Here is a 144,179-nt window from a genome sequence, read left to right as displayed (position 1 = left end):
ATGGACCTACCCTGCTCTCCTTGATGTTGAAGCCCTATGGGCTGCACTGGCAACCTCTCCCACCATCCTAATGGTGCTCCAGTGCATGGCCTGGTTTTGAGTCCAGTTGTTCTCACCAGGTCTTGCCAGCAATGCTTCCTCCTCCATTTCTCACTCCATAAAATTACTAAATGCAACTGGGGCACTTTCCCCTGTCAGTGCTCTGAGTCTACACAGAAAGAAAGCAAACGAATTAAAGGCAGGACATCGGCTACTGTGTTGGATTTCCTGCCTTTTGTCCAGACGTGAGACCAACACAAGTTTGTATTTATTGATGATTTTGGTATATGTGAAGGACCAGTTACTTTTGTGCATGGTTCTGTCTTTCTTCCCGCGTTCTGTTTTCCCTGCTGCCGCAAACACTTGTGCCTGCAGAAAAAAAGAATTAAACCCAGGGAGAAAAATAGATCAGCCTCTATCAATTGGCCTGTTCAGAAGAAGGAATAGATTTTACTCTAATCTGTGCCATTAGCATAACAAGAGAAATGCTGGAGCAGTTGTTAATAACAGCAAAGAGGTTGTTTAAGTCAAGCATGTGTTTCAGCTCCACGGGCTGATTAATCTTGTCACCAATTTTTTTTTTTTTTTTTTGGTCCAGAAAACTTTTCACTGGAGGCAGAGGGGAAAGAAGGAAAAAAAAAAAAAAAAAAAAAAAAAGGCAGTAAAATAGCCACGTCCCCGCCTTCAAACCTGTCTCTGTGTCTCTCTGTGTCTACCCTTACTTCTGCCTGGATTAGTCGACATAAAGCTGTTTTCGACAGCCAGGGCCCTCAATGGCGAGTTAAATTTAGACAGATTGTGAGGAGTGGAGAACACGGGCCTGAGAAAAGGGACCCGGCTCCCGCCCTGACCCCGCTTTGTTCCCCCGCCGTGGTCACCTGCCACCCCGCACAAAGGGCCGCGCTGCCGCCGCGCCGCCCTGACCCGGCCCGGCCCCATTGGCTGCCGCCCCCGCTGTTGCCAGGGCAGGCCCGGGGAGGCCGGCAGGCTTAGGAGGGGAGCCGGGGAAGATGGGGAAGGCTGGAGAAGTGCATCCCGGCCACCCCACTCGCCCAGCTGTGGGCCGCTGGTGTGGGGCTGGCCAGGCAATGGGTGTGCGGGGCCACGAAACTGGGAGCAAGCGCCTGGATTGGCATGCTGTTGCCGCATCAGGTGCTCCATCTCCCCCTCCGGTAACCCCTGCTCTAAGTGAATACCTCTCCTGCCCCTGCTTCATTTTATTTTAATCTCTGTTTTGCATGGCTGGAGCTGCTTTGCTAAATGAAAAACAAACAAGCAGTGGGTGAATGAGAGCAGCCTCTGGCTCAACTTGTTATCAAAACCTACCTGCGCATGGCACTTGTATTTTTCTAGTTTGCTGAAGGATCTGCAGACAAAAACACTGGAGGGAGGAGAAGCAGCAGCAGATCTTATTCTAAATACTGTGTTTACCCAAATACCCATAATAAAGGGATTTTGTCCATACATGCTTCGCCCACTGAAACAAACAGGGAAGAGGTTTTGTTGCCTCTGTGCAGTGCTTTCTGATTCAGGAAGACATTTTATACACATGCTTTTCAGTAAACATGCCAGTGCCCCTTTCCATTTAGCATAAGTGCTGACATGCCTGAAGTTAATTCTGTTTTATAACACAAGGCCTGGGCCAATGTCGTCTGCCTCTTGCAATGTCTGCAGCCAGACTGTGAGCAGAAAGACCAGCTGGTCAGAGCAGAGTAACAGCATCCCTGTGATCGGCCTGAAATAGGAAAAAAATAGCTTGCAGAAACAATTTTATGCTATGAATGTGTAAATATATTTCTACTGAAAGCAGCGCATTTGTACTTATTTACATCACACATGAAGCTTGACTTCTACTGTATTTTACCGAAGATCTCAGCAAGGGCTTTGAACAGCAGGTTTTACCTTGCTTCACCTTGTCATGGAACAAAATAAACACGCACCTCCTCCTGGAAAGTAGGCTGCTAATAAAGGAACCCGCAGAAATAGCAAAGGATGTGGTGGAGCCTCAGGGAGACTGAGGCATGGTAGGAAAGCAATTAAGCTCACACAGCCAACTTGTGAGGAAGATTGGAACGTGCAGTTTAGAATGCTTGTGTATTCCCACTTTGATTCTGTCACAGCTCATGATATCTGGTTGCTAGGATAATCTTATTACTTTCAATCCATAAATATTAAGTATTTCATAAGAGCAAGTGTCACACATTGTACCCATGGATTCCTTCATATGCATATATTCTCTTCTTTCTTCTTTCCTTTTTTTTTTTTTTTTTTTAAATAACCATGACTTTCTCCATGCAAATATTCCTATTCAGATTTTACTACTGACCTGGAGACAGGATGTTTCATGGTGGTCTAGATCTAGGCACTGTCTTTACAGTTTCTGTAAAGATTCATCCTCCCTTAGCGGTAGAAAAATTACAACTGAGTCAGAAAGTTTTCCTTTTGCTGTCTTCTGCTTCTCTTAATATAATTTCACGGTGCAGAATGCAGCAAAACCTTTGGTTCAGAAATGTATTTTTACTGGTCTTACCCAATAGCAGCTCAGCAGATCATAGAATCATAGAATGGCCTGGGTTGAAAACGACCACAGTGATCATCTAGTTTCAATCCCCTGCTATGTGCAGTGTCATCAACCATGAGACTAGGCTGCCCAGAGCCACATCCAGCCTGGCCTTGGATGCCTTCAGGGATGGGGCAGATCTCTTATCTAAAATCACACCTGTCTTATCTTGTTATTACCTTATTCTCTCTAGCCTTTTAGATGTGGAGAATGATTGTAAAACAGCTCTAAATCAGTCTTCCTCATTTAAATTGATGGTAACGCTGAAATTGACTTTAAATAGTTTGTAAAGATGTGAAGGAAGGATGAAGTGGTGCCAAAGAAAGTAATATGTCTGGTACAATGCTTGTTCTTGCAGCCACTGTGCATGATGGGGGTCCTGTCCCTTTCCTCAGTGACTTACAGTCTGTCCTCTGTCCTGCCTTGCTCTGCTGCAGTTTGGATGTTCTGATTACTGCTTTCTGTTTATTTAATGGGAATATTGTGTCATACTACAAAGTTGTCCCTGTTTCCCTTCATGAGGAAGGAGAAAGGGTAAAGACATTCTAAGTGATACAAGTCCTTGCTTAAAATAGGAATCACAGAGATAGATATAAAATAACACAATTTTCTCCTTTGTTGGAAACATTCCGTCTGGGAGTATATAATATAGATGATGTAAAATACCATGCAAGTGATTCTTAACAGGAGAACAGCAGGCAACTGCAGTGTTTCAAATGGTGCACCAGTATTTGCTTTGCTGTTATGTGCTGTATTGCACCGCCTGATAGTTCTTCATGGAAAATCAGAAGTAGACACAAGGAGAGGTAAGGATTTTTGAGGGACTTTGTTTTAAAACTCCCACATCTCCTTTTTTTTCTCTCTCCAGTGTTTCAGTCTGTTCTAAGAGGGAACCTTTCAAGGTATTTAAAAAATCAGCTGATTAGCATGATTCCTTTTAGTGTCATCACATTGCTTACTTTAAATGTTATGTAAGAGTGGAGTTATAATTCCATGTATATTAAGTGGCCTCAAATTAATGAAAAGTTAAAAAAACCAATAACCCAACAAATGAATTTTAAAAAGTATAATTGCATTTGGGAGATAAAACACCACTCACGCCCTATGTACTTTAGGGAAATATATTTGAAGTCCTGATATAAATAGAGAAATTACCACAAATAGAGCTGTAAGTGATAACTATATTACTCAAAAGGCCGCACTATTACAAATGATCTGGGGGAAAGGGAGGGGCACGGATGCATAAGAGATATGATGTCTATTTTAATACTATCAATTCTGTAAACAAACGTTTATGTGAACAGAACTGACTTAAAAGATCCAACTGCTAAGGAAGCTAGCCATCTTTTGAGCGGATTCTGGTCAGAAGGTACATCAGGGCAATAACTTTGTAGAATCGTAAACATGGTTTTACTGGTAACATCTGTTGTGCTTTCTCTCGCCGTGCCCCATAGTGGGCTATTCTGAACTGACACCAAGGATATTGTGGTGAGTTAAAAGTAGCTCTCTGGAGACCGAACTGCTCTGTGCTTACTGTCTCTTGCTCTAAAAGTTCCCAGGAGAAGTGCTTGACACACGAACTGTTTGACAGAAGGACAAGGCAAGATGACAGCTTGGGACGCCTATGTCCATCAGAAGTCTCAGTCTGTATCCCACTAGCAGAGGGTATTTAAAGATCAGACACATAAATAATAGCATTCACACACATTTGGTTACAATACTTAATAGCCGTATCAGGAATCAGGAGAAAAAACAATGTGTCCTTTATAGCATTATTAAAGGAATTAAAACCGCTAGTTATGACATTTTGTTGCGTTTTGTCTTTTTGTTTGTTTGTTTTTAAGCCTCTGATTTACTAGTGCCAAACTGATGCTATTTTAAAAGCTAAAAAGGAACCAAACAAAAGTGTTCACTTTCCCATTCATTGTGAGCTCCGAAGGTTTCCCTTCCAAAAATGGTCCAGGTTGTTACTTTTTATTTTAATGGTTTGATGCATATGAAAAGGGTTAACTGCATAACTCAATCACACAATATCTTAGATTACAGATAGCCTGCAAGGAAAGGTTTTGCAGTGTGGTAATAACTACCACTGCATCGTGGGAACAGGCTGTGGCAGACAATGATGGAATTGACAATGGTGCATACAAAGGCCACCTTTGGGAGAAACCATATCTCACAGCATGCTGGGAAAAGTGAGAAATAGTAGCAGATGCTGTCAGGACTATAAGCAACAGATGCCTCCTGGCCAGCGTTCAGCCAGTACAACCAGATCACACCATTCATAAGCAGGGAACATTTTTTTTTCTCCCTCTCTTTGTAGAAGGGAGGTAGCAAATACAAATATTGCAGAGGAATTAAAAACAGCAGATGGTGGCAGCAGGATTTGATGAGATCAGGGTCAGGTATGGGTATACATTTGGTAGTGGCATTAATCATCCTTTCCCTTTGGGAACTGAAAGTTCAGGCCACTAACACAGCATTAAATTGACCACCTTCAGGTTATGTTTTACTTACCCAGTCACCCTCAATACCCCCTTGTCATTCTCCCCCTACTTCAACAGCATGGCCACAGAGCTCTCCCTCACAAGGCTCTGGTAGATTTAGGAGAGTTTAAAAGAACATATGTTCAATATTTGGTTAATTCAATTTGTGCTTAAATCATTAATAAGCCAGCCAATCCCGAACAGGAAACATTAAAAGCCTCCTATTAAACTGACTGCATTATCTCTCTGGCTCTTGTGCCAAGCTGGTTGTTTTCACCTACAAATGCTCTCTGTTTATTATCAGCTTGAATATATTTGGTCACCTTTCAGCTCCCATCTTAGCTTATGGCTCCCATCGTGAGAGCTCCAAAGGAAATAAGGAGATAAATAACACAGCCCCGTTGGAAAAACAAAGTTAGAAAGTGTAAATGAGCTTTCTTGCATGCGTTGCTTAGTGTGTTGGGTTCAATACAGTCAGATCATTAAAGGAATGTAAATGAACAGTTCATTTCAGAAAGCGACACAGATTTGTTTTCAGTAGCTTGTTTCAGAGTTTAGTTTTATTGTAAAAGTGGTTTGAACTCATTACAGCTCTCTGTGAGGACTTGTCAAATCTCTGCAATCATTTTTCAAAACCAAAACATATTTTCTTCTAGTCATTGCTCTATTATGAGAGTGTTTAGTAAACAAGATGATGATGAAGGTGTGAGCATTCTTCTCCTAGGGCTGTGGTTTTCTTTGGCAATTAGAAGAACACAGCTTGGTAATTAGATGATCTGCATTCTAGCATTGTCTCTGGTGCTGATTTCTTCACCTTAGGAAGGTGATATTTCTTCTATTCCTCAATTTTCTCTATTGTGAAATAGAGATTTTCATTGTACCTGCATCACAGAAGTAGTGTGGATGCGTAAATTATTGTCTGTTTGCCTAATGAGCTTGTGGAGCGTCTGAAAAGCGTGCCCAGTAGACATGCTGTGCCAGATGCCAAAACGTGATATTTTGATGGTTGTAACCTGAAACTTTGGCACTTAAAATGTAAGTTCTGAAACTCAGGGTGCATAAGAGGTGAGAATTGATTACCATTTGTTTAATTTACTTATTGATGCTATTGGTCCTAGGCTTGTGTGGCATGTTCTGGGAAGACTGAAATCACCCCAGCACCCTGACTTTCCATGTCAGTAGACTTTTTGGACATCCAAGGCAAGAATTGCCTAGAAACATGAATGGGAATTTGGCAACCGGTTGTGGGTCAGATAAGGTCCTCCAATGAGATCATTAGATTCTACTTTACATGGTGTTGGAGATATTTACTATGTGCTTGATGAACTCTTACATGCTCCTTGGAGGTTTTCCTTTTAATTCTTACTCTAGAATTCATCCAAATTATCAGTGAGTGAGGAATTGGAGCATATTGTATCCATATGCTAGGGATAAACTGGAGATTAGAGAGGCACTAATTAATTTATTAACCTGTCTGGTGCATAAATAGGCAAAGATGGACAGGAATGAAATATTCTGTGGGCAGCAGAGGAAGAAATATTTCCAGTCTCCCTTGCATAAGTTTTCCTTCTCTTAGATTGTTATCTTCTGCATCATCAGGATCATTTGCCTCAGGGTCTATGGCTTGATCTTTCTCCTACTAAAGCTACTTGGCTCCTCACTGCTAAAATGGTAAGAAGACTGCACTTTCGTTATTCAGTATATTCTCCTAGTGTAATTAACAGAACTGGAGGAAATTTGAGTTGCTGGCAGGAGAGTAAATTGGCTATAGGTGCTACTTCTTTTCCACACAAGGTACATCTATGAAAAAGGCATTTGCTCAATTAAAAGGCAGCAAGTGTAAAATGAAAGGGCATGACTCTTCATGCCAAGATGTTTCACAGAGCTCTGAGCCAGATAGGACAGCTACGTAGATCACTTTATTTGACTTCTTAATCAGAAATGATTACATTTTTCCCAGTAACTTCTCTCTCTTCGTATGCATGTTTGTCAAAAGCAGAGCTTGTGCTTGGTGGGTGCAGGTGCAGTTAGCTGATGAAACGCCTTTGCAACATTAATAAATAAGATAAAGTAGTAGAGATATATGTGGGTAAAAATACTACCTACATTAATGCTATTTGCTCTCAGATTATGAATGATAAGGGTTTTCTAAGATATTAAGGTTCCATGTCTTTTATAGTTACAAAACTGTGGGCTTTATAAAGGGTTGTATTAATCTTTTGAAGCCTCTGGCATAGGCCAGTGTACTTAGGATAGTGGCAAAGTTTTGATGGATTAATATTTACTCTATTATTGCTGTGATATCCTACTCAACAGAGAAGGTATGGCAGAACTCTGTTAAATTTTGTTGGGTGAAATGATAGTATAAAAATCTGGGCAAGCATTCAATTTACACTTACCAACAGCTAAATGCACACAGAGCAGCATAATCAAAGAGAATGCTTTTATTGGATGGATGTGGTTCCTCTAACTGAAGGAAATCAAGCAGTCATACTGACTCTGACTTCTTTGAAATCTTGAAATGCACATGATTTCCTCGTGCAAAGTGTTGGATTGAAGGTGAATTTTTGAGGAGTTTGAGCCAGACCTTTATCTCTGAGATGTCTGGAGAACAAACTAAATTGACCCCTGAACCAGAAGCTACAGAGCCCTATAAATATAAATTTTAATGCTGGAATCTATAGTTAGTTATGGAGCCAGCTGTTCAGTAATGGGAGAAAACCTGTCCTTAAAACTGAGCAATCTTGAACATGCAGGTACCGAATTCTTGCAAGCAGGTTATAGATTTGTTCTCAAAATATGCTTTTGAGAAATAAAATGGAACACTCCAATATGTTGATCCTACTACGTGTTACCTTTGATATGCTAAGAAAATAGGTATGCATTAATTACATGCTACTTGACCCTTAAAAAGACTCATTCCAAGGAACTCATTCCAAGGATGGGCAGCAGAGAAGGCAGAGCCATGCCCATGGCAGTGCAGGAGAGACTGGTAGATTGGAGTCAGAGCTGACTGCAGCTCGGATGTGGCTAAGGGAAAGCATGAGCATGCTCCAGCCAGGTGTGGGAAGGCAGCTTTGGAGAGTGTGGAGCCAGCTGCACTTCAGCACTGGGTGAAGCTTTCAGAGTGGGATCATTTCTGATTGTGCAATCCTGCATATGTTGAAATATGGGTATCTAGAGTTAGTTCCTCAAAGATCTGTATGGACTTTAGGAATACCGATTGTCCTCTAACTTCCCTGAAGTGTATCCAAAGGCTTTAGTGCCTCTGCAAATCAGAACATTGATTGAAATTCCAATTTGGATGCAGCTCCGACCTTCCACACCTGCTTCTGAGGATCAGCAAGATCTATTCTTTTCATTTACAAATTGTAAAGAAAAAGACTCGTTTGGGAACATATTTTTTATTAATAGCCTTTTGTATGTGGTCAGTGCCATTTCTTTTAATTGCTCTTTCAACAAAAGTCAGGAGCTGTGATCGCTAGTGAAAATGAAAATGAAAAAATAAATCTTTTGGAGCCTAATCAAGCTCATGTATTTGTTTTCCTGCTAGGCTTGGGATAAATCTTTCCACCCAATAGGAAGTTTTTTGTTTTAACTTTCTGTCTCAAGGAGCCAATAGTCAAACTTCCCTAGTGCCCGCAAGTTCAGCTGTCATTAGTCCTTTCTTCTGAAATGACTAATTTCCATCACTCCATGTCATCCATGAATGGGAAAGTAATCAGCACCATTTAGAGAGAAAAACCACTTGAACTGCAGGATCCTTTTTTCTCTGTTGGCTGATTGTGATTTCATATCTTTTATGTAAAGCAGACTTTTCAGAGCAGTTACCTATTTAAGGAATTTTTCAATTAACATTTTTTTTCTTCGAGAGTGACCAGAGCCTTTCGATTCCACCACAAAGGGTTGGCTTACTTTTCATATAACACTGTGCTCAGCTCAGTTCCTTCATCCTGAATGTCTTTTCTTTGGCAGTAATAATTTAGTTTAAACCCTCACCAATCAATAGCTGATCAATGCACAGCGGGAGAGGATTTCTATTGAAAACCCATTACACTTCAAGGGACTAAAATTTCTCATTTGAACAAAAAGTGCTCCAGCTTTATTCAAAATCCGTCTAATTGGCTCTTGGTTAAAAACAAAAATAAGCCTGAAAGGGAAGAAAGTTCCGTATGAACATTAAGGAGAGATCGAGTGTAAGGGCTGGTCCTGAAAGGTAATGAGAGCCTTTACTTTTTGAAGAGCTCAGCCTTTCAGGACTTGAGAAGGTTGGGCTTTAATGGTAAAGTGCATTTTATGAAGGTCGTAGTTATTTGTATTTGTTATTGTTATTTGTAAATGTTTACATTAGGATTTATATATATATATATATATATATTTATATATATATATATATATATATATATATATATATATATTTGAGAGCGATATATATTATTTCCAAACAATAAATCCTTCATAATACATAGTTTTTCTGTCTTCATGATATGGAGTAAAATTAAATCCCAAAACAACATGTATAAGTGGTCGTTACCAATATATTGCTCTTCTAACCAGGGAATATCATTATTACAGGTGTAAATATTGTAAACCTGACCTCAGCCCTAGGTGTGTTATTCTTGCAGAATGATTTTCAGCATTCATGTGTGCTGTGAGCCTGATCTGGTACAACTGACATCATGGGCAGCTTTGCCATTGATTTACGTGCTGTTGCATCTCTGTCCAGCCAAGACTGCAAGACTGCACTGATAAAGTCTGGATAGTGCTTGTTAAGTTGCTTGCCCATACACCTCTACTGGGAGGTGTTGGCTGGATCCTGCTGTGCCTTCTTGCATTTTTGTCTACATCTCTCTTGTGCTTCTTCCTTCTGCTGTTTCCCTTCGCTGTCTCAAGCAGATAAGGTGACAGACAGTTGTCTCCTCCTCAGCTGCTGTAGCACAGGCTCTTGGCAAAGAAAGGAGCTGTACCTGTGAGCCATTTCTGTGAGTGCTACTATACAGAAGGAGTGGCAATGTGGTCATCTCAGAAGGATGAGATGCACCATGAGTGCACTGTGCAGGTGGAGCCCCAGGAAAACTTCTGCTGAGTTTCCCCTGCATTGCAGGCTGTGTCCCAAGCCAGATGCAATGTGCCTCCCTACATCCCTGGGGAAGGACTGACAATCACAGGCTTCTCAGGAGGGATACAATTGTATTGCTTTATGTACCCTGCAGGGAGAAAGGAACACCTCAAACACCCATCCTTAACCCCAGTGAGCAACAGATACTCAGGTTCTGAGATTGCTGTATCCAGCTAGATTAACCCAGAGCACTCAGAAGTCTCTGGTATCCTCTCTGGCCACTTCTCGTGAGGTCTCCTCAGTTACCATGTCAATGAGCAGAGCTCCCCTCCCAGATCCCCTCCTGCCCAGCACCACCCCATACTGCCTTTGCTTGGTCTTTGCCCTGCTGCCTCTGCTGTGTTGGGTGAAATCCAGCCCTGTGCCAGACAGGTCCATTTAATGCCTCTATAATCTCCGTGGGTGGGAGTGGCACTCCGTGAGCCACACGAGCCTTCATCCTGTTCTTCTGCACTGAGTCATCTCATTTTTTCACTTAGACATCAGCGGGTGAAACAGCTTCCTGAGTGCCTGTGATTTAACACAACCAGAGAATGCAAACAAGATCACAGACACCTGATTAGTAACACACATCCCTCCTTCACAGCACAATTTCCTTATCCCTGGTTGTTTGAAACCAGGGAGTCAGAAAGCAGTGCCATATTGGAGCTGCTGAGTTCCTGCAAGAGGGTTAAGTTGAAAAGGTTATCTTCAGAAAGATGCTGTTCCAATTCTTATGCAAGCAGTTTTTATTGTCAGAGTTTTTGTAAAATGGGATAATTTTTTTTTTTTTTTTTTTTAACCAAACACAATGGATTATCTTTGCAATAAAAAGAATCATCAAACAAAATATTCTTTATGCAGAATTAAAAAAATCCTTCAGGGCAAAGTTTCATTAAAAATTTTGGTAGAGAAAAAGAATATCCGGAAAATATAGTAAGTTGTGCAAGAATGTATTCATTGAAAATACTGTGAAACACAAACCAATTTTCATTTGCAGACCTGCTCAGCAAAATAATTTCCCTGAGTTTTGGTCTGTTCTGCTTGAGAAGCATAGGAAAGGCAGGCTGAATCTCAGGAGCTAAGATGTGGAAATCAGCTTTTATCTCAGTTTGTCCTTCTCATTGTGGAAGATGAAGGACTTTTCCCCTTTCTACCATGTCTTTCTACAGCATGCTTTGTGCCCACCAGGACATTTTTTTTCCACAGAATTAATTATAAGCATTAAAAAAGAGTATATTATTGTTCACAGAGCAGCACTGAAAATACTCCAGGAAGGGGAAAACATTAAGGTTGGTTTTAATTCAGTTAATTTCAATTAGTTTCTCTCCCTCTCTCTGAGGTTTTTCATTCTGTGTGCCTGCTGATGATTCTGTGCCAAGATCCTCTCTGCAGCAGCTCACCTTGTGTTTTAGCAGGCACTATCTCTACAGAAGGACCTCTTATGAACAAAACTTTAAAAGAGAGTAAACGCAAGGGCCAGTACATTTCTTGTGGATTTGCTGAGGTTATCTTTTTTCTTGACTGAAATCTGTGTAGGTGGCTGGAAATACCGTTCAAAGGAATGAGCATGCAAGTGCCTGTTAGAATTGAAGCATGATGCAGCATGCTTTTGCTGGAGAAGCCCCAGCTCCATGGCACAGTATGGCATGCAGCTGCTCCTATGGACACAAGCAGGTTTCTTGCCCTCCCAATCCCCCCCGGCATTGTTTGGGATCTCTCATGCCGTGTTCCCCCAAAGCTGTCTCCCCAGGAATGAGAGCTCCTAGCTGTCTCTGAGAGTTGAGGTGACCATCTTACTGTCAACCACAGCTCCCACATCCCTGCTTGAGACTGGTCCCTGTCATACTGGTTTTACCCCGGGGCAATGCTATGCCAAAGTTTAACTAGTTTTAATTAACAATGGACAGCAAATATTTCTGTTGCTTAGGTGGAGCTGCTTCCCACACCCCAAAATGTCACATAAGTTGTTTTTTCTGCTGGAGCACAGCTCAAACCAGCTCCCCTTGTTTAGCCTGAGAGATGGGCTTCAGGCTGCTTGGTGTAGCATCAGCACCTGAGTTCCCATGACAGAAGCATCCTTTGAAAAGCAGTCTTCAAGAATCACCAGGTAGGCATCAGGTGCAATGATGAAGTATGAAAATCTTAGAAGGAATCCTGTTTTCAGACTTCCAGATCTGCCTGCAGATCATCTCTCACGATATGGATCCAAATAACAGTGCTATAATAGCAACAGCAGGAATAACAATAATGTATAGTGTCTACTTTTTGGTAATGCACACAGGAAGTCACGCTATAATGCTAGCACCTGGGCAACTTCTGCAGGAAATGAGACTTCACAGGCTGTTGTTTTGGTACTCTTTCTCTTCCATGCCACTTCCTCACCTATTAGCCGATTTTATTTTATTTATTTATTTTTTTTGGTAGATGTGTTTTGCTTTCTTTTACAGAAGAGTGGGGTGCCTTCATTTCTTTCAGTTTTCTGCTTTGGAAGCAATCTTGCAAAGCCATGGACATTTCTAGTGGTGTATTCTTCTGTATTGGTGCTAAATGTGGACTGTCAGCTTTGTGCTTAGTTTTCTATACACTGAAAAAATTCCCAGGGGATTAGCCTAAGGCTCTCCAGTGATCAATGAGAAGTAGATAAACAAGCATAAGGAAGAACATTTATTTTGACAAGGCAAAGTTCTGGCACCTTTCCTCACACTCCCTCACACTGAGGACTGACTTGAGCAGCTCCTGGGACAAGGTGCTATTCAAAGGGAGAACTCAAAGCCTCTCACTTTAACCCTGAGGAGTTAAAATCCAAAAAGGTGCATTGTACTAGTGGTCCTTTCATAACCCCTGCCTCTTCAATAATAGCAATTTCTCCTCGTTGAACCCTTTCTACTCCTTTTCTTCTCTGTTCCTCTCTCCTCCTTTTAAGGCTCCTTTGAGTGAACGCTGTGCCTCTTGTTTTTCTTTTTCTTTGCTTGCTTCCTCCCTCTTATTTATTTAAACCATTCCCTTGTTCATCTGCTCTCTTTTTCTTTCTGCTCGTAATACCACCCCCCCCCCCCGTTGTTTTTTTCTGTGTGGGTGTGAGCACATTCTCCTGCCTTATCAGCTCTCTGGCCTTTTCTCTGCAACATCTGAGTGGATGCTGGAATTATCTTTAGCCAGAATCTCCCTAGGGGTCTCAGTCCCAGGCTCCAGAGCTTCTGAAATGAAATGGAAAAAGAGAGACACCCTGGCAGCAGCTTGTCCCTAATGGCCAGATGGCCAGCACTCACATTAATACAATATCAGGCATTGCTGTAGTTCTGCCTTGGAAACTGCTTGCCTGTGCTGGCATCTTCTCACACTCCTCTGACAGCCGTGCCAGTCCCAGCACCCTCTTGGGAAAAGAAATGGAAATGATCACGTAAATACTTTGAATTCAAGTCACTGTGCAGGGAGAATGGCCTAATATTTTCATGCGTGAATGTTTACGTTATCCCCTCCCCCTGCACACTCCCCCTTCATCCCCCTCCACTTCCATTATACATTGTCCTTTCCTGTATGTTTTGCTGATGTTGAATTCAGCTCCCTTGCAGCCTGGGACCGATGTTTTTGAATTTACCCTAGCTTTCATGTGTACATCCTTTCACACTGTGCTTTGTCGGGTGGGAGACCAGAAAGCAATTGCACATGTCAGGACTGGAAGGAGCCAAGTATCTACAAAGGAACAATCGGTTGTTAATGTTCGGCTATAGTGAGATGGAGAAACAAGCAGGCTGTTGCTTTTCTGTGTGTGTGTGTGTTTGTGTGTGTGTGACCTTGTAATACCATGGGGCTTTGCCTTGTGTCATGCCATTCCCAGAAAAATACGGATGTGAAACAGAGCACTTTGTGCCTGGTGACAGGATCAGAAGAGGTGAAGGCGAGGAAAAGCTGTCGAGTGCATCTTGTGCTCACCACCACTCTTCCTTCTCTCCCCTGCGGTGCCCTGTTCAGACAAAGCTGCCCCTTGGGCCTCACTCACATGAGAATCTTCCCCAAAATTGTTCTGAGCTGGTGCAGTGTGAGCAAGGGCTGTGGGGTCCTTCCTTCAGGCTCACAGCAGGGTACAACATAGTGTTGCTCTGGCTGTGTGTGCTTGGGCTTGGCCTGCTGTTGGCGAAGATGTATCTGGTGTCATCCAAACATCCAAGCTGTGGTTGCTCACCCAGCTGTGCTGCCGAGGTGCCAGCTGGTCAGTGTGCAGCAGCATCCAGCCCTTATGCCACCTGCCCACATAGCTCCATCTCTTCCTGCACTTCCTGGAGCTTCCCACCCTCATGGCTGTGGGGATGGGTGTGCACCCTGAGGGAGCAAAGGCACCCCGCATGTTAGTGCAGCACCAAAGCCTAAGCCAAGGAGCAGAGAGGTGAAATGTGAGGCACGCTTTTATTTCTGCAAAGGAAGTGTCCATGGAGTCCCTTGGCAGCGTCGGCAGTGACAACTTGCCAGCGTGGTCCTGCTGGGACTGCTCAGGTGGCCATCCCTTTGTTGGTGTGAGCCCAGCACTGTGCCCACAGCTTTGTTTGCTTTTCAACCTCTACTTGTCTCCTGCTTGTCTGTCTCCCTTACAGCTCTCTAATCTTTCCTGGTTTTCTTTTACTTGGAATGGAAAGGGGCGGAAGGCTTAATCCTATACTGCTTCCTTTTCATTCGGTGAGCTAACCCTTGCTTGTTTAGGATCTGACCTTGTCCCCGTTGAAGTAAATCCCAAAACTCCCCTCAAGTTCAATTAAAACAAGGATAGGCCCTTAATCACTATTATTATTATTTTATGATCATGAAAATTACTACTGGTGTCACTACTGTGTCTACTGAAACTGTTACTAGCATCTGTAATATCACTATTACAACCAATACCGTGATTTATTATCTATTTCTGCTTGCCTTGGAGCACCTTGTGAAGGTTGAGAGCAATATATGCAGCTTAAAGAATTTCCAGTTTCTGGCTGAAAAGACAAAAAGTGTTTTGGTGGGAACTTTAAGCCAGGAAATTACCCCTTATGCTAAAACAGGCAACAGCATTTAGTTGAGTTTACATCTAGGAAGTGAACAATGGCCGGAGTTAAAAAAGGAGGCTGAAACAAATAGAGCTTGCAGATCTGGCGCTGCTTTGTGGGAGATGTTTACGAGCAGTTTGGATGTCGCAGGTTGAACCAGACCGAGCTACCTTTAGACTTGGGGAGACATAATGAGGGGTAGAACAGGTGGCCCAGTCCTTTATGCACAGAGCGTTGGTAAATATTTGTCAGCAAACAGGGCTGGCATTAGTGCGCAAGTCTGAGCGAGGCTTCATTAAAGACGGTTTCTGCTTCAGATCGTTAATTCATTTTAATTGTGTGCCCACTGGTCATTGTGGGCTGGGGGGGATGTGGCAGGATGAGGGGATGCTGGCAGGGGAGAGGAACACGGGGATGTCCTGCACCCAGCCCACGTGCCCCTCGCCTCCCTCATCCTCCTGGCTGAGCGGTGACAAATTTTGCACAGGACGTTTCCCCTGGGATTAAATAATGCCTGGCTGGGGTTAATGGCACTTGGCTGTGCTTCATGTCAGCAGCTCCACCTAGCTGGTCATTAATCCATGGCCTCAGGGGAAGCCCTGTACTTCAATTATCGTTGGATTAATGAGATTAGATCTCGTCTGTACCACTCAACAGTTAATTTCCTCATTTGAATGTTGAAAATTGTGTGAGTGATGGGTAAAAATTTTATGTTCTCCGATAAGAAATTTCTCCTCTCCTTTTTCTTAGCGGTGTCACGGGCCTTGGTTTGATTGAGGCAGCACTCCTGAGGAGATAGCAGGCGCTGAGGGCACCGCTAAGTGCAGAAGGTTAAGGCCTATGTTAGGAATAAAAATGAGACTAACCGTGGCTGTTAGAGTTAGTGCAGGGGGCTGACAGTGAATCCTGCTTAAACACCAATCAATATTAATGGTGTGGAGAGAGCAGCAGAATGGCCCGAGCAGTGCATGAAGCCATCCTCGTGTGCATGTTTATTAGGATATAAATACACAACATGGGAACCTCTTCTGCTGATCTAATCTGGTTACACTATGCATGACAGCTAAATATATAGATAATAAAAGCATATGCTGATATATCATTAATTTGAATAGCTAATGTACAAATTAATTTTCCTCTATAGTGGGAGATAACTTTGAATCCTGCCTTATCATTTCTGCCTGTAGGTTGCTGGGCTTGGATACTTTCTGTTTATGGCTTTTCATCAAGTATGAGCTACGTTTAGTTCTAATCTCTAATGTTAACAGATGTGCACCTTTGCAAATGTGTATCCCATTTGCTTTTCTCCTCATGCTGGCCTCTGCCTTCATGTTTCATGCCTGGCAAATAAAAGTAGTGTAGCTGCTGAGTTTTCCCCCTTATGTGTGAATGCAAGCTGCTGGTCCCCTTTTCAGAGCCCAGATTCGGTCATTGCCTCCCATCCTCTGCTCTTTGCTGTCACAGAGCAGGGGCAGGAGGTGCTACCTGGACTCTGGGGTGCCAGCAGTGCTGCAAACTTGCCTCCAACTTTCTCGAGGAAGAAGAAGGAAGCTCACTGGTTTCCTTAAACTTGTGAAATACAACATATGCCTAATAATTTTTTTTTAAGCAAGCCTCACTAAAGATCTATATCCCCATTACAAATCAAAACTAGCAGCTTCTGTCCAAAGCCTGGATCATATGAAGTATGAATCCACAGTGTAATAAGACTGAGAAATGGAGACTTTTTTATTCTGTGTGTGTTGAAAGGCAGAGGCTGCAGAGTGAAGTTTCCTTTGGTGCTGCCTCCCAGCCCTAGAAACCTTCACCCCTAGTGGGGTGGTGGCCATTCTGGGAGGAGCTGAGTGGAGGGACTCTCAGAATGAGAGCCAAGGCATAGGGTTTGTACAGTCCTCAGCAGCGTGATCATAGATTTAAGAAACACTTGCATTTCCCTAGTTTTCCACTAGCTGCATTACAAGGTTGCCATTGCTCAAGATGTTTTTCACACCAATGTGAAAAAAAATGTGCAAATTGAGTGGGACCAGAGCAGCATGGCTCTGTACTCCCTTCTTTGTGCAGCTGATGCTGAGATCCCAGGGCAGCAGAATCCTCTCTGGGACTCTGATCACAGAGGGAGCAATGACAGCAGGATGGGCCACCGACCCTTTTATCAATACTAAAGACATCAGTTAGAAAATAGCCAGAGGCACTGCAGGGTCGCAGCAGTGGTGTGATATAGCCCAGTACACATACCTCAGATGGTGCCGCTGCTATGGTCTTGTATTCATTGGAGGGAGCAGTATTAAAGTCCTCAAAATAGTTACAAAATAACTAATTGACGCAATGTCAGTCATTGTCTGAGTTACACTAGAAGCGCACAGGTCTGTATCCCACATATATACATACTTAAAACCATTCTGTCTGCTGTAACCAGATGTCCCCATTATCCATGTAAAGGATAGAGGGCATCGTGAATTTTTCATGCAGAGTGATTTCCATTTAAGCGCTGATCTGGATAACATTGATCTGTAGTCCCTTGGTCGTGCTATTATTCTTTCATAGACACGAACAGTTTTGATTCTTCCAAGGGGGAATATCATACACATATATTTTTTGTTTCCATGTTGGTGTAATGGGTGGGACACAAAATAAAAAGAAATATTGAATGGAGTAGGAAGCTTGCGTGTCATTTAGCAAATAGAAGAGTTTTATAGAGAGCTTTCTAAAAAATGCAAAACACAACCAGAAGTATCCCTTAGAAAAATGATACATTTGATTATTATAGCCGTAACAATGAGCTTTAGTTACAGGAGTGGTAAACTGAGTATCTCACTGGGGACGAGGATGCAGATTAGACTTCAACTTGGAAATGATATACATTCACGTAAGCTGAATTTGATCCCAGTCTGACTTCGTAATGTGGTGTGGGGGAGCAGAGAAAGGAAGGAAAAAAAGAAGAGAGAGGGATTATAGGGTGCATGGACCATATAATGCCTCTGTCATCTGAACCTGATCCATCTGAGGAACTAGCAGGATGGTGTGGTGAAGGCCCACCTTGTCCCTTTTGTTGTAAAATCCAAAGAAAGAAACTGTTTTAATAAAAAAATTATCCCCTAGTAGTGGTTTATTTGTCATAATCCTCCACAAAACCATGTGAGGATGGGGCAAGCGTACACCTACAAGTAGTTCACCTGTGCACTCAGACACGTAGCGAACACCAGAGGAGCCATTATAGCATTCCGAAAGCTGGCAGGGGTCTGTGATGGAGAAGTAAGGGAAGCACCTCTGCATCCCACCTCACCATGCTAGCAGGTTGCAATTGGTGGGGCAGATCAGGTGAGTTATGTCTGCCCCAACCTCAAGTTAGCCCTGCAGACAGTGAGCTGTTCACTGCAATGAACACCTGAGTGCTCAGTATGGGAGGGTGAGCTCCCACCAGCGCTGTGAGGCTAAAAACAAGCCTTGCTGGTAGATGGTGCAATTTACCCTTGCCAAGATACACCACCTCATCTCTGTCTTACTTTGAAGATGGGCTGAGGGGAGCAAAATCCAGCAGTCAGTTTCCCCAGGTCATTATTTCTGTGTAGAGATGACAAATACCCACCTTGCCTTATGACTGTGACCCACATCCTGTTAGGTGAGTTGCTGCTGTGAAGACAGAATGGCACCTGTGAGAAGCACGACTCATACTCAGCCTCTCTCGAGTGCCAGTCACTGCTCCTGCCCCAGTTGCCCACATCTCAGCTGAACCCTCTCCTCAGCACTTGGTGTAAGGCCTTGCCTGCCATCTTGCTACAGCATGGCCAGAGCTGGGGCTGGAGGGTCCTGCCTTGGGGTTGAGGATCGCAGCACCCTCCCACAAAGGGAGAAGAGGGCGTGGGGTGTGTAGTCGCTTGCTCTCTTGTACAAACATGACCTGAGATCAGTAGATTTGCTCACTTCCACGAATTTTTTGCTTTTGCTTCCTGTGCTGTTAAGCGCTCAAAAGACCACTCGGTACCAGGTAGTTGGGGGGCTGGGCTGTAAGGCCCTATCTCCTCCCCCATCCCTTTTCTCTTTTGGAAGCCACTAAATTTTGCACAATCTGTTCAGCCCATCTCCAGAGGTAAAAGGCAGAAACAGTTGCCAGTTATTCGGGGCTCAGTGATCAGCGGTATCAATGCAGTCCCTTCATTTGCCTCCTGGCTCTGGCTTCCTGATCAGTATGGCCGTTAGCAGAGACAATGCCAGCAGAGCAGATGCAGAACTACAAACCACTGAAGGATGAAAGGGAGAGAGAAAAGTCTGTTTATTGCAGCCAGCTCCAAAGGGGGGGGGGGAGGGAAATGACCCAAACTCCATCCAATTAAATTTTCTAATTAAACTGAGGACACACATATACTCTGTTTCTCTCATTCCCTTTCTGCATGCACACACCCCCCACACACCCTTGTGCCTTCTCAGTGCTGGTCCTGCTGTGGAGCTCATTCACACAGCATCGAGCTGGGTGCACTGCAACAACATGAGAGGTTGTGGACATGGCAATGGTAGGATTTTAACAAAGAAACTCCAATAACAGCATTTGAAGGAAGAGTTAATGGTAGAACAATATAGAATGAACAGGAAGAAAAAGAAGAAACAGAAAGTGAAATGGGTCAACTTCCCCATCTTATTTGCAGAACCATAAAATTCAACAAATCCCATGGAAGACTTAAACATTCCTGATTTGACTAGCTGGAAGGCCTTGGCTATGCAGCTAGCCCTCACTGCTCCCCTTTCTAGTCCTGTCATTTGTTAGGCACAGCAGGGTGATGCACTGCTAGAGCAAACCCTTGCTTTGAGATTACTTTCTTTCACTAGTTCTCAGAGAGGACCAGGTCTTTCCAAAGCACTGAGGATGCCCTGGGTGTCACTTTCAAAACAGAATAGTTGAATGTGCTCCTTAATGAAGGAAAAAGCACAGTATCTAGAGAATGTAGAAAAATGGGAGCTATAATGATATGCTGGACAGTAAACACATTCAAGCAAATTATGAGTCCCTCTGGTAGTTTAGCTGGGCTTTGAAACTAGCAAAAATTGAATTGAGACTTTAATGAATTATAGCAAAAACACAGTATATGATCTCAGGAATCATTTGCCAGCCGAGAAACAAGCATCTGCCAATATGAATGTCTTGTGAGTTACCACTGCAAACATGTGGTATGCTGTTCAATATTTTACAGGCTGACATTGAGACAGTAAGTATGAATGATTATCCAAATTTAACTATGTACAGTGTACTGAGAGTAGCAGAGGCCACGGGAAGGGTACTGCAAACAGCTCACAGTAACACCCAAAACTACAATTAAGGTAATCCTGCTCATCTCCATCTCTTTCCTGTGGGGTGTCCCAGGAGTTTCAAGAGGTCCTGTCCCTGTGAGGAGTCAGGAGGCACCAAGGGTGGTGTCTGCAGGATGGGGCTGAAGGCTGGCAGGATGTTTGCACCACAGTTGGTGATGCCAGCGTGGTGGAAAGGATGATCTAATGTTTACAGAAGATTTGTGCTTGGATGAAGGTTAACTGGCAGGAGTTCACATGAGTTGTGAAACAGGGAATGATAGATTACAGACAACAGGCAGAGGGGTTGGATAGAATCATATAAATGCCATCAGTTATGGTACTGGGGGGCTACTCTTTATGAACGAGGCTGAAAAGATATCATTAGACAGGAAGCTGCCTCTGTTACCAGGTAGCTTCTATGGTAAAGAGCCCATTTGAGCTCAATAGCCATGCTTGTGTGTTCATCCAGTCCTTTGTCACCCTTCAAGTGAGATAAAAGTTGGGTTAGGAATAATGCACCATAATCTCTGAAGGCAAGGCTCATCCAGAGTGGCCAGCCTCGACTTTGTTTTGCTTCTCCACCTTGGTCATCTCTTCTCACTGTGCTTTGGAGACAGCTGGCTCCAGTACTAGCACAACCCAGTAAGCCACTGAGCCCAGTCTGCATGTGGTATTTCTAGGTAGCTGACCCAAGTGAGTGAATGTGATTTTGCTGACTTTTGGTTTTGTTCTAGTGAACAGAGAGTTTGAGGTCAACAGTTCTCAGTTTTGTAATTTCTAAACTGAAAGAGAGAAAAAGCTCACACAGATTGTGGGCAGCTCTGTGTACAGGATTGATGTATTGAAAAGCAAAACTGAGCAATTAGCAGCAAACCTTCACTACGATGACTTCACACAGGTAAATAAGAGTGAAACTGATAGAAAGTCAGTACCTACTCAGCCTGTGGTATGCTCACCCTTGCCTGTTCAATCTTTCCAGCTGTATTTTACCTGAGAATCTGTTCACTGAAAGCTGCAAGTTATGCCTCTTGAATCTTCTCACGGCATTATTCATCCAGAGTTATGGAAATCTTTCAAGGAATGAAGACACATCAGATCTCTCTGTTTGCTGGGAGAATTATACTTCTGCTCAGGATGTAGCTCTGACTGCTGAGATCCCACCCAGTCTAAACTTTCCCTAAGTCACTGAATGCTAATTCTGCCCAATTCTCCTGAAGTACTCTAGCATGTCAATCTGTGGGAGCCTGTCTCAGATTAGAAAACCAGTTTTTGCTACTGCTTACTCTGTAAAGGAACAGATCAGAGGAGAAACTAACAGTTGACCCAGTTTTCAAACCAGGACAAATCTTAGGAGCCGAATCACTGTGTCTAAACATGAGTGCACTGGCCCCTAAATACCTTTTTTACTAATCGAAAAGAGTCTTGAGGGGTGTGCTGCAGGCCAGGGTGCTGAACTTCACTGTCCAGATCTGAAAATTGAGCCTTTGATCCCAGGAGTGCAGAAGCAGGAAGGAGCTCCGGCCGTTGTCTGTTCCAATTTCAGAGCATCACTTACAGCAGCAGTTTCTCTTGCTCAGAGCCTGAAGGGGAAATCTGGGGCTCTCATTTTTGGGGGACACAAAGGAAATGTGTCTAGGAAATTCTAGGAAATGGCCACAGGGCTGTGTGAGAAAGGTGCAGGAGGGACCAGGCAGAGTTTGGATGGAATGACCAGAGTGAGATGGCTCAGGGAGAGAGCAGGAGCATTAGTGGTCCTATCTAATGGAAAAAAATGTTGAAGGGTTGTCTGGGTATGTGAGGGACTATGGCTTAATATCAAGGTCCGGAGACATGATCAGGCCACCTCCAGCACTCCTCTGGTCCTGAAGTTAGGGTTGCTTGCGTTCTCAACTCATCTGTCTTCCCATACCCCTCTTTGGTTAGTGGGAAATTGCGTGCCTCATTTCTCCTGCTCCACAGATGTGTTACAGCTGTGACTTCAAGAGGGTTGCAGGAGAGTAGCAGCTTCTGGACCTCCCTGGGCTTCCTGGCTGCTCAGTCTGCTCCCATGAAATGCCATGCCAAAGTGAGCATCCATTTCAAAGGCTGGATTGGACACAGCAAATAGGAGCTATGCCACTGACTTCTATGTGAACACACTGTGCCTGCACCACAGGTAAGCAAGGGAGTTCTTTTCTAAGGAGACAACTCTTAACTTTTCCATTTCTAAGTACAAATGACATTTCCACTTACGATGATCAAACACTTGTTCTTAGCTGTGTTGAATCATATTCTGCCTGGTCCAGCAGACAGCCTCTGGTCTTTTTTTTTTTTTTTCATATTATTTTGGACAAATAGGAAAATACAGAGTTTAACTCCCTGCAGATCCCTACTGATGGTCCTGACAGAATTGGATGCTCAATTCACTGCTCTGCCTCATGGCAGCCATATCTGCAGAGAGGAATTGGTGCCCCTAACCGATGAAGTGCGAGTGGTATTCTGACCTTTCTGAGGAGTTAGAAGTTGTTATCTATATTTGACACATTATATATGTTATCAGTGGTGAGATATGACCAGTCATATAAGAATAGTAACACAGAGATCAGTGTTAGACAGATGGAAGGATAGGCAGAAAGATCATCTATGGCCAGAAAATAAAAAATGCCCAGCATCCACTCTTCTCAGAAAAATAATTTCATATTGTGAAAAGGAGAAATGGTTTAATGCTGCAAGATGTGCTCTCCTTATTAGGAGTAGAAGTTATACAGAATATAGTAGGACTTGATCCTAGCTGAGTTTTTTTTTCTTGACTCAATCTTTTCAGGTTTTTTTGTTGCCAGGAGATTAAGGCAGTATTTGTTATAGTTGCACAGGTCAAAAGTAGTGGCATACAAATGTACTTCCTGTGAGAAACAAATAACATTGACTTTCAGGGGAAGACAGATGCTTTGTGATATGCCTCACTATATTTCAGAACAACGTGAAAAAAAGCTTTACTTCCAAAAAGACCTTTTACATCAAATCTCTATGTGGAAAGCAGAATGTGGTGATGTATTCCTCCCTCCTCCTTTTTCCCATTCCAGAGACAAACACTGGACAAATGAGGTCTCGTGCTTGGCTCTGCTCCTCTGTTCTTAATTTGGAATGGGAGAAGGCCATGTGTCCAGAGGAATCCATTGTTTTGTAGGTTTCTAGACCGAAATGCATTACAAGGCTGGCTCCTCAGCCACAACCACTAGCAAACACACCAACATCTCCTGCTGCCAAACCCCACAGAAGACCCAAATGTGCAAGTATCTCTGCAGGTTGCAGCATCCCTGTATGAGGTGTGAGGGAGTCACCTTTGCCTGGCAATATGGCCTGGCTTAGAGCACTAGCTCTGATCTAGTAGTGATCAGCACTGGAGAGGGCAATGGCTACATTTATCTGGAAGGGCAAACCTCCTTTCCAACTGCTGATGCAGTTTCCAAGCTAATTGGTTCTGGGCACAAAGATGGGTATGTGGTGGGTTGATGGAAGAAGTCAGAGTGGTCTCCATATGGCTCCATGTCTCCAAGGCTGGCTCAGTAGGCTCTAAAGCAAGCATCACACTGCAAAAATACAATTCACAATTCACAAGAAAATTCACAAGAAGGTGATCCTTCTGCCAGGTAGAAACTTCATGTAAAAAGATATAATCTTGTAGAGTGCAGCTATCTTTTGCCTTCTGACAGCTTCCTAAACTCATTCGAGGCATCAAGTACTGAAAATTGCCGTCTAGTCTCTAGCTTTGTTTGGTGTAGACACAAGGGAGTAGATTTACAGGTTTTTGGGTTTTTGTTTTCTTTTTTTTTCGATTTTTAAAACCCTCAAGGCCCTTTACATGGGATCTTCAAAGGTTCTGAAAGTAAATGAGGTGTTGACTTTCCACCTCAAGCTCCTTTGAAAACTCCCACTTGGATTTGTTTAAATGCTGTAAAAATATGTGAACCAATTCTTTAGAAAGGCATCTTTTAGCTGCCAGGGTGGTGTGGGCAGGTGGACTTGGAGGTCAGTCTGAAATTTAGGAGAAGGAAGAGCAGTCAAAAGGAAGTAAACTTGCTGGAGCATTTAGAGGGACTGCGCTTTTAGGAAACAAATCAAGCATTTTCAGATGATGCCCAGCCACGCTATGCCTTTCCTGTGGCTTTGCTTGAGCGTTCCTAGCAAAGCCTCTGCCCTTGTCCAAAGTGAATCTAAAGCTAAGCTGATCAAAAGGTATAATTCCACTTAGCTTTTTGGATCCTTTTTTCTCCAACTGCTCAATGTACTCATTTGCTTTATATTGCTTTGGCCTTCTAAACAATACTCTCCTGGTAGGAACTGAAGGGAGCTCTAGATACCTGCATGCCCACTCTTTCAGAGTGGCGTGCAGTTCAGCGTGACACAGACAAATCAGCTCTGGAGCAGGAAGAATGAATAACTTGTAGCTTCCTGGGTTTGGAGTTGGGCAATGGGAGATTATGGTATGGTTCACTTGCAGCTATGGAAAATCTCCAACTGTAAAATATGCAGGTATTTGTTGTTTTTTTTTTAAGTGTGTGAATGAGAATTTTGCTCCAAACATTTTTTCCCACACATGTATGGGATGGCTGACACTGCATGATTTTGTTCTTGGCTAAAGCCTCTCGGTAGTGCAAATGTGCAATTAAGTAATGACTGGTCCTGTGAGCAAAGGAGTCACCAGACCTGGCTTCCTATGGGCAATGGCTGAATCCCTGTTTGGATTCTTTGATGACTAATAATGGCTGAGAGACTCCACACGGCAGGCTCTTTCTGGAATCTTGTCAGACAGTGATGTATAAAACATCCCTATCCCTCTGGAAAAATTAGTTGAAATTGTATGAGTTCAGAAGACATTAAACAAAAAGCTGACATGGCAGTAGCAAACAGAATCTGAACTAAAAGATAAGTCCAGATATCAGATACGTGGCACAGGATGATGTTTGCTTTTCCTGCAGCCACTAATGCCATATATCCACTTTGCAATACTTTTTTTTGTGTGTGTGTGTATGTGTGACTGGATATCTTTTCTACTCAGCTCATTAGCTGCAGAAATGATATCCAAGAAGATACTTGAAAAAGCAGAGCACGGAGACAACAAAGGTGAGAAATCTTTTCACTGAAGGAGTTGCTCTCACATGTATGTCTGTGTCCCACATCATGGTGGAGATTACCCTTAAATAGGATCTATTCATTTGCTAACCACGGTTTGATCCGTCTGTGGATCCCAATCGGCAACTCAGCCTCACCAAGTCCCTGAAACACTGTTGGCATTGTTTACTTATGTGGTACCAGGGAAAAGCTGGTGTTACTGTTATTTAGCACCAGCGCACTCTAGGCTGCCAAAATCCTTGTGCCAAAAGAGAAAGGTCATTTGAACCTCACTGTCTGACAAAACAAGCCCAAACTGTCTACTGTGGGAACACACTTTTTCTCGGCTGATCCCATTCTGCAGCCAGAATGGGTAACGGCAAGCTCTTCCCCTCCTGCTGTGTTTAGAGGTGAGTCCTAAAATCCCAATGAATCATTTTGTTTGTCTTGTGACGCCTTTTATTTTTGAACAGACACTCTGCCTTTTGTTAATGACAAAGAAGTGGCTCCTTCCTTCTCTTGGAAGGAGTTCCTTTTGCAGGCAGCGCGTGTGTGTGGTGGCTGATGGAGCGGCGGCAGGCTGGGCACCAGAGCTTGGCAAGCAGAAGGTGATAGTTTGAAACTGCTCTCTTTTTCTCCAAATGTCTAAATCAGTTTTATGCATTGCTGATGAGACATTTATGTGCCACACAGTAGGAGTCGCAGCCCACAGAAGTCTGATTCCTACTTGTTATATGCCCCTCCATCTAATTCTTTGGACACTGAGGCTGTGTTGGAGTGATTGATCGTGGGGAATAAAGGTTAGACTCCTAAATCCATGTTTTTAGATGCTGGGTGCCTACAGCTCCCACTGCTTGGAGAGGACAATGAAACTGAGAAAAAAAAGCCTGCCTTAGGCAGCCACAGGATCTATGGGCAGGAAGCTGTGGACTTTGTTTGGTTTCTGCCTTCCACACAAAAAGTAGTATGTGAAGATGCTCCCAATGGGAATCATACTTTGAGGGAGTAATTTGGGGCAACTCCTAAAGTTAGGAATTATTTTGCAGTGAGTCGCAAAGATCTTGTTGGGGGTGAATGCTGACGAATGTCAAGCCGCTAAGTCTTAGAAAGTATTCACTCTTTTAGATATAAATTCCCTCCTGATCCAAGCAAGGGTGGCTGGGAAGTACCCCACATCACATGGCAAGCCATACTGCCTCTTTGGTGTGAACAAGGAACATACAACTTAAGCTTCAGTGATGACACTTGCTGTTTGTTAATGTGCATCTGAATGATCGCTGAACTAGTTCTGGCTTGTCTTCTTCATACAGTGCCTAAATGGTGAAAGAGCCAATAACCGTAATAAGAGGGCAAGAGTATTGGCTTGGTGGTCTAACCACCAGCTTGTTTTATCTCTATACTCTGGGGCTGTAGATGTTAATCTAGGCAAAACCGATACTGCCTTCAACTATTCTGAAACTGATAAGTGAAGCAGTTTGCTATGCAGAACCAGCTGAAGCATGTAGCACATAGTACTTCTTTTAAAAATCGGGGGTTACTTGGAAGGATGCTGAACAAACATCCTTTTCTGCGAATCAGGCTAGCTGCTACATGCACTTTGACTTCAGTTCCTCAGTTTCTTGATATGCAATATGCGGTATTGTGCATGATTTGAAAGCGCTGTGGGGCATCTGTGCTGTATAAATGTAAATATGATCAATTCTGTACAAAGCAAAGGAATAGCACTGCTGTTCTCTAGGATATGAACAGCTCCACTTTCCGTGTCTGTCTTGCTCTTCATTCATGGATCCAAAAATAATCTCTCCTTCCTGTCTTTGGTGGTGCTGGTGGGCTCTCTTCCAACACTGTTTACCTCATTTAGTTTTTCATGAAAGTCTTTCCGTGATAAACAAATCCCATAAGGAATGGTTGCATGACCTTCAAGAGGGTATCTCATCCTGCTGTTAGAGGCAGCACTACTAGCCAGTAAGCAAAGTATTCAGGCTGTAGCAGCTTGTTTGCAATATAACACAGCTGAGCACAGGCACATTTTTTTGTGACCTCAGGGGTTCATGTAGATTTCCCCCTTGCATGTAGATGAGGAGTGATAAATATTGCCCTACTTCATTAGGGAACAAAACAATAAATCATTTTGGTCAAAGTACCAACAGATCCAAACCATGATGGATCCTCACATGGGTTATGTTCTTGAAGAATAGCTGAACATAAGTAAGAGGAAGCTTCTATTATTAAATCCATGAAACAGCTCTGCTTGCTTCTTGTATTCCTTTCACAGATGACCTCAGCAACCAGAGTTCAAAACAAAGAACAAGGCTGAAGAAAGTCTCACCCTGAGTGACTGGCTGCTGTCCATACATATTCTTTAAAAACAAAGGTGCTTTCAATGCACAGGGACAGAGGATAAAAGAACAAACATGATGGTGCCTTGCATTTCAAAAGAATCTCTTTGCAAATGCTTCTGATCTACCGAGGGCTAATATTCTCCAGTCCTGTCTTCCTTTCCAGGAGGAATGCAGTGACACTAGTAAGTAAATGTACCTGCAGCTTACAAACAAGTGAGCATACCAGAGGCTGTCAGCATGAAGACTTTGTGAGCGAGGGCTAGGTTGCAACCATTAGTGACTGCTCACAATTGCCAAACTCTGGTGCAGCACTTCCCTGGTTTGTTGAGGAGCGTGCTTGCTGTATTCAGATTTGTCTTTGTGCCCAGAGCAGCCTGTTTTTTGCTTTTCTTTTGCAGGATCATGGAGAATATTTTCCAATAGGATGAGTAGCTCAGCAGATAATGCACTGGCTTTCCAGAGCTGGGAACATAGCTCAGGTTGATCTTGATGTCTCAAGCAAAATGACATCAACAATCCAGGCAATTCTCAGTCTTTTCTAGACAAGATTTTATAAGCTGAATTTGAATTTGAATTTGTCTCTGATTGCCCCTGCTGCCACCAGGTTGATTGTACTTTAGAGAGAAAAGCTAGCAGTCCTTGGCTGGACATTTTTAATGTGATCGCCCTCTCCTGCTTCTGAGTTGCTATCCATACCTTCTTCTCTCTTCTACACCAGAGTTTGAAATCTATTGGTTAATGGGACCTCAGGAGCAAGGGGGAGTCTTTTTATTTTGCCCTAGCAGACATGAAGATCCCCTGGCTGGACCCTAAGATGGGGCTGTCTGTCTGCCTATGCCACCACACAAGATCAGGCGTCAATCTCTCCCTCAGACTGCTGAATACATCTCAGCCTGGTGACTTCCTCTCTCAGCCTCGTTGGCTGTTCAAAAAAGATCACCTCTGGATTCCCGAGCTAACCATAGCCAAAAGTCTGCACAGCTCTCTCCTTGGGAGGTCTGTCTGTGTCATCAGCCCAGAAAGGTAGTTGGCAGGGCACGTGGATGGTGAGACAGCTGTATACCCATCCAATGGGCCTCCAGGATTGCCTGCAGTGTCGATGGCTCCTGAACCCCACCTGAGAGAAAAGCTCCCTGCCTTTACTGGTCTCACATGCAATATTGATCAACAAACATACACCACAGTAAGCATCCACGACAAGCACTCCTGACAAGTGTGCATCTCCAAGCCAGTACAGCCTTCATCATGATACACAACTGGACTTACCCAAGACAAGGACAGCTATAAATGGCTGACTTTTATCACACAGGACTGCTTCAGGACTGCACTCCATTGCTGTGAATGCCAATGATTCACTATCCCCAAAAGCCTTTGGAAGCTTGTTGGCTCATTGACCGGTGTTACAGTCCCTAACAAGAGCATATTATGTGAAACCCCAGAGAAAGGGTCTAGGTTAGCGGATGGGCTGACCCTGCTTGCCTTGTTCTCAACCTTTGAGCTGATGGAACACTTTCTAGTTTAGGTGTGGCAACCATATCTCGGTTAGTGTGGTATTGAGCTAGAGACAGCTGAAGCTGAGTGCTATTCCTGCGATGTCACCTACAAGGCTTTTCTTCTTTTCTGGCAAAAAGTGAGCTCTGTGTGTACTGAAAAAAAAAGTCCAGATCCAACTCATCTATTCTGGGGGAACAGGAGGATTCAGGACCACTCTCCATCAAAGGTCTGGCAAAAGAAAAGCAGAAAAACAGCCAAAAGCAGTGACGTACACAAAACCCAAATCTCCTAGGTTCACTGGAGTTTTCAAGAACATAAAAGTATCTCCTAAGGCAGATGGAAATATCCCTTCTTCTACCCACTGTCCTCTGCCCCATGGCATAAACATGGGATTTGTAAAAATTTCTTTATCATCGCAATCTGTCTCCATCTCTCAGTTCCCTCATGCCATTCAGAGAAGTTTGTCCATACAGAATATTTCTTAATCCTCCAGATAAACAGCATCATGCTTCCCTGTTTCTCTGTCTGCATCTCCCTGTTCCTAACATAAGTGAAAATCCTATTGGACAGGACAGTTCTTTCTTACTGTACTTGAACAACAGGTATCCCTCTGGTTTTGTGGTCTGTTATTGGGAACACGGCCAGCAAAGCTGACCTTTTTGTGAAGATGAATAATAGGATTTTCTAGCATGCCATTGTTTTTCCAGTACATCTCTCACACTGCATCTAACATATACACAATTTCTGTCTCAGGTCCCTTTGATTTATGCTCTCAGGAGAAGGATTCACTCAAACAAACATTCCCTTCTGAAATGCGATTACATAGTCATCTTCATTACAGATGAAGTAGAAATTGAGCAGCACCATAAAGCATTACGTGTGGTTCTGCAAACACTGATGCTCCCAAGTTCTACTCATTTACTTCATTTCCCTGCTGTGGCTGGAACTAGTGTCACTCTGTGAAGTGCTGACACAGAACACCCAGCAGACCATGGCTTTGCTGAGTCAGGAGGAGAAACAAAAGAGAGCCTGTGAGGCAGGAGACCCACTAAGTTTGTTAGGTTGGTTAGGCTGGTGGGTTCATATTGTATCTGAGCAGGCACTTGCTCTCTGCTGTCTCCACTTCTGTGGCAGTTCATTTGGGCTCTGCTTTGGATGTAAAGCTCCACAGCTCTGGGATCATTAAGTTTTTCATCTAAGTTTGGCTTCCTCTTCTATTGTTTGGGTTAGCTAACTGGTTGCTGTTGTCCTTCTCAAGTCTCTGTAACCATTTTTCATCTCCCTTGTTTTTTTTTCCACAGGAAAGTCAGGAAGAAAGGCGTTTTCAGCAAGGCCTCCCTTCTTGCCGGGTTTCGTGCACTGACTTTAATCATTTCTTTGCCTGGAAAAGGGAAAGAGCTTTTCTTAGAATGTCCTACGGTGGTGTGCAAGGACTTCCCCCCATCTCCCTTCCTACTCATTAAAGCTCAATTGTTGACTGCTCTGGGGTCCCTGTGGGTAAAGCTTTTTTGTAATGTCAATTACCTTGAGTTTATGAGTTAGGAGCTGGAACTGGAAAAAGGAATCCTTCATTTAGCTGTCACTGGCATATACTGCAGTTCACTCGGCCAAGAGGAAATAGGGATTAAAGGCTCGATCCTGCTCTGGCTGGACTTGGTAGCATGGCTCCTGGTGAGAACAATGGGAGAAGACCCCGGCCTCAGATGAGACGGTTGCCCTAGCTGGGGTGCTCCCCTGCTCCCCCTCTCCCCAAGTGAATGATGGTAATTACTGCAGGAGAGTCTGTGTGGTGCACTTCCTTCAATTGTTCCCAAGACCTTATTTTGCTCGGTGCTCAGAAAGGGTCATTTGTTTAGCTGGATAGCAAAGCTTGTCTGGAATGACTTAATGTGTTCCTGAAGCACTTGAAAAGATGGGTGATCACCGCGGGGAAAGGCAGAGAGAGTGACTGGACGGAGGCTCTTTGCATGTTTAGGCTCATCCTGGTCAAAGTGATAAGGATGATTTACAATGTTGGAGGCAAAGGGCCACATTTTTGATGAAGTATAAAGCAGCCGTGACCCCGCGTCAGCCACAGATCAATACCAGGATATTCTGAGGCAGCGTTCAGGTGCTCTTATAAAGGAATGAAGGTGGCTAGGTGGAAAGCCTAGCCAGTGGCAAGGCTTTCTGAGGGGAATAAAAGATCACTTTTTGTGTAACACTGTGGACAATTGGGTCCAGCAGAGCTCAGGATGCTGTGTGAGGATATCTTGGGTGCTCTGTGGAGCAGGGACCCATCTTGCAGCACAACTTGTGGGCTGGGCTTGATCTCTGTTGCTCTGGAGACATTTATTTAGTGCAGTATGGCTCTGTTAGTGGAGAACATGAGAATTCTTGTCAGCAATGCAAAGCTAACGGAGGTTCACCTCACATGCCTTCCTTGTCACTGGGATGTGCAGTTCCAATGCAAAGAAAAATCCCAAGCCTTTTTATGACCTCACAACATGCTGATATAATCAAATGGATTTCCAGCTCAGTGTGCAAAGCCGTGCTTGCAAACACATCTCTGTGCTGTATTTATTCTTCCACCATGGGAATCTTTTGAATCTTTTTGGAAGTATCCTCAATGACACCAGGATGCAAGCTCTTAGAAAACCAGCAGCTCCACACAAAGGCAGAGGTATAAGTAACAACAGTTGGAAAGTGCACAGCCTTTTTCTCAACCCAGGGGACTGTAATTTTTAATAATGACCCTTCTTTGCATTTCTTTTCACATTCCATTTGAAGGCTAAGTTGCGGGGCAAGCATGAAACAAATCTGTGAACACCTTCAGTGAGGAATACTAGAGTTATTGCTTTTCTTTTTGGAGGAGGGATATTAAGGCACAGAAAGAAAAGCAAATGCCAAAAGTTGTGTTGTGGAGCTCTGATTTCAGTAAGCCCTGATGGGAGATGAAACCTGAGGAGACTTCCATGTCTGAGTCTCCTGGGCATTTTTGTTTTGGAAATGTGGAATGATCTCATCCCACTTGAAATAGCCTCTTCCAGCTTCTCTTCAAATAGCAGCATGTTTCTATTAAACTTCTCTTTGCAGACAGATGTGGTTTTTTAGGTCTTTGAATTGCCATGAAACTTCCTCATTTGTAGGAAGTCACTGATGATGCATAAGCCACCTTGCAGCCTGAATTCAAAACTTAATCAAAATTTTAAGGATCTTCTTGAGAATTTCAAAGATGTCATTACACCTGCTTTTTTGTAGTGGGCCATGAGTACCTCTTGAGGAATCAGTTCCTGTGGAGCCCCAAAGTTCAAGATCTTTAGGTTTATGATTTCATTGAGAAGATCATCTATCACATCATTAAAAACCCTGTAAGCGGGCCTTGCTTTAAGGCAGGGAATACCTCATTATGTTTGAACAGGCCTTAGATTCCTCTATTTCCAGGCAGCAAAACCTCCACTAAAAGTGGAGTTAACACTGAGAACGCGTTTTGATGGCATCTCCTTAGTAACCAAGTGCTGAGATTTGACTCCTGATGTAGATTTCTCTACCTTAAAATAATTTCCTGAGCCTTCTGAATTTAATAAAGAAAATACTAAAGCACAATGCTATTTTTTCACTCACCACTCTTCATTATCCCTTGACTGTGACAATCCCCAAAAGCTACTGGGTGCCATTGCGTACAAGCGAGTTGCAATGGCACAGCAGATCACCACTGTCAGCTGAGCTGTGGTAACCTAAGTAGCTGTTTGCTGTGAATGCTCTTGCTATGCCCTAGACGTGAAGTAATGCTGTTAAGCTGAAAACTTGATGAAAGAAGCTTAAACTAAAACAGATTAAAAATGCAGACATGGACAGTTACAGAGGTTTGGCTGACATGTAGTAACTCCTCAGGCCCCATACAGAGACTGTATGCCTGAACTCGCAAGCTGCTTGTTCACAGACTCAGTCTGTTTACCATGAAAGCAACAGGTTGCAAAGTATAGACAGCACTTTTTGAAAGTCTGTTATCCCAATGTGTTGCACATTTCCTTCTGTCATCTCCAGGCTTTTCTAGATGTAGCTGAAAGGATTTATTTGATCTTACCAAATGTAGTTTTTCTGTATATCAATTGCTCCAGGATAAGACAACGGCAAATATTTTTATCCAAGCAGTCATATTTTGATGAAGTGCCATGGAATCTAGAGTTCAGAGGGCAAGAGCAGGAGTCACAAAGGATCTTGCTGTGTTGTAATTCCTACCAAGCCAAGGGCTGTATGTGACCTTGAGTGCGATATTCGATCAGTCTGCTCGACCTTAGGCAAGAGGCAGCAGAGCGTTCCCTCATATGCCCAAGTATCTTTACCTCTTGAAGTGATGCTTCAGTTCTCTAGCACAAGTATCTGTTGATAGGTTATTATGTAATGAACAGTCAAGCCCTGATTCCTGGTGCTCTGCTAGTTAATAATCAGCATTATTATGAGTGTTGTGAAGTATACAGATTTGTCAGTAATAAAAAGTCTCTTTTTAATAATAATGGGCTGATCTATTAAATGAATGTGGATGTTGGGTGTGACATTGCCAGACTGTAGTTTTGCCTTGGGACTTGCTCCCTTGATATTTAGCTCTGCCCACAGTGATATAGTCAGGAAAATCTTGAATCATGGCTTGTCAGGGTCAGTAAGATAAGATTTTTCTGAAGTATGACTTTTTGTTTTCTTTTTTAGCACAATTTCTGTATTTTCAGACTAGGTAAACCAGGTGTGGTTGCTTAGAGGCAGGTAGCTCAGTTCAGGGAGGGAAACAGTGTGGTGCCTACAGAGGCTCTTAGCACTGTGCTGCATGCCCCTGGTGTCCAACCCCTGAGAGGTACAAATCTCCTCTGGATGTCCTGGACACCCACAGACATCCAAAATGGCATTGGGCACCTATATTTTGGACTTAATCTAGTGCCTGAATTTTAAGTGGTCTGGAAAAATCCCAGTACTGGTGAAGCTGTTGTAAAGTTGTCTGGAGAGAGCTCTAGATGCCAACTGTCACTAGGATCCGCCTCTCAGGACACACTTGGGTCAAGAGGGCCCTCTTTCCTCCTGGATGAATAGGAGGAACTTGTAGTAGGTCATGCTCTTCATCCAAATAGGTTGGCTATTCTCAAACAGTGAATAGATGCTCAATAGTTAAAATGAACTGCTCTTATCTACACCAAACCAACGGTGGTAGTCAGAATTTTGTTGCTTAATTTAACTGCTCATGACTGTGGTAAGCAGGATGAGATTTCATCTCTTCACAGCACTGTCATACTTCATCTCCCTGCCCTTACTTCCATGACTTCAGGAGACTGAATTTTTCAGAAAGACTTTTGGTAAAACCCATCAACTTTTCTGTGGCTGTTTGTCTACTTTCTGAAACCTTGCAGTGTTATCTTATAATCTTAGATAATGATCTTCTCTCTTTTCCCTTCTCCCTCCCCTCAAGATTTTTGTATTTCTTATAATGTCTAATCTTATGTTCAGTGAAGTTGTTCTTAGAAGAAAAATCATACAAAAATCTATGAGGATGGACTAACCTGAATTAACTCACAAACTCTAGGAACTGGTATGTGATTGAAAAAATGAGTCAGATGCTCTTTTTTTTTTTTTTTTCTAAAAAAGCTGAAGAGTGAGTGCTAACAGACTGGAATAGTATTTTCAGGCTAGTAAAATCTTAACTGTGTGACTGGTGACAGTGGAGGATGTTGCATGTGTGCTATGCTTGCAAGCGAGTAGTTTGCCACTGCTTTCTCTCTCTTGGAGGATTTCCCTTCCTGCCTGGAAGGATGGCACATGTTTGTGTGATGTGTGCAAGTGACTTACCATGGATGTGAGGACTCAGCATCTCTGAGTCAGGCAAGGTCCTGGGCAGAGAAAGACGAAGCACATGGCTGTTCAGGGACTAGTGTTTGTTCAGGGTGCTAGTGTTTGTAGTCTCCAGTGCTTAAAGTAGTTGCTAGGTGCTGCTCAGGCTGTGCTGTGTTCGGGGATCAGATCCTTCAACCCAGCCTGTCCATCAGGGCAAGATGGGGCTGTGGGGTCAGCCTTACTCCCCAGAGCACAGCTGTTTTCTGCAGTGGTTCTGGTTTTCATTGCCACTATGAGCTCTCACCTCTTCTCCTCTCTGCACTCCTGTTGTACTCGCTCACGTTTATCTCCTGGGGATCAAGATGTACTTGAACTTTGGAAATGAAAACGGAAGTTTGAACAGGAAACATGGCAGATTGATATGTTCCTCATTACCACTGCTACATTTGTTGAGCATATGTTTTACAAATCAAAACACTTCAGTATTCAAAGCCCTTGGGTGGGGGCGAGGAGGGAGACCTGTCCATGCCCCACCCAATTTGTTTGTCCTTGAAGATGATTCATCTGCAAGGCTACCTCTAGCCAATGCTCAAAGTACTTAGCTACTGTTCAGAGATTTCCTGACTGAAACCCTAGCTCCTCCTGAAATACAGTGTGAGCTTATTGTACAGGGAGAACACTGTGGGCAAGATTACATCCTCCATTAAAAAAAAAACAAAAACAACAAACAACAATAAAAGCCCCAAATGTAAGCTTGCTACACCTGTCAGTTTTGTAAGTGGAGATCTTTGTTCTGGTGGCAATCTGATAACCTGCAGAGTAAAATGGTCCCTTGCTGGTTTTACAGGTAGCAGGAAATCAAGACTGAGTTGCTTTGCCCATGAACATCACACCCCTTTGAGCTTCTGCAGCAAGCATGCATTGCCTCACATGCATCATGTTCGTTGGGCAGTGGGGATGATTGGTGTGTGCACATAGGAGCTCTCACCTCTCCTGCGTAGGAGTAGTTCACTGTATATGGGTCAGCAGCTCATGTACAGCTTTTACAGTGTGGGGCATGCCAGGCTGCTTTATGCTTACATAGTGCTGGTGAGACAGCACAAGGCCTAACAAACAAAGGGACATAAGAAATTGCAGGCATATTTTATTCGTCCTGGTAAACAGAAAAGAAAGATGTTGTTTCTCCTTTCCTTGAAACTTGTTCCTCAGAGCTTCTTAGGATTTTTATCAGAAGCATATTTCTTGAGAGTTGAACTTGTCCTGCTGTGGAAATGCCTTCAGAAAGAGAAATACAGGATGATTTACTCTTGACATCTCAGCCTGCATGGACTCTTTGGTCAACCTTAACTTCAGCATAGATCAGAGAAAAGAAAGAAAAATCATGATCCTAATGCACCCATACATAAAACAAGAAGAATTCAATCAACACAGTATTAGCAGAACCTCCGATAGGGCTCATTGCAAAATGATGGTAATATCAGTGGATAAATGAATGTGACACAAAAGGACCACAGCGAATGTCTGCCCACTCCAGCATGGACAAAGACATTGAGGCAGTTTGGATTTGGAGCTGAAGCTGAAAGCTTCTTGACAGAGGAGTAAGTCTGTATTTAAAGCTGATTTTAGGAAGCACAGTGTGCTTACTTTGTGCTTTCAGGATAGAAGGATATGGTGAAAAGGATTTCACTTTAAGTACATGACATTTTTGATGTACTCTTGTTTAAGAATCAAAACACAAGCAGCTTAGACACACAGCAGTCCCTGCTTTGTCTAATTCAAGTTGGTCTTTAAAGCAGCCTGAAACTCTTGTCATCGTGTGGGCATTGCTCTCCAGAGAAAACTGTGAGGACTCTGGAAACAGCCACCCCACACCCCACACTTTTGCAGGGAATTTTTAGGAGGAAGGAATTTAATCACCAGAAGCTGGGAGCAAAGAAATCATACATTTCTGATCCATCACCTGTCCTGCTGGTAGAATTTGAGCTATGCTTAAATGAGCTGCTTTCCTCATGTTAAGTCGCTGTGAGACAGTACTTTTCCAGTGAAAGGAGCTTCAAAACATGTACAAGCAGATCACAGAATAAACACAGGGTGTAGGTAGTATCCCAAGTTCCCCACTTTTTAAAAACCTCTGTGACACGTCCCTTATAAACTTGGCACCTTCCAGTGTCATTGTGTCATAGCTTGGTTACTGAGGGCTGTATTGCAACGGGCATTACAGCAGAACATGGTGCTGGCTGAGAAGGCTTAAATAGTCTCTGTCATTCAGCAGGAGCGAGTGGGTGATCTTCCAGTTGTGGAAGGGGGCAGGGAACTGTGGAAGAAGGTAAAATAACCTTGTTTCTTTTTTGTACCAGCTGCAGAGGACTGCTAAAAAAGAGGTGTGAGAGTGGTGTTAAAACAGTCTGCAGGGATGGTAGTGTGTTTCCCATCTCCATGTATTAGTGGGTGAGATGCTGACCTGCTGGGGTCCTGGGACCAACAGTCTGTGCCGAGGAGAACTCTGGTGCAACTACAAGGCAGTATTGTATTGCCAAAATTACATGATTGCCTGCTCTGTTTAAAAAAGCCCTAGCATTTCTGGTGATGGGGGAAGCCAATGCTGACTTCACGTGGGGTTTTCCTGCAGTCAGAGCCTATCTGTTGGGAGGATAATTGAAGCAGCCAATCTGTTTCTAAGGTTTTCAGCTTCCTATTTTATCTTTCTAGATCACATTTTATAGTTATTTTTAATAGGCAGTGTTTCAGGAAGGTTTCCAAAGGTAACAACTGGAGTCACCTAAAATAAGGGCTATATTGCTATATTGCAATTTCCGAATATTTACATAAATAGATGCAGGGCAATGGGAAAAGAGAAGCACTCATGGTGGCTGTCTCTGCACTGGTTTTTCCTCAGCTCAGCTTTTCTGAGCACATTGTCACCAAGCAAAACTCAGTGCAATTATTTCTTTTTTTTTTTAATTTCAAGTGAGACATGCTGACTAAAAGCTAATCAAGGTGTTGCCCTAGAAGAACAAAGTATTTATTTCTTCTTGCCATAGCGTTCAGTAAAGTGATGATATGCAAATTCCTCTTTGGAATTTTCTGTATATCCTCTAAAGGCTGACATCCTAGCCAGCTCTTCCTGCACGAGTTGTCAGCTCTGAAAGAAAACTGAGCCTATAATGTGTCAGTCTGATCCCCACTGAGAGGACAGGCTCCAAAAGGAGAGCAAAGATTTAAAAAGGAAAGAGTATTAATATGCCAGCAGGTCATACGATATGTAGCATAATTTCTGGGGTCTAGGGTTGATTTCCTTGGCTTTGCATGTGAGACTGACACGTCCACTTGGTGACAAGAAGTGCAAGATCTTGGTTGTAATAAATGATCGTGCATTTCTTTCCTGTGGCCGTGTTTGGCTTTTGGACTTGCTTTTCTGTGCTTTATTTTACAGCACTGAAAACAGCAAATCCCATGTGTAGAGTCTGATCACAGCCAGCAGACCGCTGTGAAAGAAACAGGTCAAATGCTGGTCTCACATGCACCAGGCTCCGCCAGAGTGCCTGCCTGCCAGCTCCCAGCTAGATCAGGCTGAATTCTGTTACACTCTCAGTGGCTTGTGGTTTTGACTTATCTGGGTAGACAGCGTGTTTTGTGAAAAGGGACACCTGGATGAAGGAGTGGGGCTTGATTTCCCTCAAATTAAAATTGTTACATGACGAGATGGGAAAGCTGATTCTAAGCAGTACCCTGGGACTTGTCACTGTGCTGCTTGCTGCCACAGGCTTTGTGCCCACTTGTGCTTGCATTGACCTGTTTGCCAGTATGGCCTGTGGGAGAGCAGCAGGCAGGAGGACATAGCTGCTGTGAGCAGGAGTGAGAGGAGTGTGGCAGCGTGCTCTATCACAGGGAAGAGAGGGTATTTTTAGCTCAAGACCAAAATGTGTGCAAATCTTCCACCACACACGCTTCCAGGACATCTTGGTCTTGTTGGGGCTGCAAGAATGAGTTGATGCTGTGTCACATGCAGCAACGCAATTCAGACAGGAATTAGCACTCTGAGTCAACTGTCAGTGGTGTTCAGTACGTTAGCAACTCCAGCTCTCCAGGGGTTGGGGCAGTTATACTGAGGGAAAGATCATAACATCTTCCTCTCTGCGCAGTGTTGCCCTCCCAGTACAGAGTCTTGGTGAGGTAGACATTTGATATAGCCAGCATGGCTGTTCTTCATATGTCAAGAATCACAGAATCACAGAATCGTTTGAGTTAGAAGGGACCCTAGAAGGGTCTAGTCCAATGCCCCTGCAATTAAATGACCTGCTGTCTGGTTTTGAAACACTCTTTAACACCCTGAAAGACAAAAATCCTATGCTTCAACCAGCATGCTAATTAATCATACTCATTGACTTAGGGTAGGAAGGGCCCTGGGCCCAGGGGAATGAAAAATGTGGCCACATTCATTCACATGCACAAACTGGGAGGTGCACCCTGACATAGGCTCTCCAGAGTGAACACAAAAAACGGCTTAGATTCTTCTTTTCTGCTGTAATGACCACTTTTCTTCTCCTGAGATACAATTCAGCTTGGAGATCACCAAAATGATTCGTCAGCCAACCTTGAGTTGCCTCAAAACCATGGAATGTTGTAAAAATGCAAACATGTAAAATGAGAAGACAGCTAATGCCGGCCTTTTGGTGGAGACTAGATTTAGGCTTAAGACAGCTGGTGCCAGAGCATTTGCCTGTTAATGTTCCTAGGCTCTGGAATGCCTTGCAAGAGGATATCAGAGCAGCAAAATCAATTAGTGGTCTCAGAAGTGACATTAAGGCTTTTTGGTGACATGATCATTTTGTACTTGGAAGAGCAAATGTGATGGGCTGATCTGAGAGAGGTGCTATGTCACTGTTACAGGGAAGAGAACAAACCACAGATTAAAAGAAAAAGAAGTATAATTCTTCCGGTAACAATTTGCTTTTACACTGTGCTTTACCACCTGGGAGTGGGGAAGAGGAAGGCAGGCAGTTTCAGTGCGACATGCATGGATTCACACCTGCCTGTTCAGATGAGTTATGAGCAGGAGTTTACTTTTGGCTGGCCTTTGACGCAGACTACGTGCCTGAGTGAGGGAGTCAGGGAGCATAAGAATTCCCCTCAGACCTCTGGCAGGGTGATGACTCCTTTTATCCAAACATATAAAATATATAGGATTACGTGCCTGATTGCTTTTTCTCTATAGCAAATGCTGGGTAGGGAGGGACAGAGGCCTTTGCCTTGCTGCTGAGCTGCACCAGTGGCTGCTGCGAGCAGCTTGATCCCTTTCTGCTGCAGCAGATCAGCTGCAAAGTGTCTGCTTTCCTGCAATACCCAGGAATACCCAGAGGGAATTCTGCTAAAAGTCCTGTAAGGTTCAAAAGGATGTACTGCCCTGCCATCCTGTAGCAGTCATTGGCTCACCTGAGAGGGAGAAGACCTGCTATCTCCCTTGCGCATCTCAGTCCTGGTCCCATGGAACAGAGGAGGGGACAGTTGCCTCAGCCTCTCTTTGCCCCTGCTCACAGTCTGAGACAGGGCTCACTGTCAAAGAGCCATGAAATGGCCATGGGATGATAATCTCTGCCCATTGGAGTTAAATACAAACCAGGGATTTCAGAATTTCATATCCTGTCCCTAAGCCACACCCCATACATACCAGGCTGTGCACGACCAAGACCTGCAGAAACAGCATATCAATCCAAGTGTAAACGGGCTGATGCTTTTGCCTTTATGTTGGAAGAGTAAAACTTCAGCTCTATGCATCTCAGCAACACGATGGCAGTGGCACTGGCCAAGGGGCAGTGCTGTGCTGGAACCTATAAAGGCATGATGCCTCGGAAGGATGTTCTGATAAATAATGATTAAAATGATGACAACGTTTATACAGAGTAAGTATTTACTCCATTTAAAGTTCTACTTATTTCATTAGGCCTGTGCATAGGGAACACGGGGAGTCTGTTCTTTATTGTTTGTAAGGAACACTGATTTTTGGGGTGTAGTTAAATTTTACATCAGGTGCAACACAGGGGGTTTTATCAGATGCTGTACCCCCATATCATACAAGGGAAAGAGCAGAGGAAAGGTCACTGCAACAGCAGTGCCTTCTTTCTGGTGTCCTCCTAGGTAAAACTACTGCTAATGGGACAGCGCTCGCTGCTTTCATCTGCACTGCCAGTGTACTTTCATTGGGACTCTGTGCAAGGCAAAAGACTTTCGGAGACTTTAGAGGAAAGAATAGAGGATGCAAATTGAAAGTGAGATTATATGCAGCCTGGTTTTATCAAAGGTGAATTGTGCCAGAAGAACCTGATATCTTATCAAAGAACACTAATTGGTTTTCCAGGCAAAGGAAACACGGCTGAGCTATCTGGCTATCAGTAAAGCATTTGATATGATGCCACATGGGAAATTATTTGTGCAGAGGGCATGATGGGGCTAAATGTGCTGAGGCCTGGCTGAGGGAGGGATGAATACAGGTAGTATTGGGATGGGGATGATCAGGCAGGAGAGACTCCTTGTGCTCCTGCTGAAGAAGTGGTCTTGGGACAGACTCTACGTAATATTTTCATTAATGATCTTGTCATGAAAGGTGGGAGTGTGGAAATGAAACTTGCAGATGATGCTAAGTTTGGGAGCATAGTTATTGTGGAGGAAGGTTGAGGTATGATACAGGAAGCTGTGCCTGACCTTGAAGACCAAGGAAACAGAAATGGGATGAAACTCAATACTGCAGAGTGCAAGGGCACGCACTTAGGGACTAATAACATGAATTTCCATTAGAAGCTGGCAGCTTATCAGTTTGAAACAAGCATAGAAGAGAAAGACCTAGGTGTATTAGTGCATCGGGGGGGGAGTAACTAAGAAGCAGAGATATCATGCAACCATGGAAAAGGCAAATGTGAGCATGGGGCATATGAGTTACAGCCTTCCTAAGGGACAGGAAAGTATTAATGCCACTGGAGAAGGCTGAGAGCCCCTCTGGAGCACTGCTGTCTGCTGTGAGAAAGATGAAGCCCCGTGGGTGCAGGTGCAGAGCTGGGCCATTAGGAGCACCAGAGGAGCTCTGACATCTATCACCCAGTGAGTGCCAGCTCAGAGGGCATGTGGCAAATTTCTTTAAATACAGGGGGGTATAAACATGCAGGAGAAGAAAGCATGAACCAAGATGAAGACAATGCTGGTACATCAACACATTCAAAGAGAAACATACAAGCCATGTATTAGCATGGTGACAGCTCAGTGAGAGGGACCTGGCTGGGTGCTGATGGAGGCATGGCCGTGGCCATTTGGGGCAGCTCCACCAGCTTTCTGCTGAGGCCTCCAGCCATCAGCCTAGCTGTGCACAGGGAACATCAGCCTCCATTTTAATTGCACAGCACCATCATCTGCAAATACAGTCACAGTTTTTCGACCTTCAAACAAATGTGAGAGGGTTTTTTTTTTTTTTTTTAATCTTTCTTTTTACCTTCTCTCTCCTCCCTCCCCCTATTTTTTTTTTCTTCCCCCTCCAACACTGGTTGACATTTACCAGAACCCAGTGTGATTTAGTGACCTTGGGCATACTGTGCACTTTAATTTGTCAATTTGGGAAATTAATTTGTGGAAGAATGAGTGGGAGTCAGAGGTCAGGCGGCTGGAGCGCAGACCTGCTGACAGGTTGACTGTCCGTGGGGGGCTAATGAGAGCACACCACCACGCCAACGGAACAAAAGCAGACAGATTACACCGCCCGCTCGCCGCCGGCATCCAGCAACACCCGGCCCTTGCGCCTCCATTTCTGCCGCCGGCTCGCCCCTCATGCTGCAGGCCAGAGCAGCCACCTGTGATGAAGGCACCAGTTGCAGGGGAGAAGTCTTTTCGTGGTGAGGATGGGAGCTGCTCGCCGCCAGTCCTAGAATGGGGAGGCTGCATTTGGGTGCTTGATGTCCCTGTGTTTGCGTTCTCCTGGAGCCTGGGTTCCATGATGAGGGATGAGCACTAGCAGTAAGAAGCGTGATGGCTGCTGCTTGGCACCTCTCTGCTCCAAACTGTTCTCCCACTCAGCCTCAGTGGGACATACAGTGGGTAGACAGATTCCTGTGGGTGCTTGCCATCCATCTGCATGCAGCACGAGCTGAGGTTTGACCGCAAACAAGACCCAAGCGTGCTGGAGACAGATTGCATCTGCCTCCTTGAGGCAATCAAACTGCTGCATCACGCTTTGTCTGCCTCGAGCGCCTGGGCAAAAAGGAGCGTGCTTTGGACGATGACGAATGCTTTGCAGTGCCAGCAAGTCCCTGAGTTCTGCCTTGGAAATGAGTGAGGAGCAGTCAGGAGGCATGGCTGAGCCAGCCCTGAGGCAAGACCATGTTGGAAGGGCCACTGAGGAAGCATCCAGCTTTCTCATCCAGCTGCGTGCTGCAAGGCTGAAGTGCCAGCGGCTGTGGAAGAAGGTGGCTTCTGTGTCTGAGTGCAAAAAGCAGGAATTTGTGCTTTCTTATGGGCCAGATTCAGCATGTACAGCCCACAGGGCAGGGGGAAGAGCCTGCCTGTTGTGCTCCAGTAAAAACAGCTGGCTTTACATACATGAGACATAAGTAAGCTTGGAAGGGTGTTGCACACTGTAAGGTGCTGGCTAAAATGTGAGGCACTGATGGCTCTCTGGGGAAGGGTGCACGACAAGCTTTGAAAGGAACCTTCTCCCACCCACACTAGATAAAAATAAAGAAGAATACCTCCCTGAGATTGCAAGTAAGGTCACTACAGCTGCCTGCATGCTTTGGGATTTGCACTTGGATTGGGGCACAGCAACTAGAGTCTCACAGTTTGAGGACTGAGCTCAATCTCCATAGTTTTCTGAGCTTCAGCTGATCCAGGACATCTGCTGAATGTGAAGCTGAATCTGAGGGATGTGTCAGGCATATCACACAACTGGTAATACCCATGAAGGCAGCCCTGGCTTTCACACCTCCTGTGCACCACCTGAGCATGATGTTCACTTCAGCAGTAATCTGCCTGACTTTAGCAGCTGTCACTGTCATGGTGAGGTGCTTCCAGTTCTCCTTTTTAGAAGAATCATGGGATGCCCCATCCCTGTTCAAAGCCAGATTGGATGGAGCCCTGGGCAGCCTGATCTGGTGGGTAGAGTCCTTGCCCATGGCAGGAGTTGAAACTGCATGATGTTTAAGGTCCTCTCCAACCTAAACCATTCTATGATTCTATGCTTTGTATTTCCACATTTTCTTTGGTCCCACCAGATTCTGACTGCTGTCAGCCACATGCCTGCTCCATCCTCAGTGGCTGACATGGCTCTGCATTTTAGTCCTCACCATCAACATCCTTCCTCATGGACTTCTTACATTTCACTGAGCTTCTAAGGTTTTCAAGAGGTCTGTGACTCACTGGGCAGCTCAAGGGATGCAGTGGCAGGGACAAAGTGAGATCAGGCAGACTAGGGGATTAGAAGAGGACCAGAAGAGGGACTTTCAGTGACTAACAGGAAGATGAGACCTTGCAGATCTAGCTAGCCACATTTCCCCTCTCTGTTTTAAACCTGGCTTCCATGTTCCATTTGCCTTCTCAAAGTAGGGCATTCCCATCATACCAAGCTCCCAAAATGCCCTGTCCATCACTTTGCAGCAAGTATTAGGAAACCCGTAAGTTTTTTTTGTGTGTGTGTGAAGTTTGAGCATCTCAGCAACTTATCAATTGTTCCCCCTTTTTTTCTCAGACCTTACAATATCATCCTGGTCACCAGCAAGTCTCAGACCCCAAAACCAGGACTACTTTGGGGTTGGTGTGCAAAGGGTCTTATTGCTTGGCTGCCTGCACATAGGACAGGTCATGAGTACTCTGGGTGCAGGATAGGAGGAGTACACTCAGCTCACCTTTTTTAGCCCTATCAGAGGAAAAAAGAGCAAGGAAGATTCTTTATATCCTTTCATCCAGTAGATTTATTTCACTCCTAACCTGGTTGCACCAATGTGAGTTGGAAATCCCATTTCCTTTTGTCCCTTTTATATTAACCTCAGCTTTCCCAGGTTAATATACGATTTGAATGATATGGGCACATAGCAGACACTTTGATTTGCTGGCAATGCTGAGAAATAGAAACAACAGTGCTTTGAGTCTATTAGTCAGAATTTTTGACATGTCTAAATATAGGCTACGTATTGTTTTGAAGCTGCAGATACCATTTGTTTTGATTCCGGCCCTTTAAATGAGAACAAAGGAAATCTGGAGGGAGAGCAAGCTTAGTTCAAGGAATGGAGTTAAGAAAACCTTTGTGTTTTTTAGCTCAGCAACCAGGACACTCAGTGGAAATACAGGATCTGGGGGCTCAAAGCCTCTGCCTACTCTGTTTGCAAAGTACTGATTTCTCAGGTGCCCTCCCGTTTCACGGGGAAAGGGCAGGGGAGCAATCAAAACTGCGCTGCTCTCTTCAGTTTCCATTGAAGCTGGGTCTTGTCCCAGCTTCGTAGACTGCACCATCTCCCCTGAGAGCCCTCTTCAAAGCATGGCTCTTACTCCTTCCTCCCTTCCCAACCAGCCTTCTTCCTATCCTTTTATGAGAAAAGCTGGAGCTTCCTGGTCAGTCCAGCCTCAGAAATGGAAACATCTCTGGTTTCTGCTGCTCTGGTAAAATGTTCTTTATTTTTAAGCAGGGGGACTTAGTGTAAATAAATAAAAACAGAAGTCAGACCCCATCATGAGGCAGCAACTCAAGTTACACATCCACAGCAAGCTAGAGCTCAGTGCATTTTTGAATTCAAGCTAGTTGGCCTTATGTTTAGGGAGGATACTACTGGGATGTGGATGGGGCCTCTTTTCTGCTAACACAGGATTAGTCTCCTTGGATATATTTCTGGCCCCTTTCACAACCTTGTGCTGCCTTCATCTTGGTTTGAAATGGATCCCCATGTCAGTGGCCCGTCAGGCTGTCTCTTGGCCTGTAAGTCAGCCTTCTGGATGCAGCAGTTGTGGCAGTAAGCTCCTCCGTTCCTGAAATAGCTGCTCATCCATCCAGCCTCCTGCAGCAGCTCTCCACAGGATCCAGATAAGGTTGCAGTCTGGCTATTTCTCCCTCCCTACCCTGCCTTCCCTTGCAAGACTGACCAGTAGATCCTCTATTGATACCAGCAGCAAGTGCTGCATTTCTGCAGTTGCTTACCTCACTGTGACACATGCAAAACTCACTGAGGGCTAGTTTTCAGTACAAGATGGACTTGAAGAAAATTTCTGTACTATTTTTAAATAAACCCTATGGATCTTGTTGTCTCCGACCATTTCTCTCCTGGCACTGTGTCACATTCGTGCTTTTCTTCATCTTGGGGTGCTGAGTCCTGACTCATTTGTTGAGTGGGTTGGAGTTGAGTTATAGCACCAGACAGATAAACAGTGGCATGAGGAAGTACTGCCGTTTAGTAACAGAAGTTGTTCTCCAGAACAAGAATGCTATCATAAGTGAACAGTATGTAAAATACAATGGAATAAATAAGCAATAAATAAGCAACCTCCACATTCAGGGAGGCTACAAAGGTTGAGACCAGGAGGATGAAGGTGCCAGTGAAGCAAAATGAAGAAGGACTCATCACTCATGACAACAGCTACAAGAATTTGGCATGGAGGAGGTTCCTATAGGAGCTAACTCCTTCCTTCTTCAGCCATACCAATAACCAAAGACAGAAAGACTGAAAACCATCACCAAAAGAGTGAAGTCTCTTTTGAACAACCTCTTCTAACTGCTGAAGCTTGGCCTGGTCTGAAAACATCGTGAAGCCCCTAATACTGGGATCGTTTGTTTACGACGGAACAAACAGGTAAGGAAAACCACCAAGAACATTTTCATGACTGTGGCGTCCTCCTCAGGGCTGAGCCTGACGCAGTGGGAAGCACATTGATTATGTGTGAAACAAAAGGAGCCTTTTGCTGAATCCTTAGAAAGCAAGACAAAATCCCTGTCTGATGGACAAATGAGCCCCATGCTCATTGGGTGTGAAACAATCCTTTCTCCAGGCTCTCTTCCTTCCTAATGAGGGAAAGTTTCCTGTATTCCCTCTTTGACAGCATCAGTCTGGCCCTGACTCATTACACCTGTGTGAGGGCTCAGCCCAGCATTAACCCCTTGTTCTCTGGAAAACATTCATATGCTATGAATGCCAGTCTCACCAGTCTTAGTCTTTCTTCTCTTGGCTTCCACTCCTGCAAGCCTGCTCAGTTTGCATGGGAGCAGAGCAAAGTAATGAAAAAGCCAACTGGTGCATGTTCCTTGCTGGAAGCCTGTACCTAGGTGTTTGCACAGGAGGGAACAAAAAACATTCAGAAAATTACCCAAGCTTGTACAAAGAAGTGTGAAGAGAAGAATGCGGAGAGCTGGCACGTGCCCAGAGTGTGTGGCAACATCTATGGGCAAAAGATAAACGTGGGCAGCAAGGCTGCCCTCACAGGGAGAAAGGAATGAGGTTGGATGGGCAGGGGAAGGATGTGCTCAGCTGTTGTTGGTACTGGACACCCACATGGAGGGTGAGGTTGGTAGAGGGCAGATATTCTGGACATCTTCCCATTTGGGTTAGGATCTAGAGAAGCATCCCTGTTTCAGGAGCTCAAATCTGCTATGATGTACTTAAATGCAGACAAATTCCATAGCACCAAGCTGCTACATGCTGTCTGCCAGGAAGCACAAGCTGAGGTGCTCCAGCAAGTGTGCTGGGTGTGTTCAAATAGTTATTCACATGCCCAAGTTTGGGATAGAAGGGGGATTTTCACTGAGACACCACAAAACAGATTGCTTACATCCTGTCTAGCCTTTGCTCCACAGCACAGCGACGCTGGCTCTGCCCACTGCAAGATGGCCAGAGCTTGTCCTGTGTCAGTCAACAATAGGCTTCTAACCCTTGTTTCATTCATAGAAATAGATGAGCTGTCTGCAAGATGTTTTTCACAATATATGTATGAATAATAATCCACTTTGAGGCAGAAAGTCTAGTCTGGAAGGACTCGTTGCAAAAGGGAAGTTTGGCAAAGCTTTGGTCACCTGAAATTTAAAAAGCTGTTTTGAAGGGAAGCATCAGGCAGCTTCAGTATCATTTCTCTTTGCAATCTAATAGTATGGTTCCACAGTACTTTTGCAAATTATTCACAGGTATGCATTTTTTTCCTCATGTAATGGCTATTAATATTAAATACAATGACTATACATTATTTATATTGTTTTATTCATGTATTAATTTTAAATCAATTCTTAAAAGCTGCAGTGCCAGGAATGGAAATGAATTACTTAGGGCAAGAAGAAAGGGCAGATTCAAGGAGGCTATTAAGCAGAGATATTAAAGATTTCATGACATACATCCTTATATTGGAAGCTTTTAGACCGCAACAGCACCTGGTATGAAGAGCCAGCAACCAGATCATTTTGAGCAAGAGTGTAGAGTCCTCAAATATTTGCAGCATCAGAAATGGCACGTGACAGACCCTGAAGAGCAGTCTGTGTGAATAGGGATAGGACTGCAGCAAGCATGTTCTTCTGCTACAAAGACATTCGGAACATCTCTGCTGTATGTGCCACACTTACTAGGGCTCAGGCCAGGGCATAAGTGAGACCAGAAGTTTGCCTCTTGAGATGGAACTTAACATGACTTTGACACTTCCTTTCAGTGTTGTGTTTTTTTTTAATTATTTTTTATTTTTATTTTTATTTATTTTAATACTTCCTTTGCTGTGACACATAGGCATGATGGTTTTCATTTGTATTCTTTTCCCAGGCCTAGTGTTTGCAGCGAGGCACTAGCAGAAGGCTGAAGCAAAACCCCAAGGTCCCTGTCTTAAGAGAGTAGGGAAGGTAAGGGAAAGGGCAACACATACCTGCATGAGAAAAGACTGAATTCAGGCAAATATTTAGGTAGGGGATTCACCTCATTTGGCTTTAGCCATCAAAAGCTTTCTGCAAGTCATGTAGGCTCAATCTGCAATACAGATCGAGAGAGATCACCACTAAGTGTTGGTTTTTATTGACTGGACAGTTATAGTGACTTGAGATACTTCTCAGCTGGGGATTCAAGTGGCTTAAGATCCACCCGAAAATTGTTGTGGAAATGCTGATGATGACAGTAAGTACAAAAGCGTTCACAAATGTGCCATAAAGAGTTTAAGGACAGAAGTCATAATTCATGAGTTCAGCTATACCACCTCTTCTTTGTTTCTCATTGTCTCATTTTACAGTAATGGCACTTTGAGTCTCTCAGGCAATGTAAAGAGGCTCAAAGCATGTTAGAGCCTCTTTCAATGCTAAGATCATCAGCAGATTGAACCAAAGTGCTCCCGTATATCTGTGAGTAAATTATTTATTATGTGTGTTAGAGAGATAAATGGCTATGAAGATTCCTGGGGAAAACTGTGCTGCGATAGAGATTAAATGGAGCTCTTAGGAGTCTCTGTCCCTGGGTCAGATTCATTCCAGGTCTCAGTGATTTCACTTATCTCAGTACAATTTACACCAAAGTTAAGTTTCATGCTTTGGTTCCAAATCTCAGGGGAAGCCCTGGCTACTCAAGATGCACAGAGGACCTGGATGAGAATGCTGTCCCTTCGAGCAGTTGTGTGATGAATATGTGTATTATTCATAACAGTGGAATAAATGGATAAATACATATATCAGCAGAAAGATTGAGCACCAATAACTAGTCCATTCATTAGTTCTTCTTTTCATTAGTGTCTAATTATTCACCCATGGACTATGCTGGACTAAAAACCATAAAATTACTCTAATGATTAACAAGTAAAAAGCACAAATAGGTGTCAAGATAGCAAAACACAGCAGAAAGAAAACAGTGCTTGCAATTTTGCATTGTGAAAGAGCAGCTCGCCTGTGTTTTTTTTTATCCTGCTGGCTTAGATGCAGACAGAGGAAGTGCGCTAGGACCTAGAGGAAACCGTTCTCTGCATACACCCTCTACCTTCTTCCAGCAAGAAAAATATTATCCACTGAAACAGAAATATACAATGACAAGAAAAAAAATAATTAAAAAATTCTCAGTTGGTTTAGAAAAAGATAAACTACAAAGCAGAGTGCGGGCATTTTTAGTTAAGTAAGCTTCAGAAACAGTATAATATTACAAAAGTGTTCTTAAAGGAAGTCTATGTATTGAAGACACACACTGCTATAGTTGTAATTTAGCTGCTGCCCAAAACTGATATATAATAATTTTCTGTTCATGGTCATTTAAAAAAAAAAAATCTTATTTTTGCACGCTTCAATATTTTACCTAATTGTTAAGCAATCAGTTGCTCAAGGCCAGATTGCTTTCATAAAATATCCATTAGCCAGCCCACATTTGGTACTCCCCATAATAAATGAAAAAAGTGATGCCTTAAGGGAATTTATTGTTGCCATAAATGCAAAGAATAAATATGTTTCCTTTCTCTCCAGATTCGTTTCATCTTTTACAGCTCGGAATATAAATGTGAGACAGCATGAAGGAAAAAGTGAAATGCTACAAAGCAAATATGATTTGTCTCTTTGAGAATGTCTGGGCTGAGCAGCTGCCCAAGACTGTAGCTAGTTGGTGGGCACAGCTTTTGAGGATGTAGATAACTCGCCAAAGCCTATTCCTCAGCACTTAGTTGGTCTCTAAATTAGAAGAGAAACTGCTTCTTTCCAAGTACAGGAGCCCAGCACTGCCTCATTCAGCTCAAGCTGGAAGTATGTAAAATTTTATTATTCATTATCTGCTACAATCAGATGGTGCACAAGAAGACCCAACATACTGGGATGAACCTAAATCTGAGTTTTTCTGAACACCTCTTCTTCCCTGTCCTATACAAAAAGATTAATTTCAGCCTAGAAAAATTTCAGGTCAGTTCTGACTTTGTTTAAGCTGGCAAGCTTTCCTGTGCCCTCAATATCTACTCAGTGCTACTAATCTGCAAACAAGATACAATGCACTGATTCAAACACATGCTAATTTTAGGGCATCACTCTGCTCTTGATGTGAGCAGGGAGCTGCTATTGATCTCTGTAGGGGTTGGTAACACTCGCTGAGTGCAGATCGGGCACTGACTCTCCTCCCATCTATATCTGTGATAAAGGCTAAAAACTCAACATTAAGAAGTCATTCCCTGTGGCCAAACTCCCAGATGGTGTAGACCAGTATAGCTTTAATGTCTTTAGTGGGGCTTTGTTGATTTATACCAGATGATGATCTAGATACTACTCTTCCCACATTTCACTCACAGGTCACCTGTTAGAAAGACTGGAGCTGAACTGCCCAGTGGCCTCCCTTGGTCAAGCACCACCCATCAGCTTACAGGGCTCCCTCTCTGGACCTGTGGATACTTAGAAAAGACTCAGAAGGTATAAGTGGGTGGAGAGTCAAGCCTCTAGACAAGTGGCTTGTGATATCTACACTGGAGCTAAACAGCCTCAGAAGACAATATACAGGTGTACTGTACTGGGTGCAGGTGTCAGCACTGGGTAAGAAGGGTGGGATGGCATGCCAGGCTCTGAGCTCTTTTCCAGCAGGGCTGAACAGGCAGGGATTGAGGAAGAAGTACAGGAAATATCTCCCTGCTGAGTGGGGGATGATGGGAAGGACATTAAACAGTGAAAGCAAGTTCCTCAAATGGTTCTCCCAGTTGTCCTCAGTCAAAACTACCAGCCAGTACCTGGAGAGAACACCTGTCTGTAGAAGCACGTGGGATAGGGTAACTAAGCGCTTTGGAGAGGGACAGTCTGGGCACTGGCAGCAGCCAGAAAATTTCAGGTCATAAGATTCGGCACTATGCAAAGGCAACCAGACTGCTTTTGGAAGTTGTGTGCATGCTAGCTGCACATCCCTGCTTTGGACGGGGGTCTGAGCAATGGAGGCAGGCTTTAAACTTTGAATCCATATTAGGCTATGTGATCCAACAAGCAGTAAGAAAGTAAAATAGTTTCCTGAGAAACAGCTAGCAGGAGACATTAAATTTCCAAACAATTAATGAAGTTTATTCTGTTTATTGCCAGTGAAAATCTTGTTTGAGAAGCAACTGTTAGGAAAAGATAGAGAATGAAAAACCATCAGATAAGAGACATCCTTGTTTCAGGATGGAATCAAAACACTGCCCTGGGAGTTACGCAGGCATTGTTTCAGAAGTTAAGACATCAGTGTTTATGGATGAAAAGAACTGAAATACAATGTGAGTCAAGCATGCCTGAGCTTGCACATCAAATAAGGACACTGCAATTATATGACATCAGTAAGAAAGTGGTGAACATATGCCATATCAAATGTATGGCAAGGTAGAAGGAATGCCGCAAATTGCAGAACTGGCACGGAGGTTCCCAGAGTGCCTGAAAATCCTGATCTCCCTGCTATCAAAGTAGTGGGACCTGATGTGGAGATGAAGAGCTATCAAAAGTTGTTTCCATATCGAAGTTACTCCAAATCTGCCCATAAACAGAAATGCTGTCCCTGTGGGATGGCAGCAACAGGTATCTATCAGAGACTACGTTTTTGCCTGTCCTCGTTATTCTGAGGAAGTACACAAGAAACATGCCCTACCATTATGTCCAAGCAGAGACTTTATGCTCAGCAGGTAGCTCATATACTGTAAAGCCCTTTGCCCAGCTCCATTAAGCACTCTCATTTATGTCTGGCCTTGTGCAAGACAAAAGTATTGCCGTGCTTTCTGGCCATATTTTTCAGTGGAGTACTTGACAAGTGTCACAATGGAAAGAAATTTCATTGCTGTCATTGCAACTTACTGATAACTTTTAAGTGGCTCTCATTAAGAACAGCTGAGGCTGGAGAAGAGGTGGCAAAGAAGCTGTGCCTTCCCCTTCCCTCATCTCTCCTTGAGAAGTGGGAAGTGGTAAGATGTCCCCTTGGTGCCAGATTTGGTTCCAGGGAGCTCTGCACCCTGCATACTTGTCACTCTCTGAAGTTCAGATGCACTCACCAGTGCTCACTGGGTTGTGACAGCATTTGCTGCTGATACTTCAGTAAACTCTGATACTTCTGGCTGAGACAAGCAACACCATGGCTGTATGCTGCTCTAATAGTGCACCTGTTTATATCCTGAACTCTCAGCCCACATATTCACTGTGGCAGAGTTTTGCACAGTGGGACACTGCTTGTCCTGTCCTGAGGGAAAGGTGGCATTCCCTTTTCCTGCAATGCCCACTTTCTGCAGGAGGCTGGTGCCACCTTGACGCCTTCCTCTCTACCTGCCCTCTGTCCTGGTGTGGGGAGGGTGGGAGCACCCATGAAAGGAGGTTGATGTGGCTCTCTCTTAGGAAGCAGCAGCTCCAGGAGCACGCCAGAGTGGCTGCCAGCAGCTGTCGGAAGCCTCAGCAGTGCACTCTATTGCTTTACTATTTCTTCTTTGCTAATTATTTCCTAAGATGGGTGGGGGAAGGAAAGCAGGAGAGTTCGAGAGCAGCAGCAGTGTGTGCTTGCTGGCAGGGCACAGCAAAGGCACTTGAACCAGCTCTAGCACAAGCAAAGCTGCAGGAGGTCTGTGAGATGGGGCCGGACTGTTTCTGCTCTGACAAAAGCAGCCAGCATCAGCATAAATGTGTTTTTATTGAATTTGTTCAAAGTGTTCTGCAAAGCAGCAGGCATAGAAAATATTGCCTGCATGAGCTGGAAAGCACCCGGGATGAGTGCCGTACAGGTTGTAAAGGAAAAGTATGAACGTCAAAGCAGAGGGGGCCCACACCACCAAAATTCATCTACTGCTGCATATGTACCCTGAGACAAGTACACTGGCATGCTCACACAAGGCCTTGGTCACTGCCTGGTGCTGCCCTGGGGCCCAGGGGCAGGCTGCCATGCTGGTAGCTGGACCCCTTGCCCCCACCCCATCTTAGGAAGGAGGGGACAATCTCCTTTCCAAGGACACACAGGCTGGGAGGCAGGGGAACTGCAAGTAGCAACAACCTCTCTTGGAGAGGGTTCGTAGAAGAGAGAAAGCTGCTCTGCCTTGGTGGGCTCTGGCAAGGGCATAGCAACAGTGTGGTGGCAATGGAAAGTGGGTGCCTGCTGCTCTCTGAGCCCATGGGGGGAAGCTACCTGCTGAAATGCTCTGCTCTCTGTCTGTTTTCTGTCTTGTAACAAGCCTGTGGTAGCCTGACACAGTTATAACTGTTTCTTGTTTTCCACTCACTCTTGGAAAAACTGCTGTAAGGAGCTCCTGATTATCTATACTTGATTGCTCAGGCCTGACAGAGGATGGGTTGCAGCATGAATGCCAGTGGTAGCTTGGAGGCACTCTGGGGAGATGCCACCTTATTACTGTGAGGAATGCTCTCCCAAAGACAACAGGCGCACGAAAGTGAAGCAGAAATAAAAGAGTGTGGATAACATCAGAAACAGCACTTTTGCATTTGCCCAACCCTAACCTGAGAGCAAAATAAACTTGTATGGAAACATTTCTGAGGCATGAAAGGGCATAATTTTTGTTACCATCATGATTGTGTTTCTCAGAAATGAAAGGCTACCATAGCTGAGTAAATAGATGAAAATTGGCCAGTAAGGTTTCCAGTGTGGTGGTGGAAATCTAAGGGCATCGAAGTCCCTGAGTTTTGAGTGCTCCTCCAAACTCTACAGAGCCTCCTTGGTTCCAGAGGCACGGGAGCTGGTCTGTGCTTGATGGAGAGAGTTATCCCGCACACCACCACCTCACCCCTTGCTGATGGAAATTTCAGCTTCGGGTTCTCCTTGGAGCACTTCCAGCAACTTCAGTGTTACAGTGGAGACCATCCCTCTGTTCTTCCCATAACATAGGCAAGCTATTTGCCTTAGCTGTTCCTCTACTTCAGAAAAACAGCTCAAGGTTCAACATCCTGAAGTTCGTGTATTCATTTGCAATTCATTTTCAGTGGAGCATAGGGAAAAGGGTACTGAAAGTGATGAGAAGGGACTTCTTCATCTGGAAACTCTCATTACCCTCTTGTATGTCTAAGAAACTTGCATGTCACTCTTAGACCTCAAAATAGTAACTGGACCCTTGAAGCCATCTCTCAAATGCTTATTCACCAGGTTACTGATGTGCATGGCTCTTCCCTGCGCACTGAGGCTGCTCTGGTGGAAATAAGAAGGGAGTCCAACCTTTGAGAGATGTTTACTGCAGAAGAGTCCTTTTGGCATCAGTGACTAATTGCTAGGGAGATTTAAGTTTCCTGGCATGGAGTACTCTCAAATATTTCTGGAAACTATTGCATAGAAGAGAGTGCAGCACTGATTGATTCAAGACAGCAGTGAGGCAGCACTCCCCAGCAGTATGCTCCTCCTTGCTGAAGACCATCCAGCAGAGCTGACTGCAAAGTTGTATCACCGTGCAGTTCAAAGATGTAAAGCCTGACTCTCTCTGGCCTTTCTAACAGAAAATATGCAGTGTGTACTGTAAATAACGCACCTTCTCTCAAAGTTGTTTTTATGACTTTTTTTTTTTTTCCTTATTATATAAGCTGAGACCAACCTCTGGGGTAAGAAGCTAGGAAAACACTGAGTGATGTATTCAGGTGCTACACTGTCTTTGGCAGTCTTTTTGTGAACTCATTTTCCCTCAGGTGAAGAAAGGCTGAGAGGGCATGTTTAGACTGGTAGCTCTCAAGTTCAGGAAGAGCCTAGCAGAAACATGAGGGAGAGCCTCTCTATTTCTCTTTTTCTTTCTTCCTTTCTTCCTTTCTTTTTCTTTCTCTCTCTCTTTCTCTCTTTCTTTCTTCTCTTTCTGCCCTTTCTCTCTTTCTTTCTTCCCTTTCTCTCTCTCTCTCTCTCTCTTTTTTCCTCTTTTCTCTCTTTCTCTCTTCTCTTTCTTCCCTTTCTCTCTTTCCCTCTTTCTTTCTCTTTCTCTCTTTCTTCCTCTCTTTTCTCTCTTTCTTCTCTTTCTTCTCTTTCTTCTCTTTCTTCTCTTTCTTCCCTTTCTTACTTTCTCTCTTTCTCTCTTTCTTTCTCTCTCTCTCTCTTTCTTTCTTTTATTTTTTAATAATATTTATTTGCCTTGAAAGGAATGACAGATGAGAAGTTCTGTGAAGATCTGTGTTGCTTATCTCTCCTTGCTGGCTTGTTTGTGTATGTTTGTGTCTGCATTTGTGTGAGCCTCACGCAGTCTGAATTGTCTTACTCTTCTCCATATATATAAAGATCCTGTTTATGAGGACGGTACCGTATTTGAGTCTTTTCATCTCAAGGAAGCAGTTCACTGTCTGGTACTAAAATAACCACTGCAGGAATCAGCCTGTATTTTTAGGTTACAGGATGAATCAGGGACTGGCCTTACACATTCCTATGGCTTCTAAGCTTCCTATTGCACCACAAAGCCTTGTTGTGGGAAATGTTGGGAAAAAAACACACTTAGACCTAAATACCGCCCAAAGTGCCGCAAGGAGGCTGTGTTTGCTTCATATGAACACCCTTTTGTTTTCCTGTAGAGAAGCAGCCGTCATCAAGAATTAATTAATTTGGCAGAGCTCACCAGCTGGCTGTGCGTACTCTATAGCAATCTAGCAACACTTTGTGAAGGGGTCCAGCTAGAGAAGCCTATCATGCTCATCTCTGTCACAGAAAGGATATGCTACAGAAGAACCCACTGCTCGCAGTCTCTTGATCTACTTCCACAGAAGGGCTAAATCCTCAGGCCTACATGTGTGTTCAGACAGCTAAGAATTCTGGCTGAAAGCACGTATGGAGTGGACTCTGGCCTTGAGCAACAACATGTGCTTGCCTCCAGAAAGGAGGATAGCACTGGTATAGCTCTTACATTGTTGCTGAAATCCAAGAAGGTAAAGCATATGTTGCTTCACTGAACTGAGCCTGGAGGTAAGGAAGATGAACACTACACTCATGAGCAATAGCAGGAGCAGAACCCAGGTTGTCTCCTGGACCAGCGTCAGCACCGCGCTCCACAAGGAGCTCCCCAGGGCACCTTCCTGTTACAAATTAGAAAAGTACTCACTGCGGTGGGGCCTGGGGCTCTGTGCTCTCTTGCAGCACAGTTCATACATAGTAGTAAGCAGAGGAAGCGCTCTCATGCCTGGCTGCTCCTGCAACATCACTTCTTAACGTGCTTTTTCAGAGAAAGATTTGGAAGCCTGTTCAGCCTGTCAATCTGCTGCTGTGTCAACATGAGAAAGTTAAGCAATTCCTCTCTCGAATGAATCAGTATGTTTCCCAGAAAAAAAAAAAAAAAAAAAAAGAAAGAAAAAAAAAGAAAAAAAAAGAAAAAAAAAGGGAAAGGCTGCATTCCTTTATGCTGCTGATGAGAAGCATTCGGTTGGGTGGGCAGGCTTCTCATGTTCAGTGGTATATGAGGTATCAAGGACTTTTCTTTAGCATTTGCTAACCTAATTGTCTCCCCAGGTAGGTAAGACATACGTCAAAGACAATATGCTTCTCATATGTGGCACTGCTAATTTCTGCCCAACTCTGAGGAATTTTTGGGAAAATTGCTCAGTACTTAGATGAGGACACAGTTATCCCTCTGCTTTCCATGTACTGCTTGCAGATTTTTTTCTAAGAAAACATGAAAGGAAGAAAATAACTTTTTAGAGAACCATTCAGTGAGGCTTTTAATTAAACATCTGTACAAGAGTAAAGTACAGGAGTTCAGTCAGGACACTTTATTTGTAAAGGGTTTGCATGTGATGGCATGGAATGCCCTGGGTCTTTAGCTGCAGGAAGTTGCAAATGTAGTGACTTGGGCTTTCAAGTACTTCAAGGGACTGACAGATGTCTAAGAATGCTGTGTTCTGGTTACATTTGTTTAATAAAGTACTAATATATAAAGTGACTTTGACCAAGTATTCTTCAGTGCCAGGAACTCTTGCGCATGCAGCCTTTTCCAAAACCCTGCACTTCTTTGTACAGCAGCTGTGCCAGAACAGCCTTGCAGGCCCCTACTCTGATTGTCTCTGAATAATTCTCATATTCAACATCAAATAACCCAAGCAGCCCAGTTTCTCTATCTGCCAACCTTGTGAAAACAACCCCACCTTTCTCCTTCCCCCATACTGTTACTAGCAATAAAGGCTCAGAAGGCTGCGTGGCTACTTGATAGTAATAAATCAAACAGTGCCAAGGACTGAGGCCAGGCGCTGGCACTCACATGCCCGTGCTGTTAATTGTCCAAACTATCCCTGGTGTGGCTGAGTCCATTGCCAGCAAGCACTAACCTGAACAATCCCTGGCACGGCTCAGGAGCCAGCACTAGCTCCTAGGAGGTGGCTTGCATGTGGCCCAGCTGCTGTGGCACAGAGGAGCTCAGTGGTGTGGAGGTAGCTTGCCTGTGCCAGTTGGCCGTGGGGCCTCAGCGCAGCTCTGGACGCATTTAGCTTATTAGTACAGATGTAGCCATTATGTCTTCAGGAACACCCCTGCAATTCTAAGGCTCATTTAAAAAACAAAACAACAAAAAAACACTCAGGACAAAAACCCATGTGATTTAACGTCAATAGTATTTTACCCTTGTTAAAACTGACGGCAGTCAGAAAAGCATGTATGCAAACATGGCAACACTATACAACCCATCTCCCTGTGGGTCTTATGAGTTACATCTCTTTGCTTTGTTCATTAAAATGAGTGTTTATTGCACTTTGGTCCCGTTAACAATGCATAGACATTACATCATATCCTAACTCACTATGAAAGGTTTCCACTATTTAAAGGTTTAAAGGGATATGTACAGGCTCAGTTACCCCTGCTGGGGTGAAAAGTGGGATATTAATTATAAAAATACCTTGCACTTGCATAGGAGCTTTCAGCCAGACATTTTAAAACACTTTGCAAAGGAAGATTAATATTAGTGATTTCCACAGAGAGGCTGGGGATGGATGCATCTGAGTGCCTTGGTGAAGGAATCGTAGCACATCAGAAAGCAGCAGTAAGGCTCAGGGCTTCCCCAGCCACAGATGATGGCCTCTCGGCAATGTGATGGCTCTGGCAGAGGCAGATGCAAATGGGTGAACCTGCTGGAATGAAACAAGAATGAAACTTTAGCCTCAGGCTCGAACAGAACAGAAATTTTTTTGAGACTTAGAAACCATCATTAAACTGTTCATTTTTTCTTTTTATAAAATTTTCTCACGCTTCTGCACTTCCTGATTTAGGGTTGGATGGGAACCAGAAAATAAATACTGAAATACCATGAGAAAGGTTATTCTTGTGGTATTTTCACCCAGTCTGAAAGTGTGGCGTACTCATGAGAAAGCATGTCCTAGCAAAATTTCCACAGCAGAGGTTCACATCGATTCAAGCAAGTACCAGACGGTCTGTGAACTTCTGACTTCTGGTAGGTTCCTACATGGCTTTCTATTTAAGAAGAAAAGAGACTGAGATCTCAACACCATCAGCAAAGGACCTGGACTAATCTCCTGGGAGGGGGCAATGCCCTGGGCAGGTACAAAGCAGGAACTTCACTCATGGCCACATGATACAGCTAAAACCACAGAGAGCTCCCAGTCCCTTCCTATAGGGCAGAGCCAGGCTCTTTGGAAGTGTCCTCAGCGCCCCGTTCTTCACAGTGCCTGGAAACAGCCTTGTTGAGAGCAATGCCAAAAGAAAAAGCTGTGGGGGAGGCCAGCTCTGAGAGGACAAAAGGCCCTGGGAATTTGGCATCATTTTTAATATACTTGGTACCAGGCCTTGTAAAATATTTCTGTAGCAGAACTGTACAGGTGCAATGGCTATACTTGCCTTATCCTCCTATTAGGAAGAATGGAGTGATCGCATGTCCAATTGCTGTGCCAACACAGAACAGCTGAGGCTATCCAGGGAAGGTGAAGGGCAGCTTGCCATGGCACAGCACACACATACCCCTGTTTCCACTCCCATGTAAGACAAGCCTTCCTCAGAGCCTTCCTGCCTGTCCCAGGGCTTTGTGCTGCTGAAGGTAATTGTGTTGTAAAATATTAACAGCAAGCACCAGAAGTCATCATCTCCCTATTTGGGCTTCTGCTAGTTCTGCTCTTAGAAAGGACTATTACCATGGTTAGGAGCATGACAGAAATCTAAAGACCAGTATGCCTGAAGTATAAAGTGAAGTCTCTGAGACATAAATCAGAGGAAATAGCTGTTTTGAACTTGTCCTCTAAATTCCCTCCACTAGTCCATGCCCAGAAATGGGCACTCCTGGGTGGATGTGTGCACATGACTAAGATAGTTGTTTCCAGACAAGCAAATCTTTTTTTGGACAAGAGTTGTCTCTGCAGAAGCTCTGTAAGGAGACTACTTTATGGGTGAAGTTAGATTTCTGTCTCTTATGTAGCTAAAATGTCACCTGAGGGGAATATGTGTGTCCTGTAGATGAGTGCTGGAGGGAATGCAAAGGGAGGCAGGGATAAAACCTGGTCTGCTGGTTTGCAGTCTGACTTGTCAGCCAGAAAAATGGAGTTGGGGAAGCATCTGAAATTTGTGGTAAGGCTGATATTAGCTACGAACAAGGAAGAGAGAAATTCTTGGGGAAGTGAGGCTGTAACAAAAAAGAATGAGTCTGTATGGCAAAGCAGGAAAGATTCAGGCTGGAAATTTGAAAAATCAGAAGTTCTGTCAGATTAACAAATGCACCCACTTGTCATCCTCAGTGATCTGGAGTACTCTTCTGTGTCTCTCTAGCCCTGATGCTAGACTGTTTAAATCAATTAGGCTCTCCCATGACAAATTCCTCACCAGCCTGGTTGAGGACTTTGTGAGGCCAGCTGACAACCTTCCATTGAGGCCGTGATCTCCATGTCCTTACATGACAGGAAATGGAGCTGTTCCTGATAGAAGCTACTGCTCATCAGGAAAACATGGCCTCTACTATTAATTAATGCATACCAGACTGTTCTTAAATAAAACACTGCTGGTAGAAGCAGTTCTTTTAAATCAACAGAAAGGGTTTTTGAAGGTAAAATTTGTTGCGCGGCCTGAATATCCAAGCAAAGGAGAAACACGGGGCAAGAATCTTCCTTGTTCTTCTGTATGACCGTAAGTTCAGCTGTGTGGATGAAACTGGTCTCTCTTCCTGGACAATGCAGGAGAGGAAACTGGCAAGAAAGAGCATAATGCAAGCAGAGCTTAGCTGGAATACTGTCAGGAATATCCCAGTCTCTGGCTGGAGTAGCTCAGCCACAGCAGGTGCAATACTTGTCAACAAGGCAGCTTGTGAAAGCTAAGTGTCCATTTTTGGGAAATCTCAGAATAGCAGTAGAAGTCAGTGGATTGTTAAAATGCTTCCTGGGATGGTATGGATTGGGTAACTACTGAATCCAAATATTGCATTCCAGATGTGACCACCTGCATCTGGAACAGAGTATGTAACCTATGGTGATTTGTTCCTGAAGCTTACCCTCTTTTCTCTTGCATGCTCCAGGTCCCAACCTACCACCACAGCTCTGTGGAGAGGGGCATATCCCCATCCAGCTTGAACTGAAGTTCATCGGTCTGCTACTGTGACTTGGACCACTCACTGAGTGTGCAGTGTGTGCAGGCAGGCATGCAGCTCCAAAGTGCAGCCGTTCCGTCCATCAACATCCTCCCTGGAAAAAATAACAATAAATCATGGTTTGCCTTTGCTCCCTCAGTTCACAGCCAGATCTCATCAGTGAGTATCTGGGAGAAATGAGAGAGCTGGCAGAAGAGATGCTTCAATTTCCTGAAAGGTCAAGTAACCGGAGCCATCCTCCTTCTCTAATGGACTGCAAGTCATGCTGTAGGAGCAATCGTCTTTAAACTCTCTGCAACTTTGCAGTTCAAGAGGTTAGAAATTACTTTCTGTTACTTTCTAGTCTATTTACTTTCAAGTCATGAAAAGCAGTTCCTTGAAAAGAACCATCAAGGTCCTGGGAATCTGAAAAGTAATTAGAGAAGCACAGTAACTCTCCATACAGAGATGGGCATGGCTGCACAGAGCTGATAAAATGAGAGCAGAGCAAGCTTGCAAGGGAATGGGGAGAATGGGGGGAGAAGGGTGGTATCATTGGCTTGTTATTAAATCTGTTCTTGACCTGGGTTGATGATTTCCATGACTGTTTTGTTCCAGAGCTCAAAGGAAGCCTCACACTGCTCTCCCTTGCTGATGGAAAACAGGAATGAATATTTAACTGGCAATGATGACGAATGAAGATTTCACATTACAGCGGGGTTCCTGGGACTGTCCCATTCTCCTCTTCACCCACTGTGTTGCTCTCTCTGTGGGTCACCATCAGAGAAGGGGATACAACAAAGCCTGAGAAACCTCCCATGTTTGGATGTAAGGTGAACCTTGCCTGCCAGGTCCATAGGTACCTAGCTGCATGCCTGAATGTTGGATAGCTGTCCAGCAAGAGACTTCATCTCCTCTTCACTGTGCCATGAATCCTGGCACCACTGTAGTAGGTAGAGAGGGGAGCATGGGAAAAAGTTGAGCTGGTAGAGGAAAATTAGGGAGTGGGAGAAGGGTTGTCTCTGCTTTCACTTTAGATATCTTAATTGAGGAAATACCAGACTGAATTCATGGACACGTCCTCAAGAGGGAGGGAGACAGAGAGAGGAAAATATTTGAGAAAATGCAGTTTGACTTCCTGGAAGATTAAAAAATATATATACATCAATTGATATATTTGTCTATCTGCCCATCTGTTTTTTTATCCTGAAAAAACAATTTAGGACTTATTGTTTTTAAGCACAAAATGACACCTAAGAAGTTACAGTACCGGAATTTATATTTTGAAGTAGATTCTTGCCACATTTCAATCTGCTTTCAATCATGTTTTTACAGAAGTAGCAAGTTTAGTAGCTTTGTATTCATATGTTGGAGCAGATCTGGACTTGTTTCTCTACACCTCACACACATCCATACAACTCACATGTATACATGTAAAAATATATATACACATGTAAAGGTGATACTGAAATGATAAATTGTATTTACAGTGCACCTTTGACCACCCCAGCTGCACTTTGCTTGCTAATTCATTTCTAATGGGCCTGCTTCCTGCAACCAAAAACTCTGTCTTCAAACAGCCACTGTCACATTTTGGAAATCAACCTGTCCCAATAGATGTTTCTGTCTTTCTTTCCACAAAAAGCACTCTTCCATTCTGAATTGTAGGACAGGTGAAAATCATTCCTGGATTAGTAATAGGCTTCAGTTCTGAAACCACTGAAAATGTTCCTTAACAGAACAGTGCTTATTTCAATGTTTTAGGTCAAAGTAATTTTTAAATCTTACTTTATAGCATTCTGTATACACTATGAAATTAACAGAAAAAAATCATGTGAGGATATGGGGTGACCTCAATGCAGCCTTCCAGTACCTGAAGGGAGCCTACAAACAAAAGGGGAGTCAATTCTTTACAGGGGTAGATAATGGCAGGACAAAGGGAAACGGTTTTAAGTTGAAGGAGGGAAGATTTAGGTTGGATATCAGGGGGAAGTTCTTTACTATGAGAGTGGTGAGGTGCTGGAACAGGCTGCTGGGCTGCCTGGTCTGGTATTAAATGGGGAGGTTGGTGGCCCTGCATGTGGCAGGGGGGTTGGAGATTGGTGATCCTGAGGTCCCTTCCAACCCTGGCCATTCTGTGATTCTGTGATTCTATTAGACTATGAGAAGTTTGCCCTTATTAGAAATCAGCATACTGGAGTTATTTCTTTTCCTCTTCCTCTATGAAGGTAGGCAGCTTAGATAATGTGATTTTCAAAAAAAGATCTCTGAAAGCCATTACAACATTTAAAATTATAAAAATATTACATTTGTGAATAAAATCTGAGTTGAAATGTTTTTGCTTTTTTTCTCAAAATGTCCTTATGCTTCTGCGCCTGTCTGTGTCTGTCATCAACAAATTGCACATAAACTAAATACTCATTTTTTCAATGTTCATTATCAGAAAATATCCTCAGCTAAGTAACAGCTCTTTTATCCTTCCCATATGTGGACATTTTATTCTGTCTCTGGGTACTTGAGAAATGAAAACTTGTGGCCTTCATTAAAATGTAAGGAATGTCCTCTGTAGATGTAGAGGAAGCTGGCTTGGAAGACATTCAAGCACAGTTGTTTGCAGGGAAGATTTCAGCATGGGTCAGAGGTGAGTTTTTGATTACCCGCCATTGCGCTACGCCATGGTTGGCTTCCATCTTTTTCCTTAGTGTCATGTCCTGGAAGGCCCCTTTACGTGAGCAGCTGCTTTCTGAATTATCCTCTCCTATGGCAGTGTTGGCTTATTCACCAGGAAAAGCTAAGAGAGGGCTCAATGATCAAAAAGGCACTTCACAGACAGCACAGTACCCTAAATGCTGACATCTCCTCTACTATCAGCTGAGCACCTTGCACATGAATTAGAAGGTAGATTAATTTATCAGCAGTTGTGATTAATGATGCCAGTAAAAGGAGCCCTAACTATTCATAAATCATGGTTCAGGTTCCCTCCTCCTCAGCCTGGCTTGTGCAGCTGCTTTAAAAATCATAATGTGTAATAACAAAGCATTAAAGCATTGGGATTCCTTTCACTTGCTCTGGTTCTTCAGCCAGGCTTGAATCACTGGTATAGCTACTGCACTAAGGGACCCTGAGAGTTTGTGCACCACAGAAACTAAATGCCCCTTTCTTCCCCTCCTGAATTCAGCTGGTATTCCTTAATCCCAGTGTTCCAGGTGCTCTGCATTGCAGAAAAGCAGCAGATTTTGCTGGCATTGTGGAAAAAAAAAATGTAATAAAAGAATAATTGGCAGCTTTGCAGTGTCCAAATTAAGAGAAAGCAAGAGAAGAAACTGAATACAGTAGGAAAAAAAAACAGGAAGAAATAAGCAGAAAAATGTTGTGCTGAATAGCATTTTCCCTTTTAGTTTAAATGGGATTTTCTTTTTAACATCCTCTAAAGGACTTCTTCTGGGTATAATTCTCTCCAATAGCTTTACTAGTGATGTTGTGTTTTTACCATAATCTGTTAGTCAAGCATGAACCAGGATCTCTGTGGGTTCCCATCCCCAGCCTTTTTGAAGACTAAATAGTTCCATTCTCTCCCCTCATCTGCTGCTACAGGAAAAGAAAAGAAAAAAATGTAGGAAATTTGGATCCTTCTAATCCTGGCTTGGAAATCTTGCCTTGGGTGATGAAGCCGGACTGTGTCATTCTAGCTGACATTTACGTTTAGTGTAGTGAGAGTTAAATGCCAATATCTGGCATTGGTACACTGCAATTAGCAGTATCATTTGTTCTCATCTGTGCGGTCTGAGCTTTGTTTTGTTTTCGTGCGTGAAAGACTTGTTGAGATGGATTTCTACTGCAAGGTTTATAGGAAAAAAAATCTACTTTTACAATGAAAAATTGTTGTTCTGATGATAGCTATAAACTATAATGCATAAAAGATGAACCATTCTACCAGTGCTACGAAGTTCCCTCAGGGCAACTCTGGAATTAGTTATAAAAGGCTTTCAGGGTTCTTCGTAACTTTGAGTTCCTCTTAGGTACCTGTAAAAAAGAGCCAAAGGTTTTGGTCTTGCTCTGAGCACAATATGGGCAGTCTTGGGAAGTCAAGACAGCACTGGGTAGACACTGAGTCTGCCCTTCTGGAGCTTACTGCAGGATCCAGTCCAGTTTTGTTTCGGAGCTGCCATTCTTGTTCCTGCTCATGTTGTTCAGCTGCTCTGAGCTGGAACTCAGGCAGGAATAAGGCATCATGCAGCCATGTTGCTCTGGCCTTGCTTTGAAGCCTCTGCTGCCAAACTCCACACAAAATAGCCAGAGGACGACTTTGAAAATACTTTACGCAGGAGACATGGAGGGCTATTAAAACACAAGGCCAGATCCTGATCCTCCCACTGAGCAGGCACACGTCCCAGCCTGAGCTCTGTCGCCTGGCATGGCTCCACACCGAGGAACAATGCTCATGTCCAAGGCTGCTGGCCTGCCTGGGTGGCAGTGCAGGCATCCTGGGGGCTGCAGACAGCACACAGCAGAGAGGTCACTGAGGTCTCCAGGCTGTTGGCTGCAGGGCAAGCACTAGCTGATATATGGTGTTGAAGGGAATGTGGGGCTGTCTGGCCAGGCATATGAGGCCCTGCCTGCCCTGGCTGCCACTTGGATTGGTTTGGGATATGAGCTCTGGCACAGGGCTCTGAGCTTGCCTGTATCTCTTTTACGTCCTTAAGGCCCTGCAGCAAGAGATTGGTTCATCCAAGCATCCCTTTGCCACCTTGAGAGGGGCAGAGGAGACTAAGCACATCCTAGGGGATTGGCTTAGCATCCTCAGGACCATTCTGTTACACTTCATAGACCTCCTGAGTGTGCCCAATGGGTCAGACCCCCAGGCAGTAGCCCAGTCTGTGGTGCTTACCACCAGTGGCATCTGCAATGCAGAAATCTTGCTGAAGAACATGGCCCATACCCCTCACTCCCTTCTCCCCCCTTCCCCTCCGCTCATGCCCACCTCAGCTCCTTGCATACACTCTCTGTTGTGCAAGAAACACAAACCTAAAATGCAATACACAAATTAAGTTAATTATCCAATTAATTGTAGCTACAACACATCTGCTATTGTTTCATGGGCTCTTCATAAAATTTAAAACACATTTAAGGGAAAAAAAGAAGGCAAAACAAAATACAAAAAAGATCTCTCTGCCAGGGCAAATCTTCAGCAGGCTATGAACAAATAAGACATCTGTTTAAAGTAAATTGGGGCTGGGGAGGACGGGCTGGAGACAATAACAAGAGCAAGAAAGAATAATGACAAGGCGAAATCCCAAAGAATTACACTCCCACTTTGAGCCAGGGGCAGCTCTCTTGTTGCTGTGCGGGGCTCTTTAATGAAAGCTGTGAGTGAGGTAGCTGATCTTCTGAAAGTTAAATTATCGCCAAAACAAAACAAAACAAAAAAAAAAAGCCAAAAGAAAAGCCATTGAGCCCTGTCTCTCCGTGGTGTTTGTGATCAGAGGTGGTCGGGATGTAGGGGGGTGGAGTGAGAGGAATTAAATCTATGACTAAACATTTTTCACAGCAACAAAAGGACAGCGATTAAGAGATAAATTAATGCTCTGGCAACGCTTCCTGTTTTGAAGGATGCAGCAGCGGGTAATGAATGGCTGTGCTTGGAGCGGGCCTGAAGAGCCTCTCGCAGAGCTCTCAGCTCCAGCCAAACTGCAGCAAGCTGGCCGTCCACGCCTCCAGCTCCTGCAGGAAACACACTTAAAAAATCTTTGGCAACCTCCGTGCCCCCATTTTCCCCAGGGTTGTCCTCAGTCGTTTGATCTCTCCTTCTTTCCCTCTCTCCCCTACTCCTAACCTTTTCCAATCCCCCCTCCCTCTGGGCCTGAAGTCTATTTTCAGTGCTCTGCTGTTGAAAGGGTTTGGGAGTTTTGTTTTCAGCAAAATGTTTCCTTGAGAGCTCCCGCCCTGTCCCCGGCCCTACATCATGGCCTGACGGGTTGTGCTCGACCCTGGTGTGGTGCACAGGGCTGCTCTGCCACCCAGCCCAAGCCAAGCTATGTGATAAACACCATCTCATTTCCATAAGTGGCTGCATCCTTGTGCTCACTCGGAAGGCACAACAAATCTGTTCTGCTCCTTGTCCCTGGGTTCTGGGGGACGCTGTGGGGAGTGAGAGCCTGACAACCATCTGCCTGTGCAGCAGGGCTGGGCAGGTCCCATTTTCCTCCCTCCGCTGCTCAGGAACACAAAACGATTTCCTTGGGATCAGTGCCCATTTCCTCCTGGAGTGAGTTGTGAACGAGGGCTTCCTCGTGGCAGCCGCGTCCCACCCATATCCTCCCTAGGCTGCCCTTTGGCCCCGCGCACAGCACAGCTCCTCAGGGACGGGCTGAGGGGCTCCGCTGGGGAGGCACAGCTGGGGCAGGGAGCCATAACCTCCTGTTTCTTGAACCCCAAGGCGTCCCCTGCTCCCAGGGCAGCCCTTAGCTAGGAGAACAGCTGTGTAAGCTTTGTTCAGCCTGGTGGATATCGGCTTTGCAGCACAAGGATCTTCCTGGTCTTTGCACAAAAACTGAGGCAGTATGGCCCACAGAGTACCCCTAGGCTATGGCTGGCAAGGACAGTGAAAGCAAGGAGCTGTGAGGAAGCAGTTTGGTTTTTTTTCCTCACTTCTTTTTTTTTTTTAATTAAACTGTGGCACCCGTTCCTCTTCTAGAGTATATTGCATGAGCTTTGTTAAACCTTCAAAACTGTCTCCCACAAGCACCAGTCTCACTGCGATGAGCTTTGATGGGCTTTATGAGAGCCTTTTCTGTGCAGCCCTGCAGGACAGGGTGCACCCCAGTGCCCTCCTGGGTCAGCACCTCATCTTGCCCCACTTTCCACAGTGAGAGGAAAGGGAAGAAACACTGCGCCCCCAGCCCACTGGGATGTCAGGTGAAAAAGGCAGCGATCGCCCTTTAGGGAACCGAAAAATTTCAAGGGATTTGTGTTTTCAGCTCTCAGGGCAGATAAAGGAAGGTGGACATTTAAGGAAGCCAGTGGTAATGATTAGAGTTCTGAGTAGTCATTTTGTCATAAAAGACTGAATTTGTATACTTCAGAAAAACAGTCTTTTCCTCTCAGTTGATGATAGGTTTATTCCAATTGCCATTATTGCTCATCTTTTTACGAATGCATAACAAACAGTGACATGTGATTAAATCTCTGCCAAGGGCTTCCTTTCTGAAGATCACAAAGATACTCAGAAATCACTCTGTTCCCTGAAAGGCTATTAATTCCTGTCACAGGCTACAGTATATGCACATAATTCACCATGTAAATCTATGCAGTGTTCCATGACCTATGGACTTATAGGTGGTTATATACACAAAAATGAAAGTAATACATTTTGATTCTGTCCCACTGAAAGTCATAAAGAAAGAAAAGAAGCAGGGACAGGGGTGTTAATTTGAGGAATGCTGTCTTCGGAGCACTTAAGGGGCACCTTTTATGTCCCCTCAATACAATATTCCTCACATGAATGGATTACAGCTCTTACAAACTGGCGTTGCAACCTTTTTTTTAAATAATTATTGTAAGGCAACTGCAAGCTGACAATGTCTCAGTGATGAATGTTCTGTTGCCAATCTGTACACCCCTCAAAAGTAAATAGGGGAAAAAAAAGAGAGAGACATCTTCTCAGCAAAATGATCAAATAAAAGAGAGTCAAAAATCCCTCTCAAATCAATGAAGCCTTACTACTCTGGGTACAGAGCTCTGCATTATATATAGCAGCTCTCTTCCTCCCCTCTGATGGACACTCGGAGCTCTTCTCCCTGCTGATCGGAAATTCACAGGTGTACAGGGGAGGCACAGGAGGGAAAATTAACTCACTTAATTACTCTTCCCAATCTCTAAGTCACAATATCGCATACACAGTCCCACATCTGCAAAGGTGATGATTTGCACCTAGACAACTTTGTCAGCACTTTCCCATGAAATTCATATTTGCTTTATTTTGCCAACGAAGTGTGCAATTTCTAATGATAATCGTCTCCATGTTTTCTGCACTCTGGGGGAAAACCTGGAGCTTTCCTGTGAGGAGGCAGATTATTTTCAGCTGGTGTCAAATGTTATAAAGGACTGATGGGAAGTTACCTGATGTGAGAGCTACATCTCGTGCCCTCAGCTAGCTCAAGCTGAAAGCTTTCTGACTTGGTGATTGATAAAAAATAGAAGTAAAACGTTATTTCAGGGCTCAGATGTGTTTGATTTTTTCGCTTGTGCTCTTCACAGTCTTTTAACACCCATGTGAAAGAAAATCTATTGTTAGCTATTTTCATTTTTTATAGTAGTACAGAAATAAATTCTATTTCCCACTCAGAAGTGTAGCACTGAAAAGAGGAGCATGCTGCAAGGAAGCAGATAATGGATCCCTTATAGCTATTTTTTCTGTTCACTAGTTTCTGCCTCAGCCCAAGCTCAGGTTTCTGCAATTGCCCTGAGCAGTATCAGCTGGGGCTGCAGCAGCCTCACCAGGCCGGAGACTGGTTACAGCCATCACTTATATGCTGCCACATCTCATTGCAGATGTTTGTAGGTGAGGAAAGCTGCACTTGAAGCTAGAATGACAGTGTAAATATGAAATGTTGAACAAAGTTTTATGTAGAGGCTTTCTTACCTATGCATGCTGCAGCAAGGTCTGCAGGTACGGCTTTTCCTCAGCTGCAGAGTGCTGCAATGGGGCTTCTCGGAAGTGATGCTTGGCTAAGGAGAGCATACAGCTGAGGCACACTGCAGCCTTCTGGAGATACATGTCATTTTTACTAGTCTATAATAATACAATAAATAAGGCCAGCCCTTGTTTAGGTCCATGCTAAGATACAAATACACAGTATTCTACAAGTCTCCCAGTTCTGCAGCTGTCTTGCAGAGGTTGTCTCAGTCTGCCTTTGGGGCAGAAATCGCTTGGAAGGGTGTCAAGGCAAAGGAGGATATGCCACTTGTTCTGCTTGAGTACACCTTTGTCTCATAGGACCCTGTCAGGCTATGCTTGCGTTGCATCCCAGAGGAGCAGGGATACATTTGTGGTCTTCAAAGGATATGTGCTGTGAAATCTTGGATGCAGAAAAGTGACAGCAAGCATTCTACTGGCAATTTTGGGGGGGGAGCAAAAACCAGTCTAGGCGTACCAGAGCTAGCAGTTGGTCCTTAAGTCTGTCCCTTCCAGAGTATAACAATACTGTGTTGTCAATATGTGATCATTCAATATTGGTAGGCTCCGACTTGTCTCTGCCCGTCATCTTCCACAGTATTGTAGAGCAAATGCTAGAATTTACAACTTCAATTTGAGATTAAATACCACCCTCACTGCAGAAGAGAAAGACCAATTTTTTAATTGGCAGTACCCAGAGAAAAGTACATTTGACTGTTTTCAGTGCTTGCAAATGTTTTAAAAGCCAGTCTTTGTTTCTGCTTTCTATTCATTATGAATTGTCCAACAAAAGAATAAAAGTTAGTGCGTGTCCTCCATCCTATCCATATATTCAGGTCTTCATACCTTCAAAAGGGCTCATATGAGACCGAAGAGATTGAAGCTTGCCCTGTGCAGATTCAGAAGGTTGCTAATAAGCCCTGCTGAATGTCAAATGTGTATTAGCCTGGCATAGATGACACTGTATCTAACACCTGTGACTGGTTCAGTGTAGATAGGAAAATACCATTTCTGTGGCTGCTTACCCCTGTTCTTTGGAAGAGCTAAATAGAGCTCATCGCATTCTTCTAAAATAGACAGTTTTCATATAGCAGCCAAGTGACTAATTCTCTTGTTTAGGTGAAAGACCTAGATTCAGTGCACTTTTTACTACTGAAAGGTTCAAAGTTACCAGTGCAGTCTGGCGGAAGTCAGTGGGTTTTTATTTAATTAGGAGAACGTGTCAGCATGAGTTTCTGAGTGAATGTAGCCATGACCTACTTGAGATCAGTGTTATGTGGTGAATTTAATTTTTCTCAGATTGCTATTTGAGAAAACTACTTAACCTGAGAGTCTTTCACCCACCACTACTCTAGGTGAGATTCCCAAACACATTAGTTCTGATTTGCCTTGTATCTGGCTTCCAGCTGGGCTTGGACAGTAAACAGGCCCAGAGGCTGTTTGGGTAGGGTGGCTTTACCTCTAACAGAGAGCTGTGCTGTGTGAACTGTGCACAACAAAATATATGAAACCAAGGAGTTCCTCAGGAGATGTGTGCCAGATTAAGATAAAGGCTTTGCAGTCTAGTTTTGGAGGTCACCGTGTTAAACCTGCCCGATGTTTGTTTCAGGTACAAAAATATTACTTGTGATCTTACCTTGGAACCTGGGTGTGTTGAGGCATACGGCCCTTAGAATTCCTCAGTAAAAACTGTATGGTATTTTTGGCCTGTGACTGGTCAGCCAATCCATATGGGAACATTTCTACTTCCTTGAATGGATGCCAAGTCTTGGTACATTCAAAAAGTGTGACTAAACCGGGACAATTTCTCAGGGGCATGGAATGAATCAAATATCCCAGGGCAAAAACAGGAGCAAACTGGTATAGATATGTTGAGGGACTGACAGAAAATATAAAGTAATTCCCCAGTAAACTAAGAGATGGGAGTGAGAAGGGAAGTAGCTAGGAAGAAAAAAACAAAAAACAAACAAACAAAAATGCTCCTAAATCTTGGTTTGCTTCCAGAACTGAATGTCACAAATAAGTTTTTAAAGCTCTGAAAAGATGGGTGTTGGTTTTCTTTGTTAGAGGTTGGTTGGTTTTTTTTTTTTGCCGAGAGGAAAGAGTGAGTCTAATTCACTTCTCATTGGCATGTCCTTGAGTCATTACTCAAGAACAACCCTAATGAAACAATTGGAATAAAAAAAATCAATTTGGTCTTCACAGTCCTCAGGAGGACATGCTTATGAGGCTTCTAGGTTAGATCTGTGGAGATATCTGGACCTTCCCAGGATATTTATTTGTATCAGGTATGGACCTCCACCAAATCCTTAATAATGGACCATGTGTGTTTGATTTTAAAGTCAATGAGCTGAAGTGCTGGTGTCAGTCTATGTCTAGAAGTATGCACATTTGTTAATGCCAACATTTGACAGCTAGTGATGGAGACAGTTGGAGGAATCATAAGATCACTGTGTTGTAGCTCTGTGAAAGTCCATATGTAAGAGGAGACAAATCTGGAAGGACAGACTGGAACAATTGTAAATATTTTACTTTTAAAAAGTGAAGATTGTATTTTCCAAATGGAGATAGCTAGTGGGTACAAGGGAGTTGTGTAGTGGCAGCAGCATTTTCTTGGAGCATTCTCAATTGAATTGCACAGATCTCTCTGTGTACTTGAAGAGTATCACTATTGCAACTGCGTCCCAGGGCTTGCTGGAACCCACAGAGAAATATTCTTTGAAATCCTTGCAGTTTCATCTCATGTTAACTATAATGAGCCACTGGGTGCTGCTGGGTAATCTGCACATCAGTATGTAAAATCCCCGGAGGTTTCTGAACAGAGCACTTACCAGAGGCATGTCAGAATTGCTTTGTTAGCAAGATAGGACTTCATCACACAAATTGCTGTTTTCAAATACTTCACTATTTAATTAACTAGAAGCTCACTTAATTAAGTAGATGTAAAATAGCTGTGATCAATTGCCTACCTGTCTGTCTGTTCTGCTATCAGAACTCTTTATAAAATAAATCTTCATCACAAATGCAGCCTGACTCAAATATTTATATGGACATCAGGAGAGGGAGTGTCCAAACGATTTCCTGTGGGGCTCCTTTCTTGCCTTCCCTTGTTGTTCCTGTCCTCGTAGAACTCCATCACATTCCTCTCATTTAAAAAGTAAATTATGCTCTTAAATGGTTTTTAATGTTTCCGATAACATTTTTGTTGTTATTTGAGGAATGAGAAGGGAGGAGGGAATCTGGAACAGGAGCATGGGGGGAAGGGCTGAAACTCTTCATGATTTATAACAAGGAAGCTGTTTTCCTGGGGAAGAGCAAGGGATAGGATCTGAAGGACAGCCAAGGAGAGCTTTGGAGGACATCTGTGCTAGTGTGAGCCTGCAGTTCACCCAGTGTGTTTCTAAGCGACTACTTTGCATTCCTCAACAGCAAACTGGTGAAGCCAGTGCGTGCATGTAGATTTACTTGCAAAAGTTTAGTCTGTATACATTTACTTAAATAAACTGAGAATCTGAACCCTGAAACATAAATACTGTAATTTGCATTTTTAAGTGGAAACATGTCAGCTAAATAATGTGCTCAAAAGCAGCCATCAAGTCAGTAGCAAAGTGACTTTAAGACCACGAACCTCCTCTCTATCAGAGTCAGATCCTTTTCTCTAGGCAATGCAAGCAGGCTGGATTAATTAATACTACATTTTCTCTAGTGTGGCCTCAATGAGGATATAAGAAGGATGAATTTGTCCATGAGGACAAGCTCTATTTGTAAATGTAATGTCCTTGCCTATTTCATTGTGTCAGAAGCTGCAGCTGGCTCAAGATTTCCCAGCAGGACAGGCGAAACTGTATTCTGTTGCTTCACAGTGGAGCACCAGTTGACCTGAAAACATATGCATTTAGTTTGTGACTGCAGAAAGGGTATATCCAAGGATGAGAGAGGGAGGAGAGCTGTGGGACTGTAATGAAGATTTTTGGCTATTTGGGGAAAAGTGAAGAGATGGGGCTAGGATGAGTGATGGGATGCTTAGGACTGTTGAGGGGTGTCAGTGAAACATCTGGGCAAGTGGTCAGTGGGGTGTTCAGCAGTTCTTGGCTTTCCCCCTTTTTCTAGCATGCCTTCCATATGTATTGCTGCTTCCTTCTCAGTCATACTTCAGCCTGTGTATGAGGAGACAATGGATGCATCACCCTGCAAGCAGCAGAGCTAATTGAGTCAGCGATTTCCTAGAGCATTTTTGGGGACTTGCATTGGATTCTCTGGTGTCTAACAAGATACAAGTGATGATCAGAAGGTTTTTCCCTCTGGAGGCTTTCATAATGTCTCTTTCCCAGGAGGACCCCACTGCCTAATAATGTTCATGTTCACACTGTAGCCTTTTCCTCCATAGGGACGCTATTTGTGTCTTCTCCTCTAATCAGGTGCCAATTTTCATAAAACATTTTGGAATTTAATACCTTGGAGTCCTCTTCTTGTATGTTACATTTCTTTAAAGCTGATCAATGGGTTCAAAAGTTGCTGGTGAGGAATGGGGCAACTGAAGTGCAGATACACAGACAGGTGAGCAGACACACATGCATAAACACATAGAGTGATACTGCAAGTATCACCTCATTGGAAAACCAAGTGAAAGTAAATACGAAAGTGGATAGGCTCCATGGCCAATCCCGGTGCTCTCTGCTGTGTGACAACTGAAACCATAATACACCAAAACATCAGCAGTATCATTTTACATCCTTTTGCCATGCTGAGAAGTATGATCCTCTCCTTTCAACAAAAAACAAATAGCACTGTGCCCTGCCCGTCTGACTTAATACTTTCTCTTATTAATTGCTCAGTTCTAGATCTGGTAGGTACCTTCTTCTGTGCAAAATTACTGATAGTGGTATAGAATTACACGTCCTGAGCAAAAGGATGGTCTTTGGGGTCTAGCCAATCCTGCCTTCTGCTTGTGAAGTGAGAACATGCAACATTACACCCATGTTTTTCCACCAGTCCATCTTGGCATATAATGGGACTGTAGTCCTGGCACAGGTTACTCCACTAGGTCTCCTGATTAATACACCATACCCCACAAGCTGGGATGAAATGGGATCATGTTCCAGCCATACTCACCATCTAGACTCATATGACTATGGGAGTAAACATGAAATTACTCAGCAGGGGAGGTAATAGCAGGCATGCTCCTGCAAGCTGAGATGTGTATGGAGATATCTCAGTATCTCTGCTCCTTCCTACATAGTGGCAACACCAGAGTAGGGCTAGGCAAGTAATTGTGTTTTCTGTTTGTCTTGCCACACGTGCTTTCCAATGGGAATGCCCCATCTGCTAGAGAATAGCTGGAGGTGACTGTCCTACATGGAGCAATCCCACTCTGCACAGCACAGTCAAATGCTCCCCAGAGATATGACCAACAAGAAGGACTTCCAGTTCAGAAGTGATGACATGGCCAGAGGTGAATATTTACATCCTAGTGTTGAACAGGTATTCAGAGCAAGTAAGCAGAGTTTGCAGGGTTGGGGAGCCTGCTATGTCCAGGCAGTGCAGGCTTTCTTCTGGTAGGAAAAAGATGTGCTTGGAGTCTTTCAGATGGTGGAAGGAACTGCAGTGATGTTACTTTTATTGAATTGAGTATTCAGATGTCACTGGGAAAAAAAAGGATAATAACTACCTCCCCTTGCCCCTAATCTTCTCTGCCCCGTCCTTCTCTTCAAGCTTTGGTCAACTCACTACTGAGCAGTCACAGCGAGACCAAAATTTCTCCTTAGAGTACCAGCACTTCAGCTGGGACAGGCTAACCCAATAGCAGGTCAGATCTGTGATCAATTTTTAATGGGTTATTTGGATGTCCCTAATCTTGTCCTGAGAGCCAGATGCTTCTGCATGACTTCAAGGGTGTGCCAGTCAATGGGATTTCAGGCTGGGTTTCCAATGAAACCTGCATCTCAGCGGGTGCAGCTCTGACATCCTCCAGCAGCATTTTTCAGGGATTCCTTTCACAGAGATTTCTGGGCAGCAGCCCAGTGTTATAATTGTGACACAATCCTTATACATTTTTATCCCAGCTAGTGGCATTGGGGATATTTTAATGAATCATAGAAACATTTAATCCTTGTTAGAATCCTGCTAAGCTCTTTGCCTTAATAATTATCTTGTGGGTTAGCTCAGTCAGTACAGAACTATAAGACAAGAAAAACATCCCCAAGTCTATGCTGGAGTCAAATAACTCAGCAGAGCATTTGAATGCAGTGGGAAGTGGAAGTTTAGGATCATCCAGTTCAGATTAACAGGCCAATGAACCTTCCCCAGCAGACAGCCAGCTTTGCAATTTGTGATGCTGCTCTGCTCACGCTTTTGGCAGAGGTTATGAATGTGAAGCATTTCTGACAGCACAGCTTCTGCATGCACAGTCCAGTGAGCCAAAATGAGCAAAGCAGCAGCACAAATGAGTTTGTTTTTCAAATCTCTCCAGCTTCACTTAAAGCTTCTGAGTCACTCTTGAATTCTCACTGGAGAGAAATGAGACTCACTCCAGACTCAGCTGCAGGATGACTGGGAATGTTGATCTTAAAAGCGTATCCTGTGTTTATCAAACAGGAATGTAAAGACTTGTCTCCTTCAGCGCAATGTTTATAACTTATTCAGAGTGAAAATGATGTGCTTCTGTCACTGATTATTGTCAGAGATGTAGAAAAATCTCTTATGAGATATTTGGGATTCAAAGGATCAACTAACCTGCAAGATGGGCAGTGGGATGGCTCAGTAGAAGATGAACCACCCTTCCCAGCTTGATCTCAGTTCTCTGAGCTTCACTTCAGGGGTTGTTTGCAGGATTGATGTACTGTTTCATACAGGTGTGAAACACAAACATTTCTAAAGGCATGAGAAGCTTGCAGTGCATGAAAGAATGGTACTGCAATTTTCTTCCTGCTGTTGGTTGAACCTGGCAAAATAGCTTCCTTGGCCCCAGTGCTGCTCTAGTTTGTGACTTTTGTTAGTAATGGATAGGTGGTGGCAGGGGTTGCTGAGGTGGCTCAAGAATTTTGCTGCACTTTGCATCTGCAGACCCATTTGGTACTTGTTGTCTAAAACCCTGAAGCCTTATGAATTCTGCAGGCTGATAGCAAACTATTCAGACAAACTGATGTCCCAGCTTCATTTATTCAAAGATTTTCTTTCTTCCCATTTTATGTGTACCAGTGGCTTCCAGTGCAAGTGAGAGTCTGATATTTCCATCATACAAAACATGCAGGAAAACAAAACTAAACACTCGTGAGCATGTAGATTTCAGCCAACTTTTTTCAAGCCTTAGGATAATATTCTGGTGAACATTACATGTTTCTGCTCTGTCAGTATTTCATCTTGAACAAGGCTGTTCTCACTGCTGTAGGCTCTATCTGCCTATTAAAAGTTGTTGCTGCTGTTCTATATAAAACCAGTTTGAAATCTACTAGTGAAAGCTACAATATAAAAGCTGCCCTGCCAGTAGTGCTCTTGGCATGGGTTAATATGACTGAAAGCTATTTTTTCAGGTTTTTTTACAATGAGCATCCCCTATGTTAGTGAACTTAAGAAGTTTTTCCTTCTGGGGTACCTTGGCAAAGTACGGCCTCCAGGGAGCACTATGAGAAGCACTGCCATTTATGTGAAATGTAAAAATTCCATGGCCATGGAGCTGAGTACTATTCTTCAGCCAGGCTTTCCTTTCACAACTGCAGGCAGATGGCTTGGTCTACAGAAACTGCATGTTGGTTGCATTGCTTGTGTTCTACAGGACACAAAGTGAGGCAAAAGCAATCCTCACTGGGTCTAGGACAGGAATGGGACTCTGCTGTGATCTAAACAACAAACCAGGCTTCATTCGAAAGGTCTCCAGGCTTAGAAGAGAAAATGGCAACAAATGTAACTTGCAGCTTGGAGCTGCACATCTGGACTAGAGACTGATTACGATCTAAAAGACTGGTAAAGATCTTCATCTGAAATGTCTCAACATACTAAAAGGCTTTACATTCAAAATCAGTATTTTATGGTCTATAAGATCACCAAACTGATTTGCATAAGAAAAAAGGATGCAGTTTGAAAGCTGATATATTCAGGCTTGGGTCTCGTCTCATAGATATTGCATTTTGGAAGCTGCTTCTTCAATTAGAGGATTTCTGCACATCTACATTGCTAATACCGAATAGATATGCCAATGCCATGGATCTATGCTTATTGGCATATGGTGTCATCACTGACATGAGCAGAGGATGGAGTGACTTCAGATTTTTAATTTTCTCACTTCCATTTTCTGTGGGAAGGGCTGCCTGCTTGCCTGTTAAAATCAAAGAGCATGTTAAATGCAGCTTTATCAGCAATATCTCTTGCTGTTGGTGTAAGGCGGACAACTTAAGCACGTCAAAACATAGCAAGAGAAACTCACTAGTCAATGGATTTCACAAAACACCCTGTGCATGTTTGGATTTCCCACAAAAGTGACTTCCAGAGGAGCACAGCTTCCAGTGAAGGCATCCACTCTTTGTACAGGGAATGCCTAATTCTTTGCTATTAAGTTGTGCTCATTTATACCAGCTGCAAACTCAGCATGCAAGTGCAGATTTCCTGTTCTGATGGAAATAGGCAGCCTTGTTGCATTTACAGACCATATCCCTTCATCTACAACATGAACCTGACTATATCTCAGAGACTTTGGATCTTCTTTGAGCCTTCAGAGCAAATCCATTGAATTTGAGTACTTCCACTGACAAGACTTCACTTTGTTGCAGAGAAAGAGTAAGCTTACATTTCCAGAGAGTAAGGAGAATACAGGGCCTGACTCATGGCTGCATTTTTTCCAGCAATTCATTACTGAACAACAGCAGGCTGATTTCTCTCTTGCTGTATATCCAAGTGGCTTCACTGACAATATTTATTCTCCAGCTGTTCCTTGATTTGAGCCCCAGGGCTCCCCCATAAAAATGTGTGAGGATGAACCATGACCACAACCACTCTGGGTACTACGGGAAGGGGAAAAAGCGGGCAAAGATGCAGCACCAGGAAAGCAGGAGCTGTGCTCCTGCTCCTCAGCAAGCAGGCGTGGCCATTGCCTGTAGCAATGTACTCGCCTGACACCCGCATGCATGCTGTGACATGGGAGATGGCGAGAAGGAGCCTCCTGTTATCTATTGTGCGCGAAGCCTTCCCTGTAGGTCTGCATTGGCAGGCACATATGGAGGGAGCCCTTTTCATCTGCTCCTCACTGGCTGCCGAGGGCTGCTCCCAAAGAGCCGGGGGGCCCAGGCTGTACAGTTGTGGTGGAAGATCCCTGGGTGGGGAGGGAGCAGTGGGGCTGCATGGGGGAGGCTCGGATGGGGCCAGGGCGGGAGCTTTTCAATGGCAGCAAAAAGGAGCTGGGGATCGGTTAATTAAAGTGTTTGCAGATGGTTTATGTTATGGGACATATGTGTGTGCCTAGCCGCATGACTTGCATCCGAGCCAATTAGCGGCCCAGGAGGGGAACGGCAAACTCGCGCAGGAGCAGGATGCTGGTGGAGGCAGCGGCCCTGTGGGAAAGGTGAGGAAGGGTCTGGGGGCTGCTTCCTGCAGGGTCACGCACTGTGCCAAGAGCTCCATCAGAGAGCTGTCCTGGCAGGGTCTGGCTCTGTGCAGGAAGGAGGCTGCCAGGGCAACGAGTGAGGGACCTAGGTCCTGTGGGAGTGCTTTGTCCAGACCACAGAGTAAGAAGTAGTGCATGGTTACAGGTCTTGCACAAGTTCTGCTGTGGTTTTGCACTGGGAAACTGGGGAGAAGCACTGACTTTCAGTGATACAAACACAGTCTAGCAGTGAGCTTCTTAATATAGTTTATTTCTCACATGCAAAAAAAAGAAAAAAAATACAAAGATATTTTAAGAAAGTTAGAACAATACAGTATACAATTTATCCTGTCATTGAGCTTTGTAAAAACCACAGAAATATGTTTGAATTATTAATAATTCAGTGAAATCATGTCATTGGCTCTAAGATTGACCAAGAAACGGGAGTACAACAGCAGCAACTGGTTATAAAACACTGACTAAAGATAGAAAAAAAACCACCCTGATTTACTTTGCACTGTCAGATTAACAAGTGAGTAGGAACCTTTGATTATTGGTTGCAGTATTTGGTGAGACATGAATTTGCACTTACACGGAGGGCCTGTGCATGTTAGTACCAGCAAACAGTGGTTCTTGGACACTTTGTTGCTGGTCCATTGTGCTGCACTGCTCCGGTTGCAGGCAGCCTCGCTCTATCCCTCTCCAAGATGTTTGCTCATCTTGGCATCATGCAGCGCTCTGTCTTGGGTGCCTGAGCACTTCAGAGTTTCCTGGGCAGCTCACAATTCGCTTGGGCTTAATCCTTTCATTTCAGAGAGTCTGTCTAAATTTCTGGATGTTCAGAAATTTGCTCTGAATGTATAGTGCTGTTTGGGTGTCTGATTTGCAAAGCCGAATGCCGTAAACCCTCTGAGGATTTTACCCACGGTCACGCTGAAGGTCTGTGTTGGAGCAGCGAACTGAAGCAAACTCTCCTTGCAAAACCAGGATGCTGATGTAAATGCTGGGTCAAATCTGATAATCTCTGAGCCACCACTTGTCCCATAAATGGTGGTTAAAACTGGAAGGTATCTTTCTTCCTATGGGCCATAAAGTGACATCTTCTGCTGAAAAATTTTAATGGACTTTTTTTTTCTTTTCTTGAGGGTGAAAATGTTTCAGTGCCAAAAGTAGTTCTAAAACACTTCCTGGAGTGCCAAAGACAAGTTAATCAATGTCAGCAACAGGGAAAAAAAACACCTTTACAACAAAACCAAAAAACAATACTGAAAAATAGCAATTGGAAGCCAAGATTGAAATAGAATAATCAAATAGGATAAGTTTTCATGAAAAATTAGAAGTGTGCTGAAAGACTGACATATTTTTTCAAAAATGCTTTGAGAAGAGGCTAAATGCTGTTAAAAAATCTGATGCTGAGGAATTAGATAGAGATGTGCATTAATTATTTAAACTAACTCTTAAGGACACTGTGCCAACTAACCTATGTCTCTTTCCTTTTAAATTAGTTTGTAGAGTGAGAACTAAGGAGTAGCAAATACGAGGTAACTAATCTCAGAGGAGGTAACTGAAATGTTGAAAGACCTGGATTAAGCCCAGGCTAATACTGGTCACCTTAGAGCACCCCAGAGTGCCTACAGAAACAGATGCTGGTGACCCCTAACTCCCATTGAAAAATGGGATCTCAGCTCCTAAGACATTGTGGCCTTGGAGAAACATCACTGGGAGCTGGTTTCTCATCCAGCACTAGGAGGGAAAGGGCAAGTGGAGGAAAGTGAAGTTAGCCACCTACTCTGGCATGGAGGTACTGCCCAGGCTCTTTTAGCATCTCTTGCTTCTTCTCTCTTCTTGATTCTGAAAATTTCCAAAGTAAGACGAGTAAAGGCTATTGATCTGAGGAGCCAATGAAGCAACAGCAGAAAGAAGTAACCCCAAAAAACTCCCGACAAAGTCAGCTCATGAGGAAATCATGTGTGTCTGTGAGTTCATTTTGGCTGGAATTCCCAGCCATACACATTTTTCACTGTCACAGGATGCTTCTGTTCAGAAGGTACTTCTGTAATTCAGCTACTTTTCTCACCATCTTAGGTTAGGACTGAGACAGAGAGAAGTACATTTGTAATTCTGCTCTGCTAAGCCAAAACGAAGCACAGATGTGTTGTGGCCAAGACTGGTTAGCTGAGTTGACTGTTTGCCATATTTGCGTTCAGAAAACACAAAAAAACCTCTGTCACACAAAACAATTTGCTAGAGGGGAGCTCTCTGTCTCACCAGCGACAGTGGTGTTTTACATGAGCAGAATGGTACAGTAGTGTGTCTCCTTGCAAGTCTAGATATTGAGGTGGGGTGTACTGCAGGGTCCAAATTTATTTAGTGGATTAGGCATTTGCATTTATTTAGAAATGAATGTCAGACAGCCTCCTGGCCCTGTTAAAATATTTGTACATTATTTTTTGCATGGTGAAACACACAGTGCTCAAGTGCCACAACACATGTCCACCCATAGTGATCTTAAGAAAAATGAGGGCTTTTGAGTATCTGGCCATTTTGTTGCCGTTTAGAGAGCTAATGATCTTGTTCAAAGCACTGACTGAACCAGCAGCGGTCAGGAAAAGAGTTCTGGGCACAATACTGAAAGGCCCAGGTCCCGAGGCAACGGGTAAAGTGACAATCCCAGCTGTAATCTGGAAAAGATTGTTCATGCCACTCCACAGCCAGCTCTGCCAGTGTCAGTCAGGGAGGTAAATGAAAAAAATTTCAGAAGTCCTATTTGGAAAAAAACACAAACACTCAGCAATTTAAAAATCAAGCATGATTTTGGTGGCAAATGCCTCCATATCTTAGAATGTCTGGGCTGTGGTGCAATTTTCATCACTTTGCATGCCATAGGTGAAGAAGAATGGTGAGCCCTGAGTACGCCTGTCAAACTTTGGTATGCTTTTGACAGTGATATGACAGAATAACATTGAACCTTCAGTTACTTTTTATTGACATCCAGTCTTCTCTGTCACAGATATATAGGAAAGATGGCAGTCTTGCATACTCTTTGACCTTTTATACTTACAGGAGGAAAACATACTAGCTTAGTGCAGTGGCAAGTTAGAGTATTTATCTTTGTGTGGGTTCTACTCTGAAAAGTCACTTTTTAGATCAAGAAGCCTGAAGAAAACCAAACTTCTGCAAGACATTGAGCAGCTGAGCTCCTGCTAGGGAGGAATTTGGGTGAGCTGGCTGTAGTTTACCTCACCGAAGCAGCTTCATGCTGGGATTTCTGTGTACCAAGTAGCTTCTTATCTCAACATCCCTTGATGGAAATATGCCTGAAGCTTCTCATCACACTGCATTGGGGATGTCTAGGTGCTTTCTGGAGTTGGTGGACTGGCAGGAAGAAGTTGGTTTTGTCAAAACATGCAAATTCTATCTGCCAGACTGAAACAAAGAAACAAAGGGACTTTTGTTGTTTTTTACTTGTTTTCCAGTGACTCTTGTTTTAATGCAGTCTGGCTCACTTTGCCAAGACGAACATGATGCTCTGCTACTAGCTGTAGCAATGGCTGAGGATCAGGGGCTCTGCAGGACATTTGCAAGGAGAAAAGTGCCAGTTATGAGGCAGCTGAGCAGATCTTGGACACCTAGACCTTAGCTCAGGAATGGGCTCCATGAGGAGATATTTTTCACATGCAGCAATTTAAAAGCATGCCACGTAAAAACAAACAAACAAACAACAAAACCCTTTTATGGTAACGTAGAAGAGCTAATATCTTTCTAATGAACTTAAAAGCAACCAAATTAAATGCACGGAATTCAGCAAAGCAAGGATTTCACCATTATTTTTCTGCTGGACTTTGGAAAGCTCTGGGTGCTTTCTAGGGAGTTTTTAAATCTCCCTTTATTTTTTCTCTAGTGAATTATCATACATCTTAGGGAGAGGAGGGGGAACTTAGAAATTGGGCTGGCGCAAAGGAAATGCAGAAAAAGAAGATCCTTGGGCTGATGACCAAATCTGTAGGTCTTTCTGTGTCTCTGCAAGATCCCCTGGGTTTTGTCTTTGTTTTTCCCTGCTGTGTGCAGACTCAGCCCTGCTGCTGATGGATGGAGGCTGCAGAAGTGAAGAGACCATGGGAGCTGGAAGCACACAGTCCTTGGCAAACCTTGGAGGCCTTTTCTCCCATCTGCACTCCTAGATGGATTTGAATCCAGGATTTAATCTGGACTTTTTTTGGACAGACTACAGGGGTTGGAGGGTTCTTGCTGCACCTTCTCCTGCTAAATATTTTTACTCTGTGCTTGCTTTCTGCTGTCTCCCTGAACAAATTCAGGAAAACTATGCAAGTCAGGTGAAGCCATTTGTTTATAGTTCAAAGTGAGGCATTAAAAACAATGGGCCGAGTAAAGCATGAAAGTAGATCAATCCCAACCGCATTTTAACTTCCTCTCCTTCAGGATCACTTTGAACCTACAGTAATTATGATTCTTTCTGCCAGCTTAAATCACCCTTGCCCTCATTAGAGCTGTGCAGAATGACCATTTTCCATTTCATGAGTTGCCACGTGTAAAAGCTGCTGTGTTTGCAAGTATTCAGGCATACCTGGCTGCACCACACAAGTCATAAAGGATAACAGTCATAATTAATATCCATTATACACCTTCCGTGTACACTGACATCGCTGATAACATCAAGTGCAATTTATGTGGCACTGTGAGCAGCAAACTTGGGTCACTTTTGAGGTGTCCTAGACATGGGCTGCTCGGTACTGGGGGGAGCAGGTGCCTTGCAAGTGCTTGCCCTGAGTACTCCGAGGTGACACAAATGACCTGAGGTCACGTTAGAAGGATGCTATTTTCTGTGGACATGAGGTACAAAAATAAGGGGACATGCTCACAGCCAGTCAAGGTATTTTTTAGGTGGGTTTAGGCTTTAATTGTATTTTTTAAGTTAAATGTTAAGTTTTCCAGATAGGCTTATTGCTTCAGTGTTTCTTTGAAAGTGTCTGTGTGATGGTTCAGTCTCTGAGAACTCCCTTTATATATATACACACTCAAGTGTGAAGAAGATACTTTTGTCTGCAGTGATATTTTGGAAAAGAAAAACACACAACAGCAACATTGCTACCTAAATGCGTTTACATTAATACGTCCTTTTTCAGGGCATGATGTCAAAGGTCTGTTAATGACCTCTGTCCATGATGTGGATCCCATCTCTTTCTTGTGCTTCGAAGTTACAGCTCTTTGGAGAACATGAACTATCGTAGCTGGAGTGCTCTGTAGAGAAATGCTCTGACATCGTGGCAAAGAAAGAAGTGTCGTTCTTTACATATCTTAATTGGCTCTCCCAGTACTGGCGGTGTTCATCAGAAGTGATTTGATTTCTTCGTCCTCAGGAAGACTCCAAGCATTGCCTGCAGATGATGGCAAAAAAAGCCCGGGAGTGTGAACACCGTCCCCAAAAGGTCTTAGCGACTGCCGGGCGGTGTAAACTTTTGTCCTCGCTTTATGCCCGTGGAGGTTAATCTCTCCCCGTCCCCTGCTTTTCACATGCATGAGGAGGGTGAGATTTATGGGCAGGCGTGAGGGGAGCGGGGTGCGGGGGCTGCGGGGCGGCGGGCGGCCGGGGGGCAGCTGCGGGGCTGCCGGCGGGGAAGGGGCCAGGGCCTAACCCACCGAGCGGGAAGAAGGAAACGGGCAGCCCCGCCTGACATGCGGGTCAAGGGGTCAGCCTGCGCGGGCGGCGGCGGCGCGGCAGATTGGAGGCTCGCGATGCCCCTCCGACATCGTTCAGACAAACAAGCAGATGGCAGGTGTCAGTGGTGACAAAGAGCCATCTGTGCAGCGGGGACCGTCCCCTCCATTCTCTCACAGGCTACTTCATTAAACCCTCACTTCAGAGTGACTGTGCCGTAGCCTTTAACCAATGGGGCCCCTGGTACCACTTCTATTATTATTATTATTATTATTATTATTATTATTATTACTATTTATTTAAATGCTGCCCACATTCTGCTCTCTGCTATGTACAGGCAGTTTATCTGTGGCACCTTATCACCTCCAAAGAGTCAGGAGGGAAAGAAAATAAAAGGAAAAACAACAAAACCCTCCTGCCAAGCCCAAGCAAAGTATCATCTCCTATGGAAATGCAGGCAATGTGCCCTGCTTGTCCTCATATCCCTCAGCCTGGTGCTTCAGGTTTCTGAGACACTCCTGAGGTATCACTAGCCCTGGGCAAGCCCTCAGGAGCGGCCCGTTGTGTGTGGGGATCTGGATTGCCAAAGAAAGTAAACAAAACGGAAAGCTGCTGAGATAGCACAGTGACTGGGAGGGGGACACTCGGTCAGCCCCGCATTGAAAGCCTGCCTGCAGCTGCAGTTCATCTGTGCCAGCCTGGCAGCAGGCCTCAACAGAGGGGACATCTTTCTCATTGGGCCTGGGGGGAGGACGGGGACAGGGTGGGGGTGCAGAAGGATTTATGTCTGTATCTGAGTGGGCTGCAGTGGGGGATCTGGGAACTTTCTAGGCCACGGCACCTCTGTGGCCAGTCATGCTACTTTAGCCTCCCCTGCAGATCCCAGTGGAGAACGGCACCAGAGCTGTATCCAAAGAGACCCCGCTGTCCTGGGGCCTCTCACCGGAGCTCTCCTGAAGTTTACTGGGTGACTCCTCACCACTGACCACCACTTCAAAAAAATGACCAAACAAACGAGAGCCATATGAAAACTGAGGCAGTGAGACACCTCTTCTCCCCAACCCATAGCATTTGCAGCCACCAGAAAGCAATACTCATAAAAAACTTGTTAGAGAACGAGTTTTGCCGTGGGATAGATTTCAGGGTTGATTCAAACAAAACTAAAGCTATTCCCAGACTCTTGCCAACTCCCTGATCAGGCTTGAACTGTACTTTTTAGGAGTGCTGGAACAGTTTATATTTTCTGTTTGTTTGCTTATTTAAATGGGTCTCTGTATTTCTACTTTCAGCTGGGGAAGCAGAGATCGTAGCACTGAAAATCTAAATCGAAAGTTGTCCTTGTGTCATCACTGATTCCAGCGGTACCAGATAGGACTGGAAATATTCTAGGAAAGGGCGTGGGGCAAGAGTTTGTAGACTCAGGATGTTCAGATAGATTGAGAATTGCAACACTTTGTCAGATTTGCTGGTTGAAGCCAACACTTTTCTTCTGGTCAGGCATCAGTGCTCACCTGGGTAGTCACCCTCTGGCTGATGGCAACGCAAAGTACAATCATTCCTTCCTGAAAGGCCTGCTTAAAATCATGGCTTTTGATTTCTCTGCACACAGCCTTCCTATGAAAATGTTTGAAACACTGGTGTAAGAAGAGTGGGCCAGATTCCACTCTGAACCCTTCTGAGTGGCAAAGCATGATTGGTGAACAGGGAGAGAAAAGCCTCAAGTGGTTTTTTTTTGTTGTTGTTGTTGTTTTTTGGTTTTTTGGTTTTTCCTTCAGCAGCAGCAGCTACATCTGGCTTTCAGACTGCAACATCAGATCCTTTATTAGTTTATAAACATTGGAGTCCTCTGGGGAGTTGTCCAGATCCACTTACAGCCTCTGAGTGTCAGAGACAACACTTGGAGTAGAGCAGCATCCGTGAAGGAAGTTTGGCTTCCCTCTTTATAGAAAAAGGCTCTTGGGACTACAGCAAAAGGCTGACCAGTTACACACTGGAAAGGCTTTTATGCCAGTAGTCATTGCTCTTGATGGAGGAAAATGGCCAGTTGACTAAGAAGAGAAAGAAATTAACGTTTCCCATCCTATTACTGTGCTTGTATAGGGCAGTTCCTGATCAAATAATCTTACTACAGCTAGTTTGAGAATAAAATCTTGGTGATGTACTATCACCTTACAGGCCTGACAGGGCTTCAATAGCTTCATTGCTAAAGGTCCACTCCCTCTTTAAATGATTTACTGAAAAACAGCTGTATTTGCCAGCAGATTTCTGCTTCTGTTGGTAATAAGGTGAAAATTTCTTATTCTTGATAGCTCATAAGGCAGCCATCCAGCAAATTCCCACCCAGCACATGGAAGAGAATCAGCAGACAACCAGCAGGTGTATTTTCAGCAAGCCTCTAAGTGAAATTTGAAGATGGGAGTGTGAGGTGTGTGTGTGAGCACTCGCATCTGAATGAAATACAGTTTAGTCTCTTAATTAGTAGGTTCCAATAGAAACAGTAAGATATTTTTAATACAAACAGGTTTTACTACTAAGCAGCAAGAATTTCCATCTGCTTATCTTAAATCTTGGTTTTTAACTATTTCATTTCTGGATTAAGCTCTAATGTTTAATCTAAACTAGGGGAATGCTGAAGCAGACTGAATTCCTACATACCCAGCCTAGAGAAAGAAAAAAAACGTTTTTGTTTTTGTTTTGTTTTTTTTTTGGGGGGGGAGGGTAATATATAGTCTCAATTTCAACTATACTTGAGAGATTTGATGACTCTGACACTCCTTCCTTCCCAGACACCTCCAGTTCAACTATTTTCTGTAAAGCTTACAACAGATAGTGCCTGTCTACTGCCCGCCTCCAAGGGGCTGTGGAAGCTGGCCGCAGTCTCCCCATTATTAAAAGATGCGGAGTTCCTACAAAATGTTATGGTGTAGTAATCTGATTTGCATGGATACAGGAATACTCATGCAGCCTTACATAGGAAATCAACTTACAAATGATGGCATTTCATTTTGGAGATGGCCTGCGGTATATTCCCATCCTGTGAGTTTTATTGACTTTACAAAGTTACAGTATGTGAAGAAGAAAGCTCACTAGGAAAAACTGAAGGAAGGAAGTACAATTTTGATCAGATTATAATGGCGTAGTATAGTGCTGACATTACTTTTCAGGAGGGTCTATCTTGTCTGATCAATGCAAAAAGAGTTGGGGTTGCAGTTCACCATCCTCCTTGTCTTCCTTGAACAAATTAGTATCCATAGACACAATCAGGCCCTCAAATATTCACAGCTGTGGTTCAAATGAAGTCTCCTAATGAAATGCAAATTCAATAAGACAGTTACATGATCAGCATCAGCTCATTAAGGCCGTCCAAGGCTGTGTCTGTTCTTTGTTAGACCGGCACAAAGCCTTCTCCAACTTTGATGGAGTCACTCTGGGCTGAAAGCTGCCAGGCTGCCAGCAACGTTTGGCCCAGGTGGTAATATGCTGTCAGGTCAGTGGTGCTGGACTGATGGATATCAGCTAAAGTTTGTACTTATCAGCTCTGAAGGAGGGAAGAGAAGTTGGGTTTACTCTCCTCCATGGAAATCAGAAGGGGGCCTTTTGAAGCCTCAACGTGACACTGATGCAAAAAAATATCCCAACTTGTGGCAAGACTGATTTCAATCAGGCTCATGCTTGAGATTTTCCCTGGAGAAGCTCTCAACTTGTATTTGAAAAGTTCTTGAAGCCACTGCTCTTTCCTTGGTCACAAGAGGCAATCTAAAGGGTGTCAGGCAGCTGGCTTGCTACCTTCCTGACCCCATTTCACAATGTCTGTGCCTCTGTGAAAGGCTTGCCCCAGACAATGCACAAGGGATGCACAGCCCTCACATCCAAGTATGGGTGTTTTACTTTTTTTTCCCTAGCCCTGGCGAATGCAGTTATGTTTGACAGGTCTGACCTCAGCTGTAATGAGCCATTGGGAAAAATAGGGACAAATGCAGTTACCTCTCACCACAAGTCTTGCTGCTGGGACATGAACTTTGCTACTCTGCCTTGGCTTTAACAAATGCCCCTCAGTGTATCCCACTGCAAATGTGTTTCCTTTTCATTTTCAAATAGGGATGAATCCAGTATGTTGGATTAGAAATTTCCCATCACTGACAAAGGTGGATGGGAAAAAAAGCCATGTAAAGTTCAAGAGGAGGGCAGAGAGAAGAATGAAAACAAAATGAATGAACAAGAGCCAGTTTCTGCTTTTTCATAAGTAGAATTTTGCAATAATTTGTATTCTAAGATATTTTTATTGAGCTAGGGGATTTCTTTTCTTTTATTTTTCTTCTTTCTTTTTGGCAAACCCAGTACAAGGAAATTGGAGTTTCGTGCTATGGTTATTTATACATTAGATCTATGTATTCAGTGCCAGTTACTCGGAATGAATAGAGGTGCAAAAATGCAAGCATGCTTATTAAAAAGGAAAAAGAATCCTTTAAAGAGACAGACTTTAGGCCTGCAGGTTCTGCCATTTGACTTCCAGAGTTTTACATCTGAGTATTAAAAATGAATTTGGGTTACATTTATCATACATAGGAATAACAGAATAACAGATTCGAGGCACGGAAAATCTTGGAAAAGAAAATACGTACAATTCAGTTTTATACGTAGAGTGCATTCAGGGCATATTTTTTGTAGCAGGCTGTAGCCTCTCCTCTCTTTCCACTAGCATTTTGTGATGTGACAGTTGTAGTCTAAGTCACGTGAGGGGGAAACTTGTTTAGAAGAAAATAAAAAAGCAGAATCACAGAATCACAGAATCACAGAATTGTAGGGGTTGGAAGGGACCTCCAGAGATCATCGAGTCCAACCCCCCTGCCAAAGCAGGTTCCCTACAGCAGGTCGCACAGGTAGGCATCCAGGCAGGTCTTGAACATCTCCAGAGAAGGAGACTCCACCACCTCCCTGGGCAGCCTGTTCCAGCGCTCCGTCACCCTCACCGTAAAGAAGTTCTTGCGCATGTTTGTGCGGAACTTCCTATGCTCCAGTTTCTGGCCATTTCCCCTTGTCCTGTCTCCACTCACCACTGAAAAGAGTCCGGCCTCGCCATTCTGCCCCCCACACCTTAGATATTTATAGACCTGGATCAGATCCCCTCTCAGTCTTCTTTTCTCAAGGCTGAACAGACCCAGTTCACTCAGCCTTTCTTCATAGGGGAGATGCTCCAGGCCCTTCACCATCTTTGTGGCCCTCCGCTGGACTCTTTCCAAGAGATCCCTGTCTTTTTTGTACTGGGGAGCCCAGAACTGGACGCAGTACTCCAGATGAGGTCTTACCAGGGCAGAGTAGAGGGGGAAAAATGAGTTTTGAAAAAAATGAGAAAAAAATGAGTTTTGAAAAAAACATATAGCCAAACCTGAGGAAGTCCCCCAGAAAGCAGCAGGACTCATGAGAGGGTGGGTAGATACAAGCAGTCAGAACAGGTTAGAGGAATTGTTTAGAGAAGGAATTGTTTGGAGTAGTCAAGCTTGAAGGGAAACTATGATAGCAGACCTTGGATATGTGAGGTTAGTAGAGGATAAGTATTGATTTATTGTGCATTAAGAGAGATGTGGGTTATGAAAAGCTTGCTATTCTCTGGCATAGTGGACAGTAATGCAGGGTGATAGCAGAGGTTCAAAGCAGAGCATGGACTAAAGTTCAACAAGACCTAGTGCAGGATCCTATACTTTGGCCACTACAACCCCTGGCAATGCTACAGGCTTGAGACAGAATGGCTGGAAAACTGGAGGAAATGGACCTGGGGGTGTTGTTCAGTGCTTGGCTGAAGATAAGCCAACAGTGTGCCAAGGTAGCCAAGAAGGCCAGTGGCATACTAGCTTTTATAAGAAATAAAAGTAGCCAGCAGAACCAGAGAGGTGATCATCCCCAAGTACTCAGTGCTGGTGTGGCTGCACCTTGAGTACTGTGTACAGTTTTGGGTCTCTCGCTACAAGAAAGACATCAAGGGCCTGAAGCATATCCAGAAAAGTGTGATGAAACTGGTGAGGGGTCTGGAGCACTAGCCTTTTGAGGAGTAGCTGAGGGAGCTGGGGTTGTTTAGTGTGGAGAAAAGGAGAGGTCTCATGGGAGACCTTATAGCTCTCTACAACTACTTGAAAGGAGGTTGTGGTGAGGTGGGGAATGGGCTCTTCTCCCATGTAACTGGCAATATGACCAGAAGGAAAACCCTCAAGTTGCACCAGGACAGATTCTAATTGGATAGTAAAAAAAAACCTTCTTCCCCAAAGGTGTGGTCAGGCACTGAAACAGGTTGCCCAAGGAGATGGTGGAGTCGCTGTCCCTGGAGGCACTCAATAAATGTTTAATTGTGATTCTAAGGGACATGGTTTAGTGGGAAAATATTGCTGGTAGGTAAATGGTTGGACTAGATGATCTTGAAGGTCTTTCCCAAGCTTGGTGATTCTATGATTCTATGACTGTTGTCTGCTGGGGTCAGTCTTCGATTCTTCACCCAGCTTTGGAGGGGAGGAAGCCAATTGGTTTCCTGGGGCTCCCTTGTCAAGTAGTTACGCAGACAACCTGGTGAGAACATGCAGAGATGGTTGGTTGGTGAGGACCAGCTAGATGAAGTGGAACATTTTGTTGTTCTGACTGCAAGCACATGACACATGGAAACCCCCAGCATGAATGTGAGGACAGAAAAATAATTTTAAGTCAAACACTTGCTCACTTTTTTTCTGGGCCTGCCAGGTTAGTTCCTCTTATTCTCACTGCATGTTCTTGCCCTCCTATCTTTGACTCGTGCTCTTCTGGACAGCTGCTGAAATCATCTGATGTGTGAACAATATAGAGAGGCTGTGGTAACCAACCTCTCCAGCAGCTTCAACAAACAAACAGTTTGTACATATTCAGACTATAGTTTACAGTCATGTATTGACCAGAATGTGCTTGGAGCACTGACTGAATGGTTTTGGTAACACACACAATCATAAAAGCCAAGCAATCCTCGCAAACAATTTGTGAGTAGGAATAGAAGTGAAACATGTTGACTGTATGGCTTGCTAAAAATAGTCATCCCAGCTCTAGCTGTCATCACATCTCTCCTTTAATCCTGCTAGCAGCATGTGAAGGGTTACTCTAATGCCCCTGTGCCAATTCCTTGCTCCAAGCGTGCGGAGCTGAGCACCGGAAAAGCCATGAGCAGATTGCCAAGCAAAGCCAGATTTGCTCCCCGGGCTTTTTGCAATCAGCTGTTTTGTCATCAAGTCAGCCGCAAACTTCCCCATAATACTGAGGAACATGCTCAAGTGACCCAAAGTGCCACGTTTTCAATGGAGGCTTTCACTATTTACCAGCAGTTGTGTTACAGCACATTAGAGGTGGCCTGGGTGCCAAGCTCCCACTGAAGATGAGCTTAGGAAATCATAAAAATACCATCCCAAAAGGGTATTAACAAGCAATAACATTTGCTATGCTTTGTCATGGTGCCAAATTCCAATGCCAGATCTGCATGGTGTGTGTTAGAAACTAAAATGTCCTGTTTGCAACATCTCATCAAAGGAAATGACATTGAATATGAGGTACATACATTTTCAGGTGCTTTACTGCTAACAAGATATTAATCTGAAACATTGCTGACTATATCAGAGAAGCAGTCTGCAACTTTTGTAACAGGTTTTCCTGAAAAACCTGTTCTCCCAACACTCTATTTCTTTCATTACAAAGTTTTCTCAAAATGAAATATGTCTTAATGCTATTTATATCCATTTGGCAAATGGATTCATGGAACTCTTGTAGCATCTTGTGACAGACAGACCTGAAAGCTTTATTGCAAAGATGATTGAAAGGATATTTCTTGTGTTGAGGATCTGTTCTTCCCTTAGTGGCATCATATGTAAGCCTGAAGAAGAGTATTAGCACTCATTGGATCTGCACACCTGTAAGACGGGGAAAATGAAAGGAGAGGGTTCAAAGTGCTTATCCTACTGCCAATTTTCAATCCGAAGAGAAAAAAAATTGGAGGGCACATCTCTAAAGGTGGGATACATGTAAGAAAAGGCACAATTGAAATTTAGCTTGTTGCATAACCATAGCTGTGCCTGATTTCCTTCCTTCCTTCCTTCCTTCCTTCCTTCCTTCCTTCCTTCCTTCCTTCCTTCCTTCCTTCCTTCCTTCCTTCCTTCCTTCCTTCCTTCCTTCCTTCCTTCCTTCCTTCCTTCCTTCCTTCCTTCCTTCCTTCCTTCCTTCCTTCCTTCCTTCCTTCCTTCCTTCCTTCCTTCCTTCCTTCCTTCCTTCCTTCTTTCCTTCCTTCTCCAAAGTGCTTCTCTGAAAAGGGCACTTTAGGAAACAAAAGGGTGCAATGCTGGTCCCATTTCAGAGCCTTGTCAGGTCCCCATGGTGAGGAAACAGCTGATTTCTCTCTGGATGCCATTCCAGTCATTCACCTCATATCAACCCCAGCCCCATTCCCCCAAGTTATTGCACCTCTAGTCACTATCTACCTACCACATACTTATGCACAGAGCCATTTTGCATCCCAACAATGTTTGCTCTTGCAGTAAATATTTTCCATGTATCTGAAATACTGCTAGCATCAATGACAGCTCACCTTTTGGAAAGTGGAATAGACAGCAGAGGGAAAAAGTGAAATAAGTGTTCTCTAAGTACTGGAGGGAGAAAGCCCTGCCAAGTCATTTCAAGAAAATAGGCTGTACTGCATACAACAAAATTGAGTTTTTAAAGCTCCAGTGGGAAATAAATGGGAAATGAGTATCCAGATGTTCTACACATCTCCAGAAGGCATGGCTGGTGTAGAGCTCATGGGAAAAAATAGGGGAGAATTCTATTAAAGTTTAAAAAACTATATATGTATTTATTATCTTGCCTTGAAAAATAATCACATCTTGATAGCTTTCCACTATCTTTAAATGTTTTTTTTTTTCCATGTTGTTGCTGATTCTACCACTGGTAGTTCAGAATTATAACAAACTTCACAGTTGGCCGCTTGTTTCATTCATGGAAATGAACACCACTTTACAGTGAATTTGTTTTTCACAGAGGCACTGTCAGTGCCAAAATCCTCCTGACCTCAGCCTTGTTCACTTTTTGTGGCTGGAGGGACAAAGGGAAAGTTGAACTCCTGGATATAGGATCCAGTGCACTTGTGGTCTGAGGTAGAGAGAAGGAGAAACATGGCTGAAATTCCCCTGCACTGCAGTAGTCTTTTCATTGCAACCCCTCTTGACTTCCTGTGTTTCAGTTATCTGAAGACATAGCTAGCTAAAATAAGTTTTTCAAATCACTGCAGCCTCAGTGGGAGCAATCATAGTAACATGAGAAAGTTGCACAACCTAGTGTTTTAGAGAAAGGGTGAAACTGGAGATAAGATCCAACCTCAGGTGGAATGGAAGGGGGGAAGAGAGTGAAGAGCATGGAGAGAGCAGAATGAAGGGATTTGAATGGGGAAGGAAAGGAAGAATGTTCAAGACTTGGCTGGAAGGGGCTTTGGGCAGCCTGATGTAGTGGGAGGCATCCCTGCCTACTGCACAGGGGTTGGAACTGGGTGACCATTGATGTCCCTTCCAACCCAAGCCATTTTGTGATTCTACAAAAAAACAAGGTTCTGGGGAAACTAAGGAAAGAAAGGAAAGAAAATGGGGGGTAAAAATGGGAAAGAGAAGTATTGCAGTCACACAAAGAGAGAAGGAAGAGTACTCTAAGTAGTTACAGCTTGGCACAGTTTCCCCTCTAATGCTTCCCTTAATACTGTAAGCTCACTGGTCTTGTTGCACCTTTACATCAACTATACGTTTTAAGTGGGGTGAAGAGAAGTGAAGGCACTATGACTATACAAGAGTGGAGTTTTGATCTTGCTGTTATTACTGTTAATTTACGAAGCATCTCATCTGCAGATGTTGTCTTGTTGCCCTGGAGACACAGATGAGAATGCCACCATAAAAGATGCGGATCTTGAGACTGAATTGTCTGAGAAAGGAACGTCAGCAGTACCCCTCACATTTCCTGGGAGCACCACTATGTGATTCTGTAGGGGGGTGTTCTGGCACTCATCTCAGGCACACTTCTTGGGAGCCTGGACTGACCTCTCTACCACCCAGGGACCGGACTCCAGTGGCCCTTATTGTACCTGACGAAGTTACTGCCTGTGCATGGCCATTCTTCTGTGGTGGGAGGTAGAGGAGCTCAGTTTGAGACTGTTCCTTAGTGTGGGATTGAGAGCTTAAAAGAAAACATAAAATGGGTTTAGGACCCAGATAAACTGATGCTATGTACAAGTGATGTGTCCAGAAGGGTTGTGCAGCCAATCTTTTTGTCATCTGGTTTCCCAGGACACACAGATGACAAAGGAGGAGCTGACACCACATTCACTTTTCTGAGTTCTGTGCTATGTTCTTGTTTTTATTGCTCTGCTTTTGTGTGCAGCCTTCACTGGCACTGGGATCCCCTCGCTCCCTGCCCCGGGGGGAGAGGGGCATGTTTTCTTTAAACTTTCAGTCTCCTCTGTGACAGTTTCCATTAGTGGTTTGACACCCCTTTGCTTCTTCCATGAGGGCCTTGCCTTTACCCTGTCTTTAATCATGTTGTCATATGATAATAGGATCAAAAGGAGGAACACTGAGTCTTGCCCTTCTGGAGTGCTTTACGCTCACCCTAATAAACAGCTTGTGCCTGGGATTGTGCTGCAGCTGGCCTGCCTTCAGCCGCATCCTGTCTGTGCTGTGCTCCTTCTGAACTTTAACCACACGGCTGCCTTTCCTTGGCAGCCTCCCCAGCCCAGCAACTCTCCCCTGTACTGGGCAGTCTGAGTTACTGTGGTATAAGTGGAGTAAAACCATTACAGAGAAGATAGAGCAGTGGGAAACATGTTGGATTTTGCTGACAGTTCCATGTTCAGCAAAAGTCCAGGTTCAGCAGAGCTTGATAAAAGTGTTCAATGTGTGCATGTGTATGTATGTATTGATGAGGAGAAGGGAGTTCGCCCTAACTGCTGACTAGCAGAGGACCTCCAGAGGAACTGGCAAAGTCCTGAAGCCCTAGGAGATATTACCTGGCTGCTTTTCCTCTGTTCAAGACGTCTTGCAGAATCTGGCTTGCTCAGAAGCCACATTCCCAAGCTTGTGCAACAACTGTTGGACCCGAGTCAATCAATGGAAGAACTGATCAGTGTGCCGCCTTTGCTTATATTACAGCAGTGTTGAGAGAGCCTAGACAAGCCCAGGTCCTTACTGAAGCAGTTACTATCCATGCACAGAGCCAGAGACACTTAAACCACTAGCCACCTCCCTTGTGGAAAACTGGCTGGTGTAAATAAGTAAATAACTCCTTAGTCCTCCACATTAAAACATGCTTCTCAAATCCCTAACTTCTCACAGGTTTGGTGAAGCCTCTTGGTTTATCTATCTTTCTGAAGTATGGACACCAGAAGTGGACAAAGTGCCAAATATGTACCACTTTCACCCTTATTCTCTCGGATGTCTTAAAGTCTCTGCTATTTCTATTCCAGTTTTGAGTTGGCAGTACACGTTCAATTGATTATGGACTTCTCTAGTCAAGTCTTTCTTGAAGTTATCTATTTTCCGAATTGAGGGCTCAGTCTTTGAAATGTGAGTGGTCATTTCCATTTCTTCCTGATATCTTTCACCTGTTGTAGACTTAGTCTGCTAAGAAATATTTTTTTCTGTGTTTTCTGGCCTTTAATTTATATGTATCTAGTTTATATACACATCTGTCTTTATCTGTATCTGGTTTTGTTTCCCTCCTAAAACAGTGTTTTTTGAAACTGTGTGGGCTTTTCTTTTGACTGAAGCTTCTGGAGCTAATATCCTCCAGCAGTTCTTGATTATTTTTAAAAATTTTCTGTTTCAATTCATTCTCCAAGCCAGCTGGGCTCATAACCATTGTTGATGTTGAGAAATGTTCCCTTGAAAATCTCAAGTATCTATATTATTGTTTTGGACTTCATGTTGTTTGCATAAAACTAGAGTAACTAAATCAATGTTGCTTGTGTCTAAGCAATCTCTTTCGTTCTCAGTTCCCCTCTATCTGTCAGGAGGAGCTCCAGGACAGAAATTCCCCATGTTCAATGAATCACTATTTGACTTAGGAAATTGTCCCTTATAAATTTAAAGGCGTGTTCAGAATTACTACCCTGAGATCTCTGCCGGTTGTGTTCAAATTGTCTTGTATGCTCATGCATTACAGATAGGTACTTAGAAAGCTGCTTTGCTTATCCCCTGTCCAAACTGATGGTTGGTCAGAGCCATCAAACTGCACCTTGTGCTTTTAGCTTTTAAAGATCACTTAAAGGTGAAGATTGGCTCACTGGTGCGGAGCATGACAAAGATGCTTCTTTTCCCTTTTCCCTTTTCTATCCTAACATCTATGAAGATTATAATGTTATAGGTTTGACATTAATATTTGAAGCATATGAGCCTTCCCATAAATTTTCAATGCTACCAATTATATTTATGCTTAGAAGTGACCACTGTCCATTTACCTTCTTACTTCAACTCCTCCTGAGATGATGTGGAAAATCTAAAGCTGTCATATACTCTGAAGTGCCTATTTCTGCAAGGCTTTCATTGCAGTTCTGCATTGTCAAAATACTCTTGGATAGAGGCCAGCATATGAGAATTTGCCCATGTGTAACCTCCCAGCCTTCAGAGAATCATCCATCATGGCACTTACCATGAGTGACATGGCAATGATCTCCTCTACCTACATCAGCATGACAGATCTATATACTGATTTCCAGGCTGCTTTCATGTGATGAGCCCTCAGTGGCACAGTGTTTTTTTGCTCAGCCTGACTTTACGTGTGTTGGCTTTGTTTGGTCCCCCAGATAACATCAAGCTGTCTTTTCATGCTGAAGTCAGGGTCATTTAGAATTATTCAGATAATAGAAATAATGACTGGTGTGAGCCAGAGTGATTAGAATTGGCAGCAGCTCAGTGATCTAGTAAAGAAACTAAAAGAAAATTACAGCTAGTCCCTGCTGAAATAAAACCAAGGGGATTAGAGTAAACAGAAAACCTTATTCTGGTTTGAGACTGTTATCTGCTATGAGCATTCATTATCAACTTGCTGTAAAATAAATAAATGTCTCTTCACTGACAGTACATTGGGTAGTGGTAAATCATCTTGATGCTGTATCAAACCCACAGGCAAATAGTTGAGTTCCCTGGTCCATTTTTTTGCTACTCTTTGTTCTTTTCACTGTCTGGAAAGCCTGTTTCTCCAGGGACAAATCCTGCACTTGCAGTCATTTTAGCCCAGAAGATCATGGAGCCACTATCTTTTGTATTCACCTTTTGTACGTCATGCTGCTTTTTCTTCTTCTTCTTCTTCTTCTTCTTCTTCTTCTTTCCCTTTTCCTTTTTTCTTTTTTCTTTTCCTTTTTTCTTTTTTCTTTTTTCTTTTCCTTTTTTCTTTTTCCTTTTTCCTTTTTCCTTTTTTCTTTTTCTTTTTCTTTTTCTTTTTCTTTTTCTTTTTCTTTTTCTTTTTCTTTTTCTTTTTCTTTTTCTTTTTCTTTTTCTTTTTCTTTTTCTTTTTCTTTTTCTTTTTCTTTTTCTTTTTCTTTTTCTTTTTTTCTTTTTCTTTTTTTCTTTTTCTTTTTCTTTTTCTTTTTCTTTTTCTTTTTCTTTTTCTTTTTCTTTTTCTTTTTCTTTTTCTTTTTCTTTTTCTTTTTCTTTTTCTTTTTCTTTTTCTTTTTCTTTTTTTCTTAAATTTGAACAAGTAAAAGGAAACTCTTCCTCCTAAATCAGTGGCTGTTTTGGAAAGAGCTGAAACAGAAGGAATATCACTCAGTGTCCCCTGAGTCCCTGTGAGCTGCAGTCTGGCTGTCAGCATCCTGGCAGATTTATGAGGATGGCCATGACCGGCTTGAAAGGGCAGCGGGGGGAGAAGAAGAGATCCCAGCCCATTAGTAATTCCCTGCAGGAAAGTGACAGAGCTGATGACATGCATGGAGGACACATTGCAGGAGATGTGTTGAAGGAGACATTCCCATGCAAGAGTGATTTCAGGTCACTTCAGGCTCCATGATTGCTTTCCATTAATGATCTGTTTCCAGGCTTCTCATCCTTTGGCTTGTGATCCGTTTTGTCACAGCACAGAGACAAATCCTGTACTGTTTCCCTTCTAGAAGAAAGGAATCACATGGAGGTCACTAAGTTGTGTCAGCTTAAGGGCAGCAGGCTGTAGATGAATGAAGAGCCAAGACCAGAACCAGAACTGAGGAGAGTGCCCAGAGCCTGCAACAGAATCATGGGTACCACGATGGACCTCTGAACCACTCTGTGATGCCATGGAGGTCACCTTCACCACAGCAGGCAGTCAGGCCTCATGAAGAACTCCTTTTTATTTTCTTTTTTTTTTTTTTTTCCCCCTTCTCTGTTTGAGGATTCTGGCTAGAAGAAGGGCAGAGACGCATAATATTTCCTGAGGTAAGTTTGTATTTGATGTTTTTTTTTTAAATAATCTGATCACAAGGAGAAGGGAGCTGATCATAAGGGGATGCTTCAAATGAGGAAAAGGACCTCATTTGTTTATTTTACAAATACTATTTTGTGCAATACTGAAACCAATTTTGCAGACCTGCAAAACAGCTTTTCAAAAAGAAATTCTTGGCTTTTGATCAACACTGAAGCACATTTTTTTACAGTACTCCTATTTTTCTCTTGCTATATTTCTTCTTTGATGATGTGACTCATTTCAGTGATCCTAATTGAAATTCTTATCGGGCAACATCCAGCAAGAGAGAGAAGCAGCGGACTGCCTATCAATCTATAACAATTCTAGGCTGAGAGCACATAGATGTAATTTCTGTGACTCAAATACTATCTCACTGTCTGTAGTGATGTGGTGAAGTCCCTGTCCCTTCTGCTGTACAAGCAAAGAACAACAACAACAAAAAAGGCATATCTGCAGGCAGTTCTGGTAAAGCAAAAAAAGCTCCTCCTGCACTAAAACAGTGAGGGGGATGGAATGATGTCAACTTCAAAAATGCCAGGCTAACTTCAAGGGAACGTTAGCCCATGCGTGGCCTGGATACTTCTGGGCTGCCCACAAACTCCTCCACTGCATTAGTGTCGTCCAGATAGTTTCACCTCTTTTGCTACATCCTCAGATATTAATGTTTTGCTACGAGGTTTGATCTTACAATCACAGAATCGTAGAAGCACTCAGGATGGAAAAGACCTTAAAGATCGAGTCCAACCATGACCTAACCATACTATCCTAACTAACAACCCTCCACTAAATTGTGTCCCTAAGCACCACATCCAAACAGTTTTTAAACACATCCAGGAATGGTGACTCAACCACCTCCCTGGGGAGCCTATTCCAGTGCTTAACAACCCTTTCTGTAGGGTTCTTCTGGAGACTCTGCCAGTTGGTTTTAATGAGAAAAGCAAAAACAGGACTCTAGGGCAAAATCTTGCCGTCACTTTCACTAGAGAAAACTGGGATATTCAGCTGGTTTTAGTGGAATTGCTTGGGTTTTGAACTTAGTGTGTGTAATTAGAGCAAGGCCTTTGTGATCTGGAGAGAACTAATTATTACCTGCTTGAGTACAACTGTCGTTAGCACACTTCTGGCTCCAAAGGGAAGTGCAGGACTGAATATGAGAAGGCCCCTTGGGTTCACAGATTCTGCTAGTCCTGATTTCACTAAGATTTCTTCCTTACAACACAGTGGTAGATGCCCTGGGTTAGTTGCACTAGCAGATGTAGTAATGTCAGATGCTGTGCCTGAGGGCATTATGGATCCACTGCAGCCAGCTTTAAAGCAGCAGCCTCAGTTCAGACATGCCACAGAGGTATAAAATTCTTACAATATCACCACACATTGCTTGCAAATAGGTGTGACTAGTGAAAGGAAGCGGCAGGTTCAATAAAGGTGAGGTGGGGAAGAGCAAAGAAACCCTGAAGTCTGTTGAGAAGAAATGTGGTAGCGTAACATGATGATACCAGGACTGGAGAATGGAGAATTAATATTTTTTTCTGGAGTCTGTACATAACTCATTTCCACTAAGACATTTTTTCATGGCCCTTTAGTCCATACATTTTATAGGCCATGAAGACTAAGGCAGTTGTGACTGCTGGACTGGGGTGGCCATGGACATGCAAGACTCTGCTGACCCTGGTGAGGGGTAGTGCTGGTGGAACAAGTCTCACCTTTTTTCTGAAGGCAGGAAGAAAGCTTAATAAAATATGGAGGGCATTTCCCCATCCAATTAATGAATAACATCACCAGAAATTACCTACCTGTTCTGCTGCCCTGCATAGCTCCTGGCTGGAAGGGGAAAACTGGCCAGGTCCTATGAGGCCACGGCCTCCCTGTGTGATTGAGATGCAGCTGCCAGGTGGTGAGAGCTGAGAAGCGCTGCATGCTTTTTTTAGGCCTGCAGGCAGCTCTGTTGACTGATGCTGCCTGAATGCTTTTCAGGAATGCTGACATATTTTCATGTTATCACTTTTCATGCAAGCTTTTCCCCGAGAGCCTACTTCTCATCTCTTGGCGTCACACTGGGGGAGAAGGAGAGAGGCAAGCTGTCAAGGCACATCAGTAGTTGTCGTGTTTGTACTGGAAGATATGTGCATAATGAAGGATAATATTTTCTGATTGCAGAAGGTTGCCATATCCCAGTGTGAAATGCCTGTGAGTATATCTGGTATGGTTGTGACAAGAGGGGATTTGTCTTGGGATACGCAGCCTTTTTACATATGATCCCCTGTGCAAATCAAGACAAGTTTGGCAGAGATTGAAAGTCCAGATCATCTGGTGACCCAAATGAATAGTTCCAGATGGACTGAGGGCTTCATCACAGTTGGTGCCTTTATTGACTGGAGGGCCAAAACAGAATGAAAAGGCAAATTCATCATGGAGAAGGTTTCAGTACCTTGCTTCTTTCTAGCCTTGTGTATACAGAATTTTGATGCTGTAGCTTTATCAGTGTGCCATGTGGCACAAACAATGGGCATTTCAAAACTCATGTTTTGGGATCCTTCCTACCTTGGCAATCCTATCCAACCCTAATGTTTTGCAGGCTGCCAAAGAGTAGCACCCGTGGGTGACACCTGTAGCACTTCCCCACACACGTCACTTGCAAGGAAAGAGCTTTTAGTCCTCCTCTACATCTTGAGGAAGACAGAGTCTGTGCCTGGAGGTCCTGGGCATCTGCATCTCACATTGGGTCAAGGGCCAGGAGAGACATTTTTCCATTGAGAGGCTTACCAGGGCACCTGAGCTGGAAGTGAAACTTGGAAATGTCTGTCAGCATATCCAGAATTTCTCTGACAAGACACAAAACAGCAGCCCTCCATGATAGCCTGGCTGCTGAGCTGGGAATGTGTATAATTAGTAAGAACCTATCCTAAAAACAGCATCTTTGGGGAACTCTCAGCCTTTTGCAGTCTCTGATAAATGTTCCTAAGGTCTGACCTCTTCTCCTTATATCCCTCCTCTCCTTTCTTCTCTTGTGGGAACTGTAGAATCATACAATTGTTTGCAATGGAAGGGACCCTTAGAGGTCATCTAGTCCAATTCCTCTGCAATGAACAGGGACACCTACAGCTACAGGTTGCTCAGAGCTAGTCCAACCTGATCTTGAATATCTCCAGGGATGAGGCATCCACTGTCTCTTTGGGTGACCTGTTTTAGTGCCTCACCACCCTTATTGTGAAAAAAACATCTTCCTTTCCAGGATATGGTTCACTGCTGGCTCATGTTCAGCTTGCCACCCATCACTACCTCAAGTCCTTTTCGGTAAGGCTGTGCTCCATCCTTACATCCCCCAGCTTGTACTGATAGTGGGGATTGCCATGACTCAGGTGCAATACATTGCACTTGGATTTGTTGAACCTCACGGAGTTCACCTGGGCCTGCTGCTCCTGCCTATCTAGGTCTCTGTGGATGGCATCCTCAGACATCTTGACCTCACCACACAGATTGGTGTCCCACACAAACGTGCTGGGGGTGCACTTGATCCCACTGCTGATGTCATTGATGAAGATGTTAAAGAGTACTGACCCCTGATGGTCTCCATCTGGACACTGAGACATTGGCCATCATTCTCTGGGTATGATCATGTAACCAGCTCCTTATCCATCAGATAGGCCACCCATCAAATCCACATCATTCCAATTTGGAGAGAAGGATGTTATGGAGGACTGTGCTGAAGTGCTGACTTACTGAAGTCCAGATAGATGACATCAGTGGCTCTTCCTGTGTCCAAGATGAGCGGTGACTGGTGCTGAAAGAAATGGGGCAGAAAGCTTTAAAGTCAGATGTCTCGGCACTGTAAAGAACTCTTGCAATGCCTTGTTGTAATAATTGCCTGTTTTCCCCCATATGTCTGGCCATCCAAAAGGTTTAAGGAGTAACTGATCTGATAGCGTGTATGTGCCATTGATTTGTTAAGCTGAAGGTTTTTTTTTTAAATCCTATTAACAATAGCGTTTGCAGAAGGAATGCAGATTAAGCAGGTCTAATTGTATATCATTTGCATGAAGAATGAATTAAAAAGCAGCTTTGCAACACATTGACTCGGGATGTTATTGAGCCATTCAAGTCTTATGGCTGTGAGGATTTGAGCTATTTAATTAGTGGGGGTGGTGTGTGTGACTGAAGAGAAAATAGTGGAAAAGAGGTGTTTTAATCAATGAAGCAGAGAAATCACAACTGTTAGAAGATGCAAAATTATTCCTTTCAGGCAAATAACTCAACCAAATAAATCAAAGTCCAACTGTATGAGAACTTTGCTGAATGAAAACCTGGTTTTTCAATTGAAGTGAGACAATCATTTGGGGGAATTCAATGCCTATGTTTTCCCAGGACCAGAGTTGTGGAGACCTGCTCAGGTCTACCTTCAGCCAGTTGCTCGAAAGGGATTTGATTCTCTCAGCTCATGTAGCTCTGTCTGCATCCTGAACATCAGAGGGGATGCATCCGTTGTCTCCTCCTGGTCCTTGATGTGAGGATGGTAAGGATGCTAGGTTCTGGATACCCAATACCCGCAGCACAGGGATTAGATTTGAGGTCAGAAAACAATGATAGTGAATTGACCACTTTCTCTTCCTCCAACACACCACCCATACCTCTTTTTATGATTGTGTGTCAATTTCTGTACCTGATATATGGTGGGTAATAGGTGCCACACCTCTCTGTTTATTTCCCATGTTTATTTAAGCAAATTTAAGGAAATAATAATAAAAGCAACAGTAAAAACTAAATGTTGTTGAGGGAGAGTGTAGGATTTTTTAATGTCACAAAATGTTAGGTAAAGTAACTGAATTCTAATCCTGAGGAAAAACAGATGTTCTGTTAGAAGTGATGGGTTAGTTACTCTCCTGGCATACGTTTAAAATACGAGCTAGATGAACTATATAGTAGAACAAAATTGAATTTCTTTAATACATTCCTGAACTCAGAAAGTAGTTGTGAATTTGGAAGGCAAGATCTTTTTTTTTTGTTTTTGGAAAGGTAGCCCTCATCTGAAACATATTTAGAAAGCTGTGTTCTGAGATGCCAAACTGTCTTGTCATATTTAACTAAAGGGAGTAATTCTCTGGCAGAAACTGAGGTATGTCAGCCCAAGACCTCAAATATGATATACTGAAACTGAAGCAGACACATGGTAAGTGGACCACATACATATTGTGGGTGGGCTGCAAACCTTTATTACTGTGCCACTATTCAAAGGGATCAGAACATTTGAAATCATACTGAAAATTGGATTTAGGGCTGTCCTGCCTCAGGACAATAAGAGACAATTAGTCAAATTCCTTGCAAGTGACACTTGTATAAATACTACTGGTAACTATTGTAGGTTAATTATTTTTTTTATCCACTGCTTCACTAAATGTGTAATTCCAAACTACACTATCATCAGTCAATCTGCTACCATATGAAACACAATATTGAGGCAATGGGAAAGTGGCATAGAATGAAAACATCCTAGAGAAAACTTGCAGATTTACAAAAATGAACCATGCAGCAACTCATTTTGGCAATTTCAAAGTTATGTTGAATAACTAGTACTGAAACTTATTATCAGGTTTCTCTCTTTTTGCTTCAGACCATGAGCTGTGAACCAAGTGGTGTTTTCTTGGCAGGGAACGTTACAGGAGAGAAGCTGCATGATTGTCAGTGATTTGTAGCAATGACCTTTATTGCTGACAAGAAATGGATTTGAAATCACTTAACCTACATTATTTCTTGTAGGCCTACAGGCTGGAATCAAGCTGAGAGGAAAAAGCTTGGATGGAAGGACAGTATTTCTCCTTTCTGAACCAGGCACCTCCCCTAAATCTTACATTTTTTTGACAGAACATGGTGGTAGCTGCTTCACAGTCTTAGCTTTGTTAGTAGTTTTTGCCCAGCTGGCTTGCACTGATACAGGAACCTCTGTTGCTCTTGGAGGGGAGGTTCTGGATTCCCTACCTTGAAGTTTGGGTGCTGTGGGGAAGCAGGCTGGAAGGACCCTGAGAAGTCACAGACAGGTGGCAATTATCCACATAATCCTATTTGTGACATCCTTCCTGCACCACCACTCTCCTCTCCACACATGCTTGGCTGAAGGCTGCTGAGTCTCCCTAGCCCTCTGTCCCAGTGCTCTGCTGGGCATGTGGTAACTTCCCTTGCCCCCAGGGACATTTGGAGTATGGAGGCAGCCCATTACTTATTTCTTTTCTTTCCAGTTCTAATATCAGTCCTGTGAGACATTGAAGATCTGTGGTTACTGACATCGTTAAAGAGTATTCCATAACTCACCATCAAAGGAATTTACAGCATACCAGGCCAACCCTGTGAATAGTAGCTATCTTTTCTCCTTTGGTATTTCCTCCTAATCTGATGAGGTCTGTTGACAATATATTTTCTGAGTCATGAAGCACTGAAGCACCAGGGGAAGTCAGGCTCTTGGCTCTGGAGAGAAATGTTACTCCCAGCTGCTGAAAGTACTGCAAGCATAAACAGCTGGGCAGGCAGGACAAGACAGGACAGGCAGACATTTATGATGAAAACCCACCTCTCCTCCTCTGCAGACATCCTGGAGCATCCTAGTGACATGTGCATGCAGTCCAAAATAAAGGTCATAGTTGTTCTTTTACGATAAATGAAAAGTAAAGTAGTAAATGTTAACACTAGCTGCTCATACTGAAACTCAAAAAGGAGCAAAATCATTAACAATGCAAACTACAGGTCTAAACTAAGGGGTTACACTTAAATTATGTAATAGCTTATATAAAGCCAAATTTAGTGCAGAAGTAAATAGGGAATTATGCTGCCAGTCAATATTTGTCTGCCTTCCTAGCAAAGAGATTTAAATACAGTTACTCAGGAGATTATTCTTAAGAGTATGTTAAATATTTTCCATACTAAATGCGCAACCTAACACAAACATATATAACATTTAACACAATTATACGTGTAAGCTTCATCTTTTCTCTTGGGATAATCTCCTAAGAATGCCACGGAATCTGTTACATCCTCTTTAATATCTGTAGCTGTTTTTGAACCTCTTTTTCTGTTTGTTTGCTTATATCCTGCCTTGGGGAAAAACATCCGTTATTTCTTAAATTTAGCCTTCCCTACTGGAGAGGTGTATATTTTGCTAGCAGGCTGTGACTACCCTATCCTTCCTGCTACCTCTACCGTATGATGCTAAGCAAAAAGGAAAACATCTAAATCAAGACATGGGCATCTGAAAAGAAAGAAACTGAGGATTTTTCAACATTTTTCTCTTCTGGAAAAAATACTGAGAATGTATCTCACCTTCAACATTATAACAAAATGTTGTAAGTGTTAGATGCTGTTAACAAATTCCCCTTTCACTCTGGTGTGACGGAAATAGACAAATGAAGCTGAAGCATGCAGCTAACTAAAGCAATGGGAAATACTGAGAAATGGTTCAAATGAAACTGAGAGACTCCCATGCAGAACAGCCTCTTAATTCTTGGGTCATGCTTTGTACACATCAGTTGAGTCCACATCAGCTATAACAAAAAATCCATACGCCTATGTTATTTTTCATTTACAGCCTATTGTGGCAATAACGACCTTGGTATGGGACATTTTCTGGGGCTTAATGACAAACTGGGGTTAATGGTCCTTCACTACACCTTGAGCCATCAGCTCCTTTTCAATGGTTATTAATCCCCAGGGGTGAGGCTGCACGTCTACACTGAATCTTAGACATTATTTTAGTCAATACAGGTTTACATATACTGGCTGCCGAATGCATCCCTCATAAATCCTGCTTTTACCAAGTAAATAATTTTAAATATCAAGTAGCATTGTTCTGATAGATATTTTGTGTACCTAAGTTTCCAGCATTCTCCACTACATTTTATTTCCATTTTTAATACACTTTTCTCTATCTCTCCTATGGAAACAAAAGAAATGGAATAATGAAACCTTATGTGCAGAGGTTATTCAAAGTTCGATCCCAAACCCTGAGCTAGGGCTGCACAGGTTTGCCAGTCTGACTTTCCGTGACCCTACTATACTCACTTATTGCAGAATATTTGATTTGCTGCATTCAACTTTCTCCTTCTAAGAGCTTTGTAATATTAAGGTATCAGGACTGTGCAACCCTGAAGGAAAGGAGCAGACCACAGATCTTATTTTTTCTGTAATGTCTCTGGCCTGCTGCTGCTTTTTTTTTTTTTTTTTTTTTAAATGTCAAAAAGACCATCTCAGGCTTTAAATTAGCAATGATTAATAAAATAGCCTCTAATATATATATTTTTTCTGACATACGGAAAAACGGAGACTACTCTTTGCTTTCTTTTGTGGAAAAATATGATAAAATCTTTGCATATTGCAAACAGAGTGCTGTGCCAAGAGGTCCCTGGTGGGAATACAGAGAGAGTGTGGCAGTGCTGAGCTTCAGCCGCCTTGTTTTATTGCAGGTATGACAAAGGGAACAGAAAACCAGAGGTTGCCAGATTCTCAGCTGACCTTAGCAGAGCAGTTCATCATGTGTTCCATTACCCACATGTTCTTCATTTGCCTCAAGCCAGCCAAGCCCATATGCGTCCATAGCTCTGATGAGGCTGTGCTGGTATGATCACTGTAGTGGGAGCAGTCAGGGCATGCCTCCTCAAGCCTACAGCTGATGCTGAGGAGCCCATGTCATGGCCATATATGAAATAGCTGACTTCATAAGTCTCCCTTAACTTAGTGTTACACCAAGACCAGATGGCTCTGGAGGAAGCTGAGCAGTGTCTTTTCCAGGCTTTATTCCCTGCAACCCTTTTATGGAAGCTTTGGCAATGAGAGGTGGCCTACACTAGAGAAGTCCCATGGGCTAGACTCATCTAGGTCTCTGTCTCCAGTGCTCAAAATCCTCTGCCCCTGCCATTTTGCAATTAATCAGATTTTATATTGAGCACATTACATGAAACATGCAGCCCCTGCCTTATTACAGACACAGTAATTTTAAATTTCAATGAGTTCTGATTTTGATAAGGCCTTCAATGCTTTCACTGCAGGAGGAGCTCAGGTTTTCTCTGACCTTAGTCTGTAAATTCCTCTAACCCCATTTTGTCCAATCCTGTCACCAAAGCTCAGTGTCACCATGGTAGGATCGGACCCATGTGCCTTTAGGACACAGTCAAATTTGTGGTGACCCAAGAAAATAGGAAGTGGGAATTTTACCAGAGAATATCTTACAAATACAAAATCTTAATTCTAGCTTTATCCCAGCGAAGGGTCTGTAACGTTCATTTTGGCAGGCTCCTTTGCTGTTAATTACTGAGTTTTAATAGCACTGGATTTCATAACCATAGTGAAAGGGAAATGACAACGGTGACCTTGAGGCAGCAGTCACCTTGTAAGCACATAGTGCCATTTGTCACCAAGCAGCTTCCTTCATTTAGGAATCTGAGGCTGCTGCAAAAAGATAGGCATCTGCAGGACTGGGGCCGAAAAGCTGTAATCCCTTACTAGGACACTGCGATCTTATCACGAGGAAACGATTACCAGCGTATGCTCTCCATATTGGTACATCTTGATGTCTTTTGTTGAGGAAATTATCTATTTAATATTTTTGATAGTTTTCATCTTTAATCCCTGCTATTATCTTTTGTTGATAAGTATCCATCTGTTTTCCTAAGAATCGCTCATTCTCTCTCATTATCTCTTTCATTATGTGTATAAACAAATCCCTTTTTAAAGAAAGGAGGTGTGTTGCTTCTTTTAATACTGAATTAATTTCTGCAGAACAGTCAGGCAAAAGGCAGATTCTTGTTTGGTGTACAAATGAATGTAGTTGCCAGATTCTGCCTTCCAGTGCCTTCAACTGCTTTACACAAATTAAACCTACTAATGTCTCTGGTGGTTAGTGCTTACCCAACCCTGGGAGCTGCTGTTTAGCATCAAGAGTGGATGAAATGTTGAATCTGTGATGTGAGATTCTGGCCTCAGTTTTCAAGGCAGCCAGGCTGACATCAGTGGGATCTGTTCAGAATTACACCAATTCAACTTAATCAGTCCAAAAGCGAGTTCATCTATTCGTTTCCTGAGCCCTACTGAATGTTTATGAAGGCCTACGCAGCCATTATGGAAACAACCTTATGTCAAATCTGTGACCTTAGTAAAAGCTAGCCTATATATTATTTCCCTTTGTTTTATGGATATTGGACCCCCATTATTCTATTTATTCAGCACCATCATGCAGATCATTAGTCTGCATCCATCTCTGTGGCAGCAGCAACCTTGACACCCATGATAACCAAAGGCCAAAGGCTTCCTCGGATTAAATATATGAGTCCCTGTGGTGAACCCAAGATGAACATGCATTGGGCATCGCAGGGATATGCTCAGCAACTGACAGGATGTGGCACCAGGTGAGTGTGCCTTCTGGGGTCGTGATCAGCACCTCAATTTGGGTGGTAACTGTGCTGTGTGCAGGGGCTGCAAGCTGGGGGTAAAAAGCATTTCATCTTATTTTGTTTCCCTTACAACTGAGTCTGGGACGTTGAGCTGCATTAATGTAGAGCTGCAGAGCAAGTGAGTATGTGGCACACATGCTCTGAAATATCACTTCTAATTATCACTTTTAATTTACAGCTGCTGGCAGTGTTTATTTATTCTTGCTCAAGAGTTTCTGCTAACCCCTCACCCACACGGAAGACATCCTTTGCAGAAAGGCAAGGCTTTGCCGAGGCAACTGAGAGGGATTTGATGGAAACTAGGTGCCCCAATACCCTGTGCAGCTTTGCAAACCCTGCCCCTCAGTGCCCGCAGCTGTCCCAGGCTCACAGAGCTAAGCAGCCACTGCCGCAATCTGCATTCAGGGGGCGGCAGCCGCAGAACTTGATTTAGATGCCACTGAAACACACCACTGTGTGTCCCACGTGCTGCCTGGCCGTCCTGCCCTCACCGACAGCCGTGCCCCAGCCTTCTCATGGCAGTGATGGATGTGCTGGGGGAACAAGGGGCTACACTCTCCTCCCTGCTTCTACCAGCCAGCTGCACCTCGGCTCAGCTCCATGCAGCCCGGGCCTGTCGCAGCCCTGGGGGCTTCCTTCCATCCCATGGCCTTGCCAGACCCGTTTTCAAGGCTGCCTAGGTTGAGCTGCAGGTGGTGGGTACATGGTGCTGCTAGAGATATCAAAGTCCTTGCACAGTGCTCCATCCCTGACAAACCACAGCCCTCCTGTAATGCAATATCCATTACAATGTTACCACTGGGCACACTCACAACAAGACTGAGTTTAATAGCTCGAGTCATTTGTCTTTCACAGCAAGCTGCACATCCGAAACAGGGTGATTAGAGCAGGGCCGAGCGTAACCGAGAGCCAGGGAATGGTTGCCTTATTTCAGAGGGTGCCCACATAAAAGGCAGCTTTTACAATGCAAGTACAGTAACATTTGCACGGCCGTGCTTAATCTGACAGTTATTTATTGCGCTGAGTTAGATAAAAACCTCCATGCAGAAAGGAATCAAGGCCTGAACTCAGTATGTGCCAAAATTCACAGATGGCCATTTTCTCAGACAAATGGGCTTGAGGAGGACAAGTGAAACCTTGAGAGCTGTGCAGGAATCCAGAGTCCCTACCTGCCCTCTGCACATGTAGCCTCACTGCCTGCAAGGAACGGCCATCTTTCTGCAGTGAGTGAGGAGCTTGGGTGGACAAATGGGATGGGAAGCTGAAATGGTGGTAGGAACAAGACTGGGAGTTTCCCAGTCCCACTGCACACGATGAACAGGGGGTGGATGCTAGCAATAGATCACAGGGCTGGGGTGCAAGATGCAGCGGGACTCGTGCACACCCGCACTCTGATAACGCAGCCTCCACCCAACATCTTTTCCAGTGTGAATTGCAACACCAAGAACTGTGGTGGTGAAAGAGCTCAGATGATAAAAAAAAATAGTGTGGAGACAGTTTTGCTGGGAGGTGGAATCTGGAGTCACAAATGAATTTAAATTCAATTAATCTGCACTTGTTTTTTATAGAAGAAATTTCCCCATGAGCTTTACGAAAGGCAACATTTGTATTTTCAGTTGGAAACAATGCTTTTCTTGAGATTTTCCATGACGCTCAATGGGTTCTCCTTATCTCCCATAGCCTAAAGACATTTTTGTTTGTTTTCTTTAGTTTTCTTGAAAAATTGAAGCTTTTAATTTTTGTAGATCCCCAACTGATTATTTTTGAGCAATGAATTGACGTTACTTAAGTTGTTGTTAAAGCCCTGCTGGGGTGAGCTGGTGAGCTTCAGATTTGGAAAATGAAGAAAAAGATTCATCTGTCAGCTAGAGGGAAAAACAGAACAGTGGAACCTGTTTTTGGTGGGAGATGTAAAAATACACAAAGGGTTTCATACATTTTATTTCTTATACATACTTCTTTCATATACAGTGGCGAATTGAAAGACTATTTGAAAGGTAATTCCCTTTGAGCAGCAGCAGTGGAGAAAACGTCATCCTGTCTTGCCCAAAAGCTTTCCTGGGTTGACCTGAAGCATGCTCTGGTCAAGTGCACTGCTTGGGAGGCTGAGAGGGGCCTGGACATCCCCAAAAGTCATGCTCACTGTGTAGCAAGTGGCCTCAGACCTCACTTGAGCCAACCAACCTGCTCTTCTGGGTGTGTGGGGCCAAGGGAGCTGACATTTCAGCATCTATATAGCCAAACCAGTTAGTTTAAGAACTTTGTTAGTAAGATAGGGCATTTTGGGGATAATTCCTGAGAAACAAGATTTCTGCTCCAGAAAGGTTACAAAGTTAAATTTGTCTAAGAAACCATATCATGGGCAAGAGGTGAAACAGAGGTAATGAATGTGGAAGATGCAACAAAGTGAAAAGTAGAGGACAACCAACAGGTGCAATTAGCCATGAACATTTGGATCTTTTCCTTCTCCACAAGCAACTGCATACACAAACTAACATTTGGCAAGCCCAAATGCTGATGTTAAATGACATACCAGATGTTCCCGGCAGCCCACAAATGCTCTTCAGCCCTTGCTGCCAGTACTGCAGGCAGTTCTCCTCATTCAGTGTCCTGGGCAGATACCTGATCAATACACTGACAGGTTTCATGGCCTTCTTTCATAAAGAGAAAATTCTTCCTCTGCCACATCCCAAACCCAGAGTATTATTCGCCAGTGTGTGTGATGTGTCTCTCTGTTGATCTCACACATTGCTCACAAGTGAATCTGATATTTAAACTCAGGCAATAAACTTACCACATGGACAACTGAGCTTTGCATAAAATGCTGTTATTTTGGCAGTGTCTGATATCAGACAAACTTGATTTGTTTTTTTCCAGTGAAAAACATATAAAACAGTCAGTTTTGGATGATGTTTGCAAGACCACCGTTAGTCTGTGTTTCACCCAAAGCTTCCTGCATCTCCAGAATCACACACACAGTGTTTTGAGACAAGGAGTTATGCAAGTATGTAGTATGCAAGAAATTACCAAGTGGGAATGAGGGTCTTTAGGCTGTATTTCCACAACACAGTTTCTTTTTATTCACAACAATAATACAAGCCTGCCTGATTCAGCATGTTATTGCTCAAACACATGGTTTACTTCTCTTGCTAGATGAAGCAAACCACATAGAGGGTCATGCCAAAGCCAAGAGAGAATAATACGGTTGTCCTAGATTTATCTCAGTGTTATTGCCTACTGCCTGAATATTAAATGTATATGGGAAGACGAAGCTTATATAACTTTATGTTGCAACATATAGTTGCTGTGGATTTAATACTGTTTAATAAAAGAGCCATCTGTCAAACTCCACTTAGCCCAAAAAGGGGAAGAAGCAGAGAAAGAAAAAAATGTTCAGCCTATTGTACTTTCAAAGACTTTACCCTTTCAAAACTGAATGTCATGAGCAGGGAATGTTTCCAGCGATCAATACTTGGATGAAGGGAAGCTTTCCAGCACCGCTGAGTGGCTTTTGCAGCAGCTGTGATCAAGATGGTTTGGAGGGTTTGTTGTTGTTGTTGGGTTTTTTATTTATTTATTTCCTTGCTCTTTAATCCTCCTTGATTTAAACATTAATAAGAAGCTGACGTTCATCTTGTGTTCACAATATTTTGCATATAATTGATTGTTCTCCTGATAATGTGAACAGTGCAAGAGAATACAGAAAGGGGTGTTCTGAATAATTGTTTTCTTTATAATTGATGAAAAATGTGGTGATTAGAAAGCGCTTGTGTGGGAATAGCTCTCAGGTCATCATTCCTAAAGGACTGTTTGGCAACTTGCACAATTCATAAAAAGGGTCCAATTGGTGGATGAATAGAACACGCCCCTTGGTTCTAGGCCCCTGAGACTGCTTGGTAGAGATAGGCACTTCCCTGTGTGGGTCCAGTGCAGAGCAGGATCAGCTCTGAGGACTGCTAGAGGTCACCAAAGCCTGGGGCACAGCTGACCACACTACACAATGCCAAGCATCCCTCCCGGCATCCACACCTGCACAATGTGTTTCGACATAGTTGATGCACTGCCCAACCCAGCTCCTGTGCCTCAGATGTAGGTACCGTGGGTACCAAATGAGCTCATTGGCAAGCCTTCTGGAAAGACACTAAGTGGCTTCCTGTTAGCTCCTCTTGATCTGTCCATGCTGCTGTTGTTCTGATTAGATTTCCACCCTGATCCTTCGTTTATGTTGAATACAAACAGTGGCACACAATGTGTGGTCCAAGGAGATCTGAGCAAGGGAGCACCGAACCAAATCTGGGATGGATTAAGGCCTGTTATGGGATGTACATTGATGTTACATTTGTGTTGCAGTGCTGTAACATTTGAATCACGATGTCGTGATATGCAAGATAAAGGCTGGGGGGCCCCTTTATATTAAGATCTTTATGGCTCTGGCACTGCACAGTGCAAATCTGCAGAGATGAGAGGGAACTCTGAGTGGGAAAGAAAAGCTATTAAATGAAAGCCCCTAGACTGGTGTTTAACATGAAAGACTCATCAGTTTGTGTCACGTAGTTGTAAAGGAATTAGAGATAGGCTTGAACCACAACTCCCAGTTCCAAATACCTTCACTCCAAGACCCACACAGAGCCAGAATTATTGCTTAAACATGGTTCCTTGAGGACACTTTCTTCCTCCTCTGTTATGTTCATGTGGAAAGCTTGCAGTCTACAAACAGTGGTGAGATAATCAGGTTTTAGCCTGTGGGGCTTCCAGTTGACCTTCAGGGGTGAGGAGCTGTCAGAGGATGGCTCCCTGTGCTGCCACCACCAGCGGGAGCATGGATGCGGTGCCATGCACCTCCACAGGCAGTCTAAGAGAATGTGTTCTCTGTTCAACCTGTCCAGGAGCAAGCTAGCAGCAGCTGCCTGTGTGGCATCACACCTACATTGGTATGAACTTAGTGTGAAAATCCTGCAGTGAATCTAGGTTCCAAAGGCCAAACGTGCAAACATAAGCACTTGTCAAAATTCAACAAATTGTGTTTCCAAATTTCTATTTTGGGAAAAACTACAAATAAGAAAGAAATAATTTAGAAAGTTTACTGGACTGGACTGTAATTATTGTTGCTTTTAATTTCTAATAGCTGATATTTTTTTCAGTTTTATTCTGCTTCTTATTCCCCTGATGGGACTGAGAAGAATGGGGCTGATTTTGCATGATGACCATGCCCAGTGACTACGGCTGCACTGCAGCACTGCCCATTAGCATGGGAGCAGCAGCACTGCAGTTACTGGTGATTTCTGCTTGACACATATCTGCTTAAAAGCAAAAGGGCAATGTCCAGAAGACTTCTGTGCATCCCTGGGTGAATGGCTGATTACCAATCTGACAATGCTATTATTTGTACTTTGGCTGCATTTACAGGCCGAGTCAGGGGTCAGGTCAAAGTGTGCTAATCAGGATAGAGATATGAAACAAAGTCAGCCCTTCCTCTCGGCGGATTGCACTCCAGAGGCCATGTCTTGGGAGAGCAGAGCAGCTCCTTGAACCTGCTGATTCCAGCACAGTGGTGCTGCTTTGCTGTCATCTGGCTGTTGGAAACCAGAAAGGTCAGGCAGAGAGAGCAGTCAGCCAGGCAGTGAGGGGCAGAGGCAGGCATGGAGGGCAAGGAGTAGCGCTGAATAGAAGGGCATTCTGCAGCAACCTGCTCCTCTGGACAGCACCCAGTGGTGCTAAATGGGCCAGGGCTTTTGCCAGCTACATGAAATGGTATCCTGAGCTCCATCAGAAGAGGGGTGGCCAGCAGGGACAGGGAGGTGATTGTCCCCCTCTACTCTGCTCTTGTATGGTCCCATCTGGAGTACTGTGTCCAGGTCTTGAGTCCTCAGTACAAGAAAGATAGAGAGCTGTTGGCGAGGGTCCAGAGGAGAGCCACAAAGATGATCAGGGGACTGGAGCACCTCCCCTACAAAGACAGGCTGAGGGAGCTGGGCTTGTTCAGCCTGGAGAAAAGAAGGCTGTGGGGTGACCTCATTGCAGCCTTTCAGTACCTAAAGGGAGCCTACAAACAGGAGGAGAATCAACTCTTTGAAAGGGTAGATAACAGCAGGGCAAGGGGAAATGGTTTTAAGTTGAAGGAGGGAAGATTTAGGTTGGATGTCAGGGGGAGGTTCTTTACTATGAGAGTGGAGAGGTGCTAAAACAGGCTGCCCAGAGAGGTCGCAGATGCCCCGTCCCTGGAGGTGTTCAAGGCCAGGTTGGATGGGGCTCTGGGCATCCTGGTCTAGTATTAAATGGGGAGGTTGGAGGCCCTGCATGTGGCAGAGGGGTTGGAGATTCATGATCCTTGAGATTCCTTCCAACCCTGGCCATTCTGCGATTCTGTGATTCTATGAAATGCCTATATCTTGTGTGCAGGCACTTTCTGACGGGCTCTTTAGGGGAACTTGGCAGGGATCTTCTAATCCTCCACTGTGTACCTTCTGAGGCTATCATTTGAACAGGTGTAAATAACTGTATCACATAAGGTAAGGTAAAATTGGCATCACATGCACTTTTATAACTTCTTTGCCGAATACAGGTCAGTTTCTCTGGCTTCTGATCCCATTCTTTGGCAGTGCCCATTGATGTCTGAAGTGCAATCACTACTTCTAAGAGCATTCACAAAAATGTGTCCTTGCCACAGACTCTGCCAAGGAAGCTGACAGATCCTACACATCAGCCTGCTGGCTGCTTGACCACTAGCCGACCCGCTGCTCTGACAAGTGCTCATCTAACCAGCCCTGCCGCACCTTACATCGATGTTGAGTACCTTCACTGTGCGCTCACAAGGACCTGACAGCATTTTATTACTGTCCTTCCACTGTCCTCTGTCATTCCCACTGTCCCCACACTTCAACACTTCATACTTGCATTTATCTCATATTACTGCTGTGCAGGCTCTTCTCATGCTGTTTGAGTCAGTGTTTCTCTACACTGCTTGATGATTTTCTCTCTACTTTCCGCTCACTTTTGCCCTATTTTCCTCCTCCCCCCATCTTACATGAAACATTTCCTGATCCACTGCTCCATGTTCCCTATTGTGCTCCATCCCGTGACTCACTGCACAGGAAAACTGGCTTGTTTGCTCGGGATGTTCTGGAGGGCAGGGGCTGAGATCCAGAGGCATATGAGATGTTCCCAGAGGTTATGAGAGCAATGAGATTCATGCTCACTGTCAAACCTTGGAGCAGGTTTGAATCTATTGCTCCCACTGCTTTCCCATTCCTTGTCTTCTCCATGGGAGTGGGAACATCCTAACTACCACTCCCTTGGGAAGAGGCATCCTTCATGGCACAGCTAGCCAAGAAGCCTCTGATTTAGTTTTCTCTTCCCTTTCCTCATCTGTGAAATACCTCTGGATGGGAATTTCCCTGTTCCTTTAGCTGTAAGATCCAGTGAGTGTGGTGGTGGCAAGGAGGAAGGGGGAGCCTCTTGTTTAATTTGCATGTAATCAGCTATGATGCCTGTGGTGATAGTGGGAAGTTCAGGTATAAATCCCTCATTTCTCTGGTCAGGAGTGATCTAAGAGAAAAAAATTGCCCTGCATCAGAACAACAGGGGTTTGGTTGTGGGTTTGTGCAGCTCCGAGAAGCCCCTTCCCTATTTTGGCTCCTGCAGACGCTCGGGAAAAACATTGCTTTTGTTCCAGAGAAGACAGAAGGCTAATGATTGAAGTTAGCGTGAAACAGCTCGCCATATTACTTAATGAGCAGAGCCTTGACTGTGCTTGATAAAAGCAGCTTTTACATGTAGTGGAAACAGCAGCTCTAGGGAGCATCCTGTACAGTGCCAAGGGACTCAATTCTCTGCCTTTCTGCAGAGGGTTACTTACCCAATTCTGCCTGCTCAATACTGCAGAGTCCCTGCATGCTTTGGTACTTGAAGAGGAAGGAGTACTCCAGACAGGAGACCTCCAGAGGAGGGAGAAAATGAAATGCTCTTAAAAATGAAGTTGTGACAACTCTATTCAGAAACTTGTAGGGAGGGGAAGCTCGTTTCCACACACTGCCCAACTTCCTGATTCAGGCAGTTCCTTTCAGCAAACCCTGGGCGGATGGAAATTTGCAGAGCTTTGTGTGTCAGCATCCCCTGGTGCCCTCCTCCCTTCAACCTCTTCCTCCTCTGTACGGGACACCAAGCCACAGGGACAGCAGGAGAACTGGAGATCGGGCTGCCCTGGGACTTTTTTGATTCATAAAAACGCTCAACTGCTGACTGGACGAAAGAGGGGAGGGAGCTCCAGGAAGGGAAGGGAATCCCCTGGACTCAGCAAGTTCCTGCTCATGGCGTCAGTGGTAGAGGTCCTACTGCCTTCAGCGAGTGTTAGATTAATCATCTCATCTCCAGCTCCAGGCTGCTCACTGGGCACTGCAATACCAGAGCCAAAATTTTGAGTGTTTGGAGCCACTGCCCCAGCAGTGAAACCCCGCTACGTCTGTCATGTTGCAAACAGCTGTCCTGCATGGTCCTGGCCCTAAAAGATGTGGAACTCATTCCTGCCCCACGACTTGATTATAAAAACATCAGAGGTTATATTTTACGCAGAGGTGAGGCTGAAAGGAGCAAAGAAAAGCAGTGACCTGCTTGCAGTCATGTTTTGAGATTAATTCCTCAGAAGTTGTCTTAGCCTAACTGGAATAGTGTATGAGAGGGGAGGTAGGGATTTGGCTGTGAAAGGTGAAACTTTGAAATAAATTGGCTTCATTGCTTCACACAGGTCAAATTCAGCCACCAGCTATCAAGGAAGAACTGCTAAAGGCACCCCAGACATTTCCCTCATTCCATAAACAAACAAACAAATGAAATATCCCCTTTGCACAGATGGTAAAAGTAACCTCCAGCTAAGAAATCTTCTGTGACTGTCCCTGGCACTGTAGGCTCAGAGTGCTCTCAGGCTTCCTGTATCTCTCAAGCACTGCAAAGGCAGGCAGATAGCTGCAGGCATGCCACCCACAGCCCCCACCACTGCCTTGATGGCACTGTTTTTCACAGGCAGCATTTCCTTGTCATTTGGAGGGTGAATAATCAGTTCTTACTGAAATTAGTGCATGCATGAATGTTGGTGTTAAAGCAGGGATGAAAAGCTGGGGGAGGCAAGCAATATTTTTCTGGGATGAGAGCTGTGTCACGTCTCATGGGGTGCCATCACAAGCTACTGCTAGCTATAGGCACCATGTCTGCTCTAAAGGGACTATTCAAAAACTGCCCACTCAGGGACAACCACCACCTCAGAAACTGTCCCAGAGTCATCCTGGGATGTGGAAGTATTAATAAATCTGTTTTTTCAGAAGTAAAAAAGAGTGGTATTGAGGGCAAGGTCATCAGCTTCCTTATTTGTGGAGACTTGCTTTATTCTAAGGAATGTCTCCCTGACTAGTTCCACTCTCACGGGACTGAGTGTGTCTACAGCACAGAGAAACCAAAGTCATCCTGCAGCAAGTCAGTACCACGGGGTACAAGGCTTATGTGCATAATAACCATCCCCTCTGCTCCCAAATTGCCTGCAGCCTTTCTGTGGTGCTTCACTGCATTGTGATGGGACACCCTCCCTGACAGCTGCAGAGCCCATCTTGAAGATGTAAACTCATAAGGGAGGTCTCTGCAGAAGAGAATGGACCTGGTGGCTTGGGGCTGGATCAAACAGCTGAGTTTTCTCCCTTGCTGAGTAAAGAACCACCGAGGAGAGCTGCACATCTTTTTGCATTGCTTTGGATAGCGGGACTGGGAAGGGAAGAAAAGATTTTCCTGAAAAAGTAAAACTGGATCATCCCAAGCTGCCAATTATACTCAGCAATTTGATACTATTTGATCCCCGCACTTGACTTAAACATTCATTCTTTGATCATATGAATATTCTTCAGGCAAAGCAATGGTATTTGGTTTTTTGTTTTTTTTTTTGTTTGTTTTAATCCGTTTGTCAAACTGATGTACAGATTGAATACAGATGCTTGCATGGTTTTCTGTGCAACTCTTAGAGCAGAAAGACTATTATATTTACAGCACTTTCCTCTTTTAAGAGTTGGTACCCTCAGTCTATTTGGCATCCAAGGGTATGAGGCTGGCTGTGAGAGTGCCTGATGCTCAAGAAGGGCAAAGCCTGCTAAGTTGCTGCAGCCTGACAGAAGCTGAGCACTGTCAGACGCTATTCAGTCTCTCTGCTGCACTCCACCAAAGCACTTAGCCTCTTTGCCATGACAGTTCTTGGTCCTTCCTGAGCTGTGACCCACACTGACCTGGGGCTCATAAATACAAAGCAATGCGCCTGAGACTGACAAATGTCCGCAGGAAGTTGTCATTACCAAGGCTGTTCTCAGTGAGTTCCCAGTTCTCAAAAAAACACAGCCATGTTCTGGGGATGAAAGGCCGGTGCATATTGTATTGCAAATGATGTGTTCTGTGAACTGTTTTCCCCAGCCAAAACACAGAAATGAGAAGGTAGCGCTTTGGTGAGCAAGCTTGGAAATCCTCCAGGGTCCAGAATTATCTGCTCTGTGACCTTGTGCACATCTTCTTTGTGCTCCAGTTCCTACCTCCTTAACTCAACATGTCCAGGGTTCTGTGATGCTCTCATGCTGCTTACCAGTCCCATGGTCGCCTCAGAGATCTGAGGAAGATCCTCAGGATTAAGAAGCAGGGGGCACAGTTTCCTACAGCATGTTCTGTCCTGAGCTCTGCTTTGGAACCAAGGAGGATCCAAACCTCACTCCATCAATGGTAGCAGCTGGATAAGCTGCTTTGAGCTTTACAGGGGGAAATTGCAGCCCAGATTATCTTGTGGGTCTTGCTACAAGCTGGCCCTCTCTGATATCCTGCACTGCACCCTTGTTCTCCAGGTGCACACAAGGCATTACTTCTCTCCTGGACCCATGGCTGACTCTGCTTTGGACTGCAACATAAAGACCCAGACAAGGAAAAGTTGATGTCTCCAAGGAAAGTACATGCAGCAATATTTGTATGCTTTGAGCAGCTACAAATGTAATGTGCTATCTAGTAGTTAAATATTACCATGAGAATACTCATCTGGCTTTACATCACTGCTTAGAGATTTTCTCCAGGCCAGCGTACCTAATTCTGAGGAACCACTCCAGCATCACGGTCTGTATGCTGGAGTGATCTCAGTGGTTGTGCGGCAGGGTACTTGCTCCTGCATATTAGACCTTCTCCAGACACTCTGCAGTACTGTTTACTACCCACACGTTTCAACAGCTACCTGGCTAGATGGATAGTTGCCCGGCTGTAAGGCTTTATCATAGCAATACATGCAGAGATCTCACCACCAAAAATATGTATGTCAGTCCAAAAGTAATACCTCCTATTTATTTCCGTGGAAACAACCAGTACAAAGAGCACAACAACACTGTTTGGTAGAGCAAATTCTCAGCTACAAAACAGTATTTGTCAGTATAGTCACCAGCAGTAGTTATGCATTATTGCCAGTGATGAACAAGAGCCTGCATGCTGCACTTGTAAAAATCTGCACGAGCAGAGGTGACCCACTGTCACTGTCACCACCCACCACCTCACTGTGCTCACATCCACTGTTTGGTCTCCATAAAAGTTCAGCAAGAATAGATGAATGTCAGTGAGTGCCATTTTTTCTGCATGGAGGAATTCACTGCCACACCTTTACATCATACACACTTACATGTCAGATGCTATTTTGTCAAGCTGCCCCTCTGCTGCTATCTGACACACAGCAATAAAATGTAACAGACTACTGGCAGAAAGGTTTAGTTTCTTCTGCCAAACTACCAACATCTGCCTCTGATGTCATGGGTCATCATAATGAAAGAAGAGGTATTACATTCAGAGCAGTCCTTTAGCTCTTCATGGGATGAAACTCTTAGAGGTGGCTGCAAACAAGAAAAAACAAACCTGTCCCAGCTTTGGAGTGCCCTTTCTACTCATTTTCTTTTACACTGCCCCACATCCAGTGCCTGTTAGAGCGCAGTCATCATTTGACACCTGAAAGCACTGAGATCCAGAAACCTTTGGAGTCCAACCTAGGTCTGCACTGCACATAACTTTGAGAAACCTTGTCAAGCTGGTGGAGTCTGCTCCGATGTAACCTTCTATGTTTAAGAAACAAATTTTGTCATATGGTGTCTCTTACTGCTTTCTTGGCTCTGTTTCTTAACCAATGTACTCCCATTTAATCTCAATTTAAAGATCTAATCCAATCAGATGCAAAAGACAACATATCTCATAATATGAGAAATAGAAATCCTGCTGATGTGGTAGGGGAATCAGAGCTGTCCCTCTCCTAGATTGACCTCAGGTACTGTTAGTGACTGCACTTGCTTGTCTCTGACATTCCGTTTTGCAGTGAGGAGCTGTTCCCCTTCTCTTTAATCTCTTCAGCAACAATATTGTTCATTGTGAGGGTGGTAAAAGTGGGCTTAGTGTGTACGTGAAGCCATAAGGGAGTTACCATTTCACACAAGTTTAATCCCTACTCAGTGACTGAGCAAAGGAAAAAATGGGTCTGGGAGGCAGATGCTTCTAAGGAGTAGCATCTGTCTTATAAATCTATAAAAGGCACCCAAATGTCCTTGGAAAATGTTCCCACTGTTCCTTAATCAGAACGTATTCTTCTTTTTGAAGCCATCTGGGACAGGCATGTTGTCCATTCCACCTCAGCCAAAGCAGAATTGTCATCACTGTGGTTCAGTATGTTCCCTCTTCAGTGGTTTGTTTTGTACGTAGCGATGAAGATGAATTGAAGAGGTGGTAAGAAATTTGGAACGGGCCTGTCCAAATTCTGTAGAAGGACATTATGTAGATGAATAAAAACAAATGTCAAAATGTCTTTGAGTTTTAAGGGATGCTTACGGATAACGCATACTAAGGCCTTGTTCTGTCTTTGCATGAGTTTTTAACTTTATGTCTGTGCACTTATATTGAGAAATAAGAGTAATAGCACTGCTTAAATGTTTATTTCTCTACGTGAAAGTTTGACATTCAGGTCTCTGTGCTTTCTGTTGTGTATGACAAACAAAACCTTAGCCTGGCTTTTCAGTGCTCTTAGAATTGTTTCAAGCTTTACCTTATTACTCCTTTTTCTCTCCAGGTCTCCTAACAGAATTGCTCCAATGCAGCAAATATGGAGCAGAGTCCCTTCATAGCAATATTGGGATGGAAGCAGAAATGACTTACGGTTTCCATAGCAGACCTAGGCTGATTGGAGTTCGTATGTGCATAGGTCCTTGCAAGAGACACGGTTTGTAACCTTTGGCTGCTTTCAGACATACATGAAGAAGATTTTGTACTTCGGGTCTGATGTTATTAGAATGAGGTCCTGGAATGGTCCTAAACCTGGAAATTTCTAGAGTCCTGTGCTGGGAAGTGTTTGCCTAGTAACACAGAGCTCTTCATGAAGATTAGCAGGGGATTTCCTTGTTTCTGAGTAATTTCTTCTGTAATTCTACAAACAATATCTCTGAATGACATGTCCGGGTACAGTAAAGCAAACACTGAGGTTCATATCTCCTGTGCTTGCATTAGCCTGTCCGGCAACATGGCAGGAAGAGTTCAGGGAATGGTATTATCTCATTGAGTGATTGGAGACCTCTGTGAGAGCCCCAGAGGTGGGAGAAGGATAGCCATTTTGAGATTTCACAGAATGGAACATTTATTCAGAAAAGAAAAACCTGAGAAAACCAAACACAGCAGGACGTTGTTATCCAGACAGACCACCAACCAAAGGGGAAAAACAGCAGCAGTGACAAAAGCGCTGAAAAGGCATGTTCTAGTGCAGTCCTGCCTCCTCACCACATTCCCGCTGTAACACTTCATCAAGATTAAATCTTCAGAAAACATTTTGAAATCTTCTTTCAGGATATCTCTCTATCCATCCCAAACTGAAAAGAATCATCATTTCCCATACAAAAACTGGGAATTCATTCATTTTGGCAAACAAAAGTGAGCATAAAAGATGTGGACTCCCAGGCCACTTGCTTTCCTTTTAAAGACCTCTTTCTTATATATTATTGAAATGTCACTGTTTTGGAAGAACCACCAGAGGCCAGAGAAAAATATGGCAGGTGTCATGCAGATGTGCACAGTGGTAAATTGTCTACCCTGTAGTATTTACAATTGGAGCAGATAAAAAACACACAAAGGGCAGAGGGAAAAGGGAGGGAGGCAGTCTCAAACACTAACGCATGAAGCTGTAGGAGGCCTGGCCCAAAGACACACATCTTATCCCATGGCAGATCTCAAGATATGGTGATTTTTAAAGAAGGCAAACAAAAGCATGAAGCTGAACATTTGTGAGAAAGCAAAGTTGGGATCAAAATAACCTGCTCCATTTATGAACAATAGTTTTCTTGCAACATTTGGTAATATCTATTTTAATCAGCTTTATCCTCCTCTGTACATTTACTGGAACCTTACACTTTTAAGTTCTCATTTAGAATGTACTAATTTCATATTTTTTTCCCCTCAAATAATTTATTTTAGAATACTTGCCAAAACCTGTTATTCTGTGAACAGCTCTTGACAAACAATGTACTTGACAAACAAATGCTTTGTCAAAAGGTTACGAAGCAGCTCTATTGTTTCCAAGGCTTTTCTTCCCTGTAATCATTGAGCTAAGCTATGTTGTTTAAACATTCTGGGAAGGGACTTGATGAAGAAAAGAAGTTCCTTACAGACACTGGAGACTGGTCACATACAGGGGCTTAAAAAAAAAGATTTGACTTTTATCAGAAATAGAAGGTTCAAATTCAGTCCCGCTCCCAACATCTGTGTCACCACATTTTCCATTTTCCTTCCAAAACAGTAAGACATTTGCCAAAACCATGGGGCATGTTGTGGTAGCAACAAAACGGTCATCATTTCAATGGGAAGAGCTTCTTGGTGCAGAGGTAAGAAGTAGCCACTCATTTGAGAACTGGGCATTTCTCCAGCAGGGAAGACTACCTTTTCCATTAATGATTCTAGATCAGCTATGTGTCGTCATAGACGATTTTATTGTATTTTCAGCAGAATTGTGAGGGGACTTCCATGCCCAAGCTTGCAAAAACCAGATACTGTAAGTTTGGGATGGATGTTCAGTCCCAGGAGAGATATTTCAAGCACTGATTTTCAAAGTTTCATCTGACTTGATGTCCAGAGAGATCTCCAATTTCTAGAATTTTAAAAATGACTCTTGTCTTTGGTCTGGTGGGATTTTGTCCTCCACACTGGATTCCAGTGACACATAACAAACCTACAGAACACAAGAGAGTTTTGTAAGACTAGCTAGGTCACATCAGTCAGAATTCCTGACCTGCATTTTTAATTTAGAGGCTTCATTTTATGTGTTCTTCTGTCCACTGGGAGTTTTCTATCATGGAACTGTGCAGTCTCATATAAAATTGATTTATCTCAAGCACAAAGAAATTATCATACTGCCTGCTACTGGGCAATGGAAACTACAGGTAGTCTTCTCAATCCATTGAGTTTCTTACAGCCTGGGATTTCATAGTCTGGGAAGAAAAAAGGTTTCTATGTTTCCATCATACCCATCCATTGGAACCTGTCAGAATAAGAGTCCGAATTTCATCACTCATTTCCTCACCCTCCTAACTTTTTGTCTCATTTATCTGAAATCTGTCTTTTTTGTTGAACTGGAAAAAAAAAAAAAAAAAAAAAAAAAAGAGGGATCTTCAGCCAGTTGTTTACCTGATGTTTAATTTAAAAAAAAAAAAACATAAGAAGTGTAAAGTTATAATAGCTGCTGACAGCATAAACTTTGAGCTTCTTAGTTGTCTTCCTTCGGGCAGTCTGGATCCCAGCCAGAGCTGTCGGTGGGATATAGATGCCAATTTAATGCATCTCTTTGAGCAGTGACTACAGGAGGGGTGGATGACCAGTCTGGACTCTGGTTAGAGTAGGGCTTTGTGCCCTCCACTGAGGCCTGTGGACAAGTGCTGCTTCCTTCTGCTGCCCGGCTGCACGCCTCTGCCTGTGCTCACTGTGTGCCAAGCTCCAGCCCTGCTGGCTTTCTGGGAGACAGCCTGAAGAAATGTCACTCAAATGAAAATAAAGCTGCATTGCAAAAACTGCCTGCATTGTAAACTCAAAATAAAAACCATCAGTGTTAAAAAAAAAAAAAAAGACAAGAAACAACCCCGTCCTACACAAACACATTGCTGGATGCAAACAGCTGAATGTTAGTCAACCATTTACTGCACAAAGAGAGACCGGTTGTAAACAAAACGGAGGGAGCTGAGACAGAGCCTTCTAACGAAGGCTATTGAAGTTTGTGCTCTCTGTAACTTGAAAGCCGCAAAGGCTGAAAGAGCCATCTGTATTAAAGCATGGCGGGGATCATGTTCATTAGCTGGTTGGCTGTAAATATAGCCTCCCCCCAACACAAAAGGTAACGCATGTCAGCTCAAACCATCACCAGCAGGTTTGTGTAAATATTTACTGGGCTGTTCAGACTGCTGTAATTTGAGGCTGTTGATGTCTCACAAACAAGTTTGAAAATGAGCTGGCAAGTTCCTGAAAACAGTGTCAAAAGGCAGCTCCAGTACAGTAGAGGTAATGTGAGCTTTGTGCTGTTTTCTGCGAGGGCTGGAGGGCTTCATAACTGCTCCAATCTGGCTGGGTTCTGGCCCCCTTATAGTCAAAACTCAGATTTAAAGGTTTATAATCTTCTATACCTATTTTTTTTTTTTCTTTAGACTCTAGGAGAATGTTTCTCAGGAGATTTGGATGTTGGAACGGGGATGAGATCCACAGCATTCCAGCAGTTTGGCTGAGGTTTTTTATTCATTCTTTCATAAATACATCAGGGATAAGATGACCTGTGAAAGACTGTGGCATCAAGGGCAGTCCCAGCAGATCCATCCAGTGTTTGAACCAGCCAAGCCCTCATGAGGAGGTCTGTAGAGGTGCAGCCACTCCTTGCGCAGTCTCTTGTCCCCTGTGTGTTTCTTCATCTGGGTGAAGCTTTCAGCCTCTGCCCCTGTGGATCATGAGATGACATCAGGGTAATCTCTGTGTGCATAAACACGAACTGCATTCCTCTTTTGGACTTACGATACCCATACCAGTTGTTTAAATCCACTGGAAGTGGATGGAAGCAGAAAATTGCCTGAGCTAGTCCCCATGTCAGCCTTGCAGAATACCATAGCCTATGTTTGCTACAGTAGGCAGGGGCAAAGAAGAGGTCTAAGCTCTTGCTTCTTGGTTGTCCACTCTCTTATCACCTGTGAAAGCTAATGGTCACCCAGGATACAACAAGGACTGCTCCCTACGAGTAGTTTGGATTTGGTCACCCATCTGACATAGGGAGTGGGGCTAGAAATATACTCAATTCAACTCTGGCCTCGGGGCTAGATGACAGACTGCTCTGTTCAGCACTGTGGTGCAGGTGTAGCTACAGCAATTTACTTTCCCTTTTGGGATAGGAGAACTCCAGTCTGACAAAAAAAAAAAACCAACCAACCAACCAAACAAACAAACAAAAAACAAAAAAAACAAAGCCAACCAAAATTGTCCTGTATCTATTCTCACATGTGATGCCCAGGTGTAATTTTAAAGAGCTGATCCAGGAAAACTGTCTGATTAGCTGTTTTGGGGCACCTCTATTTTAAAAGCATGGTGGTCCCCAGTCTCCTCCTAGTGAGGGCAGAAGGGACCAGAAGAGGTCTTTGAATCCAAAGAACAGCATCTGGAGAGGTACTCCCTGGGACCAAAGGGCTGGAAGGCCAGTGTATTCAGCATATGCCACACACCTGAAGTCCTGCTCAGCCCTGGAGGCACTGGATGGGAAATAGCACATTTCTGACTTACAGGGAGCACCCAGAAGACCTGCCACCACCCAGCTGGGCTGCTGCTGTGCTGTACCTTGCTTCTTGGAGCAGGGGGAAAGCATATCTGGCTGATAGTCACTGCATTCACCTGTTCCCAGGAGTGCCCAGCCCAGCTCAGGGCAACTTTGTGGGCAACTTGCAAGAAGAGACCAAGGAGAATAATGGCTGTGGGTTTCATAGCCAGATAGATTATTATCATGTTATACATCCTACCCTGGACTCTCATGTGTTGACTGCTACAGGGCTTTCATCTCAGCTCTTCAGACAGCTCAAGACAGTAAGATTTCATTCCCATCATTGGAGTGCCCCGACTTACACAACCTCATGGTTTAGTCTATGAGGTTTCATGTGATAGAACTCATGGTCTTATCCTGTGATCTCACTGTCTTATAATGTGACTTGTACACTAAGCAATCTCTCCAAGAAGCTGTCTCTGTTAACACCCAGGTCGTGAGTCATTTTGTTTGCTTGGTGGCAGGGGACAAGTTTTGCAGCCATCACACATAATTCAACATTTCAGGTAATTTCCATCAGATGTAGGGCTCAGAAATCCCAGAAATTTCTCTACTAACTGTGTACAGAGAAGAGACCTCCTCCCTGTAATCAGTGATGTCTCTCCTGATCAGAAGGTACACAGAATGCACTCCACACTTCTGCTGCTTATGGTGTGGATTAGGGATGCCTAGCCGTGTTTTAGGGAAAGCAAATGCAGAGATATCAATGTACTGCATACCATACGTGTTAAACAAAGTGGCTAGATCCTGCAGTCTGTGCTTTTTTGTTACTGCAGGAAATGATAATAAATGTTGCGTGCACAAGAGACTAGAAGCAGTTCTATGAGGGAAACATAATAAGCTCAGCTGCACGAAGACGCTTTTCAGGTATATACCACACCTATCTCCTTCTGAAAGCATTTACAAAAGGGGTAGAAAAGGTCAAGAGCTCACTTACTGTGACAAGGTATGTTGTGGGCACCCTGACAGTGAAGTCAGAACTGGTCTCAGTCAGAAGGAAATCCTTTTGCTTAAGGGGCTGCTTTGGACTGCCTGGACAGTAAAGTGAAATCTTAGTGGGTGATTTGCCTTCATGGCAAGTGCAAAGTGGAGGATCTTCCTCTGACATCTCTGCTGCAGAAGTACAAGTATACAGCATGAAGGGAAAAAGAAACAACAATAATAAGCTATCAGTGAATTTTAAGAATAAATTCTCCAACTGCCATCAGTCTATCAACTAAAATAACAGTGCAGAAAAATAGGATGATGCCATTTTCACTTATGTAGACAAAATGTGTAACAGATTTCTCTATGGTGGATCATAGTTACAGTTATTAATATTAATTAATTTCATATTTATTAATATAATAAACCACAAAATGTTCCACAAGAAACATCTCCATATTCCAGATGACTTCAAACAACTCTACAGCTAAGTTGGATAGAGCCAGTAGTGTATTTTTGTCATGTCTTAGTTATTGAAATAGAAAAGGACTCACTTGTGTGTGCACTTCATCCTTGTGGATCCAGAATCTACTCACTCCCAGGGCAGAGGCTGATGATGTCTCTCTTCTTCTACTGACTGTCGGTCTTTCCACAGCTGCTGAAATTTACTTCTGCTCCAGAAATCATTCTCTTCTATTTTTCTAGCTGCTATTAAGGGCACAACTTATCTGAAATTCACCCTAGAGCACTGGTACCTTCATTCACCTTGTTGCTCTGAGCTCTTTTTTTTTTTTTTTTTTTTTTTTTTTTTTTTTTTTTTTTCCGTTTACTGGGGAAAATGCCTGCAAGTCTGATTTTTAGAGCTATTTTTTCTCTCGCCCTCCTCTAGCTGTTACATTCATTAGAGCATACCAAAGATAGGGTGACCTTGAACCACAGCATAAATGATGACCTTTGCTTACTCTTCTAAAGCAAAAGCTGCTTTCTATGAACTGTTAAGTTCCACTTCAGAAGACTGAATGAAGAGGTGGATATATAGGCATTTGGAGGAAAAACAAGTACAGAAATTGACTTTTAAAAGTGCTAATCTAACTTCCTTCTCACATAGACTCAGTCTTTGCATATTCTCTAGCATTGCAATAAAACTATTTTTTAATTATATAAAACATAGCTCTTCTACTACACTTGCACTCCCAACTTCACCATAAAGCAATGACATAAGTCACTGGAATACCATGGATGTTCCTGAATGCATCTCCTCCTTCTCGTGGCTGCTGCTCGCAGACCAGAACTGGAAAACATGGCAATGGTCAGGGGTTGGAGGGAGGAAGAGTGATTATGGCTTATGTGGTGCCTGCTAGGTGGAGGGCTTGCCAAATATGCAGGTGTTTGGCAGGTCTTCATGCTGCCAAGGGCAAGAGTTGTGATCAGCCACTCTGGATTTGTGTCTTTCCAGTGCTAGACCTTGGCTTCATAGCCTGCAAGGGTTAAGCAACAGGAGCCTACAGCATGGATGATCTGGAGAGCCAGGTTTGCTTTTTCCAGACAAACATTTGTTTTACTCTCGGAAGGTAAGCTGCTGTGTGATTACTCCTAATATGTATTAGAAAACAGAACATCTTCTCATGACGATTAATGCCCAGTGCAGAATATTTTTATATACCATAGAATCACAGATTCTTAAGTGTTGGAGATCATCGAATGCAACCCCCTGCTAAGACCACTCCATACAGAAAGTCACATAAGAAACCCGGTCATGCCACCCTCCTGTGTACCACAGCCAAGCTATCAGTGGCCTTTGACCTTGCTGTTTCCAAGTGCATCAGCAGTGCTTAACTGGTGGCAGCAGACACAAGCAGAAGCCATGTTTTGGTGCAGTGAGGTCCAGCATCTAGAAGAGAATGTGATTTTACTTCTCAAAAGCACACCACTGGTTCAGAGAGAACTGGTACTGAAAATGTACATCGTGCCATTTTCAGAGTCAGCTTTTCCTGACCCGAGCTCTCCCTGTAGCACTAATTAACCTCTGCACTAGACAAGTATAAGATGCTACCAAAACAGGATCGCCATGCTTCCAAATGCAGCTTATACCTCTGTATATTATTATACAAAGTGCAGAATGCAAACGCTTCAGGCAGAAAAGATTTCCATTTTAAATAGGTAAACAATTTGCTGTTATCAAGCTAATGGGAAGGCAGGCTGGAAAATACTAAATCATTTCCCTGACAGTGGTACTGAATAGGGACCTCAGAGTGACAGGGTCATAAATAAAGTTGCTTTTCCAGCAAATTGGCGCCTGGAGAATGCTTTCCCAGAACAGCTTCTCTATCTGTGTGTTGTGGAAGCAGATCGGCATGCTAATAAGATATATAAGATTTAGTTCCCAAGTGTGAGCCCTGTGCTTGTTTGTTCTAGATATTTTCTGGTACGGAAGAAGTGAGGAGATAAAAAGGAAGAAAATATGGGGAAATGAGCAAAGAAGAGTAGCAGTTTCAGAAGTGAGAAAGAAAAAGAAAAAGAAAAAGAAAAAGAAAAAGAAAAAGAAAAAGAAAAAGAAAAAGAAAAAGAAAAAGAAAAAGAAAAAGAAAAAGAAAAAGAAAAAGAAAAAAAGAAAAAGAAAAAGAAAAAGAAAAAAGAAAAAGAAAAAGAAAAAGAAAAAGGAAAAGAAAAAAGAAAAAGAAAAAGAAAAAGAAAAAGAAAAAGAAAAAGAAAAAGAAAAAGAAAAAGAAAAAGAAAAAGAAAAAGAAAAAGAAAAAGAAAAAGAAAAAGAAAAAGAAAAAGAAAAAGAAAAAGAGAAAGAGAAAAAGAAAAAGAAAAAGAGATTTTTTAATTACTGTTTATGCACACTACAAACTATTCAAGAAACATGAAAATGTAAGCAGCACCCAGATGTCAGCTTTTAGTGCCCTGCATGCTAGGTTACCTGGATTGAAAACACTTCTGCAACTAGGTCATGAATGCCTGTGTGCGAGCAGCATGCAGTCAAGAGACAGAGTTTTTTTCTGGAGAAATACCTTGTCCCATTTCAGAACTGGGAATAAGAGCACTGAAATCTCATGTCAATGGAGAATTCTCTCCTAGGGAAAAAAGAAAAAAGGTTTAGGTAGTCTTCTAACAAAATGTAGAAACAAAACTTCACCTGGAGCTATATGAACACCCCAGCCCCTTGGACTTCCAGATGTCTTTGAATTAATCATGCCAGAGAGCCAGGGGTCCCTTAGCTTAGCCCCTGGAGGATGATGCTGAGTGATCGAGACAGTCTGTGAGATCTGCTGTGATTCCCAGCTTGCACAAATGTGGACTCTAGGGGAATGGGTGCTATCAGCTCCAAGGTGCAAAGCTCAGATTTGAAAGCAAGTCAGAAATTCACAGCACACTTTGCAAGAGATGATCCTAGAAAAGAAAGGGGGGCAGTGGGATGACAGTCTGAGCTCAGATTACAGTGACAGATATGTGTAGTTATAAAAATCGTTATCAGCAGGCTCACCTTGCATGGCTGGATGACCAAACTCATCTCAACTTTTGATAGATGGCACCATACCAAACAAGATAGGGAAACATCTCCTTCCCAGGTTCAGGTGATGCTGGGATACAAACAGCTGGTGGGAACCTTACTTGGGAGATCATGCATTGGGTGGTTGGCTTCCTCTGGGATGACTTGCTGTGCAGTTGGATGGAAGAACAACCTCCAATCTCCTGGAGACTTCTCTGAGCTAACGCAGGCTTCAAGTGAGCCCACCAGCTAGCCCACGGGAGGATGGAGTTGGTAAATATTGCTGATTGGAGGTAGTACATGCTGCTGGTCTGCTCAAATTCAGCATGGACGTAAAGGTGTACAGTTCAGGAAGGGTAATACGGTCTTCACAGTAAATGTGTTTCCATGGATCCTTTGCTTTTTGGTGCTGAAGAACGAGAGAGGTTGTTGAGACACCATTTTGCTAACTAGGCCCATCCATCTGTGTGCCATGCCGGGCAGCCAGCCCAGGGTCACCTTTGGCCTCTTTTGGCAAAATCTTTAGTTCTTCCCTCTTGCTGCTTGCTTTGTGCTACTGCAGAGCATATCCCATCTCTGAGCACTAGTGTTAGCACTTGCTCCATCAATCTTCCTCTCTATCCTTCCCAAAGTCCAGAGCTTCTGGGCACCTAGAGGAATGTAAAATATCTGCTGATGAAAATCATCAAGTGAATCCTCCCTTTCAAAATGCTGCACTTTCTGGTTTCAGAAAGAACATTTTGTATTTCTGAAGTATGCTGTCCATTTCTGCTTTCTGACTGATTTAGGAGTATGTGCTGTTTGTCCCATCAGCAGTCAGTACAAAACATCCTTTGCATAGATGTACGTGGAAAAGGCATGTTTTCCTCCACAAGGGAAACTTCTACATGCTCAGAAAGCTTTTCTCTGTCCTGATATCTTCTTTCTATCTGGTTCACATCAGCTTCAGCCTGTTAGCTTCTGTTGACAACGTTCCTCACCTGGGTCATCCAAAGAGGGAAGATGAAGAGAGGAAAGTACCTGTCAGGCTGGCAGAGTCATCACTGGGGTAAAAAGAACACCAACCAACCAACCAACCAACCAACCAATCGGATTTCTTTTGTCTTGTTAAAAGCAAGGGTTGAATTCAAGAACTCTTTGCCAAAAACATTTTGTATTCTTGGTGTGGTGTATTTGCTAAGCAGACCTAAACAGATACTATTACCTATTAAAAACATTTTCCTCAGGAGTGTATAACAACCTAAAGACCAAACTGTAGACTGCCAACCTATAGCACTATATTTCACGCTAACATTTCATCAGTTACAATCATAATGGCAATTGCCAGTCATTGTCTCCATGACAATAGAAGAGGAAGAGCATCACCAACAGGCAGAGTGAGGTGATCCTGCCCTTTGCTCAGCACTGGCGTGCTGAGCTCAGATATAAATTCTTCAGTACAAGAGAAACATGGACATATAAGAGTGAGTCCAGCAAAGGGCCACTAAGATTATTATGGATGTGAACTATCTGTCACAAAAGAAAAGGCTGAGAGGCTGAGACTGTTCAGCCTGGAGATGAAAAATCTCAGAGAGGATCTCATCAGTATATATTAATATATAATGATTGTGTCCTAAAAGGACAGATCCAGACTCCTTTCAGTAGTGCCCAGCAACAGGATAGGAAGCACAGTGGGCACAAAATGGAACACAAGAGGTTCTGTCTGAACATCAGGAAACACTTTACACAGTGAGGGTGACTAAGCTGCGGATCAAGTTTCTCAGAGATATTATTTAAGACTGGAAAGAAATCTATACCATAGTTAAAACATTATTGGACAGAGTCCTGGACAACCTGCTCTGACTAACCTGGCTTGAGCACAGGAGTTGAATTAGGTTGTCTCCAGAGATCCCTTCCCACCTTGGCCATTTTCAGGAATGTGACACTGACATTGGAGCATCCATGCCAGTTTTAATTAAGGTATCATATAGCTATAAAATCCAGTGTCTGTGCAAAACGTTTTCCCATATACAGGAGAACAGGTGTCAGACTTACCGGAAAAGATAAAAGATATTTTTAAGAGGCTCAACATAATTGCTAAATACTTAAACATCGTTTTACTGAAGGAAGGCAATGAAGTTTTCCCTTTTTTGTGGGGTTTATAGAGTAGTGAAACAGTTTTTAACCATAAAACTCGAACTGACAGCCTTTACATCCATATGTCTCACCCAGGAAACCTTATTGTTACATATTCTGATTTGGAATTAGCAAATATCAAGGAAGTTTATCTAAGATAACAGCTGTCATGTTACTGCTGAATAACTTTAAAGTAATTATTGCTATATGTCTATCTGGTGCTGAAGAACAGTAGAAGCATCTTGTCCTTTGCTGCTAGCTGCTCTGAAACCACAGTATTGTATATCCTCATAATGGGAGAGCACAATGGAAAGCCTGATCAGCAAAGCCTGTTGTTGAACGAACATTAGATTCATGCAGAAATTAGGTTGTTACAGTGTATATTTAAATACTATGCGTACATAGCTTGTTAATTGGCTAGAGTATCTTTTTTGGTCAAACAAACCTGCAAGGAACGGCTTATGAAGAGCAGAAGAGAAGTGGAGGTAGAATCTTGCACTTCATTTGGAGACATGAAAATTATAACAGAGATCAGAAGTCTTTCAAGCACAGAGATTTTCAAATGGTTCATGGCTGTCCTAGGGAACAGATTCCAGATCATAGGAACACTGACATGTTAGAGATCACTAACTCCTGGTAGACCTGATTACTGGCTCTAGTTCATCAGCTTCTGCTCTGGCAGCACTGAACCAGCCCCTGGAGGGAGAGCTCTCAGTTTGAGTCAAGGTGGGAGGGAAGAATTTCTTATTGTTCAGGAGGGGTATGCACCATGCAGTCTAGAAACCTTGAATAACCCAGGTGGAAACTGGGGACAGGTAGCAAGTGTACCTGAAAGACAAGGTCTCAGCTCTAACTGTTGATGAAGAATGAAGATTTATCTTCCCTTCTGCAGTGCTCATCTCTCACCTGGCCATGGCTCCTTGGCCCAGCTGGTTCCACACACTCTCTTTATCATCCTAAGCCTCCTTATCTGTTTCCTACTGTACTTTTCCCAGTTTATACTCCGCCAGTCTAATTTTTATCTATCTGCCTGAGTTGTTGTCTCAGGTCTCCACTATACACAACCCCTGAAAGTGTCTTTGGACATGGCATCTGTCATTTCACCAATTACAGCACCCACATTTTAGTACTTATTCCCACAGTGGGAGCAGAGCATAACAACAGAATATTCCACAGCAAATTTTTTGATACCCTTGTAAGACCCTAAATGTCTGACTTTTCTCCAGTTACATGCCTTGTGTTCATAGATGTGTGGTGGAGTCTGAGCACACACAGTCATAGCAAGGGCCATATGTTGCTGGCAGTTTTGTAGAATTACCTCAGTTCACCAGTTGCAGAGCTGTTCAGATCCTGAACTACTCTCAGAAGACACTTTGAAAGCCAAAGAATTTCCCTACTCATCACTTTTGTGACTAGTCTGGTCTCATAATCTCCATGATTAAGACATCCAGGGCACTAGAACTGAGGACATCATAGGACATTATCTGTTCCCAACAAACAGACCTTGTCCTTGTTTCTTGAGAAAACAGCTTTGTCATTCTCCCTACAAAGCTCTTTCCCAGGATGAGTCCATTAGACTACAAATAATTGGTGAAACAGGAAAGATGTGAGGCACAGGTCGGGGTGGAGCAGTATGCATAGAGAGAAGCCTAAGGACAAAACCAGGTAAATGAGATATTATTAAGATATTGGGAGCAACAGTTTAAAATATATTGGGGAGGTTCTACCTTACTAGATCTTTTAAAGTAATGGGAATGAGAAATAGGTAAAGTCTGTGAAAAAGAGAGGCCATAGCACAGAGGAAGATGTGGAGAAAAAGACTGGAACACCTTATAGTTGTCAATTCTGAGGTGCCAGAAATTTTAATTTAAATCCCCTCTATAATTACAAGTACCCTTGATTTTCCTTTAAAGCTATGATAGGTTTTGACATGTTGAAACATGCTGGAGTTTGCAAACAGGATTTTCCCTTCTGCAAAATGTTTAGATGGAGAGGTTAACATGGCTCAATGCCACAATTCATTCTCCCAGTGTGATTCAACATAGCATTGCTCAGCAAGAAAATGTAGCCCTTTCATGAGCACTGGCTAATGCTGTATTGCTGCTGTGTTGGAATTAGATACTAGATTTTGTCAAAGAACAATTTAGCATTCAAAGATTGTTCTTAGGATCTGCTATTATAGGGCTTGGAGCTTCTCATGGGAATTCAGAAGGACAAGCATTTTGCATGATTGGTCCCCAGAGCTCATCTGGAGAGCATTAGATATATCACAGTCTATAGAAAGTAATAGTGCTGTGTTGCTTAAAATTGCTGGCATCCATTCGGCAAGACTAACCTACTCTGACACTGTTATTCCATTTGGAAAACATACCAAAGCAATCTAAACATCAGGAGTTATACACAACTCTTCAAACCCCTTTCAAAAGCTCTAGGGCAACTCATGATTTATTCGGCAAAGTACAAGTATGGAAGAACAGTGTTTGAGGTAAAAAGTACAAGCTGTTTGCATTCGGTTTGCCAGTATGTAACAGTGAGGAGATCCTGCACAGATAAGCTGACTTGGGCAGCAGACAGTCTGCAAACGGTGCAAGTTTGACATTTTAATAAGATCAGTGAAAATGCAAGAGCAATGTAATAGGCAGTGCCAAAGAAAGGACCCGGGGAACTACAGGCCGGTGAGTCTCACCTCCGTGCCTGGGAAGATCATGGAACAGATCCTCCTGGACAACATGCTCGGTCACATAAAGAATGAGCATGTGATCCGAGACAGCCAGCACGGCTTCACCAAAGGAAGGTCATGCCTAACTAATCTTGTGGCCTTCTATGATGGAGTGACGGCATTGGTGGACGAAGGGAAGGCGACCGATGTCATTTACCTGGACCTGAGCAAGGCCTTTGACATGGTCCCCCACCACATCCTCATCTCCAAATTGGAGGGAAGTGGATTTGATGGGTGGACGACCCGATGGATAAGCAATTGGTTGAAAGGCCGCAGACAGAGGGTGGTGGTCAATGGCTCTATGTCCAGGTGGAGGCCGGTAACAAGTGGTGTCCCCCAAGGGTCTGTCTTGGGACCGGTGCTCTTTAACATCTTTATTAATGACATCGATGAGGGAATTGAGTGCACCCTCAGCAAGTTTGCTGACGACACCAAGCTGAGTGGTGCGGTTGATACGGTGGAAGGAAGGGATGCCATTCAGAGGGACCTCGACAGGCTGGAGGGCTGGGCTCGGGTGAACCTGATGAGGTTCAACACGGCAAAGTGCAAGGTTTTGCATTTGGGCCGGAAGAACCCCAGGCACCTGTACAGGCTGGGAGGAGTGGTCCTTGAGAGCAGCTCGGCAGAGAAGGACCTGGGGGTCCTGATGGACGAGAGACTGAATATGAGCCAGCAGTGCGCTCTGGCAGCTCGAAAGGCAAATGGGATCCTGGGCTCCATCAGGAGAGGGGTGGCCAGCAGGGACAGGAAGGTGATTGTCCCTCTCTACACGGCTCTTGTGAGGCCCCATCTGGAGTACTGTGTCCAGGTGTGGAGCCCTCAGTACAAGAAAGACATTGAGATTTTGGAAAGGGTCCAGAGGAGGGCGACTAAGATGATCAAGGGGCTGGAGCACCTCCCCTATGAGGACAGGCTGAGGGAGTTGGGCTTGTTCAGCCTGGAGAAGAGAAGGCTGCGGGGTGACCTCATTGCAGCCTATCAATACCTGAAGGGAACCTACACCCAGGAGGGGAGTAAACTCTTCAAAAGGGCTGACAACAGCAGGACTAGGGGAAATGGTTTTAAGTTGAAGGAGGGAAGATTTAGGTTAGATGTTAGGGGGAAGTTCTTTACTAGGAGAGTGGTTAGGCCCTGGAACGGGCTGCCCAGGGAGGTTGTGGATGCCCCGTCCTTGGACGTGTTTAAGGCCAGGTTGGACGGGGTCCTGGGCAACCTGATCTGAATGTGTATGTTTGGTGGCCCTGCTAGGCAGGGGGGTTGGAACTACATGATCCTTGGGGTCCCTTCCAACCCGGGTGATTCCGTGATTCTGTGATTCTGTGAAAGAACATTCTGATCCAAAGCTGATGGATTCTCTGAGGTTGGTGAGTGATATTCAGGTGGTTTGACAGTTCTGGCTAGAAACATAAACAGGTCTTTCAGATTTTCTAAAGTATGTCTGCACTGCCCCACTTCAGAAGGTACAGTAGAAGTCATGGAAAGGCTGGAGGAACCCTGACTATACTTGCTGTGAAGCACATTGGGAAAGCACCACCATGCCTGTTTGCAGTGTTTCCCTTGTACATGTAGCTAACAATTCCTGCTCTCCAGCAAAGCTTTGTAGCCCTTTTCTGCCCTTGCGCTCACCTGCGGTCCCACTCCACCTTGGGCTATGCCTACCTGCTGACAGTATCTACCACCACATGTAGACCAAGGGAGTAGAAGGGCACTTGGATGAACAGTCCCCATCTTGCAGGCAGTATGGTTATATCTAGGATGAAATCCCTTATATTTTGTCTTCTCTTGAGGATGGACAATCCTAGTATCTGGGCTCACTTTTAGAGGCATGTTTTGAAGAGCCAAATCAGTGATGAATGGGCAGTGAAGAAATTTTTCCTTTCTTTACCTCACTTCTACCACTAGAGTAATTGGAATCTAATGGCTTCTGAGACAGGACAGCTTAAAGAGAGACAAACTGCTGAACAATCAGCCTCTTTGAAAACAGGATCAGAAAAGGCCAAGCCAGAGCTGCTGTTTGTCTTTTGATTAGTGTTGGAGCACTTTTCTCTATGTTTTTAATGTCTTCTTCCCTCCAGGTAAATGTCTTTATGAGCAATTTCTGAAGCAGGCTAAGAGGCAATAAGTGAGGCAACTTAAAGTAAGTAGCAAATGCCTTTTTTCAACACTGCCTTTCTAAACAGTCACTAGACATGCTGCTGTCCTGAACCAGGGTAAGCAACAGGAACATTCTGGTCCCAAACAAAGGCTTTTAGGCTTTTCTCTGCCTGCGATTCCTTAGGGCTGCTAGTGGTGTGAGGCCACCACCAAGAGCTTTTGAGAGCTATAGAGAGTGGGATGGTGAGGGATGGAGGCACAAGAATGCTCCTGGCAGTGGGGGGAAGATTGTCAGGGACAATTTATTTCTCTTCTCAGTGCCTCTCACTGCTCAGTCAGTAAAAATGCATGTTCATGTGAGTTAATAGGTGCTGCAGTCCTGAGACTGCAAATTCTGACAGCTGTAAAGCCTCACTATAGTTTGAAGATGTGCTGTTGACATGGATGGATTAGAAAGAAGAAAAACTGAGAGCTGTTTCCAGAGCTGAATGGTCTTCCTTTTTTGACTCTTTTTTTTTTTTTTTTTTTTTTTTTTTTTTTTTTTTTTTCTTTAATAAGCCTTTCAGTAGCAAAGGCAACCTCCAGCAAAGGCTGGCATCTTATTGTTTCAGGCATCATTCAAGCACATATTAAAAGGTTGCTTCATTCCAAAGAATTTACTGTCTAAGTAAACAGGGCAGACAAAGCAATGCAGGAAAGAAAACTGCATCTATAGAAGCAAATAAATAGTAGAGGGCCTATTCTGTGGACCTTCAGGCCAGTCACAGTGTGGTTTGTGTACACATGGCTAAATACTCCCCTGCAGTGATTGGGGAAGGGGGAACTCCATCCAAGCTGCTCGCTGGGCAGTCCCTGGCACATGCTGTCCTCTGAACTGTGCACTGACATTGTCTGGGGAAATCAAGTCAGCATGGGCCATAGCCATGTGAGAGAGTGTGTTAACAATTAAACAGTGTAGACAATTGTGTGTCAGTATTTGAGTCCTTGCACTGGCCTTGTTTTAATTACCATTTCCATGGACCAATGTTTGCCCAAGATTTTGTGGGAAACCCATGACAAAGCTGAAATGCAACCTATATCTTATAAGTCTTCTTCTGGTGTCTCATACATCATTTCTTTCCTCTCATTCATTAGCTTTTCATATTCTTTCTGTGTTGCTTTAGTGTTTAGAATCAAGTCCTGCTGAGGTTGTTAGTCTGATGCCGTCAGTTGAGTGGAAAGCAATACCTCACAAGAGATAGGTTATAGGACCAGCAGGCTGTTTAATTTGGCAACCAATTTTATCATTTTTGGAAAAGGGATGATACCTTTATGGAGTAAGAGAGCATATCAGGGGAATATGTTCAGTGAAGTGTGATTTCAGTCATTCATAAATCCTCTCCTTATCTCTCAGCTTGGATGTAACTGCTCATCTTGTATCCAAACCATATGGAGTTACAGTTTAAAAATCCAGTTTGGAATTATTTGCCTGAAAACTAAAAACTGAAGTTGAGATCACACTGTTAGTTTGTTTTCTTTTTAGTGTTGCCTCCCAAATAATATATACATATACACTTCCCAAGGAAAGATGTAAGAAAGAGTGAAGTTTACTGAGTAAAAAGCAATGTCTTACCAAAGCTGTTGTGCTTCATATAATTAATTATTATAAATGGAATCAGGGCACTTAGGAAATGGACAAGCAAAATGAAAAATGAAATAAAAAAAATCAGTGTAGAAATAACAATTAAGGATTACTTTATCCTGTGGTATCTGCAAGCCCCATTAATGTTTCTCCATCTGTGGCAAAGAGAATGGTGAAAGCAGCTGGCAGCTCAACCTTCAGTTTAACTATTCAGTCATGTAACAATCATCTTCTGAATCATGAACACAGGAATCTCACACTGCCAAAAATATATTTTTGCATCTTGGAAGTTCTTGGGTAAGCATTGGTAAGAATTCACATAATAAATAAGGATAGGCCTTCAGATGGCTAGGTTCACTGGCACAACTAATCAGTGAAAACACTTTTCTGGTCCTCATGTTGTTTTCATAATTAAATATAAAATTTCCTCTTGACCATTGTGGACAAATGTGCATCTTACAACAATCTGTATAAAACTGGTGTTGTGGTAACAAACAGGTAGCTAGTTCTTTTCCCCCTAAAGCTCTTCTGTGAAATGCTACTACTGTTGGAAGGCTATGCCTTCTAACCATGTTTTGGGGGACTACCAGTGCTAGCAGCATAAAGCTTCTTTCAGTGATAAAAAAATCCCCCTACCCCACAATCCATGATGTATGTTGGTGGAGTCACCAACAACTTCCAGGAAATTCTGTCTGAACACAACTTTTTGGATTCTTGTCTAGGGTTTGTGTACCATAAATTGTGTGGCTGTAGTTTCTATTTAACCAGGCTGCTGAAGACCTGGTCATCTTATGCAGCTCCTAAAAGAAAAAGAGGTTATTTCATGAAGTGAATTCCACAATCATGATAATGCTGTATCTTTCGAAGAGATGGTGCCATTGCACATGCTTGTCGGAGACACAGAGCCCCCACTGCTGGACTTGTTGACCCACATTCTGGTTTAATAATTTGACCAGTTATAACCAGGAGCTTAATAGGTCAGTGTATTGGAAAGAAAGGATAAAGCTCTCAGGAGTGTAGGAAGTCAAGCAATCATATAATGCTGCAATAATCAGTAATTCCAGGGCACTAGTCCAGGTACCTGTATCAAAGCTCATAGGAAAAAAATGACACAGAAAGGCTGAACTGCTGGGTGTCAAAGAGTGAAGCAGAAGGAAAGCTAGTTACAAAGATTCTAGATTCTAGCCTACTATTTTCATTTGCAGATATCAAAGGAGGATTTACGTTTTTGTTGAAAAACAATATCTAAACTCCTTTCCTTTTGGGAAATGTGCCACAGGCCACACTCAAGTGCGCAGTTGTTTGCCCTTCCTGAGGATAGGTCACAGTAATTCAGAAGTTCAGGGCAACCTAGTCCAGAAGCCAACATCCTCAGCAGATTCTTAACCATGCAAAGCACACCAGAAAACTTTGCATTTGGGGAGAGATATGTATTCTCCTTCCAGTTTCTTAAACTTCAAGGCAAGTTCAGCTCAGTGCACTTGGGAAAGTGGTGGTTTTGAGATATTTCGTAAAGGGAGAAATATCTCATTTTATGCATACATTAACTGTGACTCTTTTCTGTGGACTGAATGTGAAAAGGAGAAGAAAAGGAGCCTTGTTCCCTTCCTTGTTATATGTGTGTGCAAGGGCCACTGAACACAGTTCCCTGGAAGGGTAATAGTGATGTGCCCATTCACAGATGATGGGGCATTAGTAGCTAGGTGATTTTTCAACCATTCTTCTACAGTAAATCTGCATTCTGCTCAAGAAACTGAAATAAAAACGCTGGATACTACCACTGGCTACACTACACTACACTTAATATAGTTTATGCAGTGTCTATTTGAGTTCTACATGGTAGGACAGGATGCAGTAATGAAGAACAAAGCAAATCATGAGGCTTCTCTAAGAACATGTGTGAAATCTGTTCTTGAAGCAGGGCTGTCCCACACCCTGGCCAGCAGCCATGTCCTGCAGAGAAAGAATCATCTTCTACTGGTTTTCTGTGTCAGCACTTGTAGAGATTCATAGACAGCATTAAAAATTATGCAGCAAACTCCAAGTGCAACAATAGGACAACCTGGTGTCAGGGGAGGAACAGAGGACCTGGAGAATTAATTTACTAAAGCAAACAGGCTCCCCCTTGTGAAATGCAGTGATAAGACCTCTTTGGTCCCCTCAGCATCTAGATAACAAACATTTTCACCCATTTGCTCAATAACCAAGTAAAATACCAAACTGCAGTGGCCACTTGCAACTTTGGAAGAATATGGAATTGTCAAAATTTGTTAAGCTCATTTGTTTATAAAGCTCACTCCATAAAATATTATTTTGCTTCTACTTTATTAACTAGAATCTAGCTTGTTAATTTTTCTGTTTCTAAACTGCAGAACAGCATCTACCAGACCACAGTCTCTAGCTAGAATCACTGGCTGCTATTCCTGCTGCTCTCGTTTCATCTGCACAGGCTTTCCCAAAACACAGATCATTTAATCAGCATTCAAATAAGACATTAAAGATGTTGCGTGTATAATTTTTCCTCCCTTTGTGTAAGAGGCCACAATGGGGGGTTACTCAAGGGAGATTCTTAAAATAAGGTCATTATTCAGCTTTCACAGACTGCTCTTTACTTTCATCTGCAAGTTAATTTTCTAATGTATTTATTGTTCATTGTAGAAAGCAGTGAGTAGACTGAAAATCAGTGGACTTTTTTTCTCTAAGAAGTTGTAACAACACACTTGAAATTAATTAGGATAGCTGAATAAGTGACTTGGAAAATGCTTCTTTTCCTTTTGCTTTTAGATGGAAGATAATTTCCTCCATGCAACATGTTCAGTCAGGGAAAGGTGCTTACGTGTTCCACGAAAGAACACAAAAGAGCATGAGTTGCATCCATGATGCCCAGTTCATATTGGGCAGGACTCTGGTTCATAGCATTGAAAAGTGTCTCGATCAGCTTTGGAGCTGAGATTCCCACCTGCAGCTATTTTGTAACCATCATTCATTAGA

This window comes from Lagopus muta, chromosome 2 (assembly GCF_023343835.1).
Source record: "Lagopus muta isolate bLagMut1 chromosome 2, bLagMut1 primary, whole genome shotgun sequence".
NCBI lineage: Eukaryota > Metazoa > Chordata > Aves > Galliformes > Phasianidae > Lagopus > Lagopus muta.
This window is presented reverse-complemented; position numbering follows the sequence as displayed.